General features: G+C 36.9%; 8 protein-coding genes and 6 long non-coding RNA genes across 22 annotated transcripts in view; 13 read left to right on the top strand and 1 right to left on the bottom strand.

The window, feature by feature from the left end:
* The window catches only part of LOC137038099 (uncharacterized), a 7655-nt gene extending 4558 nt beyond the window's left edge, over positions 1 to 3097 (top strand). For both annotated transcript variants that reach the window (XR_010897379.1, XR_010897378.1), the window contains one exon: positions 1385 to 3097. This is a non-coding gene — a long non-coding RNA (uncharacterized lncRNA). The remainder of the gene's footprint in view (positions 1 to 1384) is intronic.
* A 6227-nt stretch (positions 3098 to 9324) lies between these two features.
* On the top strand, positions 9325 to 12433 carry LOC137038100 (serine/threonine-protein kinase pim-2-like). Of its 2 annotated transcripts, XR_010897380.1 has the most exons (7): positions 9325 to 9551; positions 9701 to 9795; positions 9876 to 9926; positions 10154 to 10532; positions 10627 to 10806; positions 11631 to 11776; positions 12005 to 12433. XR_010897380.1 is itself a non-coding variant. In XM_067412539.1 (6 exons), the coding sequence occupies exons 1-6, from the start codon at positions 9350 to 9352 to the stop codon at positions 12052 to 12054; spliced, it is 957 nt and encodes a 318-aa protein (XP_067268640.1). In that variant the 5' UTR covers positions 9326 to 9349; the 3' UTR covers positions 12055 to 12433. The 2 variants fall into 2 exon arrangements, 1 of the variants encoding a protein (XP_067268640.1); XM_067412539.1 differs by lacking the exon at positions 11631 to 11776 and having other exon boundaries at positions 9326 to 9551.
* Positions 12434 to 19451: 7018 nt separating this feature from the next.
* Positions 19452 to 26529, top strand: LOC137038102 (uncharacterized). Its single transcript, XR_010897381.1, has 4 exons — positions 19452 to 19613; positions 20861 to 20970; positions 21309 to 21466; positions 26257 to 26529. It is a non-coding gene; the product is annotated as an uncharacterized lncRNA (long non-coding RNA).
* Positions 26530 to 34053: 7524 nt separating this feature from the next.
* On the top strand, positions 34054 to 36020 carry LOC137038581 (serine/threonine-protein kinase pim-3-like). 3 transcript variants are annotated; one of them, XR_010897520.1, is made up of 4 exons: positions 34054 to 34334; positions 34432 to 34611; positions 35370 to 35515; positions 35736 to 36017. XR_010897520.1 is itself a non-coding variant. In XM_067413266.1 (3 exons), exons 1-3 carry the CDS (start codon positions 34079 to 34081, stop codon positions 35459 to 35461), a joined length of 528 nt encoding a protein of 175 aa, XP_067269367.1. In that variant the 5' UTR covers positions 34054 to 34078; the 3' UTR covers positions 35462 to 36020. The 3 variants fall into 3 exon arrangements, 2 of the variants coding, with proteins under 2 accessions (XP_067269367.1, XP_067269368.1); XM_067413266.1 differs by having other exon boundaries at positions 35370 to 36020; XM_067413267.1 differs by lacking the exon at positions 35370 to 35515 and having other exon boundaries at positions 35736 to 36014.
* On the bottom strand, positions 35750 to 41833 carry LOC137038585 (uncharacterized). Its single transcript, XR_010897523.1, has 3 exons — positions 41716 to 41833; positions 40119 to 40204; positions 35750 to 35868 (listed from the first exon to the last, which is right to left on the bottom strand). It is a non-coding gene; the product is annotated as an uncharacterized lncRNA (long non-coding RNA).
* On the top strand, positions 40917 to 48972 carry LOC137038583 (uncharacterized). The gene is made up of 3 exons (XR_010897521.1): positions 40917 to 41429; positions 45026 to 47398; positions 47484 to 48972. It is a non-coding gene; the product is annotated as an uncharacterized lncRNA (long non-coding RNA).
* A 1878-nt stretch (positions 48973 to 50850) lies between these two features.
* On the top strand, positions 50851 to 55117 carry LOC137039299 (serine-rich adhesin for platelets-like). Its single transcript, XM_067414651.1, has 8 exons — positions 50851 to 51415; positions 51684 to 51962; positions 52048 to 52203; positions 52645 to 52746; positions 52838 to 53107; positions 54530 to 54631; positions 54723 to 54992; positions 55104 to 55117. The coding sequence occupies exons 1-8, from the start codon at positions 51382 to 51384 to the stop codon at positions 55115 to 55117; spliced, it is 1227 nt and encodes a 408-aa protein (XP_067270752.1). The 5' UTR covers positions 50851 to 51381.
* Positions 55118 to 55688: 571 nt separating this feature from the next.
* On the top strand, positions 55689 to 58763 carry LOC137038103 (serine/threonine-protein kinase pim-2-like). Of its 2 annotated transcripts, XR_010897382.1 has the most exons (7): positions 55689 to 55915; positions 56066 to 56160; positions 56237 to 56287; positions 56516 to 56894; positions 56992 to 57171; positions 57966 to 58111; positions 58332 to 58763. XR_010897382.1 is itself a non-coding variant. In XM_067412540.1 (6 exons), exons 1-6 carry the CDS (start codon positions 55714 to 55716, stop codon positions 58379 to 58381), a joined length of 957 nt encoding a protein of 318 aa, XP_067268641.1. In that variant the 5' UTR covers positions 55690 to 55713; the 3' UTR covers positions 58382 to 58763. The 2 variants fall into 2 exon arrangements, 1 of the variants encoding a protein (XP_067268641.1); XM_067412540.1 differs by lacking the exon at positions 57966 to 58111 and having other exon boundaries at positions 55690 to 55915.
* A 1849-nt stretch (positions 58764 to 60612) lies between these two features.
* On the top strand, positions 60613 to 67321 carry LOC137038584 (uncharacterized). The gene is made up of 4 exons (XR_010897522.1): positions 60613 to 60698; positions 61893 to 62002; positions 62341 to 62498; positions 67002 to 67321. It is a non-coding gene; the product is annotated as an uncharacterized lncRNA (long non-coding RNA).
* A 2184-nt stretch (positions 67322 to 69505) lies between these two features.
* LOC137039300 (uncharacterized) lies at positions 69506 to 76896 on the top strand. The gene is made up of 13 exons (XM_067414652.1): positions 69506 to 69597; positions 69866 to 70144; positions 70230 to 70379; positions 70818 to 70919; positions 71011 to 71280; positions 72660 to 72767; positions 72861 to 73130; positions 73882 to 74064; positions 74214 to 74308; positions 74389 to 74439; positions 74667 to 75048; positions 75146 to 75325; positions 76468 to 76896. Exons 1-13 carry the CDS (start codon positions 69564 to 69566, stop codon positions 76515 to 76517), a joined length of 2154 nt encoding a protein of 717 aa, XP_067270753.1. The 5' UTR covers positions 69506 to 69563; the 3' UTR covers positions 76518 to 76896.
* A 12805-nt stretch (positions 76897 to 89701) lies between these two features.
* On the top strand, positions 89702 to 91354 carry LOC137039301 (uncharacterized). Its single transcript, XM_067414653.1, has 5 exons — positions 89702 to 89864; positions 90133 to 90411; positions 90497 to 90652; positions 91091 to 91192; positions 91302 to 91354. Exons 1-5 carry the CDS (start codon positions 89831 to 89833, stop codon positions 91352 to 91354), a joined length of 624 nt encoding a protein of 207 aa, XP_067270754.1. The 5' UTR covers positions 89702 to 89830.
* Positions 91355 to 91506: 152 nt separating this feature from the next.
* LOC137038105 (serine/threonine-protein kinase pim-2-like) lies at positions 91507 to 95324 on the top strand. Of its 2 annotated transcripts, XR_010897386.1 has the most exons (8): positions 91507 to 91555; positions 92307 to 92489; positions 92639 to 92733; positions 92814 to 92864; positions 93092 to 93470; positions 93565 to 93744; positions 94525 to 94670; positions 94891 to 95324. XR_010897386.1 is itself a non-coding variant. In XM_067412542.1 (7 exons), exons 1-7 carry the CDS (start codon positions 91522 to 91524, stop codon positions 94938 to 94940), a joined length of 972 nt encoding a protein of 323 aa, XP_067268643.1. In that variant the 5' UTR covers positions 91507 to 91521; the 3' UTR covers positions 94941 to 95324. The 2 variants fall into 2 exon arrangements, 1 of the variants encoding a protein (XP_067268643.1); XM_067412542.1 differs by lacking the exon at positions 94525 to 94670.
* A 1745-nt stretch (positions 95325 to 97069) lies between these two features.
* On the top strand, positions 97070 to 105117 carry LOC137038104 (uncharacterized). Of its 3 annotated transcripts, none has more exons than XR_010897383.1 (5): positions 97070 to 97280; positions 99172 to 99281; positions 99620 to 99777; positions 102789 to 102864; positions 103085 to 105117. It is a non-coding gene; the product is annotated as an uncharacterized lncRNA (long non-coding RNA). The 3 variants fall into 3 exon arrangements; XR_010897384.1 differs by having other exon boundaries at positions 99640 to 99777; XR_010897385.1 differs by lacking the exon at positions 99620 to 99777.
* A 1237-nt stretch (positions 105118 to 106354) lies between these two features.
* On the top strand, positions 106355 to 113315 carry LOC137039302 (uncharacterized). The gene is made up of 13 exons (XM_067414654.1): positions 106355 to 106495; positions 106767 to 107045; positions 107131 to 107286; positions 107728 to 107829; positions 107921 to 108190; positions 109254 to 109355; positions 109449 to 109718; positions 110480 to 110662; positions 110812 to 110906; positions 110987 to 111037; positions 111293 to 111674; positions 111772 to 111951; positions 113095 to 113315. Exons 1-13 carry the CDS (start codon positions 106462 to 106464, stop codon positions 113142 to 113144), a joined length of 2154 nt encoding a protein of 717 aa, XP_067270755.1. The 5' UTR covers positions 106355 to 106461; the 3' UTR covers positions 113145 to 113315.
* The last annotated feature ends 922 nt before the right edge of the window (positions 113316 to 114237 follow it).

Raw genomic sequence — 114237 nt, forward strand, 5'->3', positions numbered from 1 at the left:
TCACAATAACAACAAAGGCCGTGGATTCTGGGAACATATTGTTTATGCACTTCAAAAGTTACAAACGCTGTCTTAATTCATTTTTTGATTTTTTTTATTAAACTTTTATTAAAATTGTTATTAAAAACGATAAACTGCAAAAAGTTTGCTTCAAATTGTATGTGCGCTGATTTGTGGAGAAAAAGAAAAAAGATTATGACGGAAGAAATTGTTGAAGAGACAGAGGGAGTCAGGATTGTGTTCTGCACACTGTGTGATTGTCACTCGCGTGCTAGAGCACCGATTTGCCTGTGATCTCGGGCATTTGTCGGCGATTTCGCAAAACCTGTCGGCGACTCAAAATCGGGGCAAAAATCGGGCAGTGTGAACTAGGCTTAAGTGCTACTCAAGAGTCGCTGTCCATTTGCGAAGTGCTGTAATGTAACCTTATGGAATCGTTTCCTCTGAACGGTTCACCTAATAATTGTCATCTGATGTGGATTAGCAATCAAAACACGTCTATAAAGCAACTACCTACAGGCTGAGGTGCTGACAAAATGGCTGAAACAAAAATGATACCTTTCAAAAAGACTAAATCAATATCCTTCTAGAGGAGGTGGAGCGGGAAAAGATATTATTTTCAACAGATTTAAAGGGCATCGTACAAACAAAGAGAAACAAAACATCTGGGAGGACATTGCTACCAAATTAAAAGTTAAAAGTTAAATTATTAGTTCAAAGATCGGGTAAAGAGGTCTGCAAGAAATGGCAGGAGTTTGCAAGCCTGACAAAAAGGAAGAGGGCACTGCAGCATTATCACAATGCACTTGAGTAAAGTTAAAGGTGTAATCTGCCGGTTGTCCTGTAGGTGACCTCATAACTCTCTCTCCTTAGAGCTTTACAATTACTCCAGAGCACTCGCAGATCTACGATCATTTTCAAGTGCTACTTAAGTTACGATTAGGGCCGGGACTCGATTAAAAAAATTTATATTGAGATCACTCGTACGATTGTTTTTATGATCAACTTAGGCTTACGATGCTTTTGGGAAACGCAGCCCTGGCTGACTGGCGGTTGTATCGACAATGATGTAGTTTAAGGCGGCACAAGTTCGCGTTCATTTACGCTGAATCAAAACCGTTTCTACATCGCCTTTGGGCCGAGGTGGGTCAGACCCGGCATATTTTAAGTCTGCTTTGCGTCTTTACACAGAATTTTGAGCAGACACAGACCCGCTTTAGAGCCGCCTTAACTCGGCTGTGTAAAGGCACCTTTAGTGCTATTATTCATTGGGATCTTGTTGTATTCATTACCAGTAAAGACACACTTCATCAATTCTTTCACAAAGGTGATGTTTAGACTTAAGATGTACAATGCTAATTATTTTGTATTTATTTATTTTCAGAACTTCATCTCCATGAAAATTGTCAAACCCTTCAATTGAGTGCAGGAGGAGTTCAGCTTTTTGTCATTTTATTCATGTAATGTATTTGGCATTTCACACAGTGAACAGAAATGGTTCATTTTCTTTATGACAATCAGACCATTAATACAGTGTTGGTTTTGTTGTGGTTGTTTAGGTTTTTACCATTATTCACTCTTTGCACCATTATTAAATTCCATCATGAATTTTCAGTTTTTGGTTCAGGTTTCACTGATGTTTGTGTAGCAGGGTGAGTAAGTTCCCTCCCCTGTATTTAGTGATGGCCTATCAGCATTTGAGACCTGTCTATTTAAAACCCTGGGTCCTACCTGAGGGTGCGTCATTTCAAGCTCCGCCCCCAGGGCGAGGGCGTGCCACCATTCAGTGAGGGAATGTTTGGTCTGCAGCCCTGTGGTGACGTGTGCGTGCAGGCTTTTGTTATGTATAGGTAAGCTAAATGCTATTGTTTGTCCATGTTAATATGTTGTTTGTGGTAACTTTCGTTCATTCAATTCCAGTGGTTTTAATGTAAACATGAGCCGCGGTGATTCGTGCTGTGAGTAATTGTACAGCTATGCATTTCCGTGACAATCACTCGGTATGTATGGTTAAACCTTTTTGACTAACGTTTCAATTTAGTGAGCTAACCAATTGTTGTTTTAGCAGGAGAATCCGTTCCTTCACGGACGCTCGGCATAGATGATGCTGGGGTGACGATCTCCTTCATGAAACGCGTTTGAGCTCGCGCTGCTGTTTTGTTGCTACTACAAGTCCGACTGTTTTATTGCCACTCGGTTTTCCTGAATGTCTGCTGTTACCACAGTTTCATTTCTGTGCTGTTCAGTTTTATCAAGTTAATAGTAACTGTTTCTGAGATTATCGCCTTTGAGGTCTGAGCGGCCTTGCTGGCCGATCTGTTTCTGCCGACTGCCACCTGTTTGATTCTAGTGGCTGTATATCAGTACTGTGTGCATTCAGTCAACGTATGTCACCTCACTCTGACATTGTAACTGGACTGCCAGAAGTCCGAGTGAATGTTAAGTGTGAATTTGTATTTAATTTAATTTAGGGATATTTTCAATTGTTAATGTTTCATTTTGTATTGTTATTTTTGGTGTCTGTTCAGATTCTTTCTTTGTGTTTTTTTGTTACAGGAGCTGGGAGTTTCTGGAGGGTGACGTCCCGCTGCCATAGTGTGGTGTTCACACTTAGTGCTGTGTTTTCTTGTATCCAATCTTCACGTGTGGTATGGGCTTGTATTGTATCACGGGAGCGTTCTAAATTGGACAGTGGGCCCAACCCTCCAGATACCTCCGCTTCTGGTCATTTTGTATTATTTGTATTGTGTGTGTGTGTCGGATGCAGATTGGCAACTCCTGCTCTGAAGTTGTCTTTTATTCAAGATTGATACAATAAAGTAGTAATTTTTCATACATGCGACCTGCGTCTCTTCACCCATATAGATAACGAACCTGTGGTGTCTTAACCAAAGAGAATTTACTTGGTATCGTCCCTGGTGAATTTCCAGGGTGGCGTAGTCGCTGAAATAAATCTGTAACCCCTCCCGTCGGAATGCCACATTTGGAAACATTTGTACACAAACCATGAAGTGTTTTCTATTGTGAAAGTCTTTTATTGTATTATATTCTCAGATCATTTTAAAGTTTATTGGTTAAATGTTTAAAATTGTTAAATAAAGACATGGTAATATGTGTTTTAAGTGTGTCAATTTGTCTTGAATTAGATTTCATTATTTTGTCATTTTATCAATAAAAACATTATCTAAGGGCACACAAATGCAAGTATTCTGGGATTGTGATATGATCAGAGTTTACTGGATGGAGATTCAGAAGATTATTGGTAAATCTTTTGCCCTTTCTCTGAGTATCTTTTGAACTGTAAAGCTGCGTTTTCTCTGCGTTATGATTTTCACCTAAAGTCTAATGCTTTCTTGCATAAATGTTCTCCTAGAACTTAGGAATGTATGTTGAATGCCTTTAATCTCTTGAGTTCTGTTCATTCTGGTCCTGTCGCTCATTATACCTTCAGATTGTTCACCATTGTATAAGTTACAGTAAGATACCTGTCCCACTGTCGTGTTATTGTAAAAATATTGTAAAACAGAAACAAAAAATGGCATTTAAACATGGTATATTTTAGCAGTGAAAAAAAAAAAATTCAAATACATTTTATATTATTTATGTCCTTGTTCAAGCTCTTTTTCTGAACATCTGCATGATTGAAAATGTAATGTTGAGTTTCAGTTCAATAAAAAAGTGAATACCGGTAGTAAGTGACTTATATTTTAGATAGATATTAGGCATTATATTTTACCATACTGCACATGATGATTTTACATGTTTAAAGTATACTTTAAAAAGTATAAAACTTGCATTTCAATGAGGAAAAATGAACTGAATGCACCAAGAAAAGCTTTTGACAGAGCACAGTACCCGAGAACAATCCTTCTCAAGCCGGTCCAGGACCCAGTTGTTCAAAAGTTTGGTCTAGATTTGGAAAACCCGTGTTTTGCTATCCAGAATCAGGTAAACTTTCTTATTTTTGTGCTGGAGCACTGCTAATCCGGATTTGCAGTGCTCCAAATGGGGTTACTTTCATAATGTAGGATGCTAGCTATAAAGAACCACAGGTATAGAAGAGTCTAAATCTATTGACTCTCTTCATTTTAAATTTAAATGGAAAAAAGAATTGGAACACATCAGCAGGAAATCTTCAATACAGTCATAGTCTTCTCTACAGGAGGTTTAAATGTTTAATGTTTGTTTTTTTAAAATGAGTTTGTTGAAAAAGTTTAATGGGGAATTCCGTTTGTTTCTGGATTATTAGTTTGATTTTTAAGAACCTTTTATTTTTTGCTTTGATGTGACTTTTAAAATTTCAAACTTTAAAGCTATGAGTCATGGAAGCTGGTGTATTAAACAACTTTTTTGTCATATCAAATTAGCAATCTTAAATTGTTCCCAGTGTTAGTCGTAATTGTATTTTTACTAGTGATAATTCAATTGTAGAGCTCTCTGAATCCGTTTTTACCCGTAAAAATGCAATTACTACAGCGCTGGGAACAATTTAAGATAAACTGGCTTGCCAAAGTAAAGGGCGAATTAAATTAATAGACTTCATAATAAGATTATGTCCACATTTTTCCTCCCTTGTGCCGTTTTGCGCATTTTGGACAGAAGCAACGACTCAATCCAGACTGTAGGCCTAGTGGACGCGTTTGTGCAATTAATCATTTTTGTATTATTTTCGGTGGAAAAATAATTCCACCGAAAATGATTGTCTAATAATAATAATAATAATAATGACTGTTCAGAAACCATAAATCTCATTTAAAAAACGTCAAAATTAAATCTGTAGCTATTTAATAAAGTATTCCGATTTGATGTGTGATCACGTGCTCTACTCATGCACGTGCATTTTAGTTGCTATAACGACGCGTTATGAATTCTGAATGCATATGTACGATAGATGTGCTTGCGTGCATTTTAGTTACTATAGCGATGCGTGTTATGAATTCTGAATGAATATATACCATAGACATGCATGTGCATTTTAGTTGCTATAGCGACGCGTGTTATGAATTCTGAATGAATATATACCCACGCGAACCGATCTCTATCTGTTGGTTTGATTCACCAATTCACAAACTTGCAGAATATTTTCTGTGCTGCTGATTTTGCGGTCTTGAAGGAAATTTCTGAGAGACTTTTACTCTTGAGGAACATCAGAAGATAATATCCTTTATAAAGTTATATTTTTGTTCATATTATCTTAGAGGATACTTTTAATTTATTGTTATTTTCTTATTTTAGCAGGAGTTTGGAGTTTTATTTAATTTTTTTGTTTTATTTTATTATTATTTTATTTTGGGAGGAGTATTTCTAAGGAGAGTTGTAGGTTATTGTATTGTATTGTATTTTGTATTGTGTTGTGTTTTTTATTGCAGTTTGGACTCGAAGGATGTCGATGGCTCACATGATGGGTGAAAGAGGAGGTGAGTGTGCTTTTGGTTTTCACTTGTTAATGGTTTAAAGTTGTACAATGATTGACTACATTAATGTGAAGAAAATTGTGTAAGGTTAAAAATCCCCCAATGTTCTCAGCTTAGTGATCACATGTATTTGATTCCTTGCATAAATAAAACTTTTCAATTTGAGTAACGTAACTATAGTAACAATATTTGTAATTGATCACTGACATTGTTTATTGATTATTATCAAAACATTACCAACTAATGTTATGTGATGTGTGAAATATTCCAGACTCAGGCCGCTCTAGATCCAGAAGAGCTGCTTCCTCTCAGACGGCTGGTCGGGAGATTTGGAGACTCTGTTCTGATGACCGCGATCTGCTGCCAGACCCGACCCAGATCCAGGCGATTCCAAGATATTTAGCACCTCCGTCTCTGTCTGAGTTTTCTGTTTCTGTGTCCACAGGTCAGGCGGACAGGAGGAAGATGGCGTGGCAGAGCGGCAGCCAGCAGAGCTCAGATGATGATGAACATCCCCTCAATTCAACTTCATCTAAATGCTCTTGCATGGGTCAGAATAGTATTTTAATAAATAAGTTATGGCTCCATTTCTATTTCTAATTTCAATGGCTGATTTGATGTCTAAAATTTTCCAGACTCAGGTCACTCCAGATCCAGGAGTGGATCGGACAGCTTTGATTGGTCGTGCCCTCCGCTGCCAGGTCAAGTTCCTGTCGAGCCAACTTCTAATGGCCGAAATGTTCAGGGTGCCATGGAGGCTTCTCCCCTGAACAAGACCTCAACAGGTGAGACTGAAATAAGGCTGGCCAGTGTAAAGTGTACAGACAGAGATTTTGATAATTCATGCATAACTGCTTCAAATTTTTATCATGGTAATGTCCGTTCACATTTACTGTTGCTCAGCAAAATTTTGCTGATTTTCTTAGTTAAAAAAAAAAAAAGATTTGAATTGGACATTTGTCTAACTTTTTCAAACATCTAGAGAACATTCAAACGTAAAGTTCCCATAATGAAAAAGTATAAACTACAATGTTCCTTTAACCAAGAAAAAAAATATTTTTGAAAATGGACGTTTTAAACATTCAGGGAACATTTAATTTTAATATTAGCAATCTTAAATTGTTCTCAGTGTTACTAGTCATAATGGCCTTTTTACCAGTGAGAATTCAGTTGTAGACATTTAGCACCTCCGTCTCTGTCTGAGTTTTCTGTTTCTGTGTCCACAGGTCAGGCTGACAGGACGCTGCAGAGCGGCAGTCAGCAGAGCTCAGATGATGATGAACATCCATTCTCCTCATCTTCATCTTCATCTTCATCTAAATGCTCCTGCATTGGTAAGAATAGGCTTTTAATAAAGAAGTTATGGCTCCGTTTCTATTTCTGTTTTCAATGGCTGATTTGAAGTCTGAAATTTTCCCGACTCAGGCCATTTCGGATCCAGAAGAACTGCTTCCACAGATTCTTCGCTGGGCATCATGTCATCCTTGTCCCTGAGCAGCAGAGGCTCATTCAACGTCATTTGGAGGTGGAGTGGCGATGGATTGGACAGCCGAAGCGAACAGGGCAGGTCTGACAGCTTTGATTGGTCGTGCCCTCCGCTGCCAGGTCAAGTTCCTGTCGAGCCAACGGGGACTTCTAATGGCCGAAATGTTCAGGGTGCCATGGAGGCTTCTCCCCTGAACAAGACCTCAACAGGTGAGACTGAAATAAGGCTGGCCAGTGTAAAGTGTACAGACAGAGATTTTGATAATTCATGCATAACTGCTTCAAGATTTTATCATGGTAATGTCCATTCACATTTACTGTTGCTCAGAAATTTTTTGCTAAAATTATTATTTTTATTTTTGTTAGAAATACTTTAATTGGACATTTGTCAGAACATTCAAATATAATGTTCCATAAGGCAAAATTATAAAATAGAATGTTCCTTTAACAAATTTTTTTTTTTGAAACTGGACGTTTTGAACATTCAGGGAACATTTAGAAATAACGCTTTCCTAATTTAATGGTAATGTTAGCAAAATTTTCTCAATAGAACAAAATCAATTTTTTAGCAAGTTCATAACCAGCCAGTGTTCAAAATGATCTTCTTACCGTAGTCCGATTCACAGCGGTGAGCTTGTAATAATGTTTTATAATTTGAGTGGTACTGGTGGGTTTCCGCTGGAAATTCGAGCATGTCGTTGCGTCATTACGTCACATCTGTATAAAGAAGGAGTCCGGCTAGTAGTAGTATCGCATGTGAGGATGCTGCAGGTGGCGGATCATTTATAGCCTTTACTCACAGCGGCTGGAATAATTCAACTTGTCATTTTGATGGCGGATTGTAATCCAGAAAGGTTTAATTCAGATGTATTTCTTTGATTTGATTTTAAAGAATCCATCGGAAAAGTGAAGGCAAAGTTTTGAAGTTTTATTTTATTCAGATAGCCTAAAGATAATTTTATTTGGATCATTTTGTTTTATTACCATACAATATTCCTAACACTTCTACCTCCGTAATATTTCAGTCCGGATCGGCACATGACAGATTAGCTAAACTGTTAATTTAAATAATCTGTTAAACGTTTTTTTTAAAGAAAGATAGTATTTAAGATTAAATTAGCAATTTTAATATTAGCAATCTTAAATTGTTCTCAGTGTTACTAGTCATAATGGCCTTTTTACCAGTGAGAATTCAGTTGTAGACATTTAGCACCTCTGTCTCTGTCTGAGTTTTCTGTTTCTGTGTCCACAGGTCAGGCTGACAGGACGCTGCAGAGCGGCAGCCAACAGAGCTCAGATGATGATGAACATCCATTCTCCTCATCTTCATCTTCATCTTCATCTAAATGCTCTTGCATTGGTAAGAATAGGCTTTTAATAAAGAAGTTATGGCTCCGTTTCTATTTCTGCTTTCAATGGCTGATTTGATGTCTGAAATTTTCCCGACTCAGGCCATTTCGGATCCAGAAGAACTGCTTCCACAGATTCTTCGCTGGGCATCATGTCATCCTTGTCCCTGAGCAGCAGAGGCTCATTCAACGTCATTTGGAGGTGGAGTGGCGATGGATTGGACAGCCGAAGCGAACAGGGCAAGTCTGACAGCTTTGATTGGTCGTGCCCTCCGCTGCCCAGTCCAGTTCCTGTCGAGCCAACGGGGACTTCAAATGCCCGAAATGTTCAGGGTGCCATGGAGGCTTCTCCCCTGAACAAGACCTCAACAGGTGAGACTGAAATAAGGCTGGCCAGTGTAAAGTGTACAGACAGAGATTTTGATAATTCATGCATAACTGCTTCAAGTTTTTATCATGGTAATGTCCGTTCACATTTACTGTTGCTCAGCACAACTTCGCTGAATTAAAAAAATTTTTTTTTTAAGAAATATTTTAATTGGACATTCGTCTAACATTTTCAGAACATTCAAAATCTAATTCTCAATAAGCCATGAACTCAGTGGTACTTGTGCTGTCTGACACACACCCGAAACATGCGCACAGAAAGCCGCTTCTCAGACGGCAAACAATCCAGAGTAGAATTCTATTTTAAGACTTTTTGCTTTTGAATTGTCAAATACACAGAACATTGTCAAACTGGCTGTCATATTACAGAGTCGGTTATGGCATAAATAACACACAGCTATGCATTTAAAAATTTACGTTTATTTAAATATATTGTATTTAATATAACATAAATATATTATATTTGCCATTACCAGAACTGATTTGGTCAAATGAAGCCAAAAAGATCAGATAAAGCAAGAACAATAACTATATTGTGACCACTAATATTTGTAAAATAAGATTTTTGGGACATTTATGCAGGCATTATCTAGAAGTCAGGAGGATAGCTTGGAAGTATTTCCATTACTTTGGATTTATAACATTACAGATGAGAATTTAAAAGTAAAATGTAAGTCATGTCATTATATCGTTGCTTAATTTGACGTCATTCAAATGAAAATCTTAATTTCAGAAAATCCTCCAGGATGTGGGAAATGGAAAAGAATTCGTTCTTTCTTCACGAGGGTATGGAAGGCTCTGAAGAGTCCTGTCTGCTGCTGTCTCAGTAGTGCTGTGGATGTTGTGGAGCCTTTTTCCCCTGATCCTGAGCCATCATCATCTGCGTCAGATCACTCCGCCGTCAAGCCAAATGAAGGTAAATCGCTGATCATTATTTCTCCAACATCATTTTAAACAGTATTGTCATCTTGTTTTTCATTGAAAATAATGCTCATGGCTTTTGAGGAAATATTTAAAAAAAAATGTTTAGGTCATATATTTCATATTTTTCTGTTTGTTTTTCAGAGTCTTTTGAGTCTCTCTATAATGTGGGAGCGATGCTTGGATCCGGAGGATTTGGCAGCGTGTACAAGGGAACACGCAAATCTGATGGCAAAAAGGTAAATCTGACTGAATTGTTCAAACATTTTGCTCTTGAATGCATCAAAACATTTAAAACTAACTTTCTTTTTTGTTGCAGGTTGCCATCAAGCAGTTAAGCAAGATTGAAAACAATCGTTATCTTTATATTGTAAGTTGGCCAAAACCTGAATATGTATTTAGTCGTTTCAGTGCAGATTACTGTAGTTAATACACCCGTAGAAAGCATTAAGTGTAAATGTGATTGACAAATAAGCCTAGAGGCACCAAATAACTTCTAAAAATATACTTTTAAAAAAAGGACTTTTTCAAAGATACTTTGATATGTTTTCTTCAGATTTTTACTCAGCTAACCTTCTGATTACTCTTTTTCTCTAGCCTGGGCATCCCAAACCTCTCGTTACAGAAGTGGCGCTGCTGCTGATGATGAGGCGAAAACCCATAAGCCCGCTCATCATACAGCTCTACGAGTGGTTTGAACATCCTGGAAAATTCACTCTTGTTATGGAGTTCCCCGAGCCTTGCATGAGCTTGCGGGACTACATCGTTCGCAAACCCATCTATGAACCCACAGCACGGTTCATCATGCGACAGGCTCTGCTGGCAGTACAGGTCTGCATCGAGCATGGTGTTTTTCATAATGACATTCATGCGCAGAATTTCCTCGTAAATGAAAGGACGTTGGAGCTCAAGCTGATCGACTTTGGCTGCGGTCAGCTATTTAGTAATGATGGCTACGAGAGCAAAACATACATTGGTGAGCATTTTGAGAGTGTGAAAACCTGAATGTAGTGACTTATTATTTAATACTTAAAAAAAAGCTCATCAATGTGCAAATTTCTTCTTTACAGGACTGCCGTATTACTATCCACCTGAAGTCTTAACAGAACCTCGTTTCCACGCCATACCAGCAAATGTCTGGGCTCTAGGAGTGCTGTTGTACACTATGGTGCACGTATCTCATCCTTTTGCCAATTCGGAAGATATCAGACGAGCCAAAATTCCATTTATGTACTACAACTTATCCAAACGTGAGTGAATCATATTGACAACATTGATAACACACACACACACAAACACACACACACACACACACACACACACACACACACACACACACACACACACACACACACACACACACACACACACACACAAAGCAAAGCAAAGACTCTGAACAGAAACAGTTAAAGATGAAGTATGTAAGATTTTTTATATATAGCTCAACGTATAGCGAGAGTTTGGGGCGTGGCTAATGTAGCAGGCGGAGCCATGGGAAAAGAAATTTAGCTAAAGAAGTGAAAGCCAAAATTCGCTGCATTTATACCTTAAACAGGTCACGAACATGTCAAAGTGAACAAAGCATTGTGATACAAAGCACGCTTCAATAATAATAATAATAATAATAGATTTTATTTATAATGCACTTTTCATTCCGAAGAATCTCAAAGTGCAACAAAGGGAAAAAATAATTAAAAAAATGAATTACAAGTAAAAATATAGAATAATACAAACAATCAACCAACACAGAAAACTGAAAAAAACAGAAACAGAGCTGATGATATATCATATTCATGCTCCCGTTCAGAAAGATACATTTTAAAAGTATTCCTAAAATGTTGCTAAAAGTATTCCTAATATGTTGAACCTTAAACGAGAGCTGTGTTTGTGATGTTGGGGAAGACGTAATGATTTGACGAAAATATGATTTATTTTGTAATTTATTTTGTAGTGTCACAGAAACTACATACTTCACTTTTAAAGTAAAGCTAAAGAACATTTTACAGTATAATAATCATGTTTTAGATGCTGTTTTCAGAGATGCATGACTAACTCCTTATTAAAATTTGTACAGAATACAGGGATCTGATTAGCCAGTGCCTAGCCCGGGATCCAACTAAACGGCCGACGTTAGAGCAGATGTCACAACATAAATGGATGAGATGACCTACTGTAGATTGGAGAAGTTCAGGAGATTCACTCGATCAGTGATTTCAGCAGGTGTGAGGAAGTGTAACAGACAGAGTAGGATTATTATCAGTTGTCTTATTTCACAGTTGCGTTCTTGTTATAGTCAAGTCACCTTCATTTATAAAGTGCTTTATACAATACAGATCATTTCAAAGCGGCTTTACTGTAATAAACAGGAAAATACAGTGTAATAAACTCTAAAAATCATTCACGAGTTGACTTGATTAATATACTTGATATAATCTTTGTATTGAATAGGAAACAACATACTTGCTGTCCTTGGTGGAGGGCTTGAGCTCGAGACTTGAGCCGAAGCCTGATGTCCAACCCCAACCTGACTGGGAACTCAGAGCCTGTCCACGTCTGAGCAAGAACACGAGAGACTGCAAGACTGGGAAGAAGTCATCAATCATCACAGCCACATTTGCTTTGATTTTAAACGTCAAGACAAGTCATCTTTATTTATATAGCGCCTTATATACGACCGATCTTTACTCACAGCGGCTGGAATATTTGAACTTGTCATTTTACCTTGTCGTTTGACTGGATTGTTTGCTTTATTTCTTGTATAGCTTCATATACCTTTATAATGGCTATTTGATCTTACATAAACTGACATTTAAGACTCAGTTGTTGCTTTTTTATGTCATATTTAATTTATTGCATTGATATATGCACACTTATTGTCTGAACCAAATATTTTTTAATAAAAAAAAGTAAACAAAAAGCGGCAGCGTTGTTTTTTATATTTTGTTTTGTTATAAATATACATGCAGTGAAGATAATAAAGGTACGCTTTACCTGAACCACATCTGTGTGGTTATTAATATGTTTAAGATTGTTTTAAATGAAAATGAAATGAAAATGAAAAGAGGCAGAGTGGTGTTTTATCACTGTAGTTTAAATTACACTCAGGGACATCTTTTGGGATTTCCGCCAGGATTTGGCCCACCCAAATTGAAAAGCTTCCCATACACACATACAGTGGTCTAGGTTCAAAATGTTGGTGTTATTTTACAGGAAACCCTTTAAAGTTACATAAAACACTGCTAAATGTCATAAACATGGAAGTATATGTTGTCTAAGCTGTAATAACCCCCCAAAAAGTAGGCGCTTTTTGATTTTTTCCCCCATAAATTCATTTTTGAAAGTGTGTAACTCAGGCCCTGTGTGCTCTAGGAACCTGCAGACAGTTTGGGCTATTTCCAGAAAATAGAGGAAAAAATAAGTTTTTCTGTGTCATGTTGTATGCAAGATTTATTCAAATAGATCTGAAGGGATGACCCCCCTTTTCCGCCCTCCCCCGACCCTGCTACCCCCCTCCACCACCATATATAGTGATATAAATGCAATATCCCAGTGTCATTAAATTAATTATATATGCTGGAAGCAGCCCAAACTGTCTGCAGGGTCCTAGAGCACACAGGGCTTGAGTTACACACTTTCAAAAATGTATTTATATAAAAAAATCTAAAAGCACATAATTTTGGGGGGGTTATAACAGCTTTCAACATATACTTCCATGTTTATGACTTTTAGCAGTGTTTTATGTAACTTTAAAGGGTTTCCTGTAAAATGACACCAACATTTTGAACCTTGACCACTGTATGTGTGTATGGGAGGCTTTTCAATTTGGGTAGGCTAAATCCAGCCGGAAATGGTACCAGAGTAATTTAGTGTACATTACTTTGTGTAAAACAAATGTCAAAGTGATGCATATCTCCAGAAAGTAGAGACTCTAAGCTTTCAAATCATCTTGACATCATAGCTCTTCCACAGACATTTAAAATGGAAAGTATATGTCATTCCCGTCCCTGTACATAGTCCACGGAGTTTAAGAGGTTAAATTACACATACGGGACCCGCAGAGCGATTCTATTGGCTGAAAGAAATTTTAATAGGTAATCTGTTCAGAGCCTGATTACAATTCTTACAAAATGCGTTTTGATTTTTGCTGTTTAAATTGTGTTAAAATAGTCTTTAATGATAAGATATATAAGCATATCTCGTATATAATCTATTTATTTTGTGCACCTGTTCTGTTGCTGGGTTTTTTTTTTATTTATTCTTTATTATTTACATTATAGGTACATTACTATGTCATGATTTTGTACTGGTAACGTACTTAGTTTATCAGTCAAAATAATTAGCAATCAATTACATATTTCAAATAAATGTTTTGCGTGTGTATGTGTGTAGAATGGCAATGAATTCATAGTTTATTTTTAAACAATTGCTTGTCCAGAACCATGTATAACAACTTTTGATCAGCGATTTAAAACCTCTACCAGCGGACACAATTTCATAGGCAGACAGGATTAGTCATGACACCGGATTAAAGCGAGCTGAGTGACGCGATGAAGAACGCGCTACAGCACGCAACAGTTTCAGAACCACGTCGTCCACATAACCGGAAGGGGGGCGGGCCAAGATGGCGGCGTGTTAAGACAACTTTTAGTAGCTCTGCTGACAAGAATATTTTATAAGTCACATAAACTGTCTACTGTCAACTGGTTACAACGTATCTCTTATGTGCTTTTATTAAGGATACAATTGTGGCTCAAACATGCCAAAAAGCGCTGAAAAACGTAAAGATCGGGCAAAAAATCTGATGGATGTGTCTGCAAATATGCACGATTACGCACTTTCTGCCGTGACTGATCCCAGTCCTGAAAATATTGATCTTTGTTCAACTCATCTTCCCGATACTCCAATTAAACCGGTCTCTAAGAAAGGGAAAATGGAAACTCTGGAAGATGTGGTTGCGATGTTGTCATCAATTTCGTCACTGATCAACGAGCGATCTGACTCCCTTGAGAAATTGGTGAGTGCCAACGCGATGAAAATTGAGGGGTTGAAAAAGACAGTGGATTTTGTTTCTGCCGAAGTTAAGGATATGAAGGTGAAGGTTGATCATCTAGCTTCTCGGTTACAACGCGGAGAGCAACGAATCGAAACATGTGAAACTCGTCTAGCTGACCTGGAGAGATACTCGAGACGATGGAACCTTCGGCTGCGAGGGGTTCCAGAAAAAGAGAAGGAGAACATCAGGGACGAAGTCATTCGAATTTGTGAGCAAACATATCCTGAAGGGAAGGGCAAATTCCCCCTTGCCATAGATTCGGTTCACAGGCTGGGGAAAAAGCAGAATCCACTTGGCAGCAAATCTGCCCCTCGTGCTGTCATAGTACAGTTTATCTCGCGCATTATCAGGGATGCGGTATGGAAGGCAGCGAAATCGTCAACTTTCTTAAAGGACAATGGTTTGCGATTTATGGAAGACCTTACTCCACTGGACAGAGAAAGACGAAAGAAGCTGTGGCCTATGGTGGAAGAAGCACGCGCAGCTGGAAAGCCTGCTTATTACGTGGGTGCGCGCGCCTACATTAATGGCGTTGAGATCCGTTTGCCAGCATCTGATGAGACATAAAAAGAAAAGCACGTATTAGATTTTCTGTACGAATGATATTCCTCTTTTCGGGCCCTTTATGGTATCATAGATGAATGTTTCAGACTATACGAATTCATTTTTTGTTTCATCTACAGATAATGCCGCAGTTCTCTGTTAAAACCTACTGACAACCAGTTGTCATGTTTTGACGGTATTCTTTTTCTTTCAGTATGTTCAGCTGAGCTACAATATTCAAGCTTATACTCACTACTCTTTGTGCTCTTTTTGCACTTACTATAACTTTTTTTTTTCATTAACTTGTTCAATATTTCTATCTCTATTATCTCTCTAAATGCCAGGGGTCTGAGAGATTCTGTGAAGCGTAAAGCTCTTTTTCTTTTTGAGAAAAAATACACTACAGATTTTTGTTTCTTTCAAGAGTCTCACTCAACTTCAGATGATTGTAATTTCTGGAAATCACAGTGGGGAGGTGATGCATGGTTTTCGCATGGCTCTGAGCGATCTGCAGGTGTTTTAACACTAAAGAATAAATTTTCTGGTGATGTTCTACATTATTACTGTGACCCTTGCGGGCACCTAATAATTTTGGTTCTCTGTATTAATAATATTTTCATTATTTTGGGTAATATTTATGGCTACAATTCTTTAAATGAAAACAAGGCTTTGTTTGAAATACTTGAAAACAAAATAATATTTTGGCTAAACAAATATCCATCAAGTGTACTTTGTATGGGAGGAGATTTTAACATTGCCCCTGATAACATGTTAGATCGTATTCCACCTAAAAATGCCACATGTAACTTACTATTAAAAACATTTATGGAGAAATATGACTTAATAGATATCTGGAGGCAAAATAATCCAGATAAAAAAATGTATACTTGGTGTAATGCAAATTTTTCCAGACAATCAAGAATAGATTTCTGGCTTATATCTAGAAATGTTGATTTACACAATATTTCTGTTGACATAATTCCTACACCTCTTACTGACCACAAAGCAATTTATCTCAAAATGCAGATATCTACCCATGACTGTCCAACAAAATCATCTTATTGGAAATTAAATAATTCTTTATTGAAAATGGAATCAGTAAGAATAGAGATTACTCGCCTCATCAAAAATTATTTCCAAAAGGCTAATATAACAAAAATATACTGCATTAATTGGGAACTTTTTAAATTTGAGGCCTCTAAATATTTGAGGCATGTTGGTAGTCACCTTTCTAAAATCAATAAAGAACAGGAAGATAAAATTATAACTGAAGTTATCTCACTTTTAAACAAAGGATCTAATAATTTTTCAGATATAGACAAAATAAATATGGCAAATTTACAAAACAAGTTGGACAATGTATATAGAAAAAGGGCTGAAGGAGCCTTTATAAGGTCTAGGAAAAGGTGGCTAGAGGAAGGCGAACAGAATACCTCCTACTTCTTTAGGCTAGAAAAAAATCAGGCGACATTAAATACCATTCATCAATTACAAATTAATAATAAAATGTCAAAGGACCCTAAAGAGATATCAGAGTATTGCTCGAGTTTCTACCGTAATCTATATTCATCACAATTTGATGCTAAAGCGTCTAGGGATTTTCTAAATTCAGTAGGAGAGATTAAAAAGATCAATAATTTAGATAGGGATATATGTGACCAACCTATTAGTTTAGAAGAAATAATTCAGTCAATTCATAAATTAAAAAATAATAAATCTCCGGGACCTGATGGTCTAACCTCTGAATTCTACAAATTATTTGCTGAGCAGCTAGCCCCCTTTCTTCTTCTAGTTTTTTGTGAAAGTTTATGTAATTCCAATCTCCCGTCTACTATGACTCAAGGTTTGATTACCCTTATCCCTAAGCCTAAAAAAGATTTGACACTTATTGATAATTGGCGGCCAATTAGTCTATTAAATAATGATTATAAATTAATTGCCTCTATATTTGCAAAAAGGATAAAAAATGTTCTAGACTCCATTATAGACGAAACCCAATCCGGTTTTATGAAAAATAGACATATTTCAAATAATATAAGATTAGTATTAGATATATTAGATTATTCATATTTGGTTAATGAAAATTGTTTTATTTTTTTCTTAGATTTTCGCAAAGCGTTCGATACTGTTGAACATAATTTTTTATTTTCTTCCTTAAAGGCTTTTGGATTTGGTAATTTATTTTGTGCAGCATTTGAAACCCTATATAATAATGCAAATTGCTCAATTAAACTTAAACATGGAACTACGTCTAGATTTGAGCTAAAAAGAGGTATTAGACAGGGTTGTCCCATATCTCCTTATCTTTTCCTGCTTGTAACCCAGTTATTATCCATGCATGTTAAAAAAAGTAATCTTAAAGGTATCCCAATTGCAGATAGAGAAATTATTATAAGTCAGTTAGCTGATGATACAACCCTTTTTTTGAAAAACAGTGACCAAATTCCAATTGCAGTTAATGTTGTTAATAGTTTTTCTAGTGCTTCAGGCCTCTATCTTAATATTGATAAATGCGAACTAATGGCTGTTAAAGACTGTGACTTAGCAAATATTTGTAACATTCCTATAAAAAATAAAGTAACGTACTTAGGAATTGTTATAGTTAAAGACCAATTAGAAAGATGCTCTCTGAATTTTAATCCCATAATTGATAAAACAAAAAGGAAACTCAACTCTTGGCTTCAAAGAGATCTCTCCCTAAAGGGGAGAGTTCTCCTCACAAAGGCTGAAGGTATAGCCAGACTGACATATGCTTCTTTAACATTATATCTTGATAAAAAGACCAGTAAGAATATAGATAAAATGCTTTTTGATTTTCTCTGGAAAAATCGAACACACTATATTAAAAAAACTGTCATCATGAATACATATGAGAATGGTGGCCTTAATTTTTTAGATTTCACCACTATGAATCACACTTTCAAGATTAATTGGATTAAGCATCACCTAAAAGATCCCTCTTCTATCTGGAACTTTATTCCTCATTACGTCTTTTCAAGTGTTGGCGGTCTCAATTTTGTTTTGTTATGTGACTATAATATAGATAAAATCCCAGCAAAGCTATCTGCCTTTCATAAACAAATGCTCCTATCATGGTCATTAATATATAAACATAATTTTTCCCCTCATCATTATTTAATTTGGAATAATAGAAATATTCTATACAAACACAAATCTCTTTTTTTTAAGAACTGGTTTGACAATAATATTACATTGGTTAGTCAGTTATATAACAAAGAAGGAACGCTTTTTTCTTATGACGAATTCCTTGCTTTTTATAAAATACCAATTACTCCAAGAGAGTTTTCAATTGTTTTAGGATCAATTCCTTCAGGTACTCTCATGCTTTTTAGAGGCATTGACAAAAAACATTCCCCTGAATTAGTGTCCCTTGATGTTAAAAAATCATATGTTGGTACCATTTGTTTTTCTTCAAATTCCAAGAATAATAATATAGCTATCCGTACTCTTTTCCAGAGAGAAATTGTTACGGTACCTTATGTATTGTCTCATTGGATCTCTTTATTAAATGGAAAACTGATTTGCTGGAAGAAAATATGGTTATTACCGCAGAAATATCATCTAAGAAATAAGATTAAAGAAGTTTCTTATAAGCTTATTCACAGATTTTATCCAGCAAGTCATTATTTACAAAAATTTAAAAAAGAGATAAATGTGAATTGTATTTTTTGTGACGAATATGAGGAAACCGCCATGCACTTATTTTGGCACTGTACATACTCTGTCACATTATGGTGTAAGGTAAAAAAATTTATCAACGAAAATATTCAATGTTCAAGACCTCTTGCACTCTCATGGGAAAATGTACTCTTTGGTTTTACTGATTATTCTGAACAAGAAGAACAATACTTTTACTTAATTAATCTAATTGTACTATTAACCAAATTTTACATCCATAAGTGTAAATTCACCAGAAAGAAACCAAATTTCTCAATTTTATTGACTGAAATTTGCATGTATATTGACAGTATCAGAGACTCTCTGAATAAGAAAGCTTTAAGAACTTTGAAAATTTGTGAATTTTATAATACATTTATTTGACGTTTATATGTATGTTTATATTTATATGTATTTTCTGTTTTGTTTTTTTTGCTCTGAAGTTATTTCCCCTGGCAACCTTCTTTTTTTTTTTATTGTATTTTTTTTTCTCCTTTCGTTTTCCTTTTATATTGTTCTTGATAGATTATGTTATTGTTCTTTGCATTAATAAAAAAAAAAAAAAAAAAAAAAAAAAAAAAAACATAACCGGAAGTGAGCAGCGCTACCCATACACGTGATTTTCTTTCGTTAAATATAAGCTTTTTACGGCAGTTTTCACATGGATATTAATCGGAACGATGTCTACAATGTTTAACAACAATACTTTTTAATAAAGTCACCATACTTTTCTTTTCATATCCTTGAAACATGCATTTAAGCCAATAAGACAATCCTGATGTGGTGAGTGAATACACGTTTTATCATGAAAGCTAAACATACTTTTTTTTGCATTTGTCAAAATATATTATTTGTCGTAATATTAAACAATTATTAATTAATAAAACGTATTAATTTCGTTTTCATGGATGACAAGACTAATCCTATCGAGTCTTTCTGCAGAAATGCCATGATATGGGCATAAGAGTCACAAGTTCAGCCATTTAAATATGTTTTAAACCTATTATTTTCCCTATATGTTTTCGTGCAGAAAAACATGTTTCACTTGTTCAAGGCCTTGAACATGAACGTGAAAGAAATAATATGACTGAATATACAGTCAAATGGGAAACACTTAACAACATGTTACACATTCATTAATATATTTTTAAAATAATAAAAAATTGTATAGTTGAAGTAATAGTAAACTACAGTTTTTGTGTCCATTAACATTAAATCTCCTCATACTATGTCTCGTCATACTATGTCCTAGTATTATTTTTAACATGAATGTGAAGGAAATACATACATAGGCTACACTACCGGTCAAAAGTTTCAGACCAGTAGCATTTTTAAATGTTTTTAAACTATTGGATAGCGCTAAAACCAACCAGAGCAACGAAGGTGAAACGGAGCTTGTTGATAGATTAAACATTCGCCATATCCAGTCGGACAAATGGTAAAATACATACAATAAATAGACAATAAAACAAACAAATGAAATACAGTGCTTAAATCTCAGGAAGGTCTAACATTACTGTTCAGGTAATGGCCTACAAAATACATCTAATAAAGTTATCAAATATAAAATAACACTAGTTTTCACTGTACAGATTAATAGATTCATAAATATATATATTATAAATATAAAAACTCCTCAATTTGTAATTAATTTTAACCGTGTATGTCACTGAGTTTCTTTGTATGAGCTGTGTTCATGTGTTGTGATTTCTCCTCGAGAGGCTACTAAAAGTTTGCTCAAAAGTATTTCCTTCTCAAGCAAGGCAGAATTTGACTTAGTAGGAGCAGATCGGGAGTGGCTTTGGACGGCAACATGCCCAGTGCATTATGGGTGTTGAAGTTTTCTGACTTGTTTGCCTAAAAGCCTTTCTACTGCATAGGCAGATAACTTTTATTTAAATCCCATTTTGCCAGCAGTGAATTACCCCTTTGAATACGCTTCACTTGGTTTGATCAAATGGGTTGTGGATGTCATTTCATGTTGAGCTTGATTTAATTGGGCCTTTTTTATCGTTTTTTTTTTTTTTCAGGGAAAGGTGGAGCTGACTTTGGAGATTGTGAATGAGAAGGAAGCGGATGAGAGACCTGCTGGAAAAGGCAGAGATGAGCCCAATATGAATCCAAAACTCCATCCTCCCAAGTAATCGAACTCTCACTTAAATAAGTTTATTGTTCTGTGTGTTAACAGAAGATGATTACAAGATTTATTTCTCTTTTAAACCTCTCAGGCGACCTGAAACCTCGTTCTTTTGGTTCACAAGTCCATGCAAGACGTGCAAATTCATAGTGTGGCGCAAATTTAAGTGGCTGTTCATCGGCCTGGTTGTGCTAGTCTTAAGGCATCTTTACACAGAAACCGATTCTGCAGGAGCATAAAATCACAAAAATGTGCATTTACACAGACCGTTTAATCCTTCTCTTAAGCGGCATAAATGCATATACGGCATTGAAGGAATTTTCCGTATTTGTGTTTTACAGGTCTTTTTCCATATTTTTAGTTGCGTTGCATTGTGGGAGCAAGAACCTCAGTCAGCGGGGCAAACAAATTTCTTTACACACACTAATCGCCATTACATGCATGGATCATCATCACTTTCAGTCAGATTTCGGAGTAGGATAAACCTCCCGCTTCTGAGGTAAACATTAAGAATTGTATTTTGTTTCTTTTAGGGATGCGCGATATACCGGTACTGGAAAAATACCGGTATATATTTTATTTAAAACGGTACGATATCATGATTTGGCACATTTCGGTATATGCTGCTTTTCCGAAGTTCACCGCTAGATGGCAGCGCGCTACCCCAACTGACCCGAAACAACCGGCTAATTTGACAACAACATAGACGAACAAAATGGATAAAGCAGTTGAATCTCACTCAAGATGCCCAAAACGAATGAATAAAGAGAGGAGTAGAAGTGACATTTGTAATGACTTTGCTTATAAAACTGATGAAGAACCATCAAACCTAGCCAAGAAGCATCTGTCACTATCCTGACTTTAGGACTTCTTAAGAGATCGACAGGTCAGTGGATCATTCAAACCATCTCATTTAGACATTTTTGTTTTTTTAACACTGATCAACGCACACACACAGCCTAACATAAGATCAAATATCACAATCTCCAGCGTTCGTTTCAACCAATGACATTTAGATCTCATTATATTTGCACGCATACTATTGCACTGTTTACATTCGCGTTAGACACAACCGACTGTGTTTATGTGAATACTCACTAAAGACGGACATTTGTACATAATTCTGTGTATTTGACTGTTTAAGGAAACTTAATGTGTAATGTGCGAGCGTGACTAAGTGACAGGCGTGTGTGTGTGTGTGTGTGTGTGTGTGTGTGTGTGTGTCGTTGTTATAAGCTCATGTCTCCTGTAACTGTTATTACGAAATGCTATAAAATCTCTTGCGTGTTCAAATGATTTCCGTTATCCGTCCCGAGACGAGTGTGAAATGTTGATTCGGATTATGCAGATTGCTTTAGTGTAGTGCGATGTCTTTTGAAACCAGAAGCAATTAGCTAATTTTGAGAGATTTTTGCTGAAATTATTTCTCACAAGAAAGTTTTCAAATGACTGATTTGATGTGATAAGCTTCGCTGATTAATTTACTAATAAACATTTGTGGTAATTTCCCACTTTATAAACTCAAAACTTGCATAATTGTTCTCATTCGCGTGCAATATACCTGCGCTAATATCAGACCTTGTGGTATCGATTTAATATCGGTACTTCGGTATTAGATTGTGGTACCGTACCGAAGCCAAAATTGTGGTATCGAGCCATCCCTAGTTTCTTTTGTCACATAACCTGTTTTAGAGCGTTAATTTGGTATTGTATTTTAGGTGCTATCTGACTCGTCTGTCAGACCCGTCGCGTTAACCGTCTTGTATGTTCTCAAATTTAGCTGATATTTGTGAAGATGCTCTATGTATTTGTTACTGTTCCTGTTTTATTTATTGAATTATCAACTTATATTTGTTGTTGGTGTCGTTTAAACTTTATGTAGTATTGTTCCAAGCTAGGCATAACATTAACTTTTGTAACAACGTTAAGCAGCTGTGGAAAATGAACTAACGTTAACGTTACAATACGTTGTGGGTATTGGACAGTTAAGGCATCTTTACACAGCAAACGCGGCACAGAAACCGATTCTGCAGCGGCATAAAATCACAAAAATTTGCATTTACACAGACCGTTTAATCCTTCTCTGAATCGGCATAAATGCATTTACACAGGAATTAAAATCGCGGGTAACAATGCGTTGAACATTATTTAAAAACAAAGTTTTTAAGTTTTAACAGTTTTAACAAAGTTTTATAAATTAATTTAAAACAAATAATGAAATAATGTCTAAAAATAGGCCTAAAATAAAAATACAGAGTTTTAAATAATTTTGTTCTGCTTGCTATATAGTGCTTTTGATGTTTGTCATAATTCTGTAGGCCTAGCCCAGTGGTTCCCCAACCTGTCCTGGAGGACCCCCAGCACTGCACATTTTGCATGTTTCCCTCATCAGACACACCGATCCAACTCATCAGCTCATTAGTAGAGATGGCAAGACCTGAAGTGGGTGTGCCTGATGAGGGAGACATAAGCTGTGTCTCATTTCGTCAAATTTCGAAGGCTGCGTCCTCCAGAGGACACGTCCTGTGTAGGATGCAGTATACGGAGTGTCCTCAATCAGAATTAAACGAGACGTCCTTCGTAGGACACACAGGCAGGAAGTATCACGTTGCTATGCCAACAAGTTCAGCCTCGTTGCGCTCTCACGCCAGTTATATGAATGAAAATTATTTATAACTCGAAAATGACTATGAAATGTTTCTTGTCTTGACAGCAATGTACTGTTCTAAACGTTTAAAATGCACTAAACAGTTGTAATCCTGTTTACCACAACTATCTGTTTGAGGTAATAGAGCTTAAAAAAAAAAAAAAAAAAAGCTTGAACTACTTAATTTAAACACCACACCTACGCTCGCATGTATATCTGGCGGTGGTGCCGTTTTTCCATATATAAAAAAAATAAAATAACGGTTGTTAACGTATTCTATAGTTATTTTATATTTCTTAAGAAAATTGTGCTTGATTGACAATGCTATAAATAAAGTATTTTTTACATTATTACGGGTAGATTACTGCAGGATTAAAAGTGGACTTTAAAAGAAAGTCACTTTAGAGCAGTCACAACAAACGTTCAGGGGTGTCGCATCCGTGGGGGATACACCCACACTTCTTCTGGTGACAGGTTTCAACACCCGCTCTTTTTCTGCAGTTTTTCCGCAGTTTTCCACAAACGCCATACTGCAGTCGCTCCTCCGTTTCTCTGGCCGCTCTGTGTCTGCGCTCGCTGCGGCTGCTTCCCCTCCCTTTACATAATAGATATTTTATAGCTTAATGCTCTTTAAATATGTTGTTGCATTGTGAAAAGTCTCGGTGCATAGGACGGACCTGTCCGCGGTCGTTCTCCGTGGTTCTGACCAAAGAAGAGCGCGGACTCTCCATTATAGCATCAGGCTGCACAGCCTATCTCTCTGAGCCCATAGACTGTAAAAGTGGTCAGGAATGTAATATTTCCCCAAAACAAAGTTCAGTTCTCAGCTCGTATAACATGAGCCCGAATATTGGACAATTCTGTTTAATTGTGAACAGAAAAACGTTACACACGTCAATCCATACCGACGATTTTGGTTCGCTTCTTATTTATTAAATAGGCCTATATAGCCTACAGACAGTTAGGCTATTTAATTAAAAAATAATGTTATAGGCTAATATTTAAACATAGCCTAACTATGACATTGTTGGCTACGTTTCCTTTAACCCTTTGTCCAACGAAATTAAGCGCCGGCGCATTTTGTTCCTTTAGGACAGCGGGAACAACTCGCTCTGTAATTTTTTGCCATAGGCTACAGATAGCCTAGGTGCAATACATAGCCTAATTATAAACTATAAACGTTCTACTTTTATGTCACAATAACAACAAAGGCCGTGGATTCTGGGAACATATTGTTTATGCACTTCAAAAGTTACAAACGCTGTCTTAATTCATTTTTTGATTTTTTTTATTAAACTTTTATTAAAATTGTTATTAAAAACGATAAACTGCAAAAAGTTTGCTTCAAATTGTATGTGCTCTGATTTGTGGAGAAAAAGAAAAAAGATTATGGCGGAAGAAATTGTTAAAGAGACAGAGGGAGCCAGGATCATAGATATAATAAAGGCTAGATGTCTTACGGCGGCGTCACCATCGTCATCACCGGCGGACATCTTCTCACAGGCAAGCTTTCTGTCGGGCGCTGTGGAACCTGATGTAAGATGAGTGATCTGTACGAACATAAATACTCTTATCTCGCTGAAATCTTGACGGATTTACAAATGGTTTGGTTTCTTACAAACGTTATTAACATGGCTAATAATCTGGGTGCTTTAACATGTTGAAATTGCAGCTTTTCGTTTAGATAAATGACTTAATCGTGCAGCTTGTGTATCACGGCTAACTTACGTGTACTTTATCAAGGCTGAGACCACAATCGAGCTGTTCAATTATATAGGTTTTATTGACACCAATAATGATTTTATGACAACCAATCTTTTGTCTAGTTAAAATAAACTTAGTTTGCATGATTTTTTTTGTTTATTTTATTATAATAGTGATATTCTTATTATAAAAGTTTATATATATATATATATATATATATATATATATATATATATGTACACACAAACACACACATATACAGCTCTGAATGTTTTTTTCCAGAGATAGCTATTGCTAATATATATACAGCCCTCATAAAATAAAATAAAAAACTTTATAGTATTATCACAATGCACTTGAGTAAAGTTAAAGGTGTAATCTGCCGGTTGTCCTGTAGGTGACCTCATAACTCTCTCTTCTTACGATACACTTAGAGCTTTACGATTACTCCAGAGCACTCGTAGATCTACGATCATTTTCAAGTGCTACTTAAGTTACGATGCTTTTGGGAAACAGACCTTAATATTAAGATCACTCGTACGATTGTTTTTATGATCAATTTAGGCTTACGATGCTTTTGGGAAACGCAGCCCTGGCTGACTGGCTGTTGTCACGACAATGATGTAGTTTAAGGCGGCACAAGTTCGCGTTCATTTACGCTGAATCAAAACCGTTTCTACATCGCCTTTGGGCCGAGGTGGGTCAGACCCGGCATATTTTAAGTCTGCTTTGCGTCTTTACACAGAATTTTGAGCAGACACAGACCCGCTTTAGAGCCGCCTTAACACGGCTGTGTAAAGGCACCTTTAGTGCTATTATTCATTGGGATCTTGTTGTATTCATTACCAGTAAAGACACACTTCATCAATCCTTTCACAAAGGTGATGTTTAGACTTAAGATGTACAATGCTAATTATTTTGTATTTATTTATTTTCAGAACTTCATCTCCATGAAAATCGTCAAACCCTTCAATTGAGTGCAGGAGGAGTTCAGCTTTTTGTCATTTTATTCATGTAATGTATTTGGCATTTCACACAGTGAACAGAAATGGTTCATTTTCTTTATGACAATCAGACCATTAATACAGTGTTGGTTTTGTTGTGGTTGTTTAGGTTTTTACCATTATTCACTCTTTGCACCATTATTAAATTCCATCATGAATTTTCAGTTTTTGGTTCAGGTTTCACTGATGTTTGGAAACATTTGTACACAAACCATGAAGTGTTTTCTATTGTGAAAGTATTTTATTGTATTATATTCTCAGATCATTTTAAAGTTTATTGGTTAAATGTTTAAATTTGTTAAATAAAAAGTGTTTTAAGTGTGTCAATTTGTCTTGAATTAGATTTCATTATTTTGTCATTTTATCAATAAAAACTGTCATGTTCAATTTACATTATCTAAGGGCACACAAATGCAAGTATTCTGGGATTGTGATATGATCAGAGTTTACTGGATGGAGATTCAGAAGATTATTGGTAAATCTTTTGCCCTTTCTCTGAGTATCTTTTGAACTGTAAAGCTGCGTTTTCTCTGCGTTATGATTTTCACCTAAAGTCTAATGCTTTCTTGCATAAATGTTCTCCTAGAACTTAGGAATGTATGTTGAATGCCTTTAATCTCTTGATTTCTGTTCATTCTGGTCCTGTCGCTCATTATACCTTCAGATTGTTCACCATTGTATAAGTTACAGTGAGATACCTGTCCCACTGTCGTGTTATTGTAAAAATATTGCAAAACAGAAACAAAAAATGGCACTTAAACATGGTATATTTTAGCAGTGAAAAAAAAATTCAAATACATTTTCTATTATTTATGTCCTTGTTCAAGCTCTTTTTCTGAACATCTGCATGATTGAAAATGTAATGTTGAGTTTCAGTTCAATAAAAAAAGTGAATACCGGTAGTAAGTGACTTATATTTTAGATAGATATTAGGCATTATATTTTACCTCATGTACTGCACATGATGATTTTACATGTTTAAAGTATACTTTAAAAAGTATAAAACTTGCATTTCAATGAGGAAAAATTAACTGAATGCACCAAGAAAAGCTTTTGACAGAGCACAGTACCCGAGAACAATCCTTCTCAAGCCGGTCCAGGACCCAGTTGTTCAAAAGTTTGGTCTAGATTTGGAAAACCCGTGTTTTGCTATCCAGAATCAGGTAATCTTTCTTATTTTTGTGCTGGAGCTCTGCTAATCCGGATTTGCAGTGCTCCAAATGGGGTTACTTTCATAATGTAGGATGCTAGCTATAAAGAACCACAGGTATAGAAGAGTCTAAATCTATTGACTCTCTTCATTTTAAATTTAATTGCTTGAAAAAGTTTAATGGGGAATTCCGTTTGTTTCTGGATTATTAGTTTGATTTTTAAGAACCTTTTATTTTTTGCTTTGATGTGATTTTTAAAATTTCAAACTTTAAAGCTATGAGTCATGGAAGCTGGTGTATTAAACAACTTTTTTGTCATATCAAATTAGCAATCTTAAATTGTTCCCAGTGTTAGTCGTAATTGTATTTTTACTAGTGATAATTCAATTGTAGAGCTCTCTGAATCCGTTCTTACCCGTAAAAATGCAATTACTACAGCGCTGGGAACAATTTAAGATAAACTGGCTTGCCAAAGTAAAGGGCGAATTAAATTAATAGACTCCATAATAAGATTATGTCCACATGTTTCCTCCCTTGTGCCGTTTTGCGCATTTTGGACAGAAGCAACGACTCAATCCAGACTGTAGGTCTAGTGGACGCGTTTGTGCAATTAATAATTTTTGTATTATTTTCGGTGGAAAAATAATTCCACCGAAAATGATTGTCTAATAATAATAATAATAATGACTGTTCAGAAACCATAAATCTCATTTAAAAACCGTCAAAATTAAATCTGTAGCTATTTAATAAAGTATTCCGATTTGATGTGTGATCACGTGCTCTACTCATGCAGGTGCATTTTAGTTGCTATAACGACGCGTTATGAATTCTGAATGCATATGTACGATAGATGTGCTTGCGTGCATTTTAGTTACTATAGCGATGCGTGTTATGAATTCTGAATGAATATATACCATAGACATGCATGTGCATTTTAGTTGCTATAGCGACGCGTGTTATGAATTCTGAATGAATATATACCCACGCGAACCGATCTCTATCTGTTGGTTTGATTCACCAATTCACAAACTTGCAGAATATTTTCTGTGCTGCTGATTTTGCGATCTTGAAGGACATTTCTGAGAGAGACTTTTATTCTTGAAGAACATCGGAAGATAATATCCTTTATAAAGTTATATTTTTGTTAATATTATCTTTGAGGATACTTTTAATTTATTGTTCTTTTCTTATTTTAGCAGGAGCTTGGAGTTTTATTTAATTTTTTTGTTTTATTTTATTATTATTTTATTTTGGGAGGAGTATTTCTAAGGAGAGTTGTGGGTTATTGTATTGTATTGTATTTTGTATTGTGTTGTGTTTTTTATTGCAGTTTGGACTCGAAGGATGTCGATGGCTCACATGATGGGTGAAAGAGGAGGTGAGTGTGCTTTTGGTTTTCACTTGTTAATGGTTTGAAGTTGTACAATGATTGACTACATTAATGTGAAGAAAATTGTGTAAGGTTAAAAATCCCCCAATGTTCTCAGCTTAGTGATCACATGTATTTGATTCCTTGCATAAATAAAACTTTTCAATTTGAGTAACGTAACTATAGTAACAATATTTGTAATTGATCACTGACATTGTTTATTGATTATTATCGAAACATTACCAACTAATGTTATGTGATGTGTGAAATATTCCAGACTCAGGCCGCTTTAGATCCAGAAGAGCTGCTTTCTCTCAGACGGCTGGTCGGGAGATTTGGAGACTCTGTTCTGATGACCGCGATCTGCTGCCAGACCCGACCCAGATCCAGGCGATTCCAAGATATTTAGCATCTCCGTCTCTGTCTGAGTTTTCTGTGTCTGTGTCCACAGGTCAGGCGGACAGGAGGAAGATGGCGTGGCAGAGCGGAGGCCAGCAGAGCTCAGATGATGATGAACATCCCCTCAATTCAACTTCATCTAAATGCTCTTGCATGGGTCAGAATAGTATTTTAATAAATAAGTTATGGCTCCATTTCTATTTCTAATTTCAATGGCTGATTTGATGTCTAAAATTTTCCAGACTCAGGTCACTCCAGATCCAGGAGTGGATCGGACAGCTTTGATTGGTCGTGCCCTCCGCTGCCAGGTCAAGTTCCTGTCGAGCCAACTTCTAATGGCCGAAATGTTCAGGGTGCCATGGAGGCTTCTCCCCTGAACAAGACCTCAACAGGTGAGACTGAAATAAGGCTGGCCAGTGTAAAGTGTACAGACAGAGATTTTGATATTTCATGCATAACTGCTTCAAGTTTTTATCATGGTAATGTCCGTTCACATTTACTGTTGCTCAGCACAATTTTGCTGATTTTCTTAGTTTAAAAAAAAAGATTTGAATTGGACATTTGTCTAACTTTTTCAAACATCTAGAGAACATTCAAACGTAAAGTTCCCATAATGAAAAAGTATAAACTACAATGTTCCTTTAACCAAGAAAAAAAATATTTTTGAAAATGGACGTTTTAAACATTCAGGGAACATTTAATTTTAATATTAGGAATCTTAAATTGTTCTCAGTGTTACTAGTCATAATGGCCTTTTTACCAGTGAGAATTCAGTTGTAGACATTTAGCACCTCTGTCTCTGTCTGAGTTTTCTGTTTCTGTGTCCACAGGTCAGGCTGACAGGACGCTGCAGAGCGGCAGCCAACAGAGCTCAGATGATGATGAACATCCATTCTCCTCATCTTCATCTTCATCTTCATCTAAATGCTCTTGCATTGGTAAGAATAGGCTTTTAATAAAGAAGTTATGGCTCCGTTTCTATTTCTGTTTTCAATGGCTGATTTGATATCTGAAATTTTTCCGACTCAGGCCATTTCGGATCCAGAAGAACTGCTTCCACAGATTCTTCGCTGGGCATCATGTCATCCTTGTCCCTGAGCAGCAGAGGCTCATTCAACGTCATTTGGAGGTGGAGTGGCGATGGATTGGACAGCCGAAGCGAACAGGGCAGGTCTGACAGCTTTGATTGGTCGTGCCCTCCGCTGCCAGGTCAAGTTCCTGTCGAGCCAACGGGGACTTCTAATGGCCGAAATGTTCAGGGTGCCATGGAGGCTTCTCCCCTGAACAAGACCTCAACAGGTGAGACTGAAATAAGGCTGGCCAGTGTAAAGTGTACAGACAGAGATTTTGATAATTCATGCATAACTGCTTCAAGTTTTTATCATGTAATGTCCATTCACATTTACTGTTGCTCAGAATTTTTTTGCTAAAATTATTATTATTTTTTTTGTTAGAAATATTTTTATTGGACATTTGTCAGAACATTCAAATATAATGTTCCATAAGGCAAAATTATAAAATAGAATGTTCCTTTAACAAAAATTTTTTTTTGAAACTGGACGTTTTGAACATTCAGGGAACATTTAGAAATAACGCTTTCCTAATTTAATGGTAATATTAGCAAAATGCTCTCAATAGAACAAAATCAATTTTTGAGCAAGTTCATAACCAGCCAGTGTTCAAAATGATCTTCTTACCGTAGTCCGATTCACAGCGGTGAGCTTGTAATAATGTTTTATAATTTGAGTGGTAATGGTGGGTTTCCGCTGGAAATTCGAGCATGTCGTTGCGTCATTACGTCACATCTGTATAAAGAAGGAGTCCGGCTAGTAGTAGTATCGCATGTGAGGATGCTGCAGGTGGCGGATCATTTATAGCCTTTACTCACAGCGGCTGGAATAATTCAAGTTGTCATTTTGATGGCGGATTGTAATCCAGAAAGGTCCAAACGACAATCATCAGTGACAACTGGAGATTCACCCGTAGTCTAAAGTAAAAGATTCGTCTGTACCGGAATATGAAACCTGCAGGAAACGCTAATACACGCTAAATACATGGAGTCACGCAATACTGATGTTTTTAGCATGAACAATTTGAAAACAAAGTTTTGTGGGGGAAATTTATTTATTTTGTCATAAATTTAATGGAATTGTTTTTAGATACTTCACCTTTAAATTCACGTTTTTATAATTTTTGGAATTGTTGATTTGCAAAGCTTTAATTATTCATCATAGCCCCTAAGCTAACTGAGTAGCTACAATCAATTCATTCAGTTTATCGACACCCCTTCAGTCCAAAAATATAGGCGTTTAATTCAGATGTATTTCTTTGATTTGATTTTAAAGAATCCATCGGAAAAGTGAAGGTAAAGTTTTGAAGTTTTATTTTATTCATATAGCCTAAAGATAATTTTATTTGGACATAAAATATTCCTAACACCTCCGTAATATTTCAGTCCAGATCGGCACATGACAGATTAGTTAAACTGTTAATAATTTAAATAATCTGTTAAACATTTTTTGAGAAAGATAGTACTTATGATTAAATTAGCAATTTTAATATTAGGAATCTTAAATTGTTCTCAGTGTTACTAGTCATAATGGCCTTTTTACCAGTGAGAATTCAGTTGTAGACATTTAGCACCTCTGTCTCTGTCTGAGTTTTCTGTTTCTGTGTCCACAGGTCAGGCTGACAGGACGCTGCAGAGCGGCAGCCAACAGAGCTCAGATGATGATGAACATCCATTCTTCTCATCTTCATCTTCATCTAAATGCTCCTGCATTGGTAAGAATAGGCTTTTAATAAAGAAGTTATGGCTCCGTTTCTATTTCTGTTTTCAATGGCTGATTTGATGTCTGAAATTTTTTCGCGACTCAGGCCATTTCGGATCCAGAAGAACTGCTTCCACAGATTCTTCGCTGGGCATCATGTCATCCTTGTCCCTGAGCAGCAGAGGCTCATTCAACGTCATTTGGAGGTGGAGTGGCGATGGATTGGACAGCCGAAGCGAACAGGGCAGGTCTGACAGCTTTGATTGGTCGTGCCCTCCGCTGCCAAGTCCAGTTCCTGTCGAGCCAACGGGGACTTCAAATGCCCGAAATGTTCAGGGTGCCATGGAGGCTTCTCCCCTGAACAAGACCTCAACAGGTGAGACTGAAATAAGGCTGGCCAGTGTAAAGTGTACAGACAGAGATTTTGATAATTCATGCATAACTGCTTCAAGTTTTTATCATGGTAATGTCCGTTCACATTTACTGTTGCTCAGCACAACTTCGCTGAAATTTTCTTTGTTTTGTTTTTTTTAGAAATATTTTAATTGGACATTCGTCAGAACATTCAGAGACCATTAAAAATCTAATTCTCAATAAGCCATGAACTCAGTGGTACTTGTGCTGTCTGACACACACCCGAAACATGCGCACAGAAAGCCGCTTCTCAGACGGCAAACAATCCAGAGTAGAATTCTATTTTAAGACTTTTTGCTTTTGAATTGTCAAATACACAGAACATTGTCAAACTGGCTGTCATATTACAGAGTCGGTTATGGCATAAATAACACACAGCTATGCATTTAAAAATTTACGTTTATTTAAATATATTGTATTTAATATAACATAAATATATTATATTTGCCATTACCAGAACTGATTTGGTCAAATGAAGCCAAAAAGATCAGATAAAGCAAGAAAAATAACTATATTGTGACCACTAATATTTGTAAAATAAGATTTTTGGACATTTATGCAGGCATTATCTAGAAGTCAGGAGGATAGCTTGGAAGTATTTCCATTACTTTGGATTTATAACATTACAGATGAGAATTTAAAAGTAAAATGTAAGTCATGTCATTATATCGTTGCTTAATTTGACGTCATTCAAATGAAAATCTTAATTTCAGAAAATCCTCCAGGATGTGGGAAATGGAAAAGAATTCGTTCTTTCTTCACGAGGGTATGGAAGGCTCTGAAGAGTCCTGTCTGCTGCTGTCTCAGTAGTGCTGTGGATGTTGTGGAGCCTTTTTCCCCTGATCCTGAGCCATCATCATCTGCGTCAGATCACTCCGCTGTCAAGCCAAATGATGGTAAATCGCTGATCATTATTTCTCCAACATCATTTTAAACAGTATTGTCATCTTGTTTTTCATTGAAAATAATGCTTATGGCTTTTGAGGAAATATTTTTAAAAAAATGTTTAGGTCATATATTTCATATTTTTCTGTTTGTTTTTCAGAGTCTTTTGAGTCTCTCTATAATGTGGGAGAGATGCTTGGATCCGGAGGATTTGGCAGCGTGTACAAGGGAACACGCAAATCTGATGGCAAAAAGGTAAATCTGACTGAATTGTTCAAACATTTTACTCTTGAATGCATCAAAACATTTAAAACTAACTTTCTTTTTTGTTGCAGGTTGCCATCAAGCAGTTAAGCAAGATTGAAAACAATCGTTATCTTTATATTGTAAGTTGGCCAAAACCTGAATATGTATTTAGTCGTTTCAGTGCAGATTACTGTAGTTAATACACCCGTAGAAAGCATTAAGTGTAAATGTGATTGACAAATAAGCCTAGAGGCACCAAATAACTTTGAGCTGAAAAGGCTCTTTTGAACGGATCTTAAAATATACTTTTAAAAAAAGGACTTTTTCAAAGATACTTTGATATGTTTTCTTCAGATTTTTACTCAGCTAACCTTCTGATTACTCTTTTTCTCTAGCCTGGGCATCCCAAACCTCTCGTTACAGAAGTGGCGCTGCTGCTGATGATGAGGCGAAAACCCATAAGCCCGCTCATCATACAGCTATACGAGTGGTTTGAACATCCTGGAAAATTCACTCTTGTTATGGAGTTCCCCGAGCCTTGCATGAGCTTGCGGGACTACATCGTTCGCAAACCCGTCCTGTATGAACCCACAGCACGGTTCATCATGCGACAGGCTCTGCTGGCAGTACAGGTCTGCATCGAGCATGGTGTTTTTCATAATGACATTCATGCGCAGAATTTCCTCGTAAATGAAAGGACGTTGGAGCTCAAGCTGATCGACTTTGGCTGCGGTCAGCTATTTAGTAATGATGGCTACGAGAGCAAAACATACATTGGTGAGCATTTTGAGAGTGTGAAAACCTGAATGTAGTGACTTATTATTATTTAATACTTAAAAAAAAGCTCATCAATGTGCAAATTTCTTCTTTACAGGACTGCCGTATTACTATCCACCTGAAGTCTTAACAGAACCTCGTTTCCACGCCATACCAGCAAATGTCTGGGCTCTAGGAGTGCTGTTGTACACTATGGTGCACGTATCTCATCCTTTTGCCAATTCGGAAGATATCAGACGAGCCAAAATTCCATTTATGTACTACAACTTATCCAAAAGTGAGTGAATCATATTGACAACATTGATAACACACACACACACACACACACACACACACACACACACACACAAAGCAAAGGCTCTAAACAGAAACAGTTAAAGATGAAGTATGTAAGATTTTTTATATATAGCTCAACGTATAGCGAGAGTTTGGGGCGTGGCTAATGTAGCAGGCGGAGCCATGGGAAAAGAAATTTAGCTAAAGAAGTGAAAGCCAAAATTCGCTGCATTTATACCTTAAACAGGTCACGAACATGTCAAAGTGAACAAAGCATTGTGATACAAAGCACGCTTCAATAATAATAATAATAATAGATTTTATTTATAATGCAATTTTCATTCCGAAGAATCTCAAAGTGCAACAAAGGGAAAAAATAATTAAAAAAATGAATAACAAGTAAAAATATAGAATAATACAAACAATCAACCAACACAGAAAACTGAACAGAAACAGAGCTGATGATATATCATAGTCATGCTCCCGTTCAGAAAGATACATTTTAATAAAGACAAATGCAACACAGCTAAAAGTATTCCTAATATGTTGAACCTTAAACGAGAGCTGTGTTTGTGATGTTGGGGAAGACGTAATGATTTGACGAAAATATGATTTATTTTGTAATTTATTTTGTAGTGTCACAGAAACTACATACTTCACTTTTAAAGTAAAGCTAAAGAACATTTTACAGTATAATAATCATGTTTTAGATGCTGTTTTCAGAGATGCATGACTAACTCCTTATTAAAATTTGTACAGAATACAGGGATCTGATTAGCCAGTGCCTAGCCCGGGATCCAACTAAACGGCCGACGTTAGAGCAGATGTCACAACATAAATGGATGAGATGACCTACTGTAGATTGGAGAAGTTCAGGAGATTCACTCGATCAGTGATTTCAGCAGGTGTGAGGAAGTGTAACAGACAGAGTAGGATTATTATCAGTTGTCTTATTTCACAGTTGCGTTCTTGTTATAGTCAAGTCACCTTCATTTATAAAGTGCTTTATACAATACAGATCATTTCAAAGCGGCTTTACTGTAATAAACAGGAAAATATACAGTGTAATAAACTCTAAAAATCATTCATGAGTTGATTTGTTCATATAATCTTTGTATTGAATAGGAAACAACATACTTGCTGTCCTTGGTGGAGGGCTTGAGCTCGAGACTTGAGCCGAAGCCTGATGTCCAACCCCAACCTGACTGGGAACTCAGAGCCTGTCCACGTCTGAGCAAGAACACGAGAGACTGCAAGACTGGGAAGAAGTCATCAATCATCACAGCCACATTTGATTTGATTTTAAACGTCAAGACAAGTCATCTTTATTTATATAGCGCCTTACATACGACCGATCTTTACTCACAGCGGCTGGAATATTTGAACTTGTCATTTTACCTTGTCGTTTGACTGGATTGTTTGCTTTATTTCTTGTATAGCTTCATATACCTTTATAATGGCTATTTGATCTTACATAAACTGACATTTAAGACTCTTTAAGAGTTTTTGCTTTTTTATGTCATATTTAATTTATTGCATTGATATATGCACACTTATTGTCTGAACCACATATTAATATTTCAAATATTTTTTAATAAAAAAAAGTAAACAAAAAGCGGCAGCGTTGTTTTTTATATTTTGTTTTGTTATAAATATACATGCAGTGAAGATAATAAAGGTACGCTTTACCTGAACCACATCTGTGTGGTTATTAATATGTTTAAGATTGTTTTAAATGAAAATGAAATGAAAATGAAAAGAGGCAGAGTGGTGTTTTATCACTGTAGTTTAAATTACACTCAGGGACATCTTTTGGGATTTCCGCCAGGATTTGGCCCACCCAAATTGAAAAGCTTCCCATACACACATACAGTGGTCTAGGTTCAAAATGTTGGTGTTATTTTACAGGAAACCCTTTAAAGTTACATAAAACACGGCTAAAAGTCATAAACATGGAAGTATATGTTGTCTAAGCTGTAATAACCCCCCCAAAAGTAGGCGCTTTTTGATTTTTTCCCCCATAAATTCATTTTTGAAAGTGTGTAAGTCAGGCCCTGTGTGCTCTAGGAACCTGCAGACAGTTTGGGCTATTTCCACTAAATTCCAGAAAATAGAGGAAAAAATAAGTTTTTCTGTGTCATGTTGTATGCAAGATTTATTCAAATAGATCTGAAGGGATGACCCCCCTTTTCCGCCCTCCCCCGACCCTGCTACCCCCCTCCACCACCATATATAGTGATATAAATGCAATATCCCAGTGTCATTAATTTAATTATATATGCTGGAAGCAGCCCAAACTGTCTGCAGGGTCCTAGAGCACACAGGGCTTGAGTTACACACTTTCAAAAATTTATTTATATAAAAAAATCTAAAAGCACATAATTTTGGGGGGGTTATAACAGCTTTCAACATTTACTTACATGTTTATGACTTTTAGCAGTGTTTTATGTAACTTTAAAGGGTTTCCTGTAAAATGATACCAACATTTTGAACCTTGACCACTGTATGTGTGTATGGGAGGCTTTTCAATTTGGGTAGGCTAAATCCAGCCGGAAATGGTACCAGAGTAATTTAGTGTACATTACTTTGTGTAAAACAAATGTCAAAGTGATGCATATCTCCAGAAAGTAGAGACTCTAAGCTTTCAAATCATCTTGACATCATAGCTCTTCCACAGACATTTAAAATGGAAAGTATATGTCATTCCCGTCCCTGTACATAGTCCACGGAGTTTAAGAGGTTAAATTACACATACGGGACCCGCAGAGCGATTCTATTGGCTGAAAGAAATTTTAATAGGTAATCTGTTCAGAGCCTGATTACAATTCTTACAAAATCGCGTTTTGATTTTTGCTGTTTAAATTGTGTTAAAATAGTCTTTAATGATAAGATATATAAGCATATCTCGTATATAATCTATTTATTTTGTGCACCTGTTCTGTTGCTGGGTTTTTTTTATTTATTCTTTATTATTTACATTATAGGTACATTATGTCATGATTTTGTACTGGTAACGTACTTAGTTTATCAGTCAAAATAATTAGCAATCAATTACATATTTCAAATAAATGTTTTGCGTGTGTATGTGTGGCAATTAATTCATAGTTTATTTTTAAACAATTGCTTGTCCAGAACCATGTATAACAACTTTTGATCAGCGATTTAAAACCTCTACCAGCGGACACAATTTCATAGGCAGACAGGATTAGTCATGACACCGGATTAGAGCGAGCTGAGTGACGCGATGAAGAACGCGCTACAGCACGCAACAGTTTCAGAACCACGTCGTCCACATAACCGGAAGTGAGCAGCGCTACCCACACGCGTGATTTTCTTTCGTTAAATATAAGCTTTTTACGGCGGTTTTCACAAGGATATTAATTGGAACGATGTCTACAATATTTAACAAGAATACTTTTTAATAAAGTCACCATACTTTTCTTTTCATATCCTTGAAACACGCATTTAAGCCAATAAGCCAATTTCTGTCCTGATGTGGTGAGTGAATTCACGTTTTATCATGAAAGCTAAACATACTTTTTTTTTGCATTTGTCAAAATATATTATTTGTCGTAATATTAAACAATTATTAATTAATAAAACGTATTAATTTCGTTTTCATGGATGACAAGACTAATCCTATCAAGTCTTTCTGCAGAAATGCCATGATATGGGCATAAGAGTCACAAGTTCAGCCATCATTTAAATATGTTTTAAACCTATTATTTTCCCTATATGTTTTCGTGCAGAAAAACATGTTTCACTTGTTCAAGGCCTTATAATAAATGGTTATTTTTATTTGACATTTGAACATTTTAAATGTCACATTCTTTGTGTCTAAGTATTATGTGTAACAACATGAACGTGAAAGAAATAATATGACTGAATATACAGTCAAATGGAAAACACTTTACAACATGTTACACATTCATTAATATATTTTTAAAATAATAAAAAATTGTATAGTCGAAGTAATAGTAAACTACAGTTTTTGTGTCCATTAACATTAAATCTCCTCATACTATGTCCTAGTATTATTTTTAACATGAATGTGAAGGAAATACATACATAGGCTACACTACCGGCCAAAAGTTTCAGACCAGTAGCATTTTAAAATGTTTTTAAAGAAGGCTCTTCTGCTCACCTAGGCTGCATTTATTTGATCCAAACAACTTGTTTTTCAAACTCCCTCTGCACACGATTGGATAGCGTTAAAACCAACCAGAGCAACGAAGGTGAAACAGCTTGTTGATAGATTAAACATTCACCATATCCAGTCGGCCAAACTCCGATCACATCTTCCCTTTTTAAGAATGACTTCAGTGGCGTTCTTTATTCTTTTCTCATAGAAAACTTTAACTCCAAGTCTTCCAGAGTCGCGGTCAAAGATGATTCGAAAGACCGCCGTTCGGCAGTTTCTGTGTTTACTAGAAGCACGCAAGCACAACTTGGCCATAGTCACTATGTTAAGCCCCGCCCACCGACTCTATACACAATGTGATTGGCCCGACCAGAGTTTGGTGTTTACAGCTCAGAAGTGTATTGAGAGTTGTTAGACGACACTCGCGGGCAGATTAGATTTGCTGCCATCTTTGCTGCCGTCTAGATTTCTTGGCTAGCCAAAATTGGTACTGTAATGACTTTCAATGGACTGTAGAGCGGTGTATCCCCTCTCCCCCTCCCCCTGACTCGAGGTTGTCAGATAAGCTGCAGGATCCAGCAGGAACGTTTGTAGCTGCAGATGTGGTAACTAGAGCAGATCTGGCAACCCAGATGCCGAAACACCACTGACTTCGTGATTGGTAGATAGGTGGAGGGCGGAGCTTCAGGCCAAAACACAACATGTCAACATCAACATCAGTTGAGGGCTGCAACAACAACTTTTAAATGACAATATCCTGGCTGGACTACTGTTGTCAGTGATATAAGTATTTGAATTTAACATGATTCTTAATGTCTAGTGACATATCAGATCCATTTTATGATTAATTGAAATACATTTGTTACATACAGTTCCTTTAAAATTTTGACAGCTCCAGGGCTTTTGTGAAACCCTTAATTTTTAGGGGTTCTTTATCCCTGCCCACGGACCGACGAATTGACCGAGGTTTTTTAAGAAAATTATTGTAAGAATAGAGTGATGCAGGTATGACGTCACTTTGCAGGGAACTAGCATTACACTTGTAAAACTCTATAAAATCCAAATAGGATTTTCCTATAGGCTTTTGGTCTGATACTTACAGTTTTTTTCCATCAAGCTAATTATTACAGATGAACACAATTTTTATTAATTTTGAAGCCTAAATACAGTTTTAAAAAAAAGAAGTAAAAAGCTAAAAGTAGGCTATAAACGGACTACACCACGGTCGCTCAACTTCAGCGTCATCATCACTAAGCTTCTGACATCTCTTTCAGGTTTTATTCAAAAACATTTTCCCAGAATGTTTGAGTTAGAATAGTTTATTAGAGCACAATTATGAGCATAATGAGGCTGTAAACTGATCTTACCTTTTGGGCGTGATGACGTTTAATCTCCTCGACAGCCTCTGTAGTCCCATTTAGCCACCTGTTAGCAGCCGCCAGACACGGAACAGCTTAAAAAAATCACGAGCGGGGTAATACTGATGTATTTTATGTTGCAGAGCAAAAATTGAAAGTGTCTTTCACAGCTTGTTCACCACAGACCTTATTTCAGCCATTTAAACACAATCCCGTTCAAAAAACCTATTGAATTTGGGACGAGGGGACCAGAAGTGCTAAAATGCTAACTCACTTCTATTTTGGCCTACGAGGTGATGTCATACCTGCAGCACTCTATAGGTTTATCCCTGAAAAATGTTATCATACTTTTCATATATGTGCACTTTTCAAATACTTTTCATACAGCATTATGATAAAATTGAATATATGGCAACAGCTTTCTTGCCTGTACGTAGGGATGGGTATCGTTAAGGTTTTAACAGTATTACTACCCTTACCAATACTGCTCATCGATCCGGTACTTTAGCGGTATTCTTATCGGTTATTTTTGTTATACTTTTTTATAATAAACAGAAAAATTAAGAACATAGTTAATCTGAAAATGTAAAATATCTAGGCTAGCAAAATAAACAACAATGTTTGAACAATACTAATATAAAACATCCATTTTTTTGTGTTTCATATGTATACAATAAGAAGAAGAACAAAGTACAAACAAATGGTAAAATACATACAATAAATAGACAATAAAACAAACAAATGAAATACAGTGCTTAAAGGGGGGGTGAAATGCTGTTTCATGCATACTGAGCTTTTTACACTGTTAAAGACTTGGATTCCCATCCTAAACATAGACAAAGTTTCAAAAACTAATGTTGGACGTTTGATGGAGTATTTCTGTGTCAAAAATACTCCTTCCGGTTTCTCACAAGTTTCGGCGAGTTTTTTTCGAGTATGGGTCTATTTGACGTTAATAAGAGCGGAAGGTCCTTGTATGGGCCGTACGGGCTCTTCTCCCGGTAGGGTGCGCGCGCGCGCGTGACTAGAGCACGCTGTAAACAGTCTCTCAGCTGCAGATCCAGTCGTCCGTGAACGGCGCCGCGCTCCACTTTATTCCTATGGGTGACGTCGAGCGACTTCAACGCCTCAGCACAGCATTCCGGGAAGGCAGCGCTGCATTTGAAACGATTTGAACGCAGAAATGACGGGAAGCTTCACAACATCGTTTCAGTTGCGTCTCAAAATGGATTTACACGCCACTGCTGTCACAGGACTTTACCAAATCATACCAAAGAAGTGTGTTTCTGACGGAGCGGTCCCAGCGATAAAGCTTCGACGGTGAGTTAACTTAAACTGCTTCAAATGTCTCTGCTATTGGCTACCGTCGCATGAGTAAACATCCGTAAACGACACGATCGCGTGCTTCGTCATTCAAATGCGCTAACGGGTACTCCATTGTTGTTCTCTGTATAACGTTACAGTATTCTGACGTGCAAAACCGTTTTGCTTGCTACTTCTAAGGTCTAGTCGCATACAATAGTCCATAAACCGAATCATGTCCTCATACACTGCGAGTAAAGACACAGAAATGTGGAGAGGCCATTAAATACAGTAACTTACATACCACAGAGACGGACGTCCTGCTGTTGCCGTTTCTCCTGTTCAATTTATTTCTCCCTCAGATTTGATTGTGGATCATTATCTGTATTAGCTGAGATAGCGATGGGTTTCTCCGCTTGAGGACGTCACCGCTTTGCGCGCTTGTCATTCTTTAGCTCCGCCCACACGATACGCCTCCAGGCGCTCGGTTTTTTCCGGAAAGACTCGGTACAGCCTATATTTCTTTTATAAATATGATAAAACTAAAGACTTTTCGGAGATATGAAGGATGCAATACTACTCTATAGGTACTCAAGATTGACATGAGATTGACTGAAACTGAGTGTTTCACCCCCCCTTTAAATCTCAGGAAGGTCTAACATTACTGTTCAGGTAATGGCCTACAAAATACATCTAATAAAGTTTAAAATATAAAATAACACTAGTTTTCACTGTACAGATTAATAGATTCATAAATATATATATATATTATAAATATAAAAACTCCTCAATTTGTAACAAATTTTAACCGTGTATGTCACTGAGTTTCTTTGTATGAGCTGTGTTCATGTGTTGTGATTTCTCCGCGAGAGGCTACTAAAAGTTTGCTCAAAAGTATTTCCTTCTCAAGCAACGCAGAATTTGACTTAGTAGGAGCAGATCGGGAGTGGCTTGTTCATCGGCCTGGTTGTGCTAGTCTTAAGGCATCTTTACACAGAAACCGATTCTGCAGGAGCATAAAATCACAAAAATGTGCATTTACACAGACCGTTTAATCCTTCTCTGAAGCGGCATAAATGCATTTACACAGGAATTAAAATCGTGGGTAACAATGCGTTGAACATTATTTAAAACTACAGTTTTAACAAAGTTTTATAAAAAAAATAAAAAATGAAATAATGTCTAAAAATAGGCCTAAAATAAAAATACAGAGTTTTAAATAATTTTGTTCTGCTTGCTATATAGCGCTTTTGATGTTTGTCATAATTCTGTAGGCCTAGCCTACTGTAATTCTGCAATTCTTCTATTGTAGGCTACGGTATTCTATAGTTATTTTATATTTCTTAATAAAATTGTGCTTGATTGACAATGCTATAAATAAAGTATTTTTAACATTATTACGGGTAGATTACCGCAGGATTAAAAGTGGACTTTAAAAGAAAGTCACTTTAGAGCAGTCACAACAAATGTTCAGGGGTGTCTCATCCGTGGAGGATACACCCACACTTTTTCCGGTGACAGGTTTCAACACCCGCTCTTTTTCCGCAGTTTTCCACAAACGCCATACTGCAGTCGCTCCTCCGTTTCTCTGGCCGCTCTGTGTCTGCGCTCGCTGCGGCTGCTTCCCCTCCCTTTACATAATAGATATTTTATAGCTTAATGCTCTTTAAATATGTTGTTGCATTGTGAAAAGTTTCGGTGCGTAGGACGGACCTGTCCGCGGTCGTTCTCCGTGGTTCTGACCAAAGAAGAGCGCGGACTCTCCATTATAGCATCAGGCTGCACAGCCTATCTCTCTGAGCCCATAGTCTGTAAAAGTGGTCAGGAATGTAATATTTCCCCAAAACAAAGTTTAGTTCTCAGCTCGTATGACATGAGCCCGAATATTGGACAATTCTGTTTAATTGTGAACAGAAAAACGTTACACACGTCAATCCATACCGACGATTTTGGTTCGCTTCTTATTTATTAAATAGGCCTATATAGCCTACAGACAGTTAGGCTATTTAATTAAAAAATAATGTTATAGGCTAATATTTAAACATAGCCTAACTATGACATTGTTGGCTACGTTTTCTTTAACCCTTTGTCCAACGAAATTAAGCGCCGGCGCATTTTGTTCCTTTAGGACAGCGGGAACAACTCGCTCTGTAATTTTTTGCCATAGGCTACAGATAGCCTAGGTGCAATACATAGCCTAATTATAAACTATAAACTTTCTACTTTTATGTCACAATAACAACAAAGGCCGTGGATTCTGGGAACATATTGTTTATGCACTTCAAAAGTTACAAACGCTGTCTTAATTCATTTTTTTATTTTTTTTATTAAACTTTTATTAAAATTGTTATTAAAAACGATAAACTGCAAAAAGTTTGCTTCAAATTGTATGTGCGCTGATTTGTGGAGAAAAAGAAAAAAGATTATGACGGAAGAAATTGTTGAAGAGACAGAGGGAGTCAGGATTGTGTTCTGCACACTGTGTGATTGTCACTCGCGTGCTAGAGCACCGATTTGCCTGTGATCTCGGGCATTTGTCGGCGATTTCGCAAAACCTGTCGGCGACTCAAAATCGGGCCAAAAATCGGGCGGTGTGAACTAGGCTTAAGTGTTCCTCAAGAGTCGCTGTCCATTTGCGAAGTGCTGTAATGTAACCTTATGGAATCGTTTCCTCTGAACGGTTCACCTAATAATTGTCATCTGATGTGGATTAGCAATCAAAACACGTCTATAAAGCAACTACCTACAGGCTGAGGTGCTGACAAAATGGCTGAAACAAAAATGATACCTTTCAAAAAGACTAAATCAATATCCTTCTAGAGGAGGTGGAGCGGGAAAAGATATTATTTTCAACAGATTTAAAGGGCATTGTACAAACAAAGAGAAACAAAACATCTGGGAGGACATTGCTACCAAATTAAAAGTTAAAAGTTAAATTATTAGTTCAAAGATCGGGTAAAGAGGTCTGCAAGAAATGGCAGGAGTTTGCAAGCCTGACAAAAAGGAAGAGGGCACTGCAGCATTATCACAATGCACTTGAGTAAAGTTAAAGGTGTAATCTGCCGGTTGTCCTGTGGGTGACCTCATAACTCTCTCTTCTTAAAGCTTTACAATTACTCCAGAGCACTCGTAGATCTACGATCATTTTCAAGTGCTACTTATGTTACGATTAGGGCCGGGACTCGATTAAAAAAATTAATATTGAGAGCACTCGTACGATTGTTTTTACGATCAACTTAGGCTTACGATGCTTTTGGGAAACGCAGCCCTGGCTGACTGGCGGTTGTCACGACAATGATGTAGTTTAAGGCGGCACAAGTTCGCGTTCATTTACGCTGAATCAAAACCGTTTCTACATCGCCTTTGGGCCGAGGTGGGTCAGACCCGGCATATTTTAAGTCTGCTTTGCGTCTTTACACAGAATTTTGAGCAGACACAGACCCGCTTTAGAGCCGCCTTAACTCGGCTGTGTAAAGGCACCTTTAGTGCTATTATTCATTGGGATCTTGTTGTATTCATTACCAGTAAAGACACACTTCATCAATCCTTTCACAAAGGTGATGTTTAGACTTAAGATGTACAATGCTAATTATTTTGTATTTATTTATTTTCAGAACTTCATCTCCATGAAAATCGTCAAACCCTTCAATTGAGTGCAGGAGGAGTTCAGCTTTTTGTCATTTTATTCATGTAATGTATTTGGCATTTCACACAGTGAACAGAAATGGTTCATTTTCTTTATGACAATCAGACCATTAATACAGTGTTGGTTTTGTTGTGGTTGTTTAGGTTTTTACCATTAATCACTCTTTGCACCATTATTAAATTCCATCATGAATTTTCAGTTTTTGGTTCAGGTTTCACTGATGTTTGTGTAGCAGGGTGAGTAAGTTCCCTCCCCTGTATTTAGTGATGGCCTATCAGCATTTGAGACCTGTCTATTTAAAACCCTGGGTCCTACCTGAGGGTGCGTCATTTCAAGCTCCGCCCCCACGGCGAGGGCGTGCCACCATTCAGTGAGGGAATGTTTGGTCTGCAGCCCTGTGGTGACGTGTGCGTGCAGGCTTTTGTTATGTGTAGGTAAGCTAAATGCTATTGTTTGTCCATGTTAATATGTTGTTTGTGGTAACTTTCGTTCATTCAATTCCAGTGGTTTTAATGTAAACATGAGCCGCGGTGATTCGTGCTGTGAGTAATTGTACAGCTATGCATTTCCGTGACAATCACTCGGTATGTATGGTTAAACCTTTTTGACTAACGTTTCAATTTAGTGAGCTAACCAATTGTTGTTTTAGCAGGAGAATCCGTTCCTTCACGGACGCTCGGCATAGATGATGCTGGGGTGACGATCTCCTGCATGAAACGCGTTTGAGCTCGCGCTGCTGTTTTGTTGCTACTACAAGTCCGACTGTTTTATTGCCACTCGGTTTTCCTGAATGTCTGCTGTTACCACAGTTTCATTTCTGTGCTGTTCAGTTTTATCAACTTAATAGTAACTGTTTCTGAGATTATCGCCTTTGAGGTCTGAGCGGCCTTGCTGGCCGATCTGTTTCTGCCGACTGCCACCTGTTTGATTCTAGTGGCTGTATATCAGTACTGTGTGCATTCAGTCAACGTATGTCACCTCACTCTGACATTGTAACTGGACTGCCAGAAGTCCGAGTGAATGTTAAGTGTGAATTTGTATTTAATTTAATTTAGGGATATTTTCAATTGTTAATGTTTCATTTTGTATTGTTATTTTTGGTGTCTGTTCAGATTCTTTCTTTGTGTTTTTTTGTTACAGGAGCTGGGAGTTTCTGGAGGGTGACGTCCCGCTGCCATAGTGTGGTGTTCACACTTAGTGCTGTGTTTTCTTGTATCCAATCTTCACGTGTGGCATGGGCTTGTATTGTATCACGGGAACGTTCTAAATTGGACAGTGGGCCCAACCCTCCAGATACCTCCGCTTCTGGTCATTTTGTATGATTTGTATTGTGTGTGTGTGTGTGTGTCGGATGCAGATTGGCAACTCCTGCTCTGAAGTTGTCTTTTATTCAAGATTGATACAATAAAGTAGTAATTTTTCATACATGCGACCTGCGTCTCTTCACCCATATAGATAACGAACCTGTGGTGTCTTAACCAAAGAGAATTTACTTGGTATCGTCCCTGGTGAATTTCCAGGGTGGCGTAGTCGCTGAAATAAATCTGTAACCCCTCCCGTCGGAATGCCACATTTTGGCGTATAGTCGGCAGGGTATCTGTGTCTGGGTGAAGACGCGGTTGTAGTGTTGTGCTTGTTTCTTTGTTTTTTTTAATTTTCTATATTAGGATGTGTAGCAACAAAACAGCAGCTGCGTCCAGTGGCTGTGGTTCCCATTTTCTGTGGGCCTGAGTTTTGATCAGAGTCCTTCCTTGGCCTGATGATCGGCTGAGGTGAGTTGAGCCCTCTGTTATGAATTAAGTTTTTACGTTGGGAATTTGGGAGTGCCGCCTGGGCTGTCTTGGTCGTGGGCGAAATAGGTCACTGTTGCGCCGTAAAGGCAAGTGACTGACTGGCTTGAGATTTTAATTTTATTTTATCCATGTCACCTTCACAGGTGGTATGAGGTTGCAGTCCTTCATGAGTCATGTTAGACAGATGTAGTCCATGTCATATTCCCAGGTGGCATGAGGATGGTGTGTATTTAATGAGTGACCAGTCTTTCATGAGTCATGTTAGACAGAGGTAGTCCATGTCATATTCCCAGGTGGCATGAGGATGGTGTGTATTGAATGAGTGACCAGTCTTTCATGAGTCATGTTAGACAGAGGTAGTCCATGTCATATTCCCAGGTGGCATGAGGATGGTGTGTATTGAATGAGTGACCAGTCTTTCATGAGTCATGTTAGACAGATGTAGTCCATGTCATATTCCCAGGTGGCATGAGGATGGTGTGTATTGAATGAGTGACCAGTCTTTCATGAGTCATGTTAGACAGAGGTAGTCCATGTCATATTCCCAGGTGTCATGAGGATGGTGTGTATTGAATGAGTGACCAGTCTTTCATGAGTCATGTTAGACAGATGTAGTCCATGTCTCATTCCCAGGTGGCATGAGGAGGTCGTATACTGAATGAGTGTCCAGTCTTCGTGAGTCATGTTGGGCTGAGGTTGCAGTTCATGTCATATTCCCAGTTGACGTGAGGAAGTCGTGCAGTTCCATCGTCGGGGCGACGATGCAAAGACCAGCGGTAGATTGTAGCAGGGTGAGTAAGTTCCCTCCCCTGTATTTAGTGATGGCCTATCAGCATTTGAGACCTGTCTATTTAAAACCCTGGGTCCTACCTGAGGGTGCGTCGTTTCAAGCTCCGCCCCCACGGCGAGGGCGTGCCACCATTCAGTGAGGGAATGTTTGGTCTGCAGCCCTGTGGTGACGTGTGCGTGCAGGCTTTTGTTATGTGTAGGTAAGCTAAATGCTATTGTTTGTCCATGTTAATATGTTGTTTGTGGTAACTTTCGTTCATTCAATTCCAGTGGTTTTAATGTAAACATGAGCCGCGGTGATTCGTGCTGTGAGTAATTGTACAGCTATGCATTTCCGTGACAATCACTCGGTATGTATGGTTAAACCTTTTTGACTAACGTTTCAATTTAGTGAGCTAACCAATTGTTGTTTTAGCAGGAGAATCCGTTCCTTCACGGACGCTCGGCATAGATGATGCTGGGGTGACGATCTCCTGCATGAAACGCGTTTGAGCTCGCGCTGCTGTTTTGTTGCTACTACAAGTCCGACTGTTTTATTGCCACTCGGTTTTCCTGAATGTCTGCTGTTACCACAGTTTCATTTCTGTGCTGTTCAGTTTTATCAACTTAATAGTAACTGTTTCTGAGATTATCGCCTTTGAGGTCTGAGCGGCCTTGCTGGCCGATCTGTTTCTGCCGACTGCCACCTGTTTGATTCTAGTGGCTGTATATCAGTACTGTGTGCATTCAGTCAACGTATGTCACCTCACTCTGACATTGTAACTGGACTGCCAGAAGTCCGAGTGAATGTTAAGTGTGAATTTGTATTTAATTTAATTTAGGGATATTTTCAATTGTTAATGTTTCATTTTGTATTGTTATTTTTGGTGTCTGTTCAGATTCTTTCTTTGTGTTTTTTTGTTACAGGAGCTGGGAGTTTCTGGAGGGTGACGTCCCGCTGCCATAGTGTGGTGTTCACACTTAGTGCTGTGTTTTCTTGTATCCAATCTTCACGTGTGGTATGGGCTTGTATTGTATCACGGGAACGTTCTAAATTGGACAGTGGGCCCAACCCTCCAGATACCTCCGCTTCTGGTCATTTTGTATGATTTGTATTGTGTGTGTGTGTCGGATGCAGATTGGCAACTCCTGCTCTGAAGTTGTCTTTTATTCAAGATTGATACAATAAAGTAGTAATTTTTCATACATGCGACCTGCGTCTCTTCACCCATATAGATAACGAACCTGTGGTGTCTTAACCAAAGAGAATTTACTTGGTATCGTCCCTGGTGAATTTCCAGGGTGGCGTAGTCGCTGAAATAAATCTGTAACCCCTCCAGTCGGAATGCCACATTTGTACACAAACCATGAAGTGTTTTCTATTGTGAAAGTCTTTTATTGTATTATATTCTCAGATCATTTTAAAGTTTATTGGTTAAATGTTTAAAATTGTTAAATAAAGACATGGTAATATGTGTTTTAAGTGTCAATTTGTCTTGAATTAGATTTCATTATTTTGTCATTTTATCAATAAAAACTGTCATGTTCAATTTACATTATCTAAGGGCACACAAATGCAAGTATTCTGGGATTGTGATATGATCAGAGTTTACTGGATGGAGATTCAGAAGATTATTGGTAAATCTTTTGCCCTTTCTCTGAGTATCTTTTGAACTGTAAAGCTGCGTTTTCTCTGCGTTATGATTTTCACCTAAAGTCTAATGCTTTCTTGCATAAATGTTCTCCTAGAACTTAGGAATGTATGTTGAATGCCTTTAATCTCTCGATTTCTGTTCATTCTGGTCCTGTCGCTCATTATACCTTCAGATTGTTCACCATTGTAGAAGTTACAGTTAGATACCTGTCCCACTGTCGTGTTATTGTAAAAATATTGCAAAACAGAAACAAAAAATGGTATACCACTTAAACATGGTATATTTTAGCAGTGAAAAAAAATTTATATTTATATTATTTATGTCCTTGTTCAAGCTCTTTTTCTGAACATCTGCATGATTGAAAATGTAATGTTGAGTTTCAGTTCAATAAAAAAAGTGAATACCGGTAGTAAGTGACTTATATTTTAGATAAATATTAGGCATTATATTTTACCATACTGCACATGATGATTTTACATGTTTAAAGTATAAAGTATACTTTAAAAATTATAAAACTTGCATTTCAATGAGGAAAAATTAACTGAATGCACCAAGAAAAGCTTTTGACAGAGCACAGTACCCGAGAACAATCCTTCTCAAGCCGGTCCAGGACCCAGTTGTTCAAAAGTTTGGTCTAGATTTGGAAAACCCGTGTTTTGCTATCCAGAATCAGGTAATCTTTCTTATTTTTGTGCTGGAGCTCTGCTAATCCGGATTTGTAGTGCTCCAAATGGGGTTACTTTCATAATGTAGGATGCTAGCTATAAAGAACCACAGGTATAGAAGAGTCTAAATCTATTGACTCTCTTCATTTTAAATTTAAATGGAAAAAAGAATTGGAACACATCAGCAGGAAATCTTCAATACAGTCATAGTCTTCTCCACAGGAGGTTTAAATGTTTAATGTTTGTTTTTTTAAAATGAGTTTGTTGAAAAAGTTTAATGGGGAATTCCGTTTGTTTCTGGATTATTAGTTTGATTTTTAAGAACCTTTTATTTTTTGCTTTGATGTGACTTTTAAAATTTCAAGATTTGAATTTAAAGCTATGAGTCATGGAAGCTGGTGTATTAAACAACTTTTTTGTCATATCAAATTATCAATCTTAAATTGTTCCCAGTGTTAGTCGTAATTGCATTTTTACTAGTGATAATTCAATTGTAGAGCTCTCTGAATCCGTTCTTACCCGTAAAAATGCAATTACTATAGCGCTGGGAACAATTTAAGATAAACTGGCTTGCCAAAGTAAAGGGCGAATTAAATTAATAGACTTCATAATAAGATTATGTCCACATTTTTCCTCCCTTGTGCCGTTTTGCGCATTTTGGACTGAAGCAACGACTCAATCCAGACTGTAGGCCTAGTGGACGCGTTGTGCAATTAATCATTTTTGTATTATTTTCGGTGGAAAAATAATTCCACCGAAAATGATTGTCTAATAATAATAATAATAATGACTGTTCAGAAACCATAAATCTCATTTAAAAAACGTCAAAATTAAATCTGTAGCTATTTAATAAAGTATTCCGATTTGATGTGTGATCACGTGCTCTACTCATGCACGTGCATTTTAGTTGCTATAACGACGCGTTATGAATTCTGAATGCATATGTACGATAGATGTGCTTGCGTGCATTTTAGTTACTATAGCGATGCGTGTTATGAATTCTGAATGAATATACCATAGACATGCATGTGCATTTTAGTTGCTATAGCGACGCGTGTTATGAATTCTGAATGAATATATACCCACGCGAACCGATCTCTATCTGTTGGTTTGATTCACCAATTCACAAACTTGCAGAATATTTTCTGTGCTGCTGATTTTGCGGTCTTGAAGGAAATTTCTGAGAGACTTTTACTCTTGAGGAACATCAGAAGATAATATCCTTTATAAAGTTATATTTTTGTTCATATTATCTTAGAGGATACTTTTAATTTATTGTTATTTTCTTATTTTAGCAGGAGTTTGGAGTTTTATTTAATTTTTTTGTTTTATTTTATTATTATTTTATTTTGGGAGGAGTATTTCTAAGGATAGTTGTAGGTTATTGTATTGTATTGTATTTTGTATTGTGTTGTGTTTTTTATTGCAGTTTGGACTCGAAGGATGTCGATGGCTCACATGATGGGTGAAAGAGGAGGTGAGTGTGCTTTTGGTTTTCACTTGTTTATGGTTTAAAGTTGTACAATGATTGACTACATTAATGTGAAGAAAATTGTGTAAGGTTAAAAATCCCCCAATGTTCTCAGCTTAGTGATCACATGTATTTGATTCCTTGCATAAATAAAACTTTTCAATTTGAGTAACGTAACTATAGTAACAATATTTGTAATTGATCACTGACATTGTTTATTGATTATTATCAAAACATTACCAACTAATGTTATGTGATGTGTGAAATATTCCAGACTCAGGCCGCTTTAGATCCAGAAGAGCTGCTTTCTCTCAGACGGCTGGTCGGGAGATTTGGAGACTCTGTTCTGATGACCGCGATCTGCTGCCAGACCCGACCCAGATCCAGGCGATTCCAAGATGTTTAGCACCTCCGTCTCTGTCTGAGTTTTCTGTTTCTGTGTCCACAGGTCAGGCGGACAGGAGGAAGATGGCGTGGCAGAGCGGCAGCCAGCAGAGCTCAGATGATGATGAACATCCCCTCAGTTCAACTTCATCTAAATGCTCTTGCATGGGTCAGAATAGTATTTTAATAAATAAGTTATGGCTCCATTTCTATTTCTAATTTCAATGGCTGATTTGATGTCTAAAATTTTCCAGACTCAGGTCAGTCCAGATCCAGGAGTGGATCGGACAGCTTTGATTGGTCGTGCCCTCCGCTGCCAGGTCAAGTTCCTGTCGAGCCAACGGGGACTTCTAATGGCCGAAATGTTCAGGGTGCCATGGAGGCTTCTCCCCTGAACAAGACCTCAACAGGTGAGACTGAAATAAGGCTGGCCAGTGTAAAGTGTACAGACAGAGATTTTGATATTTCATGCATAACTGCTTCAAATTTTTATCATGGTAATGTCCGTTCACATTTACTGTTGCTCAGCACAATTTTGCTGATTTTCTTAGTTAAAAAAAAAAAAAGATTTGAATTGGACATTTGTCTAACTTTTTCAAACATCTAGAGAACATTCAAACGTAAAGTTCCCATAATGAAAAAGTATAAACTACAATGTTCCTTTAACCAAGAAAAAAAATATTTTTGAAAATGGACGTTTTAAACATTCAGGGAACATTTAATTTTAATATTAGCAATCTTAAATTGTTCTCAGTGTTACTAGTCATAATGGCCTTTTTACCAGTGAGAATTCAGTTGTAGACATTTAGCACCTCTGTCTCTGTCTGAGTTTTCTGTTTCTGTGTCCACAGGTCAGGCTGACAGGACGCTGCAGAGCGGCAGTCAGCAGAGCTCAGATGATGATGAACATCCATTCTCCTCATCTTCATCTTCATCTAAATGCTCCTGCATTGGTAAGAATAGGCTTTTAATAAAGAAGTTATGGCTCCGTTTCTATTTCTGTTTTCAATGGCTGATTTGATGTCTGAAATTTCCCCGACTCAGGCCATTTCGGATGCAGAAGAACTGCTTCCACAGATTCTTCGCTGGGCATCATGTCATCCTTGTCCCTGAGCAGCAGAGGCTCATTCAACGTCATTTGGAGGTGGAGTGGCGATGGATTGGACAGCCGAAGCGAACAGGGCAGGTCTGACAGCTTTGATTGGTCGTGCCCTCCGCTGCCAGGTCAAGTTCCTGTCGAGCCAACGGGGACTTCAAATGGCCGAAATGTTCAGGGTGCCATGGAGGCTTCTCCCCTGAACAAGACCTCAACAGGTGAGACTGAAATAAGGCTGGCCAGTGTAAAGTGTACAGACAGAGATTTTGATAATTCATGCATAACTGCTTCAAGTTTTTATCATGGTAATGTCCGTTCACATTTACTGTTGCTCAGCACAATTTCGCTGAAATTTTCTTTTTTTTTAAGAAAAAATATTTGTATTGGAAATTCGTCAGAACATTCAGAGAAAATTTGAAAGTAACGTTCCCATAATGAAAAAAGTATAAAATAGAATGTTCCTTTAACCAAGAGAAAAGCATTTTTGAAATATTGAAAAAAACTGGACGTTTTGAACATTCAGGGAACATTTAGAAATAACGCTTTCCTAATTTAATGGTAATGTTAGCAAAATGTTCTCAATAGAACAAAATCATTTTTTGAGCAAGTTCATAACCAGCCAGTGTTCAAAATGATCTTCTTACCGTAGTCCGATTCACAGCGGTAAGCTTGTAATAATGTTTTATAATTTGAGTGGTACTGGTGGGTTTCCACTGGAAATTCGAGCATGTCGTTGCGTCATTACGTCACATCTGTATAAAGAAGGAGTCCGGCTAGTAGTAGTATCGCATGTGAGGATGCTGCAGGTGGCGGATCATTTATAGCCTTTACTCACAGCGGCTGGAATAATTCAACTTGTCATTTTGATGGCAGATTTTAATCCAGAAAGGTCCAAACGGCAATCATCAGTGACAACTGGAGATTCACCCGTAGTCTAAAGTAAAAGATTCGTCTGTACAGAAATTAAAACCTGCAGGAAACGCTAATACACGCTAAATACATGGAGTCACGCAATACTGATGTTTTTAGCATGAACAATTTGAGAACAAAGTTTTGCGGGGGAATTTTTTTTATTTTTTGCCAGAAATTTAATTAGATACTTCACCTTTAAATTCACGTTTTTATAATTTGTGGAATTGTTAATCTGCAAAGCTTTAATTATTCATCATAGCCCTTAAGCTAACTGAGTAGCTACAATCAATTCATTCAGTTTATCGACACCCCTTCAGTCCAAAAATATAGGCGTTTAATTCAGATGTATTTCTTTGATTTGATTTTAAAGAATCCATCGGAAAAGTGAAGGTAAAGTTTTGAAGTTTTATTTTATTCATATAGCCTAAAGATCATTTTATTTGGATCATTTTGTTTTATTACCATACAATATTCCTAACACTTCTACCTCCGTAATATTTCAGTCCGGATCGGCACATGACAGATTAGCTAAACTGTTAATTTAAATAATCTGTTAAACGTTTTTTTAAGAAAGATAGTATTTAAGATTAAATTAGCAATTTTAATATTAGCAATCTTAAATTGTTCTCAGTGTTACTAGTCATAATGGCCTTTTTACCAGTGAGAATTCAGTTGTAGACATTTAGCACCTCCGTCTCTGTCTGAGTTTTCTGTTTCTGTGTCCACAGGTCAGGCTGACAGGACGCTGCAGAGCGGCAGCCAACAGAGCTCAGATGATGATGAACATCCATTCTCCTCATCTTCATCTTCATCTAAATGCTCTTGCATTGGTAAGAATAGGCTTTTAATAAAGAAGTTATGGCTCCGTTTCTATTTCTGCTTTCAATGGCTGATTTGATGTCTGAAATTTTCCCGACTCAGGCCATTTCGGATCCAGAAGAACTGCTTCCACAGATTCTTCGCTGGGCATCATGTCATCCTTGTCCCTGAGCAGCAGAGGCTCATTCAACGTCATTTGGAGGTGGAGTGGCGATGGATTGGACAGCCGAAGCGGACAGGGCAGGTCTGACAGCTTTGATTGGTCGTGCCCTCCGCTGCCCAGTCCAGTTCCTGTCGAGCCAACGGGGACTTCTAATGCCCGAAATGTTCAGGGTGCCATGGAGGCTTCTCCCCTGAACAAGACCTCAACAGGTGAGACTGAAATAAGGCTGGCCAGTGTAAAGTGTACAGACAGAGATTTTGATAATTCATTGCTTCAAGTTTTTATCATGGTAATGTCCGTTCACATTTACTGTTGCTCAGCACAACTTTGCTGAATTTAAAAAAAATTTTTTTTTAGAAATATTTTAATTGGACATTCGTCTAACATTTTCAGAACATTCAAAATCTAATTCTCAATAAGCCATGAACTCAGTGGTACTTGTGCTGTCTGACACACACCCGAAACATGCGCACAGAAAGCCGCTTCTCAGACGGCAAACAATCCAGAGTAGAATTCTATTTCAAGACTTTTTGCTTTTGAATTGTCAAATACACAGAACATTGTCAAACTGGCTGTCATATTACAGAGTCGGTTATGGCATAAATAACACAAAGCTATGCATTTCAAAATTAACGTTTATTTAAATATATTGTATTTAATATAACATAAATATATTATATTTGCCATTACCAGAACTGATTTGGTCAAATGAAGCCAAAAAGATCAGATAAAGCAAGAAAAATAACTATATTGTGACCACTAATATTTGCAAAATAAGATTTTGGGACATTTATGCAGGCATTATCTAGAAGTCAGGAGGATAGCTTGGAAGTATTTCCATTACTTTGGATTTATAACATTACAGATGAGAATTTAAAAGTAAAATGTAAGTCATGTCATTATATCGTTGCTTAATTTGACGTCATTCAAATGAAAATCTTAATTTCAGAAAATCCTCCAGGATGTGGGAAATGGAAAAGAATTCGTTCTTTCTTCACGAGGGTATGGAAGGCTCTGAAGAGTCCTGTCTGCTGCTGTCTCAGTAGTGCTGTGGATGTTGTGGAGCCTTTTTCCCCTGATCCTGAGCCATCATCATCTGCGTCAGATCACTCCGCCGTCAAGCCAAATGATGGTAAATCGCTGATCATTATTTCTCCAACATCATTTTAAACAGTATTGTCATCTTGTTTTTCATTGAAAATAATGCTCATGGCTTTTGAGGAAACATTTTTTAAAAAAATGTTTAGGTCATATATTTCATATTTTTCTGTTTGTTTTTCAGAGTCTTTTGAGTCTCTCTATAATGTGGGAGCGATGCTTGGATCCGGAGGATTTGGCAGCGTGTACAAGGGAACACGCAAATCTGATGGCAAAAAGGTAAATCTGACTGAATTGTTCATTTTGCTCTTGAATGCATCAAAACATTTAAAACTAACTTTCTTTTTTGTTGCAGGTTGCCATCAAGCAGTTAAGCAAGATTGAAAACAATCGTTATCTTTATATTGTAAGTTGGCCAAAACCTGAATATGTATTTAGTCGTTTCAGTGCAGATTACTGTAGTTAATACACCCGTAGAAAGCATTAAGTGTAAATGTGATTGACAAATAAGCCTAGAGGCACCAAATAACTTCTAAAAAATATACTTTTAAAAAAAGGACTTTTTCAAAGATACTTTGATATGTTTTCTTCAGATTTTTACTCAGCTAACCTTCTGATTACTCTTTTTCTCTAGCCTGGGCATCCCAAACCTCTCGTTACAGAAGTGGCGCTGCTGCTGATGATGAGGCGAAAACCCATAAGCCCGCTCATCATACAGCTCTACGAGTGGTTTGAACATCCTGGAAAATTCACTCTTGTTATGGAGTTCCCCGAGCCTTGCATGAGCTTGCGGGACTACATCGTTCGCAAACCCATCTATGAACCCACAGCACGGTTCATCATGCGACAGGCTCTGCTGGCAGTACAGGTCTGCATCGAGCATGGTGTTTTTCATAATGACATTCATGCGCAGAATTTCCTCGTAAATGAAAGGACGTTGGAGCTCAAGCTGATCGACTTTGGCTGCGGTCAGCTATTTAGTAATGATGGCTACGAGAGCAAAACATACATTGGTGAGCATTTTGAGAGTGTGAAAACCTGAATGTAGTGACTTATTATTATTTAATACTTAAAAAAAAGCTCATCAATGTGCAAATTTCTTCTTTACAGGACTGCCGTATTACTATCCACCTGAAGTCTTAACAGAACCTCGTTTCCACGCCATACCAGCAAATGTCTGGGCTCTAGGAGTGCTGTTGTACACTATGGTGCACGTATCTCATCCTTTTGCCAATTCGGAAGATATCAGACGAGCCAAAATTCCATTTATGTACTACAACTTATCCAAACGTGAGTGAATCATATTGACAACATTGATAACACACACACACACACACACACACACACACACACACACACACACACACACACACACACAAAGCAAAGCAAAGGCTCTGAACAGAAACAGTTAAAGATGAAGTATGTAAGATTTTTTATATATAGCTCAACGTATAGCGAGAGTTTGGAGCGTGGCTAATGTAGCAGGCGGAGTCATGGGAAAAGAAATTTAGCTTAAGAAGTGAAAGCCAAAATTCGCTGCATTTATACCTTAAACAGGTCACGAACATGTTTAAGTGAACAAAGCATTGTGATACAAAGCACGCTTCAATAATAATAATAATAATAATAGATTTTATTTATAATGAACTTTTCATTCCGAAGAATCTCAAAGTGCAACAAGCACTTTGGGAAAAGGGAAAAAATAACAAAAAAACGAATAACAAGTAAAAATATAGAATAATACAAACAATCAACCAACACAGAAAACTGAACAGAAACAGAGCTGATGATATATCATAGTCATGCTCCCGTTCAGAAAGATACATTTTAATAAAGACAAATGCAACACAGCCAAAAGTATTCCTAATATGTTGAACCTTAAACGAGAGCTGTGTTTGTGATGTTGGGGAAGACGTAATGATTTGACGAAAATATGATTTATTTTGTAATTTATTTTGTAGTGTCACAGAAACTACATACTTCACTTTTAAAGTAAAGCTAAAGAACATTTTACAGTATAATAATCATGTTTTAGATGCTGTTTTCAGAGATGCATGACTAACTCCTTATTAAAATTTGTACAGAATACAGGGATCTGATTAGCCAGTGCCTAGCCCGGGATCCAACTAAACGGCCGACGTTAGAGCAGATGTCACAACATAAATGGATGAGATGACCTACTGTAGATTGGAGAAGTTCAGGAGATTCACTCGATCAGTGATTTCAGCAGGTGTGAGGAAGTGTAACAGACAGAGTAGGATTATTATCAGTTGTCTTATTTCACAGTTGCGTTCTTGTTATAGTCAAGTCACCTTCATTTATAAAGTGCTTTATACAATACAGATCATTTCAAAGCGGCTTTACGGTAATAAACAGGAAAATATACAGTGTAATAAACTCTAAAAATCATTCATGAGTTGATTTGTTCATATAATCTTTGTATTGAATAGGAAACAACATACTTGCTGTCCTTGGTGGAGGGCTTGAGCTCGAGACTTGAGCCGAAGCCTGATGTCCAACCCCAACCTGACTGGGAACTCAGAGCCTGTCCACGTCTGAGCAAGAACACGAGAGACTGCAAGACTGGGAAGAAGTCATCGATCATCACAGCCACATTTGCTTTGATTTTAAACGTCAAGACAAGTCATCTTTATTTATATAGCGCCTTATATACGACCGATCTTTACTCACAGCGGCTGGAATATTTGAACTTGTCATTTTACCTTGTCGTTTGACTGGATTGTTTGCTTTATTTCTTGTATAGCTTCATATACCTTTATAATGGCTATTTGATCTTACATAAACTGACATTTAAGACTCAGTTGTTGCTTTTTTATGTCATATTTAATTTATTGCATTGATATATGCACACTTATTGTCTGAACCACATATTAATATTTCAAATATTTTTTAATAAAAAAAGTAAACAAAAAGCGGCAGCGTTGTTTTTTATATTTTGTTTTGTTATAAATATACATGCAGTGAAGATAATAAAGGTACGCTTTACCTGAACCACATCTATGTGGTTATTAATATGTTTAAGATTGTTTTAAATGAAAATGAAATGAAAATGAAAAGAGGCAGAGTGGTGTTTTATCACTGTAGTTTAAATTACACTCAGGGACATCTTTTGGGATTTCCGCCAGGATTTGGCCCACCCAAATTGAAAAGCTTCCCATACACACATACAGTGGTCTAGGTTCAAAATGTTGGTGTTATTTTACAGGAAACCCTTTAAAGTTACATAAAACACGGCTAAATGTCATAAACATGGAAGTATATGTTGTCTAAGCTGTAATAACCCCCCCAAAAGTAGGCGCTTTTTGATTTTTTCCCCCATAAATTCATTTTTGAAAGTGTGTAAGTCAGGCCCTGTGTGCTCTAGGAACCTGCAGACAGTTTGGGCTATTTCCACTAAATTCCAGAAAATAGAGGAAAAAATAAGTTTGTCTGTGTCATGTTGTATGCAAGATTTATTCAAATAGATCTGAAGGGATGACCCCCTTTTCCGCCCTCCCCCGACCCTGCTACCCCCTCCACCACCATATATAGTGATATAAATGCAATATCCCAGTGTCATTAATTTAATTATATATGCTGGAAGCAGCCCAAACTGTCTGCAGGGTCCTAGAGCACACAGGGCTTGAGTTACACACTTTCAAAAAATTATTTATATAATAAAATCTAAAAGCACATAATTTTGGGGGGGTTATAACAGCTTTCAACATATACTTACATGTTTATGACTTTTAGCAGTGTTTTATGTAACTTTAAAGGGTTTCCTGTAAAATGACACCAACATTTTGAACCTTGACCACTGTATGTGTGTATGGGAGGCTTTTCAATTTGGGTAGGCTAAATCCAGCCGGAAATGGTACCAGAGTAATTTAGTGTACATTACTTTGTGTAAAACAAATGTCAAAGTGATGCATATCTCCAGAAAGTAGAGACTCTAAGCTTTCAAATCATCTTGACATCATAGCTCTTCCACAGACATTTAAAATGGAAAGTATATGTCATTCCCGTCCCTGTACATAGTCCACGGAGTTTAAGAGGTTAAATTACACATACGGGACCCGCAGAGCGATTCTATTGGCTGAAATAAATTTTAATAGGTAATCTGTTCAGAGCCTGATTACAATTCTTACAAAATCGCGTTTTGATTTTTGCTGTTTAAATTGTGTTAAAATAGTCTTTAATGATAAGATATATAAGCATATCTCGTATATAATCTATTTATTTTGTGCACCTGTTCTGTTGCTGGGTTTTTTTATTTATTCTTTATTATTTACATTATAGGTACATTACTATGTCATGATTTTGTACTGGTAACGTACTTAGTTTATCAGTCAAAATAATTAGCAATCAATTACATATTTCAAATAAATGTTTTGCGTGTGTATGTGTGTAGAATGGCAATGAATTCATCGTTTATTTTTAAACAATTGCTTGTCCAGAACCACGTATAACAACTTTTGATCAGCGATTTAAAACCTCTACCAGCGGACACAATTTCATAGGCAGACAGGATTAGTCATGACACCGGATTAGAGCGAGCTGAGTGACGCGATGAAGAACGCGCTACAGCACGCAACAGTTTCAGAACCACGTCGTCCACATAACCGGAAGTGAGCAGCGCTACCCACACGCGTGATTTTCTTTCGTTAAATATAAGCTTTTTACGGCGGTTTTCACAAGGATATTAATCGGAACGATGTCTAAAATATTTAACAACAATACTTTTTAATAAAGTCACCATACTTTTCTTTTCATATCCTTGAAACATGCATTTAAGCCAATAAGACAATCCTGATGTGGTGAGTGAATTCACGTTTTATCATGAAAGCTAAACAATTATTAATTAATACAACATATTAATTTCGTTTTCATGGATGACAAGACTAATCCTATCGAGTCTTTCTGCAGAAATGCCATGATATGGGCATAAGAGTCACAAGTTCAGCCATTTAAATATGTTTTAAAACTATTATTTTCCCTATATGTTTTCGTGCAGAAAAACATGTTTCACTTGTTCAAGGCCTTGAACATGAACGTGAAAGAAATAATATGACTGAATATACAGTCAAATGGGAAACACTTTACAACATGTTACACATTCATTAATATATTTTTAAAATAATAAAAAATTGTATAGTTGAAGTAATAGTAAACTACAGTTTTTGTGTCCATTAACATTAAATCTCCTCATACTATGTCTCGTCATACTATGTCCTAGTATTATTTTTAACATGAATGTGAAGGAAATACATACATAGGCTAAACTACCGGTCAAAAGTTTCAGACCAGTAGCATTTTAAAATGTTTTTAAACGATTGGATAGCGCTAAAACCAACCAGAGCAACGAAGGTGAAACGGAGCTTGTTGATAGATTAAACATTCGCCATATCCAGTCGGACAAATGGTAAAATACATACAATAAATAGACAATAAAACAAACAAATGAAATACAGTGCTTAAATCTCAGGAAGGTCTAACATTACTGTTCAGGTAATGGCCTACAAAATACATCTAATAAAGTTATCAAATATAAAATAACACTAGTTTTCACTGTACAGATTAATAGATTCATAAATATATATATTATAAATATAAAAACTCCTCAATTTGTAATTAATTTTAACCGTGTATGTCACTGAGTTTCTTTGTATGAGCTGTGTTCATGTGTTGTGATTTCTCCTCGAGAGGCTACTAAAAGTTTGCTCAAAAGTATTTCCTTCTCAAGCAAGGCAGAATTTGACTTAGTAGGAGCAGATCGGGAGTGGCTTTGGACTGCAACATGCCCAGTGCATTATGGGTGTTGAAGTTTTCTGACTTGTTTGCCTAAAAGCCTTTCTACTGCATAGGCAGCCAACTTTTATTTAAATCCCATTTTGCCAGCAGTGAATTACCCCTTTGAATACGCTTCACTTGGTTTGATCAAATGGGTTGTGGATGTCATTTCATGTTGAGCTTGATTTAATTGGGCCTTTTTTATCGTTTTTTTTTTTCAGGGAAAGGTGGAGCTGACTTTGGAGATTGTGAATGAGAAGGAAGCGGATGAGAGACCTGCTGGAAAAGGCAGAGATGAGCCCAATATGAATCCAAAACTCCATCCTCCCAAGTAATCGAACTCTCACTTAAATAAGTTTATTGTTCTGTGTGTTAACAGAAGATGATTACAAGATTTGTTTCTCTTTTAAACCTCTCAGGCGACCTGAAACCTCGTTCTTTTGGTTCACAAGTCCATGCAAGACGTGCACATTCATAGTGTGGCGCAAATTTAAGTGGCTGTTCATCGGCCTGGTTGTGCTAGTCTTAAGGCATCTTTACACAGAAACCGATTCTGCAGGAGCATAAAATCACAAAAATGTGCATTTACACAGACCGTTTAATCCTTCTCTGAAGCGGCATAAATGCATTTACAGCATTGAAGGAATTTTCCGTATTTGTGTTTTACAGGTCTTTTTCCATATTTTTAGTTGCGTTGCATTGTGGGAGCAAGAACCTCAGTCAGCGGGGCAAACAAATTTCTTTACACACACTAATCGCCATTACATGCATGGATCATCATCACTTTCAGTCAGATTTCGGAGTAGGATAAACCTCCCGCTTCTGAGGTAAACATTAAGAATTGTATTTTGTTTCTTTTGTCACATAACCTGTTTTAGAGCGTTAATTTGGTATTGTATTTTAGGTGCTATCTGACTCGTCTGTCAGACCCGTCGCATTAACCGTCGTGTATGTTCTCAAATTTAGCTGATATTTGTGAAGATGCTCTATGTATTTGTTACTGTTTCAGTTTAATTTATTGAATTATCAACTTATATTTGTTGTTGGTGTCGTTTAAACTTTATGTAGTATTGTTCCAAGCTAGGCATAACATTAACTTTTGTAACAACGTTAAGCAGCTGTGGAAAATGAACTAACGTTAACGTTACAATACGTTGTGGGTATTGGACAGTTAAGGCATCTTTACACAGCAAACGCGGCACAGAAACCGATTCTGCAGCGGCATAAAATCACAAAAATGTGAATTTACACAGACCGTTTAATCCTTCTCTGAAGCGGCATAAATGCATTTACACAGGAATTAAAATCGCGGGTAACAATGCCTTGAACATTATTTAAAAAAAAAGTTTTTAAGTTTTAACAGTTTTAACAAAGTTTTATAAATTAATTTAAAACAAATAATGTCTAAAAATAGGCCAAAAATAAAAATACAGAGTTTTAAATAATTTTGTTCTGCTTGCTATATAGCGCTTTTGATGTTTGTCATAATTCTGTAGGCCTAGCCCAGTGGTTCCCAAACCTGTCCTGGAGGACCCCCAGCACTGCACATTTTGCATGTTTCCCTCATCAGACACACCGATCCAACTCATCAGCTCATTAGTAGAGATGGCAAGACCTGAAGTGGGTGTGTCTGATGAGGGAGACATAAGCTGTGTCTCATTTCGTCAAATTTCGAAGGCTGCGTCCTCCGGAGGACACGTCCTGTGTAGGATGCAGTATACGGAGTGTCCTCAATCAGAATTAAACGAGACGTCCTTCGTAGGACACACAGGCAGGAAGTATCACGTTGCTATGCCAACAAGTTCAGCCTCGTTGCGCTCTCACGCCAGTTATATGAATGAAAATTATTTATAACTTGAAAATGACTATGAAGTGTTTCTTGTCTTGACAGCAATGTACTGTTCTAAACGTTTAAAATGCACAAAACAGTTGTAATCCTGTTTACCAAAACTATCTGTCTGAGGTAATAGAGCTTAAAAAAAACAACAAAAAAAGCTTGAACTACTTAATTTAAACACCACACCTACGCTCGCATGTATATCTGGCGGTGGTGCCGTTTTTTCATATATATATTTAAAAAAAAAATGACGGTTGTTAACGGAGACGCAAAGAATTGTGGGTTATCTCCAGCCGTGAAGGATACTCCTCGTGCACACTCCGAATTCCTGTGAAAGAAGGACGCATTCGAAGGTCGCATTTGGAGAGTCTTTCTCACTTTTTTGAAATGAGACGGCCTTATGACGTATGCACCCTTCAAATGCGACCTCCGGAGGACGCAGCCTTCTGAAATGAGACACAGCTATACTAAATGTGCAGTGCTGGGGGTCCTCCAGGACAGGTTTGGGAACCACTGGTCTAGCCTACTGTAATTCTGCAATTCTTCTATTTTAGGCTACGGTATTCTATAGTTATTTTATATTTCTTAATAAAATTGTGCTTGATTGACAATGCTATAAATAAAGTATTTTTAACATTATTACGGGTAGATTACCGCAGGATTAAAAGTGGACTTTAAAAGAAAGTCACTTTAGAGCAGTCACAACAAATGTTCAGGGGTGTCGCATCCGTGGAGGATACACCCACACTTCTTCCGGTGACAGGTTTCAACACCCGCTCTTTTTCCGCAGTTTTTCCGCAGTTTTCCACAAACGCCATACTGCAGTCGCTCCTCCGTTTCTCTGGCCGCTCTGTGTCTGCGCTCGCTGCGGCTGCTTCCCCTCCCTTTACATAATAGATATTTTATAGCTTAATGCTCTTTAAATATGTTGTTGCATTGTGAAAAGTCTCGGTGCGTAGGACGGACCTGTCCGCGGTCGTTCTCCGTGGTTCTGACCAAAGAAGAGCGCGGACTCTCCATTATAGCATCAGGCTGCACAGCCTATCTCTCTGAGCCCATAGACTGTAAAAGTGGTCAGGAATGTAATATTTCCCCAAAACAAAGTTTAGTTCTCAGCTCGTATAACATGAGCCCGAATATTGGACAATTCTGTTTAATTGTGAACAGAAAAACGTTACACACGTCAATCCATACCGACGATTTTGGTTCGCTTCTTATTTATTAAATAGGCCTATATAGCCTACAGACAGTTAGGCTATTTAATTAAAAAATAATGTTATAGGCTAATATTTAAACATAGCCTAACTATGACATTATTGGCTACGTTTTCTTTAACCCTTTGTCCAACGAAATTAAGCGCCGCCGCATTTTGTTCCTTTAGGACAGCGGGAACAACTCGCTCTGTAATTTTTTGCCATAGGCTACAGATAGCCTAGGTGCAATACATAGCCTAATTATAAACTATAAACTTTCTACTTTTATGTCACAATAACAACAAAGGCCGTGGATTCTGGGAACATATTGTTTATGCACTTCAAAAGTTACAAACGCTGTCTTAATTCATTTTTTGATTTTTTTTATTAAACTTTTATTAAAATTGTTATTAAAAACGATAAACTGCAAAAAGTTTGCTTCAAATTGTATGTGCGCTGATTTGTGGAGAAAAAGAAAAAAGATTATGACGGAAGAAATTGTTGAAGAGACAGAGGGAGTCAGGATTGTGTTCTGCACACTGTGTGATTGTCACTCGCGTGCTAGAGCACCGATTTGCCTGTGATCTCGGGCATTTGTCGGCGATTTCGCAAAACCTGTCGGCGACTCAAAATCGGGCCAAAAATCGGGCGGTGTGAAGTAGGCTTAAGTGCTACTCAAGAGTCGCCGTCCATTTGCGAAGTGCTGTAATGTAACCTTATGGAATCGTTTCCTCTGAACGGTTCACCTAATAATTGTCATCTGATGTGGATTAGCAATCAAAACACGTCTATAAAGCAACTACCTACAGGCTGAGGCGCTGACAAAATGGCTGAAACAAAAATGATACCTTTCAAAAAGACGAAATCTATATCCTTCTAGAGGAGGTGGAGCGGGAAAAGATATTATTTTCAACAGATTTAAAGGGCATCGTACAAACAAAGAGAAACAAAACATCTGAGAGGACATTGCTACCAAATTAAAAGTTAAAAGTTAAATTATTAGTTCAAAGATCGGGTAAAGAGGTCTGCAAGAAATGGCAGGAGTTTGCAAGCCTGACAAAAAGGAAGAGGGCACTGCAGCATTATCACAATGCACTTGAGTAAAGTTAAAGGTGTAATCTGCCGGTTGTCCTGTAGGTGACCTCATAACTCTCTCTCCTTAGAGCTTTACAATTACTCCAGAGCACTCGTAGATCTACGATCATTTTCAAGTGCTACTTAAGTTACGATTAGGGCCGGGACTCGATTAAAAAAATTAATCTAATTAATTAGAGGCTTTGTAATTAATTAATCGAAATTAATTGCATTTTAATCGCATAAAAATATTTGACCTGAGAACAGTGAGAAGTAATTTTTCACATGGATTTTAGTATACCATTGAATAATGACTGAATACATAAGCTTAATCAACAAAATATTGTTTATTTATTTCAGTCCAGCAGACCAGCGCAATGTTTGCCATTAAGTTTAGCAAAAGCATATTTGTGATATTTGAGTCTCGATGTGCTGCGGTGATACGCAGATTCCTTGTTGTATAGCTTGCACACAACCATGCTCTTGTCGACGCTTCCATCCTTTCGTTTTTTAAAACAAAATTTTCCATCCACGGGGCCAAGCAAAGCGGTCTCATCAGCTTCTTCGTTCATGTTCACTATGGTTTGTTGTTGTCGTGACTCATGCGCGCTAGTTGGTGTTTCAGTATAATCAGTCCGTCGAATCCCATTCATTGAAAAACGTTCCGCAGTGCAAAAATAAGTGTGGTTAAAATTGTTATTTATTTTTTTGCGTAATTAATTAACGCGTTAAAGTCCCGTAATTAATTAATCTTAATTAACGCGTTAAAGTCCCGGCCCTAGTTACGATGCTTTTGGGAAACAGACCTTAATATTAAGATCACTCGTACGATTGTTTTTATGATCAACTTAGGCTTACGATGCTTTTGGGAAACGCAGCCCTGGCTGACTGGCGGTTGTCACGACAATGATGTGGTTTAAGGCGGCACAAGTTCGCGTTCATTTACGCTGAATCAAAACCGTTTCTACATCGCCTTTGGGCCGAGGTGGGTCAGACCCGGCATATTTTAAGTCTGCTTTGCGTCTTTACACAGAATTTTGAGCAGACACAGACCCGCTTTAGAGCCGCCTTAACTCGGCTGTGTAAAGGCACCTTTAGTGCTATTATTCATTGGGATCTTGTTGTATTCATTACCAGTAAAGACACACTTCATCAATCCTTTCACAAAGATGATGTTTAGACTTAAGATGTACAATGCTAATTATTTCGTATTTATTTATTTTCAGAACTTCATCTCCATGAAAATTGTCAAACCCTTCAATTGAGTGCAGGAGGAGTTCAGCTTTTTGTCATTTTATTCATGTAATGTATTTGGCATTTCACACAGTGAACAGAAATGGTTCATTTTCTTTATGACAATCAGACCATTAATACAGTGTTGGTTTTGTTGTGGTTGTTTAGGTTTTTACCATTAATCACTCTTTGCACCATTATTAAATTCCATCATGAATTTTCACTTTTTGGTTCAGGTTTCACTGATGTTTGGAAACATTTGTACACAAACCATGAAGTGTTTTCTATTGTGAAAGTCTTTTATTGTATTATATTCTCAGATCATTTTAAAGTTTATTGGTTAAATGTTTAAAAGTGTTAAATAAAGACATGGTAATATGTGTTTTAAGTGTGTCAATTTGTCTTGAATTAGATTTCATTATTTTGTCATTTTATCAATAAAAACTGTCATGTTCAATTTACATTATCTAAGGGCACACAAATGCAAGTATTCTGGGATTGTGATATGATCAGAGTTTACTGGATGGAGATTCAGAAGATTATTGGTAAATCTTTTGCCCTTTCGCTGAGTATCTTTTGAACTGTAAAGCTGCGTTTTCTCTGCGTTATGATTTTCACCTAAAGTCTAATGCTTTCTTGCATAAATGTTCTCCTAGAACTTAGGAATGTATGTTGAATGCCTTTAATCTCTTGAGTTCTGTTCATTCTGGTCCTGTCGCTCATTATACCTTCAGATTGTTCACCATTGTATAAGTTACAGTGAGATACCTGTCCCACTGTCGTGTTATTGTAAAAATATTGCAAAACAGAAACAAAAAATGGCACTTAAACATGGTATATTTTAGCAGTGAAAAAAAAAATCAAAGACATTTTCTATTATTTATGTCCTTGTTCAAGCTCTTTTTCTGAACATCTGCATGATTGAAAATGTAATGTTGAGTTTCAGTTCAATAAAAAAGTGAATACCGGTAGTAAGTGACTTATATTTTAGATAGATATTAGGCATTATATTTTACCTCATGTACTGCACATGATGATTTTACATGTTTAAATTATACTTTAAAACGTATAAAACTTGCATTTCAATGAGGAAAAATTAACTGAATGCACCAAGAAAAGCTTTTGACAGAGCACAGTACCCGAGAACAATCCTTCTCAAGCCGGTCCAGGACCCAGTTGTTCAAAAGTTTGGTCTAGATTTGGAAAACCCGTGTTTTGCTATCCAGAATCAGGTAAACTTTCTTATTTTTGTGCTGGAGCTCTGCTAATCCGGATTTGCAGTGCTCCAAATGGGGTTACTTTCATAATGTAGGATGCTAGCTATAAAGAACCACAGGTATAGAAGAGTCTAAATCTATTGACTCTCTTCATTTTAAATTTAATTGCTTGAAAAAGTTTAATGGGGAATTCCGTTTGTTTCTGGATTATTAGTTTGATTTTTAAGAACCTTTTATTTTTTGCTTTGATGTGATTTTTAAAATTTCAAACTTTAAAGCTATGAGTCATGGAAGCTGGTGTATTAAACAACTTTTTTGTCATATCAAATTAGCAATCTTAAATTGTTCCCAGTGTTAGTCGTAATTGTATTTTTACTAGTGATAATTCAATTGTAGAGCTCTCTGAATCCGTTCTTACCCGTAAAAATGCAATTACTATAACGCTGGGAACAATTTAAGATAAACTGGCTTGCCAAAGTAAAGGGCGAATTAAATTAATAGACTCCATAATAAGATTATGTCCACATGTTTCCTCCCTTGTGCCGTTTTGCGCATTTTGGACTGAAGCAACGACTCAATCCAGACTGTAGGTCTAGTGGACGCGTTTGTGCAATTAATAATTTTTGTATTATTTTCGGTGGAAAAATAATTCCACCGAAAATGATTGTCTAATAATAATAATAATAATAATGACTGTTCAGAAACCATAAATCTCATTTAAAAAACGTCAAAATTAAATCTGTAGCTATTTAATAAAGTATTCCGATTTGATGTGTGATCACGTGCTCTACTCATGCACGTGCATTTTAGTTGCTATAACGAGGCGTTATGAATTCTGAATGCATATGTACTATAGATGTGCTTGCGTGCATTTTAGTTACTATAGCGATGCGTGTTATGAATTCTGAATGAATACCATAGACATGCATGTGCATTTTAGTTGCTATAGCGACGCGTGTTATGAATTCTGAATGAATATATACCCACGCGAACCGATCTCTATCTGTTGGTTTGAATCACCAATTCACAAACTTGCAGAATATTTTCTGTGCTGCTGATTTTGCGATCTTGAAGGACATTTCTGAGAGAGACTTTTATTCTTGAAGAACATCGGAAGATAATATCCTTTATAAAGTTATATTTTTGTTCATATTATCTTTGAGGATACTTTTAATTTATTGTTCTTTTCTTATTTTAGCAGGAGTTTATTTAATTTTTTTGTTTTATTTCATTATTATTTTATTTTGGGAGGAGTATTTCTAAGGAGAGTTGTGGGTTATTGTATTGTATTGTATTTTGTATTGTGTTGTGTTTTTTATTGCAGTTTGGACTCGAAGGATGTCGATGGCTCACATGATGGGTGAAAGAGGAGGTGAGTGTGCTTTTGGTTTTCACTTGTTTATGGTTTGAAGTTGTACAATGATTGACTACATTAATGTGAAGAAAATTGTGTAAGGTTAAAAATCCCCCAATGTTCTCAGCTTAGTGATCACATGTATTTGATTCCTTGCATAAATAAAACTTTTCAATTTGAGTAACGTAACTATAGTAACAATATTTGTAATTGATCACTGACATTGTTTATTGATTATTATCGAAACATTACCAACTAATGTTATGTGATGTGTGAAATATTCCAGACTCAGGCCGCTTTAGATCCAGAAGAGCTGCTTTCTCTCAGACGGCTGGTCGGGAGATTTGGAGACTCTGTTCTGATGACCGCGATCTGCTGCCAGACCCGACCCAGATCCAGGCGATTCCAAGATATTTAGCATCTCCGTCTCTGTCTGAGTTTTCTGTGTCTGTGTTCACAGGTCAGGCGGACAGGAGGAAGATGGCGTGGCAGAGCGGCAGCCAGCAGAGCTCAGATGATGATGAACATCCCCTCAATTCAACTTCATCTAAATGCTCTTGCATGGGTCAGAATAGTATTTTAATAAATAAGTTATGGCTCCATTTCTATTTCTAATTTCAATGGCTGATTTGATGTCTAAAATTTTCCAGACTCAGGTCACTCCAGATCCAGGAGTGGATCGGACAGCTTTGATTGGTCGTGCCCTCCGCTGCCAGGTCAAGTTCCTGTCGAGCCAACTTCTAATGGCCGAAATGTTCAGGGTGCCATGGAGGCTTCTCCCCTGAACAAGACCTCAACAGGTGAGACTGAAATAAGGCTGGCCAGTGTAAAGTGTACAGACAGAGATTTTGATATTTCATGCATAACTGCTTCAAGTTTTTATCATGGTAATGTCCGTTCACATTTACTGTTGCTCAGCACAATTTTGCTGATTTTCTTAGTTTAAAAAAAAAGATTTGAATTGGACATTTGTCTAACTTTTTCAAACATCTAGAGAACATTCAAACGTAAAGTTCCCATAATGAAAAAGTATAAACTACAATGTTCCTTTAACCAAGAAAAAAAATATTTTTGAAAATGGACGTTTTAAACATTCAGGGAACATTTAATTTTAATATTAGCAATCTTAAATTGTTCTCAGTGTTACTAGTCATAATGGGCTTTTTACCAGTGAGAATTCAGTTGTAGACATTTAGCACCTCTGTCTCTGTCTGAGTTTTCTGTTTCTGTGTCCACAGGTCAGGCTGACAGGACGCTGCAGAGCGGCAGCCAACAGAGCTCAGATGATGATGAACATCCATTCTCCTCATCTTCATCTTCATCTAAATGCTCTTGCATTGGTAAGAATAGGCTTTTAATAAAGAAGTTATGGCTCCGTTTCTATTTCTGTTTTCAATGGCTGATTTGATGTCTGAAATTTTCCCGACTCAGGCCATTTTGGATCCAGAAGAACTGCTTCCACAGATTCTTCGCTGGGCATCATGTCATCCTTGTCCCTGAGCAGCAGAGGCTCATTCAACGTCATTTGGAGGTGGAGTGGCGATGGATTGGACAGCCGAAGCGAACAGGGCAGGTCTGAGAGCTTTGATTGGTCGTGCCCTCCGCTGCCAGGTCAAGTTCCTGTCGAGCCAACGGGGACTTCAAATGCCCGAAATGTTCAGGGTGCCATGGAGGCTTCTCCCCTGAACAAGACCTCAACAGGTGAGACTGAAATAAGGCTGGCCAGTGTAAAGTGTACAGACAGAGATTTTGATAATTCATGAATAACTGCTTCAAGTTTTTATCATGTAATGTCCATTCACATTTACTGTTGCTCAGAATTCTTTTGCTAAAATTATTATTATTATTTTTGTTAGAAATATTTTTATTGGACATTTGTCAGAACATTCAAATATAATGTTCCATAAGGCAAAATTATAAAATAGAATGTTCCTTTAACAAATTTTTTTTTTGAAACTGGACGTTTTGAACATTCAGGGAACATTTAGAAATAACGCTTTCCTAATTTAATGGTAATATTAGCAAAATGCTCTCAATAGAACAAAATCAATTTTTGAGCAAGTTCATAACCAGCCAGTGTTCAAAATGATCTTCTTACCGTAGTCCGATTCACAGCGGTGAGCTTGTAATAATGTTTTATAATTTGAGTGGTACTGGTGGGTTTCCGCTGGAAATTCGAGCATGTCGTTGCGTCATTACGTCACATCTGTATAAAGAAGGAGTCCGGCTAGTAGTAGTATCGCATGTGAGGATGCTGCAGGTGGCGGATCATTTATAGCCTTTACTCACAGCGGCTGGAATAATTCAAGTTGTCATTTTGATGGCGGATTGTAATCCAGAAAGGTCCAAACGACAATCATCAGTGACAACTGGAGATTCACCCGTAGTCTAAAGTAAAAGATTCGTCTGTACCGGAATATGAAACCTGCAGGAAACGCTAATACACACTAAATACATGGAGTCACGCAGTACTGATGTTTTTAGCATGAACAATTTGAAAACAAAGTTTTGTGGGGGAAATTTATTTATTTTGTCATAAATTTAATGGAATTGTTTTTAGATACTTCACCTTTAAATTCACGTTTTTATAATTTTTGGAATTGTTGATTTGCAAAGCTTTAATTATTCATCATAGCCCCTAAGCTAACTGAGTAGCTACAATCAATTCATTCAGTTTATCGACACCCCTTCAGTCCAAAAATATAGGCGTTTAATTCAGATGTATTTCTTTGATTTGATTTTAAAGAATCCATCGGAAAAGTGAAGGTAAAGTTTTGAAGTTTTATTTTATTCATATAGCCTAAAGATAATTTTATTTGGACATAAAATATTCCTAACACCTCCGTAATATTTCAGTCCGGATCGGCACATGACAGATTAGCTAAACTGTTAACTTAAATAATCTGTTAAACGTTTTTTAAGAAAGATAGTACTTATGATTAAATTAGCAATTTTAATATTAGCAATCTTAAATTGTTCTCAGTGTTTCTAGTCATAATGGCCTTTTTACCAGTGAGAATTCAGTTGTAGACATTTAGCACCTCTGTCTCTGTCTGAGTTTTCTGTTTCTGTGTCCACAGGTCAGGCTGACAGGACGCTGCAGAGCGGCAGCCAACAGAGCTCAGATGATGATGAACATCCATTCTCCTCATCTTCATCTTCATCTTCATCTAAATGCTCCTGCATTGGTAAGAATAGGCTTTTAATAAAGAAGTTATGGCTCCGTTTCTATTTCTGTTTTCAATGGCTGATTTGATGTCTGAAATTTTTTCGCGACTCAGGCCATTTTGGATCCAGAAGAACTGCTTCCACAGATTCTTCGCTGGGCATCATGTCATCCTTGTCCCTGAGCAGCAGAGGCTCATTCAACGTCATTTGGAGGTGGAGTGGCGATGGATTGGACAGCCGAAGCGAACAGGGCAGGTCTGAGAGCTTTGATTGGTCGTGCCCTCCGCTGCCAAGTCCAGTTCCTGTCGAGCCAACGGGGACTTCAAATGCCCGAAATGTTCAGGGTGCCATGGAGGCTTCTCCCCTGAACAAGACCTCAACAGGTGAGACTGAAATAAGGCTGGCCAGTGTAAAGTGTACAGACAGAGATTTTGATAATTCATGCATAACTGCTTCAAGTTTTTATCATGGTAATGTCCGTTCACATTTACTGTTGCTCAGCACAACTTCGCTAAAATTTTCTTTGTTTTGTTTTTTTTAGAAATATTTTAATTGGACATTCGTCAGAACATTCAGAGACCATTAAAAATCTAATTCTCAATAAGCCATGAACTCAGTGGTACTTGTGCTGTCTGACACACACCCGAAACATGCGCACAGAAAGCCGCTTCTCAGACGGCAAACAATCCAGAGTAGAATTCTATTTCAAGACTTTTTGCTTTTGAATTGTCAAATACACAGAACATTGTCAAACTGGCTGTCATATTACAGAGTCGGTTATGGCATAAATAACACACAGCTATGCATTTAAAAATTTACGTTTATTTAAATATATTGTATTTAATATAACATAAATATATTATATTTGCCATTACCAGAACTGATTTGGTCAAATGAAGCCAAAAAGATCAGATAAAGCAAGAAAAATAACTATATTGTGACCACTAATATTTGTAAAATAAGATTTTTGGACATTTATGCAGGCATTATCTAGAAGTCAGGAGGATAGCTTGGAAGTATTTCCATTACTTTGGATTTATAACATTACAGATGAGAATTTAAAAGTAAAATGTAAGTCATGTCATTATATCGTTGCTTAATTTGACGTCATTCAAATGAAAATCTTAATTTTAGAAAATCCTCCAGGATGTGGGAAATGGAAAAGAATTCGTTCTTTCTTCACGAGGGTATGGAAGGCTCTGAAGAGTCCTGTCTGCTGCTGTCTCAGTAGTGCTGTGGATGTTGTGGAGCCTTTTTCCCCTGATCCTGAGCCATCACCATCTGCGTCAGATCACTCCGCCGTCAAGCCAAATGATGGTAAATCGCTGATCATTATTTCTCCAACATCATTTTAAACAGTATTGTCATCTTGTTTTTCACTGAAAATAATGCTCATGGCTTTTGAGGAAATATTTTAAAAAAAAAGTTTAGGTCATATATTTCATATTTTTCTGTTTGTTTTTCAGAGTCTTTTGAGTCTCTCTATAATGTGGGAGCGATGCTTGGATCCGGAGGATTTGGCAGCGTGTACAAGGGAACACGCAAATCTGATGGCAAAAAGGTAAATCTGACTGAATTGTTCAAACATTTTACTCTTGAATGCATCAAAACATTTAAAACTAACTTTCTTTTTTGTTGCAGGTTGCCATCAAGCAGTTAAGCAAGATTGAAAACAATCGTTATCTTTATATTGTAAGTTGGCCAAAACCTGAATATGTATTTAGTCGTTTCAGTGCAGATTACTGTAGTTAATACACCCGTAGAAAGCATTAAGTGTAAATGTGATTGACAAATAAGCCTAGAGGCACCAAATAACTTCTAAAAATATACTTTTAAAAAAAGGACTTTTTCAAAGATACTTTGATATGTTTTCTTCAGATTTTTACTCAGCTAACCTTCTGATTACTCTTTTTCTCTAGCCTGGGCATCCCAAACCTCTCGTTACAGAAGTGGCGCTGCTGCTGATGATGAGGCGAAAACCCATAAGCCCGCTCATCATACAGCTCTACGAGTGGTTTGAACATCCTGGAAAATTCACTCTTGTTATGGAGTTCCCCGAGCCTTGCATGAGCTTGCGGGACTACATCGTTCGTAAACCCGTCCTGTATGAACCCACAGCACGGTTCATCATGCGACAGGCTCTGCTGGCAGTACAGGTCTGCATCGAGCATGGTGTTTTTCATAATGACATTCATGCGCAGAATTTCCTCGTAAATGAAAGGACGTTGGAGCTCAAGCTGATCGACTTTGGCTGCGGTCAGCTATTTAGTAATGATGGCTACGAGAGCAAAACATACATTGGTGAGCATTTTGAGAGTGTGAAAACCTGAATGTAGTGACTTATTATTATTTAATACTTAAAAAAAAGCTCATCAATGTGCAAATTTCTTCTTTACAGGACTGCCGTATTACTATCCACCTGAAGTCTTAACAGAACCTCGTTTCCACGCCATACCAGCAAATGTCTGGGCTCTAGGAGTGCTGTTGTACACTATGGTGCACGTATCTCATCCTTTTGCCAATTCGGAAGATATCAGACGAGCCAAAATTCCATTTATGTACTACAACTTATCCAAAAGTGAGTGAATCATATTGACAACATTGATAACACACACACACACACACACACACACACACACACACACACACACACACACACACACACACAAAGCAAAGGCTCTGAACAGAAACAGTTAAAGATGAAGTATGTAAGATTTTTTATATATAGCTCAACGTATAGCGAGAGTTTGGGGCGTGGCTAATGTAGCAGGCGGAGTCATGGGAAAAGAAATTTAGCTAAAGAAGTGAAAGCCAAAATTCGCTGCATTTATACCTTAAACAGGTCACGAACATGTCAAAGTGAACAAAGCATTGTGATACAAAGCACGCTTCAATAATAATAATAATAATAGATTTTATTTATAATGCAATTTTCATTCCGAAGAATCTCAAAGTGCAACAAAGGGAAAAAATAATTAAAAAAATGAATAACAAGTAAAAATATAGAATAATACAAACAATCAACCAACACAGAAAACTGAACAGAAACAGAGCTGATGATATATCATAGTCATGCTCCCGTTCAGAAAGATACATTTTAATAAAGACAAATGCAACACAGCTAAAAGTATTCCTAATATGTTGAACCTTAAACGAGAGCTGTGTTTGTGATGTTGGGGAAGACGTAATGATTTGACGAAAATATGATTTATTTTGTAATTTATTTTGTAGTGTCACAGAAACTACATACTTCACTTTTAAAGTAAAGCTAAAGAACATTTTACAGTATAATAATCATGTTTTAGATGCTGTTTTCAGAGATGCATGACTAACTCCTTATTAAAATTTGTACAGAATACAGGGATCTGATTAGCCAGTGCCTAGCCCGGGATCCAACTAAACGGCCGACGTTAGAGCAGATGTCACAACATAAATGGATGAGATGACCTACTGTAGATTGGAGAAGTTCAGGAGATTCACTCGATCAGTGATTTCAGCAGGTGTGAGGAAGTGTAACAGACAGAGTAGGATTATTATCAGTTGTCTTATTTCACAGTTGCGTTCTTGTTATAGTCAAGTCACCTTCATTTATAAAGTGCTTTATACAATACAGATCATTTCAAAGCGGCTTTACTGTAATAAACAGGAAAATATACAGTGTAATAAACTCTAAAAATCATTCATGAGTTGATTTGTTCATATAATCTTTGTATTGAATAGGAAACAACATACTTGCTGTCCTTGGTGGAGGGCTTGAGCTCGAGACTTGAGCCGAAGCCTGATGTCCAACCCCGACCTGACTGGGAACTCAGAGCCTGTCCACGTCTGAGCAAGAACACGAGAGACTGCAAGACTGGGAAGAAGTCATCAATCATCACAGCCACATTTGATTTGATTTTAAACGTCAAGACAAGTCATCTTTATTTATATAGCGCCTTACATACGACCGATCTTTACTCACAGCGGCTGGAATATTTGAACTTGTCATTTTACCTTGTCGTTTGACTGGATTGTTTGCTTTATTTCTTGTATAGCTTCATATACCTTTATAATGGCTATTTGATCTTACATAAACTGACATTTAAGACTCAGTTTTTGCTTTTTTATGTCATATTTAATTTATTGCATTGATATATGCACACTTATTGTCTGAACCACATATTAATATTTCAAATATTTTTTAATAAAAAAAAGTAAACAAAAAGCGGCAGCGTTGTTTTTTATATTTTGTTTTGTTATAAATATACATGCAGTGAAGATAATAAAGGTACGCTTTACCTGAACCACATCTGTGTGGTTATTAATATGTTTAAGATTGTTTTAAATGAAAATGAAAAGAGGCAGAGTGGTGTTTTATCACTGTAGTTTAAATTACACTCAGGGACATCTTTTGGGATTTCCGCCAGGATTTGGCCCACCCAAATTGAAAAGCTTCCCATACACACATACAGTGGTCTAGGTTCAAAATGTTAGTGTCATTTTACAGGAAACCCTTTAAAGTTACATAAAACACTGCTAAATGTCATAAACATGGAAGTATATGTTGTCTAAGCTGTAATAACCCCCCCAAAAGTAGGCGCTTTTTGATTTTTTCCCCCATAAATTCATTTTTGAAAGTGTGTAAGTCAGGCCCTGTGTGCTCTAGGAACCTGCAGACAGTTTGGGCTATTTCCACTAAATTCCAGAAAATAGAGGAAAAAATAAGTTTTTCTGTCATGTTGTATGCAAGATTTATTCAAATAGATCTGAAGGGATGACCCCCTTTTCCGCCCTCCCCCGACCCTGCTACCCCCCTCCACCACCATATATAGTGATATAAATGCAATATCCCAGTGTCATTAAATTAATTATATATGCTGGAAGCAGCCCAAACTGTCTGCAGGGTCCTAGAGCACACAGGGCTTGAGTTACACACTTTCAAAAAATTATTTATATAAAAAAATCTAAAAGCACATCATTTTGGGGGGGTTATAACAGCTTTCAACATTTACTTACATGTTTATGACTTTTAGCAGTGTTTTATGTAACTTTAAAGGGTTTCCTGTAAAATGACACCAACATTTTGAACCTTGACCACTGTATGTGTGTATGGGAGGCTTTTCAATTTGGGTAGGCTAAATCCAGCCGGAAATGGTACCAGAGTAATTTAGTGTACATTACTTTGTGTAAAACAAATGTCAAAGTGATGCATATCTCCAGAAAGTAGAGACTCTAAGCTTTCAAATCATCTTGACATCATAGCTCTTCCACAGACATTTAAAATGGAAAGTATATGTGTCATTCCCGTCCCTGTACATAGTCCACGGAGTTTAAGAGGTTAAATTACACATACGGGACCCGCAGAGCGATTCTATTGGCTGAAAGAAATTTTAATAGGTAATCTGTTCAGAGCCTGATTACAATTCTTACAAAATCGCGTTTTGATTTTTGCTGTTTAAATTGTGTTAAAATAGTCTTTAATGATAAGATATATAAGCATATCTCGTATATAATCTATTTATTTTGTGCACCTGTTCTGTTGCTGGGTTTTTTTTTTAAATTCTTTATTATTTACATTATAGGTACATTACTATGTCATGATTTTGTACTGGTAACGTACTTAGTTTATCAGTCAAAATAATTAGCAATCAATTACATATTTCAAATAAATGTTTTGCGTGTGTATGTGTGTAGAATGGCAATGAATTCATAGTTTATTTTTAAACAATTGCTTGTCCAGAACCACGTATAACAACTTTTGATCAGCGATTTAAAACCTCTACCAGCGGACACAATTTCATAGGCAGACAGGATTAATCATGACACCGGATTAGAGCGAGCTGAGTGACGCGATGAAGAACGCGCTACAGCACGCAACAGTTTCAGAACCACGTCGTCCACATAACCGGAAGTGAGCAGCGCTACCCATACACATGATTTTCTTTCGTTAAATATAAGCTTTTTACGGCAGTTTTCACATGGATATTAATTGGAACGATGTCTACAATATTTAACAAGAATACTTTTTAATAAAGTCCCCATACTTTTCTTTTCATATCCTTGAAACATGCATTTAAGCCAATAAGACAATTTCTGTCCTGATGTGGTGAGTGAAATCACGTTTTATCATGAAAGCTAAACATACTTTTTTTGCATTTGTCAAAATATATTATTTGTCGTAATATTAAACAATTATTAATTAATAAAACGTATTAATTTCGTTTTCATGGATGACAAGACTAATCCTATCAAGTCTTTCTGCAGAAATGCCATGATATGGGCATAAGAGTCACAAGTTCAGCCATTTAAATATGTTTTAAACCTATTATTTACCCTATATGTTTTCGTGCAGAAAAACATGTTTCACTTGTTCAAGGCCTTGAACATGAACGTGAAAGAAATAATATGACTGAATATACAGTCAAATGGGAAACACTTTACAACATGTTACACATTCATTAATATATTTTTAAAATAATAAAAAATTGTATAGTTGAAGTAATAGTAAACTACAGTTTTTGTGTCCATTAACATTAAATCTCCTCATACTATGTCTCGTCATACTATGTCCTAGTATTATTTTTAACATGAATGTGAAGGAAATACACACATAGGCTACACTACCGGTCAAAAGTTTCAGACCAGTAGCATTTTAAAATGTTTTTAAACTATTGGATAGCGCTAAAACCAACCAGAGCAACGAAGGTGAAACGGAGCTTGTTGATAGATTAAACATTCGCCATATCCAGTCGGACAAATGGTAAAATACATACAATAAATAGACAATAAAACAAACAAATGAAATACAGTGCTTAAATCTCAGGAAGGTCTAACATTACTGTTCAGGTAATGGCCTACAAAATACATCTAATAAAGTTATCAAATATAAAATAACACTAGTTTTCACTGTACAGTTTAATAGATTCATAAATATATATATTATAAATATAAAAACTCCTCAATTTGTAATTAATTTTAACCGTGTATGTCACTGAGTTTCTTTGTATGAGCTGTGTTCATGTGTTGGGATTTCTCCTCGAGAGGCTACTAAAAGTTTGCTCAAAAGTATTTCCTTCTCAAGCAAGGCAGAATTTGACTTAGTAGGAGCAGATCGGGAGTGGCTTTGGACTGCAACATGCCCAGTGCATTATGGGTGTTGAAGTTTTCTGACTTGTTTGCCTAAAAGCCTTTCTACTGCATAGGCAGCCAACTTTTATTTAAATCCCATTTTGCCAGCAGTGAATTACCCCTTTGAATACGCTTCACCTGGTTTGATCAAATGGGTTGTGGATGTCATTTCATGTTCAGCTTGATTTAATTGGGCCTTTTTTATCGTTTTTTTTTTTTTTCAGGGAAAGGTGGAGCTGACTTTGGAGATTGTGAATGAGAAGGAAGCGGATGAGAGACCTGCTGGAAAAGGCAGAGAAGAGCCCAATATGAATCCAAAACTCCATCCTCCCAAGTAATCGAACTCTCACTTAAATAAGTTTATTGTTCTGTGTGTTAACAGAAGATGATTACAAGATTTGTTTCTCTTTTAAACCTCTCAGGCGACCTGAAACCTCGTTCTTTTGGTTCACAAGTCCATGCAAGACGTGCAAATTCATAGTGTGGCGCAAATTTAAGTGACTGTTCATCGGCCTGGTTGTGCTAGTCTTAAGGCATCTTTACACAGAAACCGATTCTGCAGGAGCATAAAATCACAAAAATGTGCATTTACACAGACCGTTTAATCCTTCTCTGAAGCGGCATAAATGCATTTACACAGGAATTAAAATCGCGGGTAACAATGCGTTGAACATTATTTAAAAACAAAGTTTTTAAGTTTTAACAGTTTTAACAAAGTTTTATAAATTAATTTAAAACAAATAATGTCTAAAAATAGGCCAAAAATAAAAATACAGAGTTTTAAATAATTTTGTTCTGCTTGCTATATAGCGCTTTTGATGTTTGTCATAATTCTGTAGGCCTAGCCCAGTGGTTCCCCAACCTGTCCTGGAGGACCCCCAGCACTGCACATTTTGCATGTTTCCCTCATCAGACACACCGATCCAACTCATCAGCTCATTAGCAGAGATGGCAAGACCTGAAGTGGGTGTGCCTGATGAGGGAGACATAAGCTGTGTCTCATTTCGTCAAATTTCGAAGGCTGCGTCCTCCGGAGGACACGTCCTGTGTAGGATGCAGTATACGGAGTGTCCTCAATCAGAATTAAACGAGACGTCCTTCGTAGGACACACAGGCAGGAAGTATCACGTTGCTATGCCAACAAGTTCAGCCTAGTTGGGCTCTCACGCCAGTTTATATGAATGAAAATTATTTATAACTTGAAAATGACTATGAAGTGTTTCTTGTCTTGACAGCAATGTACTGTTCTAAACGTTTAAAATGCACTAAACAGTTGTAATCCTGTTTACCAAAACTATCTGTTTGAGGTAATAGAGCTTAAAAAAAACAACAAAAAAAGCTTGAACTACTTAATTTAAACACCACACCAACGCTCACATGTATATCTGGCGGTGGTGCCGTTTTTTCATATATATAAAAAAAAAAATGACGGTTGTTAACGGAGACGCAAAGAATTGTGGGTTATCTCCAGCCATGAAGGATACTCCTCGTGCACACTCCGAATTCCCGTGAAAGAAGGACGCATTCGAAGGTCGCGTTTGGAGAGTCCTTCTCACTTTTTTGAAATGAGACGGCCTTATGACGTATGCAGCCTTCAAATGCGACCTCCGGAGGACGCAGCCTTCTGAAATGAGACACAGCTATACTAAATGTGCAGTGCTGGGGGTCCTCCAGGACAGGTTTGGGAACCACTGGCCTAGCCTACTGTAATTCTGCAATTCTTCTATTTTAGGCTACGGTATTCTATAGTTATTTTATATTTCTTAATAAAATTGTGCTTGATTGACAATGCTATAAATAAAGTATTTTTAACATTATTACGGGTAGATTACCGCAGGATTAAAAGTGGACTTTAAAAGAAAGTCACTTTAGAGCAGTCACAACAAATGTTCAGGGGTGTCGCATCCGTGGGGGATACACCCAGACTTTTTCCGGTGACAGGTTTCAACACCCGCTCTTTTTCTGCAGTTTTTCCGCAGTTTTCCACAAACGCCATACTGCAGTCGCTCCTCCGTTTCTCTGGCCGCTCTGTGTCTGCGCTCGCTGCGGCTGCTTCCCCTCCCTTTACATAATAGATATTTTATAGCTTAATGCTCTTTAAATATGTTGTTGCATTGTGAAAAGTTTCGGTGCGTAGGACGGACCTGTCCGCGGTCGTTCTCCGTGGTTCTGACCAAAGAAGAGCGCGGACTCTCCATTATAGCATCAGGCTGCACAGCCTATCTCTCTGAGCCCATAGACTGTAAAAGTGGTCAGGAATGTAATATTTCCCCAAAACAAAGTTTAGTTCTCAGCTCGTATGACATGAGCCCGAATATTGGACAATTCTGTTTAATTGTGAACAGAAAAACGTTACACACGTCAATCCATACCGACGATTTTGGTTCGCTTCTTATTTATTAAATAGGCCTATATAGCCTACAGACAGTTAGGCTATTTAATAAAAAAATAATGTTATAGGCTAATATTTAAACATAGCCTAACTATGACATTATTGGCTACGTTTTCTTTAACCCTTTGTCCAACGAAATTAAGCGCCGGCGCATTTTGTTCCTTTAGGACAGCGGGAACAACTCGCTCTGTAATTTTTTGCCATAGGCTACAGATAGCCTAGGTGCAATACATAGCCTAATTATAAACTATAAACTTTCTACTTTTATGTCACAATAACAACAAAGGCCGTGGATTCTGGGAACATATTGTTTATGCACTTCAAAAGTTACAAACGCTGTCTTAATTCATTTTTTGATTTTTTTTATTAAACTTTTATTAAAATTGTTATTAAAAACGATAAACTGCAAAAAGTTTGCTTCAAATTGTATGTGCGCTGATTTGTGGAGAAAAAGAAAAAAGATTATGACGGAAGAAATTGTTGAAGAGACAGAGGGAGCCAGGATTGTGTTCTGCACACTGTGTGATTGTCACTCGCGTGCTAGAGCACCGATTTGCCTGTGATCTCGGGCATTTGTCGGCGATTTCGCAAAACCTGTCGGCGACTCAAAATCGGGCCAAAAATCGGGCGGTGTGAACTAGGCTTAAGTGCTACTCAAGAGTCGCTGTCCATTTGCGAAGTGCTGTAATGTAACCTTATGGAATCGTTTCCTCTGAACGGTTCACCTAATAATTGTCATCTGATGTGGATTAGCAATCAAAACACGTCTATAAAGCAACTACCTACAGGCTGAGGCGCTGACAAAATGGCTGAAACAAAAATGATACCTTTCAAAAAGACGAAATCTTTATCCTTCTAGAGGAGGTGGAGCGGGAAAAGATATTATTTTCAACAGATTTAAAGGGCATCGTACAAACAAAGAGAAACAAAACATCTGAGAGGACATTGCTACCAAATTAAAAGTTAAAAGTTAAATTATTAGTTCAAAGATGGGGTAAAGAGGTCTGCAAGAAATGGCAGGAGTTTGCAAGCCTGACAAAAAGGAAGAGGGCACTGCAGCATTATCACAATGCACTTGAGTAAAGTTAAAGGTGTAATCTGCCGGTTGTCCTGTAGGTGACCTCATAACTCTCTCTCCTTAGAGCTTTACAATTACTCCAGAGCACTCGTAGATCTACGATCATTTTCAAGTGCTACTTAAGTTACGATGCTTTTGGGAAACAGACCTTAATATTGAGATCACTCGTACGATTGTTTTTACGATCAACTTAGGCTTACGATGCTTTTGGGAAACGCAGCCCTGGCTGACTGGCGGTTGTCCTGTAGGTGACCTCATAACTCTCTCTTCTTAGAGCTTTACAATTACTCCAGAGCACTCGTATATGGGGGTAATATTGTTGCATTATTCCAAACAAATATATTGTTATCCACAAATAAATGTAAAGCGATTCACAAAAATTAAATAATTTCACAAATCAATAGAATGAGATCCACAAATATATGCGGGAGTTTCACAAAAGTAAATTAGATTCACAAATAAATACAATGATATTTGTGAGTAACAAAAAAATCCACACATGTCAAAAACACACAACTCTGCCTTTCATAAGTTGCATTCATTTGTGAATCGCTTCCTCTGCATTTGTGGATCTCGTCTTGCGCATTTGTGGATCGCAGAACAGCACGTGGATTTTGAAACATTTCTAGCGTCTAGACTCAAGATAATCAACAAATACTTAGACTCCACCCACCGTCTACTTAAGCCAATCAGATCACGGCCATATGCTGACCAATCGTAGCACGTTTTCGCTCCAACCAATCATGTTTTGGCCAGTGCCGCTGAAAAACAGAGTTACGACAGCTGATCTATATAAATCTATATATATATAACTCTATATATCTATAACTCTCTCTATATATCCAACTCTATATATCTCTATAACTCTATTTATCTATAACTCTCTCTATATATCCAACTATTATCTATTTAATCAGATAACGGCCATATCGTGCTGACCAGAGCCAAGCTCTCATTTGTTCCAAACAACTATCCTGTCAATATTTTTAAATAGATAGCAGGATAGACAAGCCTTTTCACTATAGGCTATTTGCAGCAATGTCTGGCAAATATTAACACAATATGGGCATTGACGTCGCCAAGGCTTTACAGTAGCATTTTATTCTGAGGAGAGATAAAGAAGAGAATCTTCATTTGGGTCACGAGAGTACAACATATGATTTTACAGTGTTGAGTGTTGTAGCCAATCACGTGCATTTCTATTGAAAATAATAACCAATTATTTTACCGTGAATGAGAATCCTCTCAGTATCGATCAAAACAAGTTTCAAACAGTCTCAAAACGCTGAATTAATTTTAGTGCAAGTTTTTACAGGATTCGTCCCACTATCTTCAAATCCTCTCATCATAACAGACAGCACAGACATGATTTAAATAAAGATAATCGTGAAGTAGTCAGATATTTTTGTTTTTCATTTTTGTATTTCATTTTCATTTGTAATGTTCCCTAATTAGCCTATGTATTTAACATTCCAGTACAAAAAAGTAACAAAAAAATATTACTTTAGTGGTATAAATCGGACTAACTATAAAAATTAATTCAAAATAAAAAAAGGTTAATGAGCTAATAAGTGTTCCTCTTCCGCCATCTACTGGCTGTTTTATTTTTAATTTTAATGTTAACGTCCTAAATTATGTTATTTTAACACTCGGAGCCTACACAACAGGTGAATATAAAGGAATGATGCTAGAATAGGGCTGTATATAATTTACCCAAGAAAGGAGTTTTAAATGGTGGTTAAAAAAACAGGGCAACCAATTTATTCAACTCTTTACATTCAGACGCTATACGTTATTCCTTGAATGAATATAAACGCATTTGACAGAAAGATCTCAGAGAATCTAAAAACTGTTGAAATGACAGATAGCATCTGGATAATAGCTTTAGCAGTGATCTCACGTTACAAACTGCAGTTAGAGTCTGACGATCTATTATATAACAATACATCAACATGCTTCATAAAAAACATCTTCTGTCAATATTCCTGAGAGGCCAATAATGCCATAAAATCTCAAAATATGCATTAATTTTTATTTCAGCAATTTTCCAGCGAGTGCACTTGAGATAGCCTTACACTGAAATGAATGGTGTTTAATACTGGAATTATTGGTCGCTCCGTGACACGCGCTCTGCATTCCTCAGTTCCTATGGAAGTGTCCTAATCACTGATCTATATGAGTTATATAGATATATAGAGTTGGATATATAGAGAGAGTTATAGATAAATAGAGTTATAGAGATATATAGAGTTGGATATATAGAGAGAGTTATAGATAAATAGAGTTATAGAGATATATAGAGTTGGATATATAGAGAGAGTTATAGATATATAGAGTTATATATATAGATTTATATAGATCAGCTGTCGTAACTCTGTTTTTCAGCGGCACTGGCCAAAACATGATTGGTTGGAGCGAAAACGTGCTACGATTGGTCAGCATATGGCCGTGATCTGATTGGCTTAAGTAGACGGTGGGTGGAGTCTAAGTATTTGTGGATTATCTTGAGTCTAGACGCTAGAAATGTTTCAAAATCCACGTGCTGTTCTGCGATCCACAAATGCGCAAGACGAGATCCACAAATGCAGAGGAAGCGATTCACAAATGAATGCAACTTATGAAAGGTAGAGTTGTGTGTTTTTGACATGTGTGGATTTTTTTGTTACTCACAAATATCATTGTATTTATTTGTGAATCTAATTTACTTTTGTGAAACTCCCGCATATATTTGTGGATCTCATTCTATTGATTTGTGAAATGATTTAATTTTTGTGAATCGCTTTACATTTATTTGTGGATAACAATATATTTGTTTGGAATAATGCAACAATATTACCCCCATACTCGTAGATCTACGATCATTTTCAAGTGCTACTTAAGTTACGATTAGGGCCGGGACTCGATTAAAAAATTAATCTAATTAATTAGAGGCTTTGTAATGAATTAATTGAAACTAATCGCATTTTAATCGCATAAAAATATTTGACCTGAGAACAGTTAGAAGTAATTTTTCACATGGATTTTAGTATACCATTGAATAATGACTGAATACATAAGCTTAATCAACAAAATATTGTTCATTTATTTCAGTCCAGCAGACCAGCGCAATGTTTGCTATTAAGTTTAGCAAAAGCATATTTGTGATATTTGAGGCTCGATGTGCTGCGGTGATACGCAAATTCCTTGTTGTATAGCTTGCACACAACCATGCTCTTGTCGACACTTATATCCTTTCGTTTTTTAAAACAAAATTTCCCATCCACGGGGCCAAGCAAAGCGGTCTCATCAGCTTCTTCCTTCATGTTCACTATGGTTTGTTGTTGTCGTGACTCATGCGCGCTAGTTGGTGTTTCAGTATTATCAGTCCGTCGAATCCCATTCATTGAAAAACGTTCCGCGGTGCAAAAATAAGTGTGGTTAAAATTGTTATTTATTTTTTTGCGTAATTAATTAACGCGTTGAAGTCCCGTAATTAATTAATCTTAATTAACGCGTTAAAGTCCCGGCCCTAGTTACGATGCTTTTGGGAAACAGACCTTAATATTAAGGTCACTCGTACGATTGTTTTTATGATCAACTTAGGCTTACGATGCTTTTGGGAAACGCAGCCCTGGCTGACTGGCGGTTGTCACGACAATGATGTAGTTTAAGGCGGCACAAGTTCGCGTTCATTTACGCTGAATCAAAACCGTTTCTACATCGCCTTTGGGCCGAGGTGGGTCAGACCCGGCATATTTTAAGTCTGCTTTGCATCTTTACACAGAATTTTGAGCAGACACAGACCCGCTTTAGAGCCGCCTTAACTCGGCTGTGTAAAGGCACCTTTAGTGCTATTATTCATTGGGATCTTGTTGTATTCATTACCAGTAAAGACACACTTCATCAATCCTTTCACAAAGATGATGTTTAGACTTAAGACGTACAATGCTAATTATTTTGTATTTATTTATTTTCAGAACTTCATCTCCATGAAAATCGTCAAACCCTTCAATTGAGTGCAGGAGGAGTTCAGCTTTTTGTCATTTTATTCATGTAATGTATTTGGCATTTCACACAGTGAACAGAAATGGTTCATTTTCTTTATGACAATCAGACCATTAATACAGTGTTGGTTTTGTTGTGGTTGTTTAGGTTTTTACCATTAATCACTCTTTGCACCATTATTAAATTCCATCATGAATTTTCAGTTTTTGGTTCAGGTTTCACTGATGTTTGGAAACATTTGTACACAAACCATGAAGTGTTTTCTATTGTGAAAGTCTTTTATTGTATTATATTCTCAGATCATTTTAAAGTTTATTGGTTAAATGTTTAAATTTGTTAAATAAAAAGTGTTTTAAGTGTGTCAATTTGTCTTGAATTAGATTTCATTATTTTGTCATTTTATCAATAAAAACTGTCATGTTCAATTTACATTATCTAAGGGCACACAAATGCAAGTATTCTGGGATTGTGATATGATCAGAGTTTACTGGATGGAGATTCAGAAGATTATTGGTAAATCTTTTGCCCTTTCGCTGAGTATCTTTTGAACTGTAAAGCTGCGTTTTCTCTGCGTTATGATTTTCACCTAAAGTCTAATGCTTTCTTGCATAAATGTTCTCCTAGAACTTAGGAATGTATGTTGAATGCCTTTAATCTCTTGATTTCTGTTCATTCTGGTCCTGTCGCTCATTATACCTTCAGATTGTTCACCATTGTATAAGTTACAGTTAGATACCTGTCCCACTGTCGTGTTATTGTAAAAATATTGCAAAACAGAAACAAAAATTGGCACTTAAACATGGTATATTTTAGCAGTGAAAAAAAAATTCAAATACATTTTCTATTATTTATGTCCTTGTTCAAGCTCTTTTTCTGAACATCTGCATGATTGAAAATGTAATGTTGAGTTTCAGTTCAATAAAAAAAAGTGAATACCGGTAGTAAGTGACTTATATTTTAGATAGATATTAGGCATTATATTTTACCTCATGTACTGCACATGATGATTTTACATGTTTAAAGTATACTTTAAAAAGTATAAAACTTGCATTTCAATGAGGAAAAATTAACTGAATGCACCAAGAAAAGCTTTTGACAGAGCACAGTACCCGAGAACAATCCTTCTCAAGCCGGTCCAGGACCCAGTTGTTCAAAAGTTTGGTCTAGATTTGGAAAACCCGTGTTTTGCTATCCAGAATCAGGTAAACTTTCTTATTTTTGTGCTGGAGCTCTGCTAATCCGGATTTGCAGTGCTCCAAATGGGGTTACTTTCATAATGTAGGATGCTAGCTATAAAGAACCACAGGTATAGAAGAGTCTAAATCTATTGACTCTCTTCATTTTAAATTTAATTGCTTGAAAAAGTTTAATGGGGAATTCCGTTTGTTTCTGGATTATTAGTTTGATTTTTAAGAACCTTTTATTTTTTGCTTTGATGTGATTTTTAAAATTTCAAACTTTAAAGCTATAAGTCATGGAAGCTGGTGTATTAAACAACTTTTTTGTCATATCAAATGAGCAATCTTAAATTGTTCCCAGTGTTAGTCGTAATTGTATTTTTACTAGTGATAATTCAATTGTAGAGCTCTCTGAATCCGTTCTTACCCGTAAAAATGCAATTACTATAACGCTGGGAACAATTTAAGATAAACTGGCTTGCCAAAGTAAAGGGCGAATTAAATTAATAGACTTCATAATAAGATTATGTCCACATGTTTCCTCCCTTGTGCCGTTTTGCGCATTTTGGACAGAAGCAACGACTCAATCCAGACTGTAGGCCTAGTGGACGCGTTTGTGCAATTAATAATTTTTGTATTATTTTCGGTGGAAAAATAATTCCACCGAAAATGATTGTCTAATAATAATAATAATAATGACTGTTCAGAAACCATAAATCTCATTTAAAAAACGTCAAAATTAAATCTGTAGCTATTTAATAAAGTATTCCGATTTGATGTGTGATCACGTGCTCTACTCATGCACGTGCATTTTAGTTGCTATAACGAGGCGTTATGAATTCTGAATGCATATGTACGATAGATGTGCTTGCGTGCATTTTAGTTACTATAGCGATGCGTGTTATGAATTCTGAATGAATACCATAGACATGCATGTGCATTTTAGTTGCTATAGCGACGCGTGTTATGAATTCTGAATGAATATATACCCACGCGAACCGATCTCTATCTGTTGGTTTGAATCACCAATTCACAAACTTGCAGAATATTTTCTGTGCTGCTGATTTTGCGGTCTTGAAGGACATTTCTGAGAGAGACTTTTATTCTTGAAGAACATCGGAAGATAATATCCTTTATAAAGTTATATTTTTGTTCATATTATCTTTGAGGATACTTTTAATTTATTGTTCTTTTCTTATTTTAGCAGGAGTTTATTTAATTTTTTTGTTTTATTTTATTATTATTTTATTTTGGGAGGAGTATTTCTAAGGAGAGTTGTGGGTTATTGTATTGTATTGTATTTTGTATTGTGTTGTGTTTTTTATTGCAGTTTGGACTCGAAGGATGTCGATGGCTCACATGATGGGTGAAAGAGGAGGTGAGTGTGCTTTTGGTTTTCACTTGTTAATGGTTTGAAGTTGTACAATGATTGACTACATTAATGTGAAGAAAATTGTGTAAGGTTAAAAATCCCCCAATGTTCTCAGCTTAGTGATCACATGTATTTGATTCCTTGCATAAATAAAACTTTTCAATTTGAGTAACGTAACTATAGTAACAATATTTGTAATTGATCACTGACATTGTTTATTGATTATTATCGAAACATTACCAACTAATGTTATGTGATGTGTGAAATATTCCAGACTCAGGCCGCTCTAGATCCAGAAGAGCTGCTTTCTCTCAGACGGCTGGTCGGGAGATTTGGAGACTCTGTTCTGATGACCGCGATCTGCTGCCAGACCCGACCCAGATCCAGGCGATTCCAAGATATTTAGCATCTCCGTCTCTGTCTGAGTTTTCTGTGTCTGTGTTCACAGGTCAGGCGGACAGGAGGAAGATGGCGTGGCAGAGCGGCAGCCAGCAGAGCTCAGATGATGATGAACATCCCCTCAATTCAACTTCATCTAAATGCTCTTGCATGGGTCAGAATAGTATTTTAATAAATAAGTTATGGCTCCATTTCTATTTCTAATTTCAATGGCTGATTTGATGTCTAAAATTTTCCAGACTCAGGTCACTCCAGATCCAGGAGTGGATCGGACAGCTTTGATTGGTCGTGCCCTCCGCTGCCAGGTCAAGTTCCTGTCGAGCCAACGGGGACTTCTAATGGCCGAAATGTTCAGGGTGCCATGGAGGCTTCTCCCCTGAACAAGACCTCAACAGGTGAGACTGAAATAAGGCTGGCCAGTGTAAAGTGTACAGACAGAGATTTTGATATTTCATGCATAACTGCTTCAAGTTTTTATCATGGTAATGTCCGTTCACATTTACTGTTGCTCAGCACAATTTTGCTGATTTTCTTAGTTTAAAAAAAAAGATTTGAATTGGACATTTGTCTAACTTTTTCAAACATCTAGAGAACATTCAAACGTAAAGTTCCCATAATGAAAAAGTATAAACTACAATGTTCCTTTAACCAAGAAAAAAAATATTTTTGAAAATGGACGTTTTAAACATTCAGGGAACATTTAATTTTAATATTAGCAATCTTAAATTGTTCCCAGTGTTACTAGTCATAATGGCCTTTTTACCAGTGAGAATTCAGTTGTTGACATTTAGCACCTCTGTCTCTGTCTGAGTTTTCTGTTTCTGTGTCCACAGGTCAGGCTGACAGGACGCTGCAGAGCGGCAGCCAACAGAGCTCAGATGATGATGAACATCCATTCTCCTCATCTTCATCTTCATCTAAATGCTCTTGCATTGGTAAGAATAGGCTTTTAATAAAGAAGTTATGGCTCCGTTTCTATTTCTGTTTTCAATGGCTGATTTGATGTCTGAAATTTTTTCGCGACTCAGGCCATTTTGGATCCAGAAGAACTGCTTCCACAGATTCTTCGCTGGGCATCATGTCATCCTTGTCCCTGAGCAGCAGAGGCTCATTCAACGTCATTTGGAGGTGGAGTGGCGATGGATTGGACAGCCGAAGCGAACAGGGCAGGTCTGAGAGCTTTGATTGGTCGTGCCCTCCGCTGCCAGGTCAAGTTCCTGTCGAGCCAACGGGGACTTCAAATGCCCGAAATGTTCAGGGTGCCATGGAGGCTTCTCCCCTGAACAAGACCTCAACAGGTGAGACTGAAATAAGGCTGGCCAGTGTAAAGTGTACAGACAGAGATTTTGATAATTCATGCATAACTGCTTCAAGTTTTTATCATGGTAATGTCCGTTCACATTTACTGTTGCTCAGCACAACTTCGCTAAAATTTTCTTTGTTTTGTTTTTTTTAGAAATATTTTAATTGGACATTCGTCAGAACATTCAGAGACCATTAAAAATCTAATTCTCAATAAGCCATGAACTCAGTGGTACTTGTGCTGTCTGACACACACCCGAAACATGCGCACAGAAAGCCGCTTCTCAGACGGCAAACAATCCAGAGTAGAATTCTATTTCAAGACTTTTTGCTTTTGAATTGTCAAATACACAGAACATTGTCAAACTGGCTGTCATATTACAGAGTCGGTTATGGCATAAATAACACACAGCTATGCATTTAAAAATTTACGTTTATTTAAATATATTGTATTTAATATAACATAAATATATTATATTTGCCATTACCAGAACTGATTTGGTCAAATGAAGCCAAAAAGATCAGATAAAGCAAGAAAAATAACTATATTGCGACCACTAATATTTGTAAAATAAGATTTTTGGACATTTATGCAGGCATTATCTAGAAGTCAGGAGGATAGCTTGGAAGTATTTCCATTACTTTGGATTTATAACATTACAGATGAGAATTTAAAAGTAAAATGTAAGTCATGTCATTGTATCGTTGCTTAATTTGACGTCATTCAAATGAAAATCTTAATTTCAGAAAATCCTCCAGGATGTGGGAAATGGAAAAGAATTCGTTCTTTCTTCACGAGGGTATGGAAGGCTCTGAAGAGTCCTGTCTGCTGCTGTCTCAGTAGTGCTGTGGATGTTGTGGAGCCTTTTTCCCCTGATCCTGAGCCATCATCATCTGCGTCAGATCACTCCGCCGTCAAGCCAAATGATGGTAAATCGCTGATCATTATTTCTCCAACATCATTTTAAACAGTATTGTCATCTTGTTTTTCACTGAAAATAATGCTCATGGCTTTTGAGGAAATATTTAAAAAAAAAAGTTTAGGTCATATATTTCATATTTTTCTGTTTGTTTTTCAGAGTCTTTTGAGTCTCTCTATAATGTGGGAGCGATGCTTGGATCCGGAGGATTTGGCAGCGTGTACAAGGGAACACGCAAATCTGATGGCAAAAAGGTAAATCTGACTGAATTGTTCAAACATTTTGCTCTTGAATGCATCAAAACATTTAAAACTAACTTTCTTTTTTGTTGCAGGTTGCCATCAAGCAGTTAAGCAAGATTGAAAACAATCGTTATCTTTATATTGTAAGTTGGCCAAAACCTGAATATGTATTTAGTCGTTTCAGTGCAGATTACTGTAGTTAATACACCCGTAGAAAGCATTAAGTGTAAATGTGATTGACAAATAAGCCTAGAGGCACCAAATAACTTCTAAAAATATACTTTTAAAAAAAGGACTTTTTCAAAGATACTTTGATATGTTTTCTTCAGATTTTTACTCAGCTAACCTTCTGATTACTCTTTTTCTCTAGCCTGGGCATCCCAAACCTCTCGTTACAGAAGTGGCGCTGCTGCTGATGATGAGGCGAAAACCCATAAGCCCGCTCATCATACAGCTCTACGAGTGGTTTGAACATCCTGGAAAATTCACTCTTGTTATGGAGTTCCCCGAGCCTTGCATGAGCTTGCGGGACTACATCGTTCGCAAACCCATCTATGAACCCACAGCACGGTTCATCATGCGACAGGCTCTGCTGGCAGTACAGGTCTGCATCGAGCATGGTGTTTTTCATAATGACATTCATGCGCAGAATTTCCTCGTAAATGAAAGGACGTTGGAGCTCAAGCTGATCGACTTTGGCTGCGGTCAGCTATTTAGTAATGATGGCTACGAGAGCAAAACATACATTGGTGAGCATTTTGAGAGTGTGAAAACCTGAATGTAGTGACTTATTATTTAATACTTAAAAAAAAGCTCATCAATGTGCAAATTTCTTCTTTACAGGACTGCCGTATTACTATCCACCTGAAGTCTTAACAGAACCTCGTTTCCACGCCATACCAGCAAATGTCTGGGCTCTAGGAGTGCTGTTGTACACTATGGTGCACGTATCTCATCCTTTTGCCAATTCGGAAGATATCAGACGAGCCAAAATTCCATTTATGTACTACAACTTATCCAAACGTGAGTGAATCATATTGACAACATTGATAACACACACACACACACACACACACACACACACTCACACTCACACACACACACACACGCAAAGCAAAGGCTCTGAACAGAAACAGTTAAAGATGAAGTATGTAAGATTTTTTATATATAGCTCAACGTATAGCGAGAGTTTGGGGCGTGGCTAATGTAGCAGGCGGAGCCATGGGAAAAGAAATTTAGCTAAAGAAGTGAAAGCCAAAATTCGCTGCATTTATACCTTAAACAGGTCACGAACATGCCAAAGTGAACAAAGCATTGTGATACAAAGCACGCTTCAATAATAATAATAATAATAATAATAGATTTTATTTATAATGCAATTTTCATTCCGAAGAATCTCAAAGTGCAACAAAGGGAAAAAATAATTTAAAAAATGAATAACAAGTAAAAATATTGAATAATACAAACAATCAACCAACACAGAAAACTGAACAGAAACAGAGCTGATGATATATCATAGTCATGCTCCCGTTCAGAAAGATACATTTTAATAAAGACAAATGCAACACAGCTAAAAGTATTCCTAATATGTTGAACCTTAAACGAGAGCTGTGTTTGTGATGTTGGGGAAGACGTAATGATTTGACGAAAATATGATTTATTTTGTAATTTATTTTGTAGTGTCACAGAAACTACATCCTTCACTTTTAAAGTAAAGCTAAAGAACATTTTACAGTATAATAATCATGTTTTAGATGCTGTTTTCAGAGATGCATGACTAACTCCTTATTAAAATTTGTACAGAATACAGGGATCTGATTAGCCAGTGCCTAGCCCGGGATCCAACTAAACGGCCGACGTTAGAGCAGATGTCACAACATAAATGGATGAGATGACCTACTGTAGATTGGAGAAGTTCAGGAGATTCACTCGATCAGTGATTTCAGCAGGTGTGAGGAAGTGTAACAGACAGAGTAGGATTATTATCAGTTGTCTTATTTCACAGTTGCGTTCTTGTTATAGTCAAGTCACCTTCATTTATAAAGTGCTTTATACAATACAGATCATTTCAAAGCGGCTTTACTGTAATAAACTGGAAAATATACAGTGTAATAAACTCTAAAAATCATTCATGAGTTGATTTGTTCATATAATCTTTGTATTGAATAGGAAACAACATACTTGCTGTCCTTGGTGGAGGGCTTGAGCTCGAGACTTGAGCCGAAGCCTGATGTCCAACCCCAACCTGACTGGGAACTCAGAGCCTGTCCACGTCTGAGCAAGAACACGAGAGACTGCAAGACTGGGAAGAAGTCATCGATCATCACAGCCACATTTGCTTTGATTTTAAACGTCAAGACAAGTCATCTTTATTTATATAGCGCCTTATATACGACCGATCTTTACTCACAGCGGCTGGAATATTTGAACTTGTCATTTTACCTTGTCGTTTGACTGGATTGTTTGCTTTATTTCTTGTATAGCTTCATTTACCTTTATAATGGCTATTTGATCTTACATAAACTGACATTTAAGACTCAGTTGTTGCTTTTTTATGTCATATTTAATTTATTGCATTGATATATGCACACTTATTGTCTGAACCACATATTAATATTTCAAATATTTTTTAATAAAAAAAAGTAAACAAAAAGCGCAGCGTTGTTTTTTATATTTTGTTTTGTTATAAATATACATGCAGTAAAGATAATAAAGGTACGCTTTACCTGAACCACATCTGTGTGGTTATTAATATGTTTAAGATTGTTTTAAATGAAAATGAAATGAAAATGAAAAGAGGCAGAGTGGTGTTTTATCACTGTAGTTTAAATTACACTCAGGGACATCTTTTGGGATTTCCGCCAGGATTTGGCCCACCCAAATTGAAAAGCTTCCCATACACACATACAGTGGTCTAGGTTGTCAAAATGTTGGTCAAAATGTTGGTGTTATTTTACAGGAAACCCTTTGAAGTTACATAAAACACTGCTAAAAGTCATAAACATGGAAGTATATGTTGTCTAAGCTGTAATAACCCCCCCAAAAGTAGGCGCTTTTTGATTTTTTCCCCCATAAATTCATTTTTGAAAGTGTGTAAGTCAGGCCCTGTGTGCTCTAGGAACCTGCAGACAGTTTGGGCTATTTCCACTAAATTCCAGAAAATAGAGGAAAAAATAAGTTTTTCTGTGTCATGTTGTATGCAAGATTTATTCAAATAGATCTGAAGGGATGACCCCCCTTTTCCGCCCTCCCCCGACCCTGCTACCCCCCTCCACCACCATATATAGTGATATAAATGCAATATCCCAGTGTCATTAATTTAATTATATATGCTGGAAGCAGCCCAAACTGTCTGCAGGGTCCTAGAGCACACAGGGCTTGAGTTACACACTTTCAAAAAATTATTTATATAAAAAAATCTAAAAGCACATAATTTTGGGGGGGTTATAACAGCTTTCAACATATACTTACATGTTTATGACTTTTAGCAGTGTTTTATGTAACTTTAAAGGGTTTCCTGTAAAATGACACCAACATTTTGAACCTTGACCACTGTATGTGTGTATGGGAGGCTTTTCAATTTGGGTAGGCTAAATCCAGCCGGAAATGGTACCAGAGTAATTTAGTGTACATTACTTTGTGTAAAACAAATGTCAAAGTGATGCATATCTCCAGAAAGTAGAGACTCTAAGCTTTCAAATCATCTTGACATCATAGCTCTTCCACAGACATTTAAAATGGAAAGTATATGTCATTCCCGTCCCTGTACATAGTCCACGGAGTTTAAGGGGTTAAATTACACATACGGGACCCGCAGAGCGATTCTATTGGCTGAAAGAAATTTTAATAGGTAATCTGTTCAGAGCCTGATTACAATTCTTACAAAATCGCGTTTTGATTTTTGCTGTTTAAATTGTGTTAAAATAGTCTTTAATGATAAGATATATAAGCCTATCTCGTATATAATCTATTTATTTTGTGCACCTGTTCTGTTGCTGGGTTTTTTTTATTTATTCTTTATTATTTACATAATAGGTACATTACTATCTCATGATTTTGTAATGGCAACGTACTTAGTTTATCAGTCAAAATAATTAGCAATCAATTACATATTTCAAATAAATGTTTTGCGTGTGTATGTGTGTAGAAGGGCAATGAATTCATAGTTTATTTTTAAACAATTGCTTGTCCAGAACCATGTACAACAACTTTTGATCAGCGATTTAAAACCTCTACCAGCGGACACAATTTCATAGGCAGACAGGATTAATCATGACACCGGATTAGAGCGAGTTGAGTGACGCGATGAAGAACGCGCTACAGCACGCAACAGTTTCAGAACCACGTCGTCCACATAACCGGAAGTGAGCAGCGCTACCCACACGCGTGATTTTCTTTCGTTAAATATAAGCTTTTTACGGCAGTTTTCACATGGATATTAATCGGAACGATGTCTACAATATTTAACAACAATACTTTTTAATAAAGTCACCATACTTTTCTTTTCATATCCTTGAAACACGCATTTAAGCCAATAAGACAATTTCTGTCCTGATGTGGTGAGTGAAATCACGTTTTATCATGAAAGCTAAACATACTTTTTTTTGCATTTATCAAAATATATTATTTGTCGTAATATTAAACAATTATTAATTAATAAAACGTATTAATTTCGTTTTCATGGATGACAAGACTAATCCTATCGAGTCTTTCTGCAGAAATGCCATGATATAGGCATAAGAGTCACAAGTTCAGCCATCATTTAAATGTTTTAAACCTATTATTTTCCCTATATGTTTTCGTGCAGAAAAACATGTTTCACTTGTTCAAGGCCTTATAAATAAATGGTTATTTTTATTTGACATTTGAACATTTTAAATGTCACATTCTCTGTGTCTAAGTATTATGTGTAACAACATGAACGTGAAAGAAATAATATGACTGAATATACAGTCAAATGGAAAACACTTTACAACATGTTTTTAAAATAATAAAAAAATGTATAGTTGAAGTAATAGTAAACTACAGTTTTTGTGTCCATTAACATTAAATCTCCTCATACTATGTCTCGTCATACTATGTCCTAGTATTATTTTTAACATGAATGTGAAGGAAATGCATACATAGGCTACACTACCGGTCAAAAGTTTCAGACCAGTAGCATTTTTTAATGTTTTTAAAGAAGGCTCTTCTGCTCACCTAGGCTGCATTTATTTGATCCAAACAACTTGTTTTTCAAACTCCCTCTGCACACGATTGGATAGCGCTAAAACCAACCAGAGCAACGAAGGTGAAGCAGAGCTTGTTGATAGATTAAACATTCACCATATCCAGTCGGCCAAACTCCGAACACATCTTCCCTTTTTAAGAATGACTTCAGTGCTGTTCTTTATTCTTTTATTAAGTGCTAAAATGCTAACTCGCTTCTATTTTGGCCTACGAGGTGATGTCATACCTGCAGCACTCTATAGGTTTATCCCTGAAAAATGTTATCATACTTTTCATATATGTGCACTTTTCAAATACTTTTCATACAGCATTATGATCAAATGGAATATATGGCAACAGCTTTCTTGCCTGTACGTAGGGATGGGTATCGTTAAGGTTTTAACAGTATTACTACCCTTACCAATACTGCTCATCGATCCGGTACTTTAGCGGTATTCTTATCGGTTATATTTTTTATACTTTTTTATAATAAACAGAAAAATTAAGAACATAGTTAACCATTAAGAACATAGTTAATCTGAAAATGTAAAATATCTAGGCTAGCAAAATAAACAACAATGTTTGAACAATACTAATATAAAACATCCATTTTTTTGTGTTTCATATGTATACAATAAGAAGAAGACCAAAGTACAAACAAATGGTAAAATACATACAATAAATAGACAATAAAACAAACAAATGAAATACAGTGCTTAAATCTCAGGAAGGTCTAACATTACTGTTCAGGTAATGGCCTACAAAATACATCTAATAAAGTTATCAAATATAAAATACACTGTACAGATTAATTGATTCATAAATATATATATTATAAATATAAAAACTCCTCAATTTGTAACAAATTTTAACCGTGTATGTCACTGAGTTTCTTTGTATGAGCTGTGTTCATGTGTTGTGATTTCTCCTCGAGAGGCTACTAAAAGTTTGCTCAAAAGTATTTCCTTCTCGAGCAAGGCAGAATTTGACTTAGTAGGAGCAGATCGGGAGTGGCTTTGGACGGCAACATGCCCAGTGCATTATGGGTGTTGAAGTTTTCTGACTTGTTTGCCTAAAAGCCTTTCTACTGCATAGGCAGCCAACTTTTATTTAAATCCCATTTTGCCAGCAGTGAATTACCCCTTTGAATACGCTTCACCTGGTTTGATCAAATGGGTTGTGGATGTAATTTCATGTTGAGCTTGATTTAATTGGGCCTTTTTTATCGGGTTTTTTTTTCAGGGAAAGGTGGAGCTGACTTTGGAGATTGTGAATGAGAAGGAAGCGGATGAGAGACCTGCTGGAAAAGGCAGAGATGAGCCCAATATGAATCCAAAACTCCATCCTCCCAAGTAATCGAACTCTCACTTAAATAAGTTTATTGTTCTGTGTGTTAACAGAAGATGATTACAAGATTTGTTTCTCTTTTAAACCTCTCAGGCGACCTGAAACCTCGTTCTTTTGGTTCACAAGTCCATGCAAGACGTGCAAATTCATAGTGTGGCGCAAATTTAAGTGGCTGTTCATCGGCCTGGTTGTGCTAGTCTTAAGGCATCTTTACACAGAAACCGATTCTGCAGGAGCATAAAATCACAAAAATGTGCATTTACACAGATCGTTTAATCCTTCTCTGAAGCGGCATAAATGCATTTACGGCATTGAAGGAATTTTCCGTATTTGTGTTTTACAGGTCTTTTTCCATATTTTTAGTTGCGTTGCATTGTGGGAGCAAGAACCTCAGTCAGCGGGGCAAACAAATTTCTTTACACACACTAATCGCCATTACATGCATGGATCATCATCACTTTCAGTCAGATTTCGGAGTAGGATAAACCTCCCGCTTCTGAGGTAAACATTAAGAATTGTATTTTGTTTCTTTTGTCACATAACCTGTTTTAGAGCGTTAATTTGGTATTGTATTTTAGGTGCTATCTGACTCGTCTGTCAGACCCGTCGCGTTAACCGTCGTGTATGTTCTCAAATTTAGCTGATATTTGTGAAGATGCTCTATGTATTTGTTACTGTTTCAGTTTTATTTATTGAATTATCAACTTATATTTGTTGTTGGTGTCGTTTAAACTTTATGTAGTATTGTTCCAAGCTAGGCATAACATTAACTTTTGTAACAACGTTAAGCAGCTGTGGAAAATGAACTAACGTTAACGTTACAATACGTTGTGGGTATTGGACAGTTAAGGCATCTTTACACAGCAAACGCGGCACAGAAACCGATTCTGCAGCGGCATAAAATCACAAATATTTGCATTTACACAGACCGTTTAATCCTTCTCTGAAGCGGCATAAATGCATTTACACAGGAATTAAAATCGCGGGTAACAATGCGTTGAACATTATTTAAAACTACAGTTTTAACAAAGTGTTATAAATTAATTTAAAACAAATAATGAAATAATGTCTAAAAATAGGCCTAAAATAAAAATACAGAGTTTTAAATAATTTTGTTCTGCTTGCTATATAGCGCTTTTGATGTTTGTCATAATTCTGTAGGCCTAGCCTACTGTAATTCTGCAATTCTTCTATTTTAGGCTACGGTATTCTATAGTTATTTTATATTTCTTAATAAAATTGTGCTTGATTGACAATGCTATAAATAAAGTATTTTTAACATTATTACGGGTAGATTACCGCAGGATTAAAAGTGGACTTTAAAAGAAAGTCACTTTAGAGCAGTCACAACAAATGTTCAGGGGTGTCGCATCCGTGGAGGATACACCCACACTTTTTCCGGTGACAGGTTTCAACACCCGCTCTTTTTCCGCAGTTTTTCCGCAGTTTTCCACAAACGCCATACTGCAGTCGCTCCTCCGTTTCTCTGGCCGCTCTGTGTCTGCGCTCGCTGCGGCTGCTTCCCCTCCCTTTACATAATAGATATTTTATAGCTTAATGCTCTTTAAATATGTTGTTGCATTGTGAAAAGTCTCGGTGCGTAGGACGGACCTGTCCGCGGTCGTTCTCCGTGGTTCTGACCAAAGAAGAGCGCGGACTCTCCATTATAGCATCAGGCTGCACAGCCTATCTCTCTGAGCCCATAGACTGTAAAAGTGGTCAGGAATGTAATATTTCCCCAAAACAAAGTTTAGTTCTCAGCTCGTATAACATGAGCCCGAATATTGGACAATTCTGTTTAATTGTGAACAGAAAAACGTTACACACGTCAATCCATACCGACGATTTTGGTTCGCTTCTTATTTATTAAATAGGCCTATATAGCCTACAGACAGTTAGGCTATTTAATTAAAAAATAATGTTATAGGCTAATATTTAAACATAGCCTAACTATGACATTATTGGCTACGTTTTCTTTAAGCCTTTGTCCAACGAAATTAAGCGCCGGCGCATTTTGTTCCTTTAGGACAGCGGGAACAACTCGCTCTGTAATTTTTTGCCATAGGCTACAGATAGCCTAGGTGCAATACATAGCCTAATTATAAACTATAAACGTTCTACTTTTATGTCACAATAACAACAAAGGCCGTGGATTCTGGGAACATATTGTTTATGCACTTCAAAAGTTACAAACGCTGTCTTAATTCATTTTTTGATTTTTTTTATTAAACTTTTATTAAAATTGTTATTAAAAACGATAAACTGCAAAAAGTTTGCTTCAAATTGTATGTGCGCTGATTTGTGGAGAAAAAGAAAAAAGATTATGACGGAAGAAATTGTTGAAGAGACAGAGGGAGCCAGGATTGTGTTCTGCACACTGTGTGATTGTCACTCGCGTGCTAGAGCACCGATTTGCCTGTGATCTCGGGCATTTGTCGGCGATTTCGAAAAACCTGTCGGCGACTCAAAATCGGGCCAAAAATCGGGCGGTGTGAAGTAGGCTTAAGTGTTCCTCAAGAGTCGCTGTCCATTTGCGAAGTGCTGTAATGTAACCTTATGGAATCGTTTCCTCTGAACGGTTCACCTAATAATTGTCATCTGATGTGGATTAGCAATCAAAACACGTCTATAAAGCAACTACCTACAGGCTGAGGCGCTGACAAAATGGCTGAAACAAAAATGATACCTTTCAAAAAGACTAAATCAATATCCTTCTAGAGGAGGTGGAGCGGGAAAAGATATTATTTTCAACAGATTTAAAGGGCATCGTACAAACAAAGAGAAACAAAACATCTGAGAGGACATTGCTACCAAATTAAAAGTTAAAAGTTAAATTATTAGTTCAAAGATCGGGTAAAGAGGTCTGCAAGAAATGGCAGGAGTTTGCAAGCCTGACAAAAAGGAAGAGGGCACTGCAGCATTATCACAATGCACTTGAGTAAAGTTAAAGGTGTAATCTGCCGGTTGTCCTGTAGGTGACCTCATAACTCTCTCTCCTTAGAGCTTTACAATTACTCCAGAGCACTCGTAGATCTACGATCATTTTCAAGTGCTACTTAAGTTACGATTAGGGCCGGGACTCGATTAAAAAAATTAATATTGAGAGCACTCGTACGATTGTTTTTACGATCAACTTAGGCTTACGATGCTTTTGGGAAACGCAGCCCTGGCTGACTGGCGGTTGTCACGACAATGATGTAGTTTAAGGCGGCACAAGTTCGCGTTCATTTACGCTGAATCAAAACCGTTTCTACATCGCCTTTGGGCCGAGGTTGGTCAGACCCGGCATATTTTAAGTCTGCTTTGCGTCTTTACACAGAATTTTGAGCAGACACAGACCCGCTTTAGAGCCGCCTTAACTCGGCTGTGTAAAGGCACCTTTAGTGCTATTATTCATTGGGATCTTGTTGTATTCATTACCAGTAAAGACACACTTCATCAATCCTTTCACAAAGGTGATGTTTAGACTTAAGATGTACAATGCTAATTATTTTGTATTTATTTATTTTCAGAACTTCATCTCCATGAAAATTGTCAAACCCTTCAATTGAGTGCAGGAGGAGTTCAGCTTTTTGTCATTTTATTCATGTAATGTATTTGGCATTTCACACAGTGAACAGAAATGGTTCATTTTCTTTATGACAATCAGACCATTAATACAGTGTTGGTTTTGTTGTGGTTGTTTAGGTTTTTACCATTATTCACTCTTTGCACCATTATTAAATTCCATCATGAATTTTCAGTTTTTGGTTCAGGTTTCACTGATGTTTATGTAGCAGGGTGAGTAAGTTCCCTCCCCTGTATTTAGTGATGGCCTATCAGCATTTGAGACCTGTCTATTTAAAACCCTGGGTCCTACCTGAGGGTGCGTCATTTCAAGCTCCGCCCCCACGGCGAGGGCGTGCCACCATTCAGTGAGGGAATGTTTGGTCTGCAGCCCTGTGGTGACGTGTGCGTGCAGGCTTTTGTTATGTGTAGGTAAGCTAAATGCTATTGTTTGTCCATGTTAATATGTTGTTTGTGGTAACTTTCGTTCATTCAATTCCAGTGGTTTTAATGTAAACATGAGCCGCGGTGATTCGTGCTGTGAGTAATTGTACAGCTATGCATTTCCGTGACAATCACTCGGTATGTATGGTTAAACCTTTTTGACTAACGTTTCAATTTAGTGAGCTAACCAATTGTTGTTTTAGCAGGAGAATCCGTTCCTTCACGGACGCTCGGCATAGATGATGCTGGGGTGACGATCTCCTGCATGAAACGCGTTTGAGCTCGCGCTGCTGTTTTGTTGCTACTACAAGTCCGACTGTTTTATTGCCACTCGGTTTTCCTGAATGTCTGCTGTTACCACAGTTTCATTTCTGTGCTGTTCAGTTTTATCAACTTAATAGTAACTGTTTCTGAGATTATCGCCTTTGAGGTCTGAGCGGCCTTGCTGGCCGATCTGTTTCTGCCGACTGCCACCTGTTTGATTCTAGTGGCTGTATATCAGTACTGTGTGCATTCAGTCAACGTATGTCACCTCACTCTGACATTGTAACTGGACTGCCAGAAGTCCGAGTGAATGTTAAGTGTGTTAAGTGTGAATTTGTCTTTAATTTAATTTAGGGATATTTTCAATTGTTAATGTTTCATTTTGTATTGTTATTTTTGGTGTCTGTTCAGATTCTTTCTTTGTGTTTTTTTGTTACAGGAGCTGGGAGTTTCTGGAGGGTGACGTCCCGCTGCCATAGTGTGGTGTTCACACTTAGTGCTGTGTTTTCTTGTATCCAATCTTCACGTGTGGTATGGGCTTGTATTGTATCACGGGAGCGTTCTAAATTGGACAGTGGGCCCAACCCTCCAGATACCTCCGCTTCTGGTCATTTTGTATTATTTGTATTGTGTGTGTGTGTGTGTCGGATGCAGATTGGCAACTCCTGCTCTGAAGTTGTCTTTTATTCAAGATTGATACAATAAAGTAGTAATTTTTCATACATGCGACCTGCGTCTCTTCACCCATATAGATAACGAACCTGTGGTGTCTTAACCAAAGAGAATTTACTTGGTATCGTCCCTGGTGAATTTCCAGGGTGGCGTAGTCGCTGAAATAAATCTGTAACCCCTCCCGTCGGAATGCCACATTTGGAAACATTTGTACACAAACCATGAAGTGTTTTCTATTGTGAAAGTCTTTTATTGTATTATATTCTCAGATCATTTTAAAGTTTATTGGTTAAATGTTTAAAATTGTTAAATAAAGACATGGTAATATGTGTTTTAAGTGTGTCAATTTGTCTTGAATTAGATTTCATTATTTTGTCATTTTATCAATAAAAACAATAAAAATGTTCAATTTACATTATCTAAGGGCACACAAATGCAAGTATTCTGGGATTGTGATATGATCAGAGTTTACTGGATGGAGATTCAGAAGATTATTGGTAAATCTTTTGCCCTTTCTCTGAGTATCTTTTGAACTGTAAAGCTGCGTTTTCTCTGCGTTATGATTTTCACCTAAAGTCTAATGCTTTCTTGCATAAATGTTCTCCTAGAACTTAGGAATGTATGTTGAATGCCTTTAATCTCTTGAGTTCTGTTCATTCTGGTCCTGTCGCTCATTATACCTTCAGATTGTTCACCATTGTAGAAGTTACAGTGAGATACCTGTCCCACTGTCGTGTTATTGTAAAAATATTGCAAAACAGAAACAAAAAATGGCACTTAAACATGGTATATTTTAGCAGTGAAAAAAAAATTCAAATACATTTTATATTATTTATGTCCTTGTTCAAGCTCTTTTTCTGAACATCTGCATGATTGAAAATGTAATGTTGAGTTTCAGTTCAATAAAAAAGTGAATACCGGTATTAAGTGACTTATATTTTAGATAGATATTAGGCATTATATTTTACCTCATGTACTGCACATGATGATTTTACATGTTTAAAGTATACTTTAAAAAGTATAAAACTTGCATTTCAATGAGGAAAAATTAACTGAATGCACCAAGAAAAGCTTTTGACAGAGCACAGTACCCGAGAACAATCCTTCTCAAGCCGGTCCAGGACCCAGTTGTTCAAAAGTTTGGTCTAGATTTGGAAAACCCGTGTTTTGCTATCCAGAATCAGGTAAACTTTCAGGTAAACTTTGGAAGCTGGTGTATTAAACAACTTTTTTGTCATATCAAATTAGCAATCTTAAATTGTTCCCAGTGTTAGTCGTAATTGTATTTTTACTAGTGATAATTCAATTGTAGAGCTCTCTGAATCCGTTCTTACCCGTAAAAATGCAATTACTACAGCGCTGGGAACAATTTAAGATAAACTGGCTTGCCAAAGTAAAGGGCGAATTAAATTAATAGACTTCATAATAAGATTATGTCCACATTTTTCCTCCCTTGTGCCGTTTTGCGCATTTTGGACTGAAGCAACGACTCAATCCAGACTGTAGGCCTAGTGGACGCGTTTGTGCAATGAATCATTTTTGTATTATTTTCGGTGGAAAAATAATTCCACCGAAAATAATTGTCTAATAATAATAATAATGACTGTTCAGAAACCATAAATCTCATTTAAAAACCGTCAAAATTAAATCTGTAGCTATTTAATAAAGTATTCCGATTTGATGTGTGATCACGTGCTCTACTCATGCACGTGCATTTTAGTTGCTATAACGACGCGTTATGAATTCTGAATGCATATGTACGATAGATGTGCTTGCGTGCATTTTAGTTACTATAGCGATGCGTGTTATGAATTCTGAATGAATATATACCATAGACATGCATGTGCATTTTAGTTGCTATAGCGACGCGTGTTATGAATTCTGAATGAATATATACCCACGCGAACCGATCTCTATCTGTTGGTTTGATTCACCAATTCACAAACTTACAGAATATTTTCTGTGCTGCTGATTTTGCGATCTTGAAGGAAATTTCTGAGAGAATTTTACTCTTGAGGAACATCAGAAGATAATATCCTTTATAAAGTTATATTTTTGTTCATATTATCTTAGAGGATACTTTTAATTTATTGTTATTTTCTTATTTTAGCAGGAGTTTGGAGTTTTATTTAATTTTTTTTGTTTAATTTTATTATTATTTTATTTTGGGAGGAGTATTTCTAAGGATAGTTGTAGGTTATTGTATTGTATTGTATTTTGTATTGTGTTGTGTTTTTTATTGCAGTTTGGACTCGAAGGATGTCGATGGCTCACATGATGGGTGAAAGAGGAGGTGAGTGTGCTTTTGGTTTTCACTTGTTAATGGTTTGAAGTTGTACAATGATTGACTACATTAATGTGAAGAAAATTGTGTAAGGTTAAAAATCCCCCAATGTTCTCAGCTTAGTGATCACATGTATTTGATTCCTTGCATATTAAATAAAACTTTTCAATTTGAGAAACGTAACTATAGTAACAATATTTGTAATTGATCACTGACATTGTTTATTGATTATTATCAAAACATTACCAACTAATGTTATGTGATGTGTGAAATATTCCAGACTCAGGCCGCTCTAGATCCAGAAGAGCTGCTTCCTCTCAGACGGCTGGTCGGGAGATTTGGAGACTCTGTTCTGATGACCGCGATCTGCTGCCAGACCCGACCCAGATCCAGGCGATTCCAAGATATTTAGCACCTCCGTCTCTGTCTGAGTTTTCTGTTTCTGTGTCCACAGGTCAGGCGGACAGGAGGAAGATGGCGTGGCAGAGCGGCAGCCAGCAGAGCTCAGATGATGATGAACATCCCCTCAATTCAACTTCATCTAAATGCTCTTGCATGGGTCAGAATAGTATTTTAATAAATAAGTTATGGCTCCATTTCTATTTCTAATTTCAATGGCTGATTTGATGTCTAAAATTTTCCAGACTCAGGTCACTCCAGATCCAGGAGTGGATCGGACAGCTTTGATTGGTCGTGCCCTCCGCTGCCAGGTCAAGTTCCTGTCGAGCCAACGGGGACTTCTAATGGCCGAAATGTTCAGGGTGCCATGGAGGCTTCTCCCCTGAACAAGACCTCAACAGGTGAGACTGAAATAAGGCTGGCCAGTGTAAAGTGTACAGACAGAGATTTTGATATTTCATGCATTACTGCTTCAAGTTTTTATCATGGTAATGTCCGTTCACATTTACTGTTGCTCAGCACAACTTCTCTGATTTTCTTAGTTTTTTTTAGAAAAGATTTGAATTGGACATTTGTCTAACATTTTCAAAACATCTAGAGAACATTCAAAAGTAAAGTTCCCATAATGAAAAAGTATAAACTAGAATGTTCCTTTAACCAAGAAAAAAAATATTTTTGAAAATGGACGTTTTAAACATTCAGGGAACATTTAATTTTAATATTAGCAATCTTAAATTGTTCCCAGTGTTACTAGTCATAATGGCCTTTTTACCAGTGAGAATTCAGTTGTAGACATTTAGCACCTCTGTCTCTGTCTGAGTTTTCTGTTTCTGTGTCCACAGGTCAGGCTGACAGGACGCTGCAGAGCGGCAGCCAACAGAGCTCAGATGATGATGAACATCCATTCTCCTCATCTTCATCTTCATCTAAATGCTCCTGCATTGGTAAGAATAGGCTTTTAATAAAGAAGTTATGGCTCCGTTTCTATTTCTGTTTTCAATGGCTGATTTGATGTCTGAAATTTTCCCGACTCAGGCCATTTCGGATCCAGAAGAACTGCTTCCACAGATTCTTCGCTGGGCATCATGTCATCCTTGTCCCTGAGCAGCAGAGGCTCATTCAACGTCATTTGGAGGTGGAGTGGCGATGGATTGGACAGCCGAAGCGAACAGGGCAGGTCTGACAGCTTTGATTGGTCGTGCCCTCCGCTGCCAGGTCAAGTTCCTGTCGAGCCAACGGGGACTTCTAATGGCCGAAATGTTCAGGGTGCCATGGAGGCTTCTCCCCTGAACAAGACCTCAACAGGTGAGACTGAAATAAGGCTGGCCAGTGTAAAGTGTACAGACAGAGATTTTGATAATTCATGCATAACTGCTTCAAGTTTTTATCATGGTAATGTCCGTTCACATTTACTGTTGCTCAGCACAATTTCGCTGAAATTTTCTTTTCTTTTTTAGAAATATTTTTATTGGACATTCGTCAGAACATTCAGAGAAAATTCAAAAGTAACGTTCCCATAATGCAAAAGTATAAAATAGAATGTTCCTTTAACCAAGAGAAAAGTATTTTTTAAACATTGAAAAAAACTGGACGTTTTGAACATTCAGGGAACATTTAGAAATAACGCTTTCCTAATTTAATGGTAATGTTAGCAAAATTTTCTCAATAGAACAAAATCAATTTTTGAGCAAGTTCATAACCAGCCAGTGTTCAAAATGATCTTCTTACCGTAGTCCGATTCACAGCGGTGAGCTTGTAATAATGTTTTATAATTTGAGTGGTACTGGTGGGTTTCCGCTGGAAATTCGAGCATGTCGTTGCGTCATTACGTCACATCTGTATAAAGAAGGAGTCCGGCTAGTAGTAGTATCGCATGTGAGGATGCTGCAGGTGGCGGATCATTTATAGCCTTTACTCACAGCGGCTGGAATAATTCAACTTGTCATTTTGATGGCGGATTGTAATCCAGAAAGGTTTAATTCAGATGTATTTCTTTGATTTGATTTTAAAGAATCCATCGGAAAAGTGAAGGCAAAGTTTTGAAGTTTTATTTTATTCATATAGCCTAAAGATAATTTTATTTGGATAATTTTGTTTTATTACCATACAATATTCCTAACACTTCTACCTCCGTAATATTTCAGTCCGGATCGGCACATGACAGATTAGCTAAACTGTTAACTTAAATAATCTGTTAAACGTTTTTTAAGAAAGATAGTACTTATGATTAAATTAGCAATTTTAATATTAGCAATCTTAAATTGTTCTCAGTGTTTCTAGTCATAATGGCCTTTTTACCAGTGAGAATTCAGTTGTAGACATTTAGCACCTCTGTCTCTGTCTGAGTTTTCTGTTTCTGTGTCCACAGGTCAGGCTGACAGGACGCTGCAGAGCGGCAGCCAACAGAGCTCAGATGATGATGAACATCCATTCTCCTCATCTTCATCTTCATCTAAATGCTCCTGCATTGGTAAGAATAGGCTTTTAATAAAGAAGTTATGGCTCCGTTTCTATTTCTGCTTTCAATGGCTGATTTGATGTCTGAAATTTTTTCGCGACTCAGGCCATTTTGGATCCAGAAGAACTGCTTCCACAGATTCTTCGCTGGGCATCATGTCATCCTTGTCCCTGAGCAGCAGAGGCTCATTCAACGTCATTTGGAGGTGGAGTGGCGATGGATTGGACAGCCGAAGCGAACAGGGCAGGTCTGAGAGCTTTGATTGGTCGTGCCCTCCGCTGCCAAGTCCAGTTCCTGTCGAGCCAACGGGGACTTCAAATGCCCGAAATGTTCAGGGTGCCATGGAGGCTTCTCCCCTGAACAAGACCTCAACAGGTGAGACTGAAATAAGGCTGGCCAGTGTAAAGTGTACAGACAGAGATTTTGATAATTCATGCATAACTGCTTCAAGTTTTTATCATGGTAATGTCCGTTCACATTTACTGTTGCTCAGCACAACTTCGCTAAAATTTTCTTTGTTTTGTTTTTTTTAGAAATATTTTAATTGGACATTCGTCTAACATTTTCAGAACATTCAGAGACCATTAAAAATCTAATTCTCAATAAGCCATGAACTCAGTGGTACTTGTGCTGTCTGACACACACCCGAAACATGCGCACAGAAAGCCGCTTCTCAGACGGCAAACAATCCAGAGTAGAATTCTATTTCAAGACTTTTTGCTTTTAAATTGTCAAATACACAGAACATTGTCAAACTGGCTGTCATATTACAGAGTCGGTTATGGCATAAATAACACACAGCTATGCATTTAAAAATTTACGTTTATTTAAATATATTGTATTTAATATAACATAAATATATTATATTTGCCATTACCAGAACTGATTTGGTCAAATGAAGCCAAAAAGATCAGATAAAGCAAGAAAAATAACTATATTGTGACCACTAATATTTGTAAAATAAGATTTTTGGACATTTATGCAGGCATTATCTAGAAGTCAGGAGGATAGCTTGGAAGTATTTCCATTACTTTGGATTTATAACATTACAGATGAGAATTTAAAAGTAAAATGTAAGTCATGTCATTATATCGTTGCTTAATTTGACGTCATTCAAATGAAAATCTTAATTTCAGAAAATCCTCCAGGATGTGGGAAATGGAAAAGAATTTGTTCTTTCTTCACGAGGGTATGGAAGGCTCTGAAGAGTCCTGTCTGCTGCTGTCTCAGTAGTGCTGTGGATGTTGTGGAGCCTTTTTCCCCTGATCCTGAGCCATCATCATCTGCGTCAGATCACTCCGCCGTCAAGCCAAATGATGGTAAATCGCTGATCATTATTTCTCCAACATCATTTTAAACAGTATTGTCATCTTGTTTTTCATTGAAAATAATGCTCATGGCTTTTGAGGAAATATTTAAAAAAAAAAGTTTAGGTCATATATTTCATATTTTTCTGTTTGTTTTTCAGAGTCTTTTGAGTCTCTCTATAATGTGGGAGCGATGCTTGGATCCGGAGGATTTGGCAGCGTGTACAAGGGAACACGCAAATCTGATGGCAAAAAGGTAAATCTGACTGAATTGTTCAAACATTTTGCTCTTGAATGCATCAAAACATTTAAAACTAACTTTCTTTTTTGTTGCAGGTTGCCATCAAGCAGTTAAGCAAGATTGAAAACAATCGTTATCTTTATATTGTAAGTTGGCCAAAACCTGAATATGTATTTAGTCGTTTCAGTGCAGATTACTGTAGTTAATAAACCCGTAGAAAGCATTAAGTGTAAATGTGATTGACAAATAAGCCTAGAGGCACCAAATAACTTTGAGCTGAAAAGGCTCTTTTGAACGGATCTTAAAATATACTTTTAAAAAAAGGACTTTTTCAAAGATACTTTGATATGTTTTCTTCAGATTTTTACTCAGCTAACCTTCTGATTACTCTTTTTCTCTAGCCTGGGCATCCCAAACCTCTCGTTACAGAAGTGGCGCTGCTGCTGATGATGAGGCGAAAACCCATAAGCCCGCTCATCATACAGCTCTACGAGTGGTTTGAACATCCTGGAAAATTCACTCTTGTTATGGAGTTCCCCGAGCCTTGCATGAGCTTGCGGGACTACATCGTTCGTAAACCCGTCCTGTATGAACCCACAGCACGGTTCATCATGCGACAGGCTCTGCTGGCAGTACAGGTCTGCATCGAGCATGGTGTTTTTCATAATGACATTCATGCGCAGAATTTCCTCGTAAATGAAAGGACGTTGGAGCTCAAGCTGATCGACTTTGGCTGCGGTCAGCTATTTAGTAATGATGGCTACGAGAGCAAAACATACATTGGTGAGCATTTTGAGAGTGTGAAAACCTGAATGTAGTGACTTATTATTATTTAATACTTAAAAAAAAGCTCATCAATGTGCAAATTTCTTCTTTACAGGACTGCCGTATTACTATCCACCTGAAGTCTTAACAGAACCTCGTTTCCACGCCATACCAGCAAATGTCTGGGCTCTAGGAGTGCTGTTGTACACTATGGTGCACGTATCTCATCCTTTTGCCAATTCGGAAGATATCAGACGAGCCAAAATTCCATTTATGTACTACAACTTATCCAAAAGTGAGTGAATCATATTGACAACATTGATAACACACACACACACACACACACACACACACACACACACACACACACACACACACACACAAAGCAAAGGCTCTGAACAGAAACAGTTAAAGATGAAGTATGTAAGATTTTTTATATATAGCTCAACGTATAGCGAGAGTTTGGGGCGTGGCTAATGTAGCAGGCGGAGTCATGGGAAAAGAAATTTAGCTAAAGAAGTGAAAGCCAAAATTCGCTGCATTTATACCTTAAACAGGTCACGAACATGTCAAAGTGAACAAAGCATTGTGATACAAAGCACGCTTCAATAATAATAATAATAATAATAGATTTTATTTATAATGAACTTTTCATTCCGAAGAATCTCAAAGTGCAACAAAGGGAAAAAATAACAAAAAAAATGAATAACAAGTAAAAATATAGAATAATACAAACAATCAACCAACACAGAAAACTGAACAGAAACAGAGCTGATGATATATCATAGTCATGCTCCCGTTCAGAAAGATACATTTTAATAAAGACAAATGCAACACAGCTAAAAGTATTCCTAATATGTTGAACCTTAAACGAGAGCTGTGTTTGTGATGTTGGGGAAGACGTAATGATTTGACGAAAATATGATTTATTTTGTAATTTATTTTGTAGTGTCACAGAAACTACATACTTCACTTTTAAAGTAAAGCTAAAGAACATTTTACAGTATAATAATCATGTTTTAGATGCTGTTTTCAGAGATGCATGACTAACTCCTTATTAAAATTTGTACAGAATACAGGGATCTGATTAGCCAGTGCCTAGCCCGGGATCCAACTAAACGGCCGACGTTAGAGCAGATGTCACAACATAAATGGATGAGATGACCTACTGTAGATTGGAGAAGTTCAGGAGATTCACTCGATCAGTGATTTCAGCAGGTGTGAGGAAGTGTAACAGACAGAGTAGGATTATTATCAGTTGTCTTATTTCACAGTTGCGTTCTTGTTATAGTCAAGTCACCTTCATTTATAAAGTGCTTTATACAATACAGATCATTTCAAAGCGGCTTTACTGTAATAAACAGGAAAATATACAGTGTAATAAACTCTAAAAATCATTCATGAGTTGATTTGTTCATATAATCTTTGTATTGAATAGGAAACAACATACTTGCTGTCCTTGGTGGAGGGCTTGAGCTCGAGACTTGAGCCGAAGCCTGATGTCCAACCCCAACCTGACTGGGAACTCAGAGCCTGTCCACGTCTGAGCAAGAACACGAGAGACTGCAAGACTGGGAAGAAGTCATCAATCATCACAGCCACATTTGCTTTGATTTTAAACGTCAAGACAAGTCATCTTTATTTATATAGCACCTTATATACGACCGATCTTTACTCACAGCGGCTGGAATATTTGAACTTGTCATTTTACCTTGTCATTTGACTGGATTGTTTGCTTTATTTCTTGTATAGCTTCATATACCTTTATAATGGCTATTTGATCTTACATAAACTGACATTTAAGACTCAGTTGTTGCTTTTTTATGTCATATTTAATTTATTGCATTGATATATGCACACTTATTGTCTGAACCACATATTAATATTTCAAATATTTTTTAATAAAAAAAAGTAAACAAAAAGCGGCAGCGTTGTTTTTTATATTTTGTTTTGTTATAAATATACATGCAGTGAAGATAATAAAGGTACGCTTTACCTGAACCACATCTGTGTGGTTATTAATATGTTTAAGATTGTTTTAAATGAAAATGAAATGAAAATGAAAAGAGGCAGAGTGGTGTTTTATCACTGTAGTTTAAATTACACTCAGGGACATCTTTTGGGATTTCCGCCAGGATTTGGCCCACCCAAATTGAAAAGCTTCCCATACACACATACACTAGGTTCAAAATGTTGGTGTTATTTTACAGGAAACCCTTTAAAGTTACATAAAACACTGCTAAAAGTCATAAACATTGAAGTATATGTTGTCTAAGCTGTAATAACCCCCCAAAAGTAGGCGCTTTTTGATTTTTTCCCCCATAAATTCATTTTTGAAAGTGTGTAAGTCAGGCCCTGTGTGCTCTAGGAACCTGCAGACAGTTTGGGCTATTTCCACTAAATTCCAGAAAATAGAGGAAAAAAGAAGTTTGTCTGTGTCATGTTGTATGCAAGATTTATTCAAATAGATCTGAAGGGATGACCCCCCTTTTCCGCCCTCCCCCGACCCTGCTACCCCCCTCCACCACCATATATAGTGATATAAATGCAATATCCCAGTGTCATTAAATTAATTATATAT

Source organism: Pseudorasbora parva, chromosome 13 (assembly GCF_024679245.1).
Source record: "Pseudorasbora parva isolate DD20220531a chromosome 13, ASM2467924v1, whole genome shotgun sequence".
NCBI classification, from domain to species: domain Eukaryota; kingdom Metazoa; phylum Chordata; class Actinopteri; order Cypriniformes; family Gobionidae; genus Pseudorasbora; species Pseudorasbora parva.

Excerpts from the sequence above, each read along its gene's own strand:
- LOC137038100 (XM_067412539.1), top strand. The coding sequence starts at position 9,350 with ATGAAAATCTTAATTTCAGAAAATCCTCCAGGATGTGGGAAATGGAAA. Across the intron at positions 9,552-9,700 it reads CGCCGTCAAGCCAAATGAAG|AGTCTTTTGAGTCTCTCTAT; the intron begins GTAAATCGCTGA and ends TTTGTTTTTCAG. Across the intron at positions 9,796-9,875 it reads GCAAATCTGATGGCAAAAAG|GTTGCCATCAAGCAGTTAAG; the intron begins GTAAATCTGACT and ends TTTTTGTTGCAG.
- LOC137038581 (XM_067413266.1), top strand. The coding sequence starts at position 34,079 with ATGGAGTTCCCCGAGCCTTGCATGAGCTTGCGGGACTACATCGTTCGC. Across the intron at positions 34,335-34,431 it reads CGAGAGCAAAACATACATTG|GACTGCCGTATTACTATCCA; the intron begins GTGAGCATTTTG and ends TCTTCTTTACAG. Across the intron at positions 34,612-35,369 it reads GTACTACAACTTATCCAAAA|AATACAGGGATCTGATTAGC; the intron begins GTGAGTGAATCA and ends AAATTTGTACAG.
- LOC137039299 (XM_067414651.1), top strand. The coding sequence starts at position 51,382 with ATGTCGATGGCTCACATGATGGGTGAAAGAGGAG. Across the intron at positions 52,204-52,644 it reads CCTGAACAAGACCTCAACAG|GTCAGGCTGACAGGACGCTG; the intron begins GTGAGACTGAAA and ends CTGTGTCCACAG. Across the intron at positions 54,632-54,722 it reads ATCTAAATGCTCTTGCATTG|GCCATTTCGGATCCAGAAGA; the intron begins GTAAGAATAGGC and ends TTCCCGACTCAG.
- LOC137038103 (XM_067412540.1), top strand. The coding sequence starts at position 55,714 with ATGAAAATCTTAATTTCAGAAAATCCTCCAGGATGTGGGAAATGGAAA. Across the intron at positions 55,916-56,065 it reads CGCCGTCAAGCCAAATGATG|AGTCTTTTGAGTCTCTCTAT; the intron begins GTAAATCGCTGA and ends TTTGTTTTTCAG. Across the intron at positions 56,895-56,991 it reads CGAGAGCAAAACATACATTG|GACTGCCGTATTACTATCCA; the intron begins GTGAGCATTTTG and ends TCTTCTTTACAG.
- LOC137039300 (XM_067414652.1), top strand. The coding sequence starts at position 69,564 with ATGTCGATGGCTCACATGATGGGTGAAAGAGGAG. Across the intron at positions 69,598-69,865 it reads CATGATGGGTGAAAGAGGAG|ACTCAGGCCGCTTTAGATCC; the intron begins GTGAGTGTGCTT and ends GAAATATTCCAG. Across the intron at positions 75,049-75,145 it reads CGAGAGCAAAACATACATTG|GACTGCCGTATTACTATCCA; the intron begins GTGAGCATTTTG and ends TCTTCTTTACAG.
- LOC137039301 (XM_067414653.1), top strand. The coding sequence starts at position 89,831 with ATGTCGATGGCTCACATGATGGGTGAAAGAGGAG. Across the intron at positions 89,865-90,132 it reads CATGATGGGTGAAAGAGGAG|ACTCAGGCCGCTCTAGATCC; the intron begins GTGAGTGTGCTT and ends GAAATATTCCAG. Across the intron at positions 90,412-90,496 it reads ATCTAAATGCTCTTGCATGG|ACTCAGGTCACTCCAGATCC; the intron begins GTCAGAATAGTA and ends AAAATTTTCCAG.
- LOC137038105 (XM_067412542.1), top strand. The coding sequence starts at position 91,522 with ATGGAGGCTTCTCCCCTGAACAAGACCTCAACAG. Across the intron at positions 92,734-92,813 it reads GCAAATCTGATGGCAAAAAG|GTTGCCATCAAGCAGTTAAG; the intron begins GTAAATCTGACT and ends TTTTTGTTGCAG. Across the intron at positions 92,865-93,091 it reads ACAATCGTTATCTTTATATT|CCTGGGCATCCCAAACCTCT; the intron begins GTAAGTTGGCCA and ends CTTTTTCTCTAG.
- LOC137039302 (XM_067414654.1), top strand. The coding sequence starts at position 106,462 with ATGTCGATGGCTCACATGATGGGTGAAAGAGGAG. Across the intron at positions 107,046-107,130 it reads ATCTAAATGCTCTTGCATGG|ACTCAGGTCACTCCAGATCC; the intron begins GTCAGAATAGTA and ends AAAATTTTCCAG. Across the intron at positions 110,907-110,986 it reads GCAAATCTGATGGCAAAAAG|GTTGCCATCAAGCAGTTAAG; the intron begins GTAAATCTGACT and ends TTTTTGTTGCAG.